Source organism: Cyrtonyx montezumae, unplaced genomic scaffold (genome assembly GCF_038088225.1).
Source record: "Cyrtonyx montezumae isolate F1298 unplaced genomic scaffold, pur_monq_1.0 scaffold_36, whole genome shotgun sequence".
Lineage (NCBI taxonomy): Eukaryota > Metazoa > Chordata > Aves > Galliformes > Odontophoridae > Cyrtonyx > Cyrtonyx montezumae.
The window spans coordinates 4,503,075-4,647,253 of record NW_027072041.1 but is presented as its reverse complement, the minus strand read 5'-3'; positions in this window follow the sequence as shown (position 1 = coordinate 4,647,253).

Below are 144,179 nucleotides of genomic sequence, written 5' to 3'. Positions count from 1 at the left end.
ACCATTTGACAATTCATCTAATTCTATAAATCTACACAACTGGGAACCTTTTTTCCCCTTGCCCAGCTGGTAATCAGAATATGCCCTGAAGCATGAGGTTTGGTTAGAGAAAAGATAAAAGCAGGGGAGAGAAGAAATAATAATGTAACTTATTTGAGGCATTGCTTTAGACTCTAATGGATCCTGCCACAAATTAATTCTTCATTGTACAAATGCCCTGTGGTGATGCTCTGAACTACAGATAGATCAACTGTGTCATGTGCACCAAATGAGTGGTGCAAAGGTGCTAGATTTTAAAGGAAAGACTGCTCTCTATTCACATATAGAACAATTTTTCAATGTGGGATCATATCTCTAATGCTCAAGAAATAAATAATATATTTAATAATACATGTTTTAATATATTTAATAATTTAATATTCCTGCTTAGAAGTATCTTGACTACACCACTGGATAGCCAAAGCTTTGTGCTCTTAATCTTCATTCAGTTGACTGCTAAATTGACTCCTGAGTAAAAGAAACTTAGAATGTCTGGGAGTAATCAGAATGGTGAAGTTGACTATATTTTTATACCTGGTTTATGTTCTTTAATAGCTAGTGAAGATAGAGGGAGGAAGCAGAATGACATTGTGAAATTGGAATTTGCTGATCAGTTAGCTTTAGCTTAGCTTTAGGCTGTCATTCGGCAGAATAGTTCTTCAGGTACCAGGCAAAGCAATAAATGTAGCATTGGATTGGCTTGCCCATCTCTGTCAGGGTTCTTTCCATTTCAAATCCAGCAGAATAGCCTGTGGGAAGTGGACTGACAGAGAGGCTTGGCCATTAGTATACTCTTTTGTGCTGTTATCTCTTTTGTTATGTTTGAAAAAAAAAGCTTCTTTTTTTTTTTTTCTTCATTTTCTTCAAGGCTGAAACAAATAGCCTGCAGCAGAGGCCTGAAGAAAAAAGACGTAACCAGCATAGGACAACAAGGATGAGTGATGAATTGTACTGACACGTTTGTGTTGATAGGAATTTGTGAACAGTGCAGAGAAAGAAGGCCAAAATGGAGTCACTGCCTCACATTCAGTAGCTGGAGAGCATTTGCCCTGGCTGTAGTGTTAATGTTTGAGTAATGACAGACAAGGTGAGGGAGGTGAATAATAAAAGCTATCCATTCTGATGTCTGCTTTCTAAACTCAGTTTCTCAAGTTGCTCTGTAGAAATGGTAATCAGAAAGTCAAAATAATACAGCAAGGATGAAAAGAACAATGAAGTTTATATGAGATTACAGGTTACCATTTATCTTTATTTGAAAAATAAAACTAACATGCCAGGAAAAAGGGAACTGAGTGTGCTTGCTACTTATTTGCTTGCTAATAGTCCTTCTAAGCATAAAACCCCAAAACGAGTGAATATAGGTTGTAGCATGCAGCTTCAGTATCACTGTAGTTCAGGAACAGTATAAGCTACTGTCAACAAAGAGTGTGCAGAGATATGTGAAGTGTAGAACAGAAAATAACTATATAAAAATTCGGAGTGAATGCAGACTGGAAGTGAAGTGATCTTTAGTCTCACACAGTTCTCAGAAGTCAATTGCACTAGCTTGACAGCTAATTTGGCAAAAGTGGAACAGGAGTTTAATTTAGAAAATAATCCTTCCTACTGGGTAGTACTTTGTAGAGAGCACCTCTTTGTGGAATTTTACTCTATAGGATATGAGATTCTCTGTTTTAAAGTTCTGTCTGGTAACTGACCACATGGACTGCTTCTTGTTGGAAGTGCTGGATTCAGACACTAAGTGAATTCATACACTAAGTGGATTCAGACACTAAGTTTTTTACAAACTTCCTGGTAAGGCAAAGGTGCCAATGAGTTTGCATTGAATGTCACACACTCTGAATCTGCTGGGCATACTGTGCAAGCACAACTGAACAGTGTATCACATAAACATTAAGACTGGTATATTATGGATGCACTGTATGTTCTGGTCCAGAATTTGCTGAATGAAAATGAATGGATAGATTGGAGAGGTTGTTGAAAAATAGATATAATCTTTTATGGAAGTTAAAGAAAATGTGCAGCTGATGCTCTGCAGTATGCTTCAGAGTTTGTTCCAGTGTCAAATAGTCAGTGCTGGACTAGTACAGACTGCTATCTGTACAGCAACAGAGATTGAATACTATAAAATAAATGAAAAGTAAACATGTAAATAACAACAGCAACAAAGAGTGCTCAACATTATAACAACATGCCTGTTCACTACATGGCTCCACTCTTGCATATTTTCATTTTGTTTTTATTTTGAGTGATTAAGCCTCTGGTAGTTGTAAACCAGACAGAAATATTGATTAAATTCCAGTTGAGGACTTTAGTTTTTGAATGCAATTCTGCAGATTTTCTCAGAGCTTGATATGTGAGAATATGTGCAACTGTGTAGTATTCATTTCATTTCAATATTTCATTTTTCCCTGGTTAAGAATGCTAGTTGAAAAGAAAATAAAACATCTGTGGAAATAAAGTAGAGAATGAGACAGATGGGAGCAAGAACATATGCTACCTATATACTTTTCCTCATCTGATTTCTGATTCCCCTTTGATTTCCGTACAATTTAAGTAGGAAATGGAAATGAGATTTTCCACTGCTTTTTTCTCTTACCACCACAAGAGAAAAAGAGAAGAAAATACTTTCCAAATCACTACCTTCCTTTTAGAATACTTCTGCAAGAAGATCAGTAGCAGACACGAAAAAATCTAGCAGTTTGTTCTGTCCTTACTTAATACGACGTTTCTGCACATAGCCAAACTATTACATATAGAGGATCTGAATATTTTTCTGCATAACTCTTTACTACCTAACATGCTAAGTCATATTTGCAGTAATATCAGTAACATCCTTAAGTAATGGAGAGTTTTTCCACACAAGGCTAGATCTAGGTTAGGGGATGTGCCCTAAAAATTTTCATTAACATACAGTGAACTCTTTCTCATCATATTTATGGAAAACAATTGAGTTTCTTCCCATGGACAATCATCTTTTTTCCTCTCTTCAGTTCAATAGTCTTCACAGTTTCTTGATACTTATGTTCACATCTCAGAATCACAGAATCACAGAATGGCCTGGTTTGGAAAGGACCTCAAGGATCATGAATCTCCAACCACCCTCACACAGGCAGGGCCACCAGCCTCCCCATTTGATACTAGACCAGGCTGTGGAGGGCCCCATCCAATCTGGCCTTGAACACCTCTAGGGATGGGGCATCCACAAACTCTCCAGACAGCCCATTCCAGCACCTCACCACTCTCATCATAAAGAACTTCACCCTGACATCCAAATAATGTTTGTGAAGACCTCCTGTTAGGATAGAGATTACTCCCACTTACACACCTTCTATATTCATTACATCTAGTATTACTGTTGTATTTCCAGTGAGATCTAAAAGCGCTTTTGCTCTAACTACACAAATGTATTTAACTTAATCTTGAAACCTCATTATCTGGGTGTTTTTGTGCAACATGGTAATTGTGATGCTACTCATTGTTGCCTAAACTAATCTTTCAACAAATGTGTATAGTAACTGAGAATTTATCTGAGTCTATTTCAGACTGAGCTAGATGGAAATGAATCTGTATGCCAGTCTGATGGAACATGATGGAGCAGGAGAAAAATCTGAGTTTGCAAAACTCAGTTTAGAAACTTGCACACAGGTTGTGTTGTTGATGATGATCTAGAAGAAAGAAATGCAAGCAACAAAAACAAATACTAACGCATAATAAATGCATTTTTTAAATAGCTCCTTGTGCCAAAGGTTAGATAAAAACATGGAAATCACTAGAATCATAACTGAGCCCTGCTTCAAGGCCTGATAGCAAGACAAGCTGTGTTCTGACTTCATTGAGTCAATGGAAAATCTTGAGATAAGTACTACTCATTTTAAAAGGATAAAGATATAAAGATTTTGGCTCTTACTGTAGACAGAAATAAAAATATAGTTGTTTGTCAATATCGATACACTCTTACATTCATGTCTCAGTTCTAATCATAAAATTTGTAAATTAGAAAAAAAGTCACCTGGTAGTGAAAAGACACAATATTTGATCTGTTTTTCCTCCGACTTCTAATGGAAAATGAGAAATATTTTGATGACATGATTCAAGTTACTGTAAGTAAATGAGAAAATGTTCCAAAAGTAATTGTCTGAAACACCTGTCTTTGGAGAAAAATTAATGGAATGGATAGCTGTGCTGTTTCAAGAAAAAATTAAATATTTTTAAATGGATTTATAGATATCCTATGGTGAAGGTGGTGATACTTCTACCTTGCTGTCCGTCATGATTCGCTTTACCTTCTGTACTCTTTTAGAGCTCTGGTGCTTACAGAAAGCTCTGAATCACTTTCACACTGTTTTGGTAATATTCTGTCTAGAGACACTTTTTAAACATAAATCAGTCTGTGACATGAGTATAACCAAAGGAAAAGTACTTCTGTTTCTGAACTAATAACTTAGTAAAGAGAGACAGAGATATTACCTCAAAAAAGCTAACAGCTGTTGGTCCCTGCAGAACGATATAGATGTTTATTTTATGAAAGGATTGTGAGAACATATAAATAATTGCCCCAAATTATTTAAAAATTCTTTAAGTGAAGGATGAAACTTAGACAAAAAATGTAAATAAAAGGAAGCTTTTATTTATTTTTCAAATTTCATTTATATTCATTTTTTCCTGAACTACTTTGTAAATGAATCATGTAGCATACAACCCTGGTTGTTGTTTGCCTCTGTCTATAATTGGTACTTTATTGTTGTCAGCATTTATTATAGCACATCACCAGCGCAATGAATTCGTGACCTGGAATAATGACCCTCTAATAGGATCAGGGGATATTTAAAGTTTCTTTTTTCATATAGTTTGCAGTCTCTTATGTGCAGAACAATCAAAATTCATTGCCTAAAGGATCTTCTGTTGTTGGACATTCAGACTCATTTGCAATCATCATTGGTCTGGGCTAGCCTTAAGTGCTTGAGAAACTATGAAGCTCAAGTTGACCCTGGTCAGTGCATCACCTTGTCCTTTGGAGAAAGGAGTATTAATGACAAAATCTCACTGCTCAAAGCTGTTTGCACAAAGTACCAACTTGCTGGTATGAAGCACAACCATAACTGCTGCTTAATCAGAGTTTAATAAATAGAGTAACTACCTACAATACACTCTCCTAAAAATGGCAAATATTTGATGCACTTATTTTCAGGCTAACAAAATCCTGAAATTCATTAATATTAGATTTAAAAAATGTAACAAAATATTTATAGTGATACATAGTAATACTGCGTTCACTGGGATGTTCAGTGAAACATGCTTTTATTCTATTTTATTTTATCAGCAAATTGTATGCAAAACTGTAAAGCCAAGAAATCCAAGGACTAACTACAACTCACACATCTTTCGTTTATTTTGATTGTTTTCCAGCATGCTGTATTTTTTGTTCCATTGCATCAGATGTCAAAATATCTGTATGAGAATGGATGTCTGGGTCGGGTTTGCAGGGCTTCTATGGCTAGCTCCAATGGTTTCAACCAGCACACAACTGTGTCCAGCAGATAAGATGGCAGTGCCTCTGGGAAACATATTTAAGAAAGGGTACACTGTGCCACACAGCAGCTGTGAGAAAATAAGTGAATGAGAAAAAATCTTAAATCAGACACCAAGATCCTCAAGAAGGTGCTCCAGCTACCAGAGCAGAGATTCTGTTGCAACCTGTGAAGTAGAAAATGGTGAAGAAGGTTGGCCTCCTGCAGCCCATGTAGGACTGCACCAGAACAAATATCTATGCTACCACCTATGAAAGGACTCCACACAGGCATAGATTTTCTATCAGGATATGTATTCCATGGAGTGTTCACAGTGGAGTCATCTGAAGGACTGTACCTCTGTTATGAAACAGTTCATTAAGAATTACAACCAGTTGGAAAATCCATTTTGATATAATTTATGAAATGCTCCAACTAACAGAAAAGGCCCACATCACAGAAATAGAAAAGTGTGAGAAGGATGACAAAGAAGAGCTGTTATGTCTGAGTATAACTTCCACTTCCCATCTCTCTGTACTCAGGAAAGGGAAGGAAGTCAAGGAGTCAAGAATTAAGTTCAGCTTGGGAAGAAGAAGACAGAGGTGTTTTGTTTTTATCTTTGTTTCTCACTATCTTATTAATATATGAGATGTTCTGAAAATAATGCCTCCTCTATACAAGGGTTGCTCCAAAAATAATACCTCCTATTTTATTATATTGAGGGAGTTGTTGGAGGTATGGCAATGGAAGCTGAACCTTCATGTCAATATTTCCATAGATTTTGTTGCTCTGTGATAAATGGCAGCAGAAGGGCTGTTTGACAAAATGGTTTTCTGTCATAGAAGTGTATATGAGTCAAAGGAATCTCATTGAATTCCTCTGTATGGAAAATGTCCATTGACATTCATTGACACTTGGTGAATTTTTATGGAGGCCAAACAGTAGATGTGTACAGTGATGCTGTGGGTGCTGCATTTCAGAAGCACTGCCAGCAGCAACAGTGGGTCACCTCTACTGGTGCAGATTTTTGAACACAGCGTGCATGTTCCTATTCATTGAAGGTGAAATTGCACAGATAATGGTGGTGATTGTGTTGAAAAACACAGTATGCTGAAAAAAGAGTTCATAGCTGAGAATTTGTTCTACTGTGTTATTGTGCTCTCTGTATCTATTGTAGTTTCCATGGCAATAAGTAAGAGACACTTCTTTTGGAGTGACCTATGTAACAACCTTCAAAACACCTTCCTAGCTTAGGGATTCCCTTGTCTGATGGGGAACAAATGTTTTGGTTCAGACAATAATCTACTACCAGAGCTAAGCTCCGTGGTGGTGTTGATAGTTCTGACAAGTGCTTAATTTTATGTACCAGCTGAATTTTAGCATCTTTAATGGATGAGCTGCAGTTTTCATGTGGATATTTTACATGAAAGAGAGCAATTGGATTATGATTTTTTTTATTCTTGCTCTTTTCTAATTGCAGTATCCTATGCCTGTAGGAATATGCTTTACTCAACAAAAATATCTTCTGTAGACATTATGACATATTTTTATATGGTAATTGCCTTCTGAAGGCAGTGTAGATGAAAATAGAACTCTTTTATCTGTTGAAAATAGTAAACCAGTGCTGTTCAACCTGCCCCTTAGAACACAGAGTAGTCAGTGAAAACAATTCACATGGACATATATGTACTGCTGTATTCTGATCTGATAAGTCTTCTTATAGATTACTATACTCACACACATTATGAATGAGTACAGGTTTTGTCTACATTTTTTTGCCTATTAAAGAATAATTTATTACCCTTCCCTCACTTGGCCTGTCCTGCCTTCCTCTTCCCTCTTTTCCCCTTCCCTCACCTTTATTCCTTTTCCCTTCTTTTCTCTTCCCCCCACCCCCTGCAACCCCTGCCCCAGCCTTCCTTCTCCATCCCTTCCTTATCCCTTCCATTGCTTTCCCTCAGAGCAAATTCTCAGCTAAAAAACACTATTCTCTAAACACCATTATCTATTCATTTTTTACTCTGAGAAACAAGAGCCTGCACACCACAGTCTTAAAAATACATACAATGAGGATGATACACTGTCTCTGTCACCAACGCTGAATTGCACCACCTACTGCCTTACTGTGCTCATATTTACAGTTTGGTTTCCATGAATGTTCAGTAAATGTAGACGAATGACTGTGGATAAAACTTTTTCTGCATGGAAGTACTCAGTGACACATCTTTCCTTTCCATTTCAGATACCATTGTGACAGACTGCCCCCTCTGCTGACATCTGTCACATGGGAACAAAATGCAATGGTATGTTTGTGGGAAGGTTCAACTCCTAATGCCTCTGCCATAGTGTGCCAACATAATAAAGTAGGAGGCATTACTTTCGGAGCAGCCTTCATAATTTAATTTACTGTCAAATAAAACTGTGATATATGGAATTACATAGTTCTTATCTCCATCCATGCAATATATATTGGTACTGAATATTCTGTTTCTTCAACAAACAAATGAAAAAAATTCAACCAAAAAAAACCTGCTTAGTGAGCAAGCCATCAGTACTTGCTCATCTACACTACTACAGTTTATAGTTTGGAGATGAATTTCCTACAGACAGAATTTCTCCCTTTCCACCTTTCATCACAGTTTCTATCAAAAAGCTTCTTCCTTGCAGAATAATTTTAGTCTGAGAATATGAACATGATAAGGAAAAAGAAAGCATAACTATTTTCTTGTTAACTTGAAGATCAATTTAAATTCAGAAAAAATGTGTAAATTTTGTAAGCAAGTATGGGTTGCAAAATCTTATTAAGACATTAATAAAAGCCATGCTTCAAATTTTGTATCCTCTCTTACCACTCGAATATTTCCCTCTTCTGTTGAATATCTATCTAAAAAAATCATGAATAATTTTTATATTTGCAAATGCTACACAAACACCAATTTTTTTTTTTCTATTTCAGTTACACAATTAATTGAAAGAAAAAAAAAACCACAACAACAACAACAAAAAACAACCAAACAGTAATGATGATACAAAAACCAACACTTCCTGAATAACCAACACTTCCAGGAAGCTTTCTAATGTTATTCACATTAAGTGAATATGCACTTTTTCAGTCATGCAGGTGGTCACGGTATTCCTTTTAAAGGCCTGTCCTCCTAAATAAAAAGTAATCAGAAGTGGCTTTGGAAAGAAGGAGTTTTCTTTATGGATCAAAAGTGCATATATTGCACACCCTATGATTCTAATCTCATTCAAAGTAATGAGTATGTAGGTAGATTTTTCTGGCAAATATAATAACTCTATGGTTTTTTGCATTAAACAAAACAAAACAAACGACAAAAAAACAACAGCTTTTCTTCAAGCAATTTGTTCCACTCTTTCCCTTTCCCTAAATGTATAGTGAACTTATTAAACTCACTGATCTTCCTTCTTAAAAAATCCTTTAACTCAATCTAATCATATGGCAGGAAGAGAGGCTATGAAGGAAAAATACTGATACTAGTAGTCCATTATTTAGCTTTATTCAAACATACGAAGAGAGAAATAATTTCCATATCTTGAATAAATCACCAAGAAAAATAGTTATTTAAAGATATTTTTTATCATTTTTTGAAAACTTCTCTGTCCTGATACCCCCCTCCTTCCTCACCAAAAAAACAAACAAATAAACAAACATTTTTACTCTTTTTATTGGTAACTTCTAAGAAAAAATAGCAGAGAATTAGTAAAATTATATTACTCTATTGTAATGAAACTTGTAAAATGTTTTGATTCTGATGTTTATACTACTTCCTTCACTTGTCCTTTCCTTCCTTCTAACCTTTTTTAATCTGAGAATAATCAACATTAACATCAGTTAGCATTTAAATGTGCTGGAGTGCAAGTTCCAGAAGCTATAATTGTCTGGTTAGAAAGTTACATAGAACTCCATGAAATTATCTGAAGCATTTTAAAAGAAAAAATGGATAAATAAAAGATAAAATAAATAAACAATAAGAAAATTGGAAATAAATAAATAAATATACTTCGTTAGACAAAAAGCTCCTGCAAATAAATTCATAAACTTTTGCCTATGATTAATCATGTTTACAGTTAAAATAGGATTCTGCTGAATTAAACCTATAGCATTTTGTTTTTCTTCATTCTCTTTGACTCTCGCTCTCACTCACTTGTACTGCTATAAAAAATAGTATGCAGTATAGATGAAGAAGAAAACATTCTATTTCTCCTGATAGGTCAACTGCCTTAGTTAGGTCAGCCCTCGCAATTCACAAGGATTGAGGAATTTAAGATTTGCAGGAACTCTGAAAAAAGGCAGGGAATGGTAGCAGCAATTTTTTATTTTTTTTTAATCTACATTCTCCACAGGTCAAGAAAGAAACAGTAAATCTCTTCAGGAATTCAGGGACATATTAAATTTGAAAAAGGAGTACTGAGTATTTTATGGTTATTGGTCTGCAAGATGTGGACACAATTCTGTATTTTTCCACAAAAAGATAGAATTGGAAAAGTTACAGAGGAGAGCTAAAATTGCAAGTTTGTAGATGGTCTCTGAAGTATTACTTGCTTTGCTTTAATAGTATTTCAGATAGCTCTAAATAGAGAGTAATTTAACTTCTTTGGGTGTACTGCTGTGTTTTTTTGTTAACAAAAGCAAGAGATCCCATTTATTTTCAATGTATTTGTTTTTACAGAAATTGAGTTGAGTTACATGGGGCTTACCTCTAATTCCTAAAGTAAGCTCTGAACAATGTAAGTTTTGCTTTAAAATAGGTTTTAAATAATAGTTTCAACTAGGAAACCATAGTAGTATCAGGTGGACCAGATCATCTCCAGATGTCCCTTCCAACCCCTATGATTTTATGATTCTGTGACTTGAAAACAGTAGCACATACAAGCTTCACATTAAGTAAAATAATCACTTTTTATATGCTCACAAGCAATTAAGGTTTTCAAACACTTTGGCAGATTATGATAATTAAGATAATATAGGGTGTCATGCTCCAAAATAAAGGAGAGAGATGAGGTTCTTTGATTATGTGTATACCCAATGGCGAGATTAAGACACAACAGGTCAAATGTTAGCCCAACCAGTTTATTACAAATACTAGTTGCTTAGGGATATGGAGAAGGGAAGAAGAGCGATAGAAAAGAGATAAAAAGCAAGGAGTCTTGACAGAAAGCAAGAGAGATACAATCACCACCGTGGATCCAGCAAGGTCTGTAACCCATTGATCTCAGGAACTCTCTGGTCACTGCGAGGGATGGAAGAAAGCTGGGAAGCTTCGCAGCAAGCAGGCCAAGGGATTCGTCTGAAGAGTTTCTGCCCTCAGGGAATTCTTCGTTTGCTCTTCGGGACTTCTCCGTCAAAGATTTTTTCTTTGTGATTTCTTCTCCAAAGTCGTTAGTTTAGTGAGGGCCTTTCTCAGTTCTTTTTCTCAGATATTTTCTCTCAGCTTTTTTTTTTTTCTTTCTTTTCTCTCTGTTAGTGTGACATACCTGGCCCAACAGATAAGCCAGCAGGGGTGGTACCTTTGTTGCCATGCACAAGCATTATCGTCTTTTGCAGTGATCAGCTTCTCCAAGCCGAACTCCAAAAAAGACAGGCTTGGCCTTGCTTCTGCTTATCTTTACAACAGTAAGCTGAGGCATGGTGGCACGGTGACACCCACCTAGATAACCTGCAGTTTTCACTTAGAGTCTTATCATCAGAAGGGCCTCATGAAACAAGTTTTGAGACAAAAAAAAAAAAAAAGAAAGAAAACAGTTTCTGTCTCTCACACAGGGAAAGAGAAAATACTACAGAAAGTTTTCGTGCAAAAGAAGGAGAACTGAATTTTCCCTGTACAGCTAAGAGTATTTGCTTTTACTGCTGATCAAGTTCAGGCAGTAGCAGAGAAATAATGACTCTGTTTTTCATTGTTAGCTCTGTATTCATGCTATCCAACAACTAACAAAAACACCTATCTCTTTTGCTTTGAATTCTCATTTCCAAGTACTTTTAATGTTTTAAGGAAAGGATTTTATCAGTTCTGTAATTAATCTTGATGAATTTCACATTGAAGGGTTTTCAGCTGTATTGAAACCTAATAGCATTTATTATCTGATCAGTTCATCATTTTATGCTACACAGATAACATCTACAGGAAGAAGAAATGTGAGAAAATCAATTCTCCAAATTCTGTTCTCAAAATGGTCTGCACTGTTTTTCTAAGCTCAGACAAGTCAAGAATTTGGAAAATTATATATGAATCATAGAAAGACAGAATTATAGAATATCCTGAGTTGGATTACTGAGTCCAGCACATGGCTTCACACAAGGTACCTCAGAATTCTAATGTGATGTTAGAGATTGCTGTCCAAACACCTCTTGAACTCTAGCAACTTTGTTCGGTGGACACTGCCCTGTGCAGCCCATTCCATTCCCACTGCCCTCTGGTGCAGACCCTTTCCCTAACCCCCAGATGCTCCTCTGCACACAGCCCCACACCGCTCCCTTGGGCCCTGTCTCTGTCACAGAGAGCAGAGCTGAACTCTGCCCTCCACTCCCTGTGAGGAGCTGCAGCCACCACGAGGCTGCCCCTCAGCTCCTCTGCTCTGGTCTGAACACACCAGGGAATCTCAGCTGCTCTCCTATGTGTTGGCTTCTAGGCCCTTTATAGCCCTCCTTTCCATCTTCCTAAGAGCTTTCTTATACTGTGGATCTCAAAATGGCATGCAGTACTTGAGACGAGGCTTCACCAGCACTGAGGATAGATAGACCCTTCCTTCAAACCTCTAGCAGTGCTGTGTCTAATGCATCTCTTCTGGGTGCTGACATGCTGTGGGCTCACATTCAACTTGACATCAATCAGAACCAGCAGATACCTTTCTGAAGGGCTACTCTACAGCCACTTGTTTTCCTGTCTGTACATATAACTGGGGCTGACTTGTCCCAGGTGCAGAATTTGGCTTATTCTTTTTGAACTTATGGTTGTTTATTGTCCTGCCTTCCAGTTTGTCAAGATCTCTCTGCAAGACTTCTTTACCCTGGAGGCAATTATTAGTTTCTCCAAAGTAGAAACTGATAGTTTATGCAATAATAGAATAGAACTGTAGTGCTGTCCAAGAACTTGCTTAGTATAGCTTCAACTTTGGTTTACAAGTCAGGTGAAAACTTTATTGAGAACTGGATCAAAATGAAGCCCCATTAGCAACTGGCTCCACCTCATGTAACATCATTTACTAAAATATCTTGAGCTCAAGCAGTCAACCAATTTTTCCACCTACAGCATTACATGTTTACCTGTTTTTATGCTGGTCATTTAGTCCAGAAGAATGTTAGAAACAGTAATTACAGCTTTGCTGCTCCCCTTTGTCAACTAGGAGTATAATTTTATCATAAAATGAGACTAAGTTAGTTAAGGAGACCTGTAAGAATAACTGTGAGATGACAAAAAGGTACATTTAAATCTTTCCTTCAAAACAACAAAGTAAGAATAAAACAATAACAGCATATATGTATATATATTATTATATAATAATAATAACTCAAACAGGCAGGGATACTTATAAATCCACCACTTGAGACAACATCTTATTTTCAATGAAACATACAGCTCATGAGAAAAGTAGGTTACGATGTGCCCCAACAGCCAGCTGTATTCTAGAGTGCATGAAACACAGTAAAACTTGCTGGTTGAAAGGGCTGATTGTCCTACTCAACACTGATGCGATTAAAATTCAAGTACTATGCACAGTTTTATAAATATATGTATGTTGTTTTATGGACATAGAACTATTGCAGAGACATGATCACATTGCAGCCACAGCTTCCTCAAGATGGAGAGTATAAAGAGATGTGCTGAACACTTCTCCAGTGACATAGTGACCTCTGAGAACTGCTTAAAGTTGTGTCAGGGTGAGTTCCAGTTGGATATTAGGAAATCAATTCTGGAGTGAGTGTGGTGGGAAACTTGAGCAGGCTTCCCAGGGAAAGTGGTCATGCCACTCAGCCTGCTGATGCTTAAGAACTATTTGTACAATGCTCTTGGGCTGTCATCTGTACAGTCAAGAGCTGAACTCATTGATCCTCATGGATCTCTTCCAATTCTGTGCTGAACCAGATGCAAGTCTTTTTGATTTCAGCATCTTCATAGTCTCAGTATCTCAGAAATATTTTTCAAGGTATCCCAATTTGTGTCATGTCACTGATATATTACTTAATATAAAACTAGGAAAAGTATTACTTAGGTTATATTCTGAATACCAGCATGCTGGATGTCATGTTTTTGCTGCAAAAAAACTTATATGCATTTGTGAAAGGAAGTACATAGATATATTACACTGACTACAGCTGACTGAAGTTAGAGCAATTGTTCTTTTTCTTTCACATATACATCAATCTAACATTCCAGAAATCCATAATCTTCCTAGAACATGAATTCTAATTGAACTGTACAGTTTTAACATCTTCTGTTAAGAGTTTAATATTCAAATTTTTCTTATTATACATTTTTTTCACAGATGTAGAAAAGATAAAAAATTTAAAATCTATTAATTCTACTTAATTTGATCTTAATTAACTCTACTCATATCATATCTCTCTGCTTCAACTGCTACTTTAAAAACAAATCAAACAAACAAAAATACATTTTTAATAGAGAATGTACATTTTTAGAGCAAAATTAGTCATAAAACTAATTAGGAATGTTATCATTTTTTCCAACAATCAGTGTTTCTTTAAATGTATGATAGGCTTATCCTGTAATGCCAATAAAGACAGAACCTGAATGCTCTGTAGTACATCCTAATTAAGTCAATGTAACCTGTAATTCAAAATGAAGTAAGTTATGTGACATAGTTTCTGTTTGTTACAGATCCATGAACCTCCTCAAAACTTATTTCCCCTGCTAATGAGCTAATGAACTTTGCTTCATTGTAAATCTCAAACTGAATGTGCACTATTTTGAATTATTTCCGAATTCACAGAAGATAATTTAGGAGTAAAGTTTATCTTCTGTCTTATTTGGGAAAGCAGGGAACGCCTGATGATCTAGTTAGAAATTATTTCTTTACTTAACAGCACTTCAAACAGTCACTAAGGCATCTGGCTTTAGCAAGAAATTACTGAGGAACAAATTTCAAGGGGGATAGAAGAAAAGAATCAGGATAAATGACAAGAGCTAAGAGACCAAGCACTTTCTACAGATATCTTAGAGAAAAAGGCAATTAGGCTCCTTAATGTGCTATTGTCTCCTAAAGTTCTTGAATTTGTTGTTTGCTGAATGAACTGTATTGATATGAAGAGATTTAGTTAGGTGTTCAGATGTCCCAATGCACGGAGGTATTTACAAAGAACACTGCAAGGTTAGGCTGAGAGAAGTTTGGCAATGTATATACCTATACAAAATAAATAAATAAATAAAATAAAAATATACATTTTGATACTTCACTTCAAATTCTGGAAAATTGGCTTTTTTTCCCCCCTTCTTCTTTTTATATGTTGTGATTCTAGGAGGAACCTAAACTAAGTGCTTATCCAAGGCAGTATTTCAATATGTCAGTCAACTGCTCATTCACAAAGACTCCTGTGTTGATTAATGGAAAGGTTGTCTTAATCGGCAAATTAGCAGTAGAAGAGACCATTAGTGCCTTGAAGCAAGATTCAAGCTCTACAGAAAGTAAGTGCAGGCGTATGTCATACTGTAAATATGTAAGTTCAACATTTTTTACAGTATTGTTCAGTAGCATTAAATGCTATTATCATAGACTTATATAATTGTAGTGTTTTTCAATTTTCTCATTGCTTTCTGAGCTCCAGTTCAGAATCATAGAATCACACTTTGCTGGGAGAAGAGTTGGCTGGAGGACCAAGCCCAGAGAGTGGTGCTGAATGGATTTAATTCCAGCTGGCCTCTGGTCATAGGTGGTGTGCCTCAGGGACCAGGGTTGGGGCTTGTCTTGTTTAATATTGTCATAGATGATCTGGATTGAGGGGATTGAGTGCACCGTCAGTAAGTTTACAAGTGACACCGAGGTGCGAGGAATTGCTGATCTCCCTGGAGGTAGAAAGGCCTTGCAGAGGGATCTGGATAAACTGGATCAATGGGGTGAGTTCAGTGGAATGAAATTCAATAAGATCAAGTGCTGACTTCTTCAGTTTAATTCCAGAAACCCCAGACAACACTAAGGCCTTGGGGTAGAGTGGCTGAAAGACTGTAGAGGAAATGGATCTGGCGGTACTGGTAGTTGCACAGCTGAACTTGAGCCAGTAGTGTGTCCAGAATGTCAAGAAGGCCAACAACCTTCTGGCTTGTATCAGAAATTGCATAGTCAGCAGGAACATGGAGGTGATCATCTCCCTATACTCATTACTGGTGGAGTTGTACCTTAAATACTGAGTTTAGTTTTGGGCCTTGCACTGCAAGAAAGACATCAAGACCCTGGAGTGTGTTCAGAGGACAATCAAGCTGGTGAGAGAACTTATGAGGAGCAGCTGAGGGAACTTGGATTATTTAGTCTGGAGAAGTGAGGTTCACCAGAGACCTTATTCCCCTCTGCAGCTACATGAAAGGAGGCTGTGGTGAGATGGGAGTCAACCTTTTCTTCCAGGTAACTACTTATGATAGAACAAGAGGGGATGGCTTCAAGATGTGCCAGGGGTGGTTCAGATTGCATATTAAGAAACATTTCTTCTCCAAAAGAGTGGTCAGGCATTGGAAGAGGCTGCCCAGGGAGGTGGTTGAGTCATCCTTGGAGGATGTAAGTAATCTGGAGATGTGGTCCTTATGGAGAAGCTGTAGTAGGCAATATTGGTAGTAGGTGGATGGTTGGACCAGGTGATCTTAAATGTGTTTTTCTACCTTAATGATTCTATGATTCTGTGATATAATCATTTGGGTTGAAAGGGTCTAATTCTCCTGCAATGAACAAGGGCATCTACAGCTCTATCAGTTGTTCAGCATCTAATCCAATATCACCTTGAATGACTCCAGGGTCAGGGCACTCACCACCTCTCTAGACAACCTGTTCCAGTGCTTCTCTTATCATAAACATCTTTATTCTTATATCCAATGTAAACCTCCCCTCTTTTAGTTTAAAACCGTTTCTCCTTGTCCTACCATAACAGACCCTTCTAAAGAATCTGTCCCCTTTTTTCTTATAACCCTTCTTTGATACTGAAAGGCCACTGTCAGGTCTCCCTTGAACCTTCTCCAGACTGAAAAGCTCCATCCCTCTACCTGTCAACCTGCTGACCACGTTTCTTTTGATCCAGTCCAAGCTTTGTTTGCCTTCCTTGTCTGCAAGGGTGCATTGCTTGCTCACACCTGACTTGCCATACATCAGTACTCTCAAGTTCTTTTTGCCAGGGCTGTGCTCAAATGTGCACACTACATGTGATTCCTCACATAGACTTGCTCTACACTTAACACTAATTGGCAAATATTGTAGATGTCTTTCTTGAACTCTGCTGACACTCATGGTGTGAGCCTGATTCTTTGCCTGCAAATATACTGCTTGTGGAACTTAGCTTAGATTGAGTATTGGTGGTAGAATAACTTCAAGGTAGACTTCAAGTGAGAGTAAATATCAGCAGATTTCCAATACAGTTATATTACTGCAAATGCCATCAGAATGCCATCAGAAATCAGAAAGTTCTGAACATCACATCAGGTTGAAATAGGCTAGACTAAGCCTCTCAGAGTACAAATATAGCTTCTCAATAACTATCTTACAGAGAGTGAAAGGATGCTTACAGCTGTAATTTACAATAATAAAATATCATTGTGAAAGGGCTGCTCCAAAAATAATGCCTCCTATTTTGTTATGTTGAGTCATGATGGCAAAAGCCCTTACAATTTGATGACTTGTAATGGATGGCAGCAGAGAAGCAGACTGTCAAATAGACGTATGACATGGAAATGAGGAGGCAACAAAGATGGGTAACTGGAGTTTTCCATGCGGAAAAGATTGTACCCATTGACACACACTAATGTTTGCTAAGTGTTTATGGAAACCAAACAGTGGATGTGAGCACAATGAAGCAGTGGGTGGTGTGTTTCATCAGCAGTGACAACAGCCTGAATGACAAGCCATGATCCAGACAACCATGCACAGATTTTACACCACAAAAAGAACATTGTCTCAATCAGTTCATCTTCACAAATTATCTAATGACTATTATGTTGAAAAATACTATTTTGTAGCTGAGAATTTTCTCTATCAAATAGTATTATTATAGAGCTCTTTGTATTTGTTACAATTTCCATGAAAATAAAGGAGGCACTATTTTCAGAGCAACCTTTGTAATTCTATGCCCAGTGATTTACCAAAATTAATTTTGTTGTATCTAAAAGCTTTCCAAATGTTTGTGAGGATGATGTTGATGAAAATAATGATGATTTTAGGACCTAGGATAAAAAATTCGGCCAAGCATTTTTTTATCTCATCACTCCCACAGAAGGACCACATTTTTGTTTTAGCCTGAATTTGAAAACTTGACCCACAAACTCATGACAGACTGGGGAAAGGACTAAATTAATTTCTATATGAAACTCTTAGGGAGATATAACACATTTATTATATTATGAAAACAAAATATTATACTTACATTTGTAAGAACAAATTCCTTCTACAGTCAAGGAGAATGTTACTTGAAACTCATGGTATGTATCTCCTTGGAAATTTGGCAACAGATTTCTGTTCAAATGGAAAAATAAACCTCTTTTCTGCTTTTTATGCACATATTTATGTTGAAGCAGTTCTTACTATGTTTTTAAACCTAGTTAATCAAACTCTTTTCTGAACTGTTTTATTTTGCCTCAAGAATAACTTAATTTGATTAAACTCAGTCTTATGCCTAATCAAGATAAGCTCCTAATCATTTTAAACTTGAAAAAGCACTTTTAAATGGACCTCTAAGGTATCGACATGGGGGCTAATTCATGTAAAATCAGTTAAATTAAGCCTGCACAGACAAGGCTTAATAGCAAATTAGTTTTTATCCCTATATAATGCTAAGTAGATATTTGTTCTAAAATAGCCTGTTTTTATTTTTAATTCTCAATTATGTTATCTATTGGCTCACTGTGTGAGCCAAGTTTAAAGCATTTAGTAACAACAAAGGTTTTCTATTAACAAAAAGCAATTTCTGTAAGATATCCTGAAAAAATTTTTTTATAAGTAAAACTGTATTCAGCATTTGATGAGCTTTCATGTGTGCTGGATATTTATCATCATCAAAGTGTTTTTCAAAATCATTAAAAGCAGACAATTCTTTAAAGACTAAACTACCACCTGCTTGATGCTATATATTTTTTTCAGGGGTTTGAATCTACCCTGAATTCTTTACTAATGTTTTACAGAGAGGAATACAGGCTGGGAACTGTCATAGTCTGTTTGTTTTCTGTTCATTCTCCTACAAAGTTGTCTGATTTTTGCTTTCATCTGGAAAAATCTCTGAAATAGAAAAAAAAAAACAAAAAAAACCCCACAAAACATCAACAAAAAAAAAATACCCAAACAAACAAACCAAAACCAAGCAAGAAACAAATAAAAATACCAAACATGAAAAACTAAATTAACAAAAATGCCATACCTTGGGCAATTTTTATGATTATCTCAGATAAGAAGTCCAAATTCTGACACTATTCTCACTGAAGTTAGACCTACCTAGAAAACAAAAAACAGTTAATGCAAAGAGGGCTGGAGAAAGAGACAGAAACAGAAAGCGATAACCATAGATGCCCTCAGGTTTCCCAGGAGTACAAAGTTATGCTTGGGAGTTGCTTAGAGAGTTGTGATTGCAAAGTTTGTCCTTAGACTATTTTAAGTTTTTCTACTGTCAAGCTGCTTGCTTTTTATCACTTATGAGAACCAGTAGAATAGTAGAAGAGACTTGCATCTTATTGTTCTCACTTGCAAAAAGGTTCAAAGCGATAGGAAAACAGTTATCAAACAAACACGTTTCTTCTAGCTTCAAAAATAATGAGATTTCTGCATGGGAAGAGGTAGAAATACCATTCAACAATACAGATTACATCCAGAGTCACCTTAGCATTTTCTGATGAAATTATAAAGCCTGACAATTTAATCTTAAAAGTTCTGTGTGAGGCTGGAGCAAACATACAAACATTTGACAACATAATACTTATTCACATATGTAATACTCCAGATGCTCATTAAATAAATCTGAAAAAAGTTAAAGAAGTCATAATGCTGCTGTGACTTCCTCAGTGGCTCATTGAAAGGGATGGTCACAGTCAGAAGATATACTACAGTAGCATAAAACATTCTTGTTTTAAATGTATATATGAGGATGTAACTGTTTTGAAGCTTCTGTTGTTTAGAATTTCATTTTTCAACTGCTAATTAAGCCATTTTTATATTTTCTTCTAGATCCATATATAAACCACACACACATGAAAGAACAAAATACAAAAATGTTTTATTATATGCAAATAACTACATACGTTCTAAGGAAAATATCAACCAGAAATAATCATGCAAGTATTTGATTTTCTGTTTTGATTCAGTGTCACATGTTTTGATTATTTTCTATATTTTTGCCATAGTTAAGCCAGATATAATAACAAAATTAATTTTCATTTGCAAACAATTTAAGAAAAAAAAAAAGGTAGAATATGTGACAGTTATAAGCTTCCAGACACACAGTAGCTTTTGTGGTTCACACCTAAAAATAGTTTCTATGTATTGATCTCATGTATAAAAATAGTTTTTATCTATTGATCTCATATATAATGTACTTTAACATATAATTTGTCATCACTTTGAAATATCTGGTAGATTAACATGAGTGAATCATTGAAATTATACTCCATAGCCAAAATTTGACTGACTTGGCATCGAAATACCAAGCTTTTCCATGCATTTAGTTGCCAAGGACATTTTGAGGATCTGTTCCAAATCACATTAAGATGTGACATTTTTTTACTGCATGTATTGTTAAACTGTGTCTTTTCATTCCTGTGTATTAACAGTACACCAGTCTCAATATCATCAAGAAAAGGCTGATTTAGTAATTAGTTGGACAGCATAGTATTCAGTAAAGGCTCCTGTTAAAGAAATCAATCAAACATGAATTGCCAGATATTTAGCTTATCAGTGTACCATCAGCTATGCTTTCTTGAACTCAGCAGATAAATGACTACAACTCACATTATAGTTGTGCATTATGCTCTTTTTAGAATGATCATCTAGTCACATAACATATATCTGCAACGTATAATGTATCAGAAAGCTTAGAACTATCTCTAAAGAAGCACTGAGGTCTTCAAAGCCCATCCTAGAATGATGAGGTCACATTTTTGCTCAAAAGCTACACTGATGTATCAGTGTATCTGATGTACCTGAATGGGAGGCTGAGCAGCCTGACAGTAATGAGAATGACCATACTGCAATGTTTGGACTCAGTTTCTACACATTCATACAATGCTGTGTGGTCAGCTGAGGATGAGAATTCTATGGTAGGAAAACTGACAAGACCTTCAATCCAAAGCCAGTGTTGACAGCCAGATTTTTCACTCTATAAATTTTTTAATTTAATTTGAAATATTTTGAGGAGTAGTATACAATATTCTTTTAGATTGGGATGAGTTCTGGTACAATCATCCAACACTGACCGTCTGTAGGTATGATACCTCCACAGGTTATTTTTTGATTTTCATAGGAATGGACAGAGGTGAAATGCAAGTCCTGCATAACTAAGCACAAATCTTAGATTTAACTCAGCTGTCAAAGCACCATCTAGAGTTAGGTCTGACATGGGACATTATGTGTACAGTGCTGTCTAAGCTTCTTTGAATATTTAAGATGGATATCCAGATATAATATTAATGAAAGCACTAGGTCATCCTAAAGCCAAGGTTTTTTTAGTTATTTTATAAGTTTGTTTATTTTTTGTTCTTTTATTTTTATTTTTTACTTATTCTGTTTTTATTGCCTGTTTATTCTTTCATTGAAAAAGCTATGTTTATGATAACTTAGGAACACAATGGAAGGAAGAGATACTATCAGTGATAACACTGAATGTATATAGTCAGCACATTATGGATTCAGGCTGACATAAAAAGAATATGGTCTTAAATTTGTTTTACCAGACCAAGTCAAAGAAACAAGATGAGAATTCATAATTCAGAGTTCAGCCTGGTTTGTATGAATATAGTTCAATTAAGTAAAACCTCTTTTCAAGACAATATTTTACACCTCTAAAACAATAAGCACATTTGCAATAAAAACAAAGAATAAAAAAGAAAGTAGCTATATGTTCATATAAATGGAAACATCTTAATAATGTCAGTAGCTGAAGAGTCAAGAATTTCCTATTTTGCATTGTACTGGGCACATAGAATGGAGCAGTGACCAAAGTGTGTTGTCATCTGGCAACAGGCTGTGCTTTGGAAACTGTCCAGTATCCAAGGTTTGTGCTCAGTTATGTTGGACTTCCACTTCACTTCTCCTGGCCACTCTTATGAATATGAGAAAAAAAACTCAACAGAATCAAAAGATAATTTGGATTACAGATAAAAATGAAATGTAACTCCATACTCATAGCTTTTCTTTTCTTTTGTGAGTGTGTTAGATATAACTATGTACGTGTTAAAGAGAGAGACAGATAATCCACTGGAATAATCTTTTTTTATACATAATGTTATTTTCAGTTAATATCATACTGTAACAAACACATACATGATTGTTATGTAGATTGTCTCTTAATTTCACTGTCCTCTTAAACAGACTAGTCCAGTCTACTTCTTCACAACACTCCCCTCCATTCTCCTGCAATTTAATTGTTCATTATATTATGTTGTGCTGTTCTAAGTATATTTCCATTTAATTGAATACTGGTACATCCAGTTTTTAGTCAGGCATAATGTCAAAAATAAATGATACCACAGAACTCTTGAATGTCTTAGCTATATATTTCATAAAATAGAAAAAAGGTAACATATGTCTGATAATTTTCCTTATGTGTGAAATCCTTACTGAGTAAATACTCTTCATGAGCTACATAGATAGCTGTGCACATAGATACATCTCTCATGTAGAGTTTGTGCACAGCATGTGTGTTTAGTATTCATATGTATGTACAGGTCAGCTATGTGTATGCTTACCGATATAACATGGTCAGATATAACATGGCAATTGGGTAAAAAGAATTTTGGTGCAGCCAGGGTTTTATGATTTTTGTTATCTGTATTCCACATCATAACATCATGTAAGCACTAGGATTTAAAGAGTTAATGCTCCAGTTCCGTGGACTGACAAATTTCTGGGTACCTCATTCTCAGAAGAGAACTACATGCCCCAGAGGACTTTGAATTTCTGTTTTCCACCCAGAGGAAAAGATAAAACTTCACATAAGTCCTGAGATTTCTCCATTTTTTTTTAATTTTTATCTTTTTGCATTGTCTGCCATCGAAGCTTCCTATCTGTCTTGCCTTCAGCTTAAGAGAAAGCCCTTTGGTTTTGGACACACTCTCCCTTTATTTGATATATTAGCTTCAATTCCAGTTATATTGCATTTTACTGTATTATTTTGTATTCCAATATCTTATTTAGCAAATTAGTTCTTCTCAAATCATTGCCACTGTTTTGTTTTAAGGTCCATCTCCCTACCCTCTCCCTTTTCTCCCTTCCCCCTTCCTGGGGGCATGGATCTGTGAGTCCCCTGCCCTGTTAGTCATGGAACTGGGTCAAACTGTTGACAGTGCACAACCAATTTCTAGTTGGAATTACTAGGAAAGACGCTGTCTTTAGGCTTTGTCTGAAGATTGAATAACATTTTAGTAGCCTTTGCTTACTAAATAATAGGATATTATCCAAGACAGTCAAGTAAAGATTATCACCACTTATTGTAAGGATGGACTTCAGGTCATGGTTCACATATCATAATATCACGAATGGTTTGGTTAGAGAAGACCTTAAAGATTAACTAGTTCCAAACTCCTGCTGTGGTTGGTTGCCATCCATTGTTTTATTCTCTTTCTGCTGAGCTGTATGACAGTGTCTATTGACAATACAGCAAGGTTAAATAATAACTATTTGTTATAGTGTTTGAGATGCTATAAGATTGCACGCTTGAAATTCTTTATCACTGCCAATACAATATGTCAGTTCAAAAAGGAAGAATTTTAGGCATGTTATATGTTAATTATATTAACATTATATGTATAACAAATTATTTTCTTTTTCCTCATGGATGTTATTTCCAGATAAACTGTTTTCTCTAAATTATGCAGCAGCCAAGAAGTAAGAGGATGCAAATATAGTTAAAGATTTGTTTTAATTTTAGCTAAGTATTTCCAGAGATACTTAGCTCTCCAGGAAAGTTTGTGTTCTAAAAACTGTTACAGATGCAACTGGATTCTTATTTTATCCACTCTATGCCTGCTCTCGTGGACAAGCAGATGTATGGACATCATTGCCAACCTGAAGTACAAGAGTTCAGGTGATAAAGAGAGAGAAGAAACATAAAGCAGGTGTGAGATAGACATTCAAGCTGTTGCCAAGACTACCTAAAGGATCCTTATTTTATTTCCATACAGAAAGAACAATACACAATTGGCAGTGCTTTTGTAAGGATTGCTTATCTCTTGCACCAGCCACTTAATTCCTCTAAATACTGGAAACAGGCTTTCTCTTTTTAGTCTGAGAAGATGTAAAACCTGACAGTTAACCTATTGTTTTCCTTGAGGATCAAAAGATGTATCAATATCAGACTTTTAAAAGTGGTGGTAGCAGTTTTGTCTCCTTTTAGAGCTACAGTACGCATATTTTAGAGCAAAGCATGGCAGACTGCTAATCTTTTATATTATGTTGCTTTGTGGAATACATACAGATAAATTTATTTATCCTTTTATTGTGAATCCTTTATTGTGAATGCCCTTCTGTCTGTATCTGGGCTTAGAGTTGATCAAGTTATCGCAAGGTAAGAAGATAATAAACGACAGCTGATCAATAACTGTTTAGAACTATATTCTTTGATTATTACAAATAGAAATTCAGATAAGTAAAGCCAGTTTAACTTTCCACTGTGAAACATAATTTCACAAAATTTCTGGCACTTGTTCCCCACAGTGAATCAAGATACACACCTGTAAGTGAAGGCTGCTCTGAAAGTAATGCCTCATATTTTACTATGATGTGCCACAGTGGCAGACGTTCATGGGATGGCAGTTTCCCCTCATATTTTATTGCTGTGTTACAGATGGCAGCAGAGGGGCAGACTGACAAAATAGTATCTGACACAGAAGTGCAGATGAAAAAAAGCTGTGTAACTGAATTACTTTATGCAGAAAAAATGGCACTCATTGACTGATGCTTGCTGTATGTTTATGGATACCAAACAGTGGGTGTGAGCACAGCGTGGCAGTGGGTGGTGTGTGTTTCAGCAGAGGTGACAGCAACAGTGGGTCACTTCCTCTGATGCAGACTTTTATGTGTGCTACACTGGCTCTTGTTCATGACTGGGAAAAATGTGTAGCTCATTGTCATTACTAAGTTGAGAAAAAGTATTGCAGCTGTGAATTTGTTATGTCAAACTGCGCTCTTTGTAGCTGTTGAAGATTCCTTGGAAATAAATAGGAAGCATTACTTTTGGAGCATTCTATACATTTTTCCACATATTTAGATGTTTATACAGGTATGAACACAAAAACTTATACACGCTGGAAGAAAAAGTAGTGGGCTCACTGTTAAAAACTTTTTCTGCTTTCCCAAGACAAGATTTTTCCATTTTTAGTGTATTGCTTGTTACCTACGTCAGGATTGACTGCACAAACTGAGAACACTAATATCTTTTAGCACACACACAAGTAGATTATGATCTAAATTACATTAGTGAGGGCTAATGAGTAAGTTACTCTGCAAGTGGTTCAGTTTAACAAATCAAAATTATGCTCACAGTGTCATAATCAATTTGTATTACACCAGTGTATGCAAATGAACATAATGAGTTGAAAAATCTGCAGGTAGAAGTGAAGATTAGGCAACAAATTCCACAGGCTGTATAATGTGTTGCTTCTGTCTGAAAATAGAGGAACCAGTGGAAATTTGTACTTCACTAGAAGTCCTTTTCAGTGCTATATAGTTAATTAATCTGAAAACATTACTATTAAAATAATTACATAATTTGAAAATAAATTTAAAGAAGCCAAGTCAGAGATCTGTATTACCAAAAATCTGAAGATTTTAGAATCTAAAATGATATAGAAAGCAAGATACTAAAGTAGCAGTTGTAAGCATTTTAACACTACAAAGCTGTCTTAAAGAAAAGGTTATGTAGTGCAGCCCCCTGAGGCCCAGGCAACTGGCTGACTACCTGAGGTATATGGAAGAGACTGGGGATGAAAGGTGGTGCATTTTTTTGCTGCCACTCTGTCTACTTAACTGTAAGAGACTAAAATATTTTATTCTCTAGAATTAAGTAAGAAGAGATTGCTGCAAGGTTATTTTGAACTTCAGCTCTACTGAGGACATCTCCCTTTGTTTTTTTTCAAGGCTGCGCATATGACCTGCATTCATGCATTCCTGTAGGGCTTAGATTTTGCTTTTTTTCCTCCCAGATTTCCATAGAATATTTACTGTATTTTGTTTGTTAGTTAATTTGTTTTAATGTGCAAAGTCTTACAACACTCTCAAATCTCCTCTCATTATTTGGGAAACCCCTTAGTCCACAGAAATCAGACATTGTCTAGAATCAGATTTCAGTTAGTATTTTCTTATTACCCTCAAAAAAGAGCATCTACATTTATTTGGCATGTAGGTGGCTGTCACTCCTAGTGCCTATCATGAAGTAGTGAGACTCATCAGTCTTCAGCATAAAAAGAATTTTACATTAACTTGAAAAATGGAAAATTTATCTTAATTATAAGGGAAAAATCTATATACCATGACAGTATCTTCAAACACTAGAGTGGGCTCCTGGAGATGCTGAGAAACATCCACCCTTTAAGATATTCAGAACTTCTCAGGATCTGACAAGACCCTGAAAAACTCGTTCTAATAATTGAGCTATATGTCTCCAGGCCTCCCTGCCAAACAATCTAAAGTTGTCATTCCAGGTTACAAATACAGCTGGACAATCTAAACAAAAGGAACACAGATAACATTAGCAACCACTAAGATAAATAAGCTCAAAAATAAGAATGGAAGTGTTGTCTACTGACTCAGCCTCTTCTTATAAAAGGAATGTTTCGTGTTGCTGGGGCAGAGTAATCCTGTGGAGTAATATTCCACTGCAAAAGGGCTACTGTACCAGTAATTTGCACAGTTCTTCACTTTGAAAATCCCATGTGGGAAGCAGATATGAATGGGTTTCCTATCTAGGCTCATGATCCTTGCATTTTGTTGTGACTTCTCAGTGTCACTGATAGTCAAAACAGCTTAGAGGAATCCTCGAAGTTGACTTCTCACAGGGACCAGGGCAGCACAAACACGGTTTACGATCTTGCAACTTTTTAATGTCTACTCATTATATACTCAATTTGTTGTGTTTGTTGATGGGTGAAAGTTATTGCTTAGGCAGTTACTGTGTTTAACATTAAGGAGCTGTTTCCTTCATGATAATTGACAGTGCCTTCTATATCAACTCTGAATTAAACTCTGTAGAGTCCAGCATTTCTGTAACATTCAGTAGTCTTTGATCCAGTGACAAAATTAACTGAATAGTAGTACTAGAAGATAAGGAAAATGTTGGCAATGCCATACGACATATTCTCCTTGCCTATTCATAAATCTTCCTGAAATAAAAATCCTAGCAATTGCAGCAAATCTGCAACCTATACAGTACATATATTGTGAAAATACATATTTGTTAGATGTAGAATGAAGGCGTTCTGTCCTTTTTCAAATATGTCTTCAAGCTCATTGAGAATACCTATGATCAAAGCCCAGAAAAGCAGCTTTAGCTGATTCAGCCAAATATCTGCATTAAACCAGAAAAAATATGTGGAATGAATAAATAAATAAATAATAAGCAAATAAATCTAAATCATGATTAGTTAGAATTTAAGTATTCCTCAAGTAGAAAAAAGTCTGAATTCATTGTGTGAAATGTTTGTTTTGTATGGTTTCTCTGTTGTATCATTTTACATATTCTTGAATAGAATTATGTACAAATACTGAAGAAGAAAATGAAAATACATTATTGCCGTGGTAAGTTGTGGTTGTGCACTGTCCACCAAGTGTGTGTTACTCGGTACGCTGCAAAAGAAGAGTTCATTCAATGTGGTTATGGTTCTGGATTGCACCAATCTGAACACAGTTCTATTTTTCATTTGTCAAAGAAAGTTCTATGCAGTAAGTAGGCAGCAAATAGATATTCTAAAAGGTCTTTAGCTTTCAAATAATTGGTTACATGTTATAAGACCTACTAAAACATGCCAAATTTGGGTCATTTTTAATTTTGTATTTGTTTAAAAAATCAATTTTTAAAAGTTGTCTTTTGTTTCAAATATATCCTGCTTAATTGGGAGTTTGTATTAGACTTTGTCTAAATAAACATGTTTGACTTATTTACTTAATGCATTATGTTCCTATATTCCGTAATGAAATCAATATTTATATGAAAGTTAGACTTTAAGACTGTCACACTGTTACTCTTTATTAAAGAAGCCTTCTGTGTACAATCAGTATAGAGGGGAGACAGACCAGAAAAATGCTTTTTAGCATTTTGCACATCAGCAGTTACCAAGCATCAATTTGATTCTTTCTTCCACATGTTGAAACACAGCTCAGAGCATTAAACCCATTCTCCAGTGATTGGGACAAAAGTAGGTTAGTAGAGTGGGTTGCTAGGAGACCAGTGTCAGCGTCATCTACGACCTTGCAGGGCATAAAGGAACTGTATAGATTTATTGAGCTCTGTGGCACATTGTCTAAGTCCTCTGCTTGGTTGTCTTACTCCATTTCCATCTGTTGTAGTGCTCTAGCTCTCCCACATACATGCACAAATGCCTTCAACTTCCACCGCAGCCATGTACAAAGAAATGCACCTCTGCTTCTGGAGACTTCCTAAAGCACCACCATTATTACTCTTACATTAAGCTACTGCACACTTTTAGCTAACCAGACAGTGACAGCAGCATCAGCAAAACCCCATCCTTTTGAAAGCCTGCTTCTTCATACTGTTGCTCTAAGAAATATAGAAATCAGTCCTACTGGGAACAGCATTATGAAAAATGTATAAATATCACAAAGTAATTTTGCTGCCACATTCAAAATATTTTTTCAAAGTTGTATCCACAGTTTTCTCCACTGAGGTGATTTAAGGTTAAGCAGCTATGTTCTGTAGGGATCTGTGGCACTCATGTCATTTTACTGACATGTTTTTTGGAAATAGCTAAAGGTGTCAGTTAGAAAGAAAAACAAATGTGAACATGATACCTACACAAATAAATCAATTAAAAAATATACCCTTTAGATATGCGCAATTTTTAAGTATAGGAATTTCTGTTTCTTGTAGAGAATTTTAGATGTTTACTACTTGAATGCTATTATTTCCATTACATAAGATGAAAAAGAAAAAGAAGAAAAAGAAAAAGAAACAGAAAAAGAAAAAGAAAAAGAAAAAGAAAAAGAAAAAGAAAAAGAAAAAGAAAAAGAAAAAGAAAAAGAAAAAGAAAAAGAAAAAGAAAAAGAAAAAGAAAAAGAAAAAGAAAAAGAAAAAGAAAAAGAAAGAAAAAGAAAAAGAAAAAGAAAAAGAAAAAGAAAAAGAAAAAGAAAAAGAAAAAGAAAAAGAAAAAAAACAACAATGTGGGACAGATAGTAAAATCTTTATGTAATCCAGTCAATTTTTGTTAGCAGTACACTTGAGAGAAAAATGCCCCAATAATATGTATTAAAAAGTACTGTGTTGGGTAAAAAGACTGATGCCTGATCCATTCCACACTTTGTCACGTATGTGTCATTTTGTCTGACAGAAATACATGTAACAGTAAAGATTATTTTTAGGAGGAAAAGGAACATTTTTCCCTGGCAACCAAATTATCTGTCCTGTTTTCTGCTTTAGAAGGTCCCTAATGAAAGCAGGAAGGTGAGTAAAGTACTTTGTGAATGTCAGTAAATACTAGTTATATCAGAGCAGTTGATAAAGTGCATTCCAGCAAAAAAGGCTTTTTTGGAGGTAATTCTTAATCACTCGCCCTCTCGCATTATAACCTATGAACAGATTATTAAAACATGTCAACAAACTACAGCTTTCATAGAGATGCTCAGGCAACATGATGAATACTGGAACATTAAAAACCTAGATTATGAGTGGACCAGTCCCACCAGTAGATGAAGCTCCACAATCAGTCCTACAGCAATGAAATTCAGTTTTTGTTTCATTTGATATTACCCCATCTTGAATCATGAAACCATGTTTGAGAGGTTTACAAGCATATGATTTTTATGAAATTAATAATAAAAAAATGGTGATGGGTTAGGAAATCTTTAGACTCTCCTGTAGAAAGCTTTTGAAGTTTTAAATGTGTTGGGGCAACAGGGGATGCTATAGGTGATCTGGTTACCTAATCTACCCTGTTAGCAGAATTCAGAGACTAGAGTTCAGTCCAGATCTTGATGCACCCCAATGGTTCTCCTGACTCTTTAGGTAGTTAGAAGAGCATCTGTGACCAAAAACACAGAATGCTCACATTTGCTATTGGACATATCTCCACGCATCTGCATCATCTTTGATGAGGCTGAGGATTTATTACTTGTTCATTGCATTTTGTTTCAGGCCATGCCCCTAAGAGCAAAATCACACTGTGAGTCATTTCTGTGTGTTTGTTCGGACACAAGTCACTGATGCCAAGCTGAACTAAACTTGACACACAAGAAAATGATAATCTCATATACATAGTGAGGATCAGTATTTCTGCTGGCATATCTGCAGTATATTTTAGTGGCCATAAATCAAAAGGAGAAGATTAAAATATATTTTCTACTAGTCCAAAATAAAGAAACAATACTAAAAATTGTTGAATGGAAAACTTTGGTGCAGGTATCCTCCCCCTTTCCACTGAAGCTGAGCCAATTTGAAGCCAGAAGAAGGACTACAGAGTCAGAAGGAAAATAATAAAAAAATATAAAGTTTGCAAGGTGCTTCAGCCTTCCAGATGATCATCAAGCTCTAAGGTTTGTCATATGTTTAAACACAGACTTCCTTAGGTTTTCCATGCATTTTACACTATTTCGATTATTGTGACAATCTGGATCTGAAAATGTACAATGACATAATTCACTGGCACAGGCTGCCCAGGGAGGTTGTGGAATCTCCTTCCCTGGAGATATTCAAGACCCACCTGGATGCCTACCTGTGTGACCTGGTGTAGGGAACTTGCTTTGGCAGGGGGTTGGACTTGATCTCTTGAGGTCCCTTCCAACGCCTATGATTCTATTATAATAAGCAAAAATTTTGAAGATATTATTTATTTTATTTTATTGGACTATGTAAACAGGTAGTAAAATAATGTTATAATTCCCCTCACTTAGTTTACACATTGAAAACAGAGTCATTCACGAATTCTCAGCAGAACAGAATTCCAGAAGAAACAGAGAAGAGACACGGACAAGAAAGTAAAAGTCTTGAGATAGAAGTTTTGGAGAAGCCCTCTTGTATCCCTGCCTGCAGCCAAATCAGCTTTCCAGGACCCTGACAGGCAAAAATATGTTTGTCCACCACATCACAGACAACTACTATCTATTTCTGTACCTTAAAGTGGAATTTGATTAGGAATGTAAGCTTAAAGGCAATGTTTAAACTAATTTGGAGATAAATTAATATTATTCTCGACAAGTGAACAGAAAGAAGGCTATCCATCTCTACTCAGAGAGAAGATTAAGGTAATATGTACAAAATCAGACTTAACAAAATGAATGAACAAGCAAACAAAGGAAGAAAACAACCCAAACCTTGATTTCAGTAGGAACCACTCTTCAAAACAGTTGACACATTGACATTCCCACACTTTTAATACCACAATGCAACTTAAAAGATACATTTTTATTTATGAAAGGAATATAATCTCAGAAGAATTTTCTCACAATGGTGTTGTTGCTTATACACAAAACAAGACATTATATTTCCCTCAGTGTTTGATAACACCCAGAGTGAGGATGCATATAAATAGAAATGTCTGAATGGGCAAGTTGTATTACTATCGGTATTCAAAGAAATAAGCCCCAGTGTGTTCCTGATTATCTTCTAAAGTAATAATAAATGATAATCAGTAGTTTCTGTCCCTTTCAGATTAAACTTGTCCATAATTGTGAGTTAACAGAGTGCCCAGGAACACAGTCATTTATACTAAACTCACAGAAAAATCTGTACTGTGTTTGGATTGGGCCCACATATACTCACCTCCAATTGCTGGATGTTGCTCTAGGTTTTGTGCATTGCCAGGAGATTTACCTTTATGCAGTATGCATACAACTGGTCTACTCTAAAATCTACTGGGATAAAGAACTGAAGTGTCCCGTAATATCTGGTGATCAATGATTGTATGGAAAATAGGATGAATTAGAAATCTGTGTGCAGTGGTGATTTTTTGATCTTTCTAGGCTGTGAGGATATGGCGTGATGACTCCCATGACTGGAGTGCTGCAGTGGAGTGGTACAGGTCTTAAGAAACAACAGCCAGGAAAGATGAAGAAATGGAGTTGCTCTATATATGATAGAACAAGTAGGGTACACTAAACTTCCTGATAAAGGACAGTGAGTCATTTGACAGCTTATGGGTAAAGAGTAAGATGCATAAAAAAAAATGTGGCTCTTTAGAGGCTATATTTCTACAGGCCTCCTGAACAGGAGAAACAAGTGAATGGGGCTTTCTACACACAGTTCAGTTAACTTCACTTTCTCAGCCACTGGTTCTCATAGATTTCAATCACCTTGACATCTGTTGGAGGAATAACACAGCAGAGCATAAGTAATCTAGGCAGTTCCTGGATAACATCAGCGCTTGCTAATCCAAGTGATAGAGGAACAAATGAGGAGATTTTTTGCTGGATCTCATAAACAACGAAGTGTTTTTTGAAAACATGAATGTTGAAGTCAGTCTTGACTGCAGTATACACTCAGCAAGTTTGTTGGTGATGGAGCAAGGCTGGACGGATTAATGACTCAGGAAAATCCAGCAATGTAAGCCTCTGAAAATGTTCTTCCCTTCTAGAGTTTTTTGACCATCAGTATAATACTTGAGAGATATCACCAAGCACATTGTATAACCCTGGCCTAGGAACCTCTCATTCATCAGCTGCTATGGTTCAAGACTCACTTGCTAGCCACTCCTGTAGCACATAAAGAGAGTTTTGATAAGGCTCATGTAAGTGTGACTGAGCACTTGCCTGTCAAGATGAATGGAAGAATGTGTCCATTTATTTGGAAAGCATTTTCTTTGGAGGATTATCATAACAGAATCTACGTGGGCTGACAAAAAGGAAGGAAAATAACAAAGTTTTTATTTTTGTAGGAAGTTCAAAATTGTTTATTGGAATTCTGCTTAAATTATTTTAACACAAACCGATATTAAAAATTTTCTATATTTACCTGAAAAACTCTGTATTTCAGCAAGGAAAGCTGAAATGAGAATGTAAAGTTTTAGTGAAATAAGTATTATGAAAACTGTTCTTAAGTAGAACATTTGGGGAAAAGGGATAATTTTTGATGGCAAAATAAATGCGAGTGTTACCACAACTTGCCCTGTACTCCATGGAGAATACCAGTCAAATGCCCCTGTTTTAGCAAGCACCAAATCAGTGAGCCCTCACAGCACACACAAGTCTGTGGATGTCTTCACAGTTGCCATTCCATGGTGCAGAACCCAGAGAAACCTCATAGCACAGACTATCTAGTTCCAGCTTCTCTGTGTTCAGGGTATACAGAAATCTCTACTGTGCATACATGCCCTTGGAAATGCCAGTCACTCAAATATTTCTGAAAGGATTACCTCCTCTTTGTCATTTATCACAGGAAGCTTTTATTATTATTATTATTATTATTATTATTATTATTTTGGAGAAAAAAGTCAGTGTGTAATGGAAAAATATGTGATTGTAAATAAGAGATGGGAGAAGTTTGCTCAGACATTTAGGTTAACCTTGAAGCTATTAATAGACAACCATCCAGGATTTAGTCCTTTGAATTCATTTATTTTCAGAGGAGTCCTACAGTGGGCAATTGGGGTATAGATAAGATATTAAATGACTACTAGCTTGTCATCTGGTTGTACATTACTTCAATTACACACATTCCTTCTGAATATCTCTCATCAAAATTGAATGCAAGAAAGACGTGTAAAAAACTATTTTTATGTCTGGCTGGTACTATGTACTTTCAGAACCTTGCAGACAAGTTTTCCAGCCCAACTCTAGATCAAAGATATTCAAGTAAAGGCAAGTGATTTCAGTTAAGATTCTCATCATTTCATTTCTGTGAATTCACAAGAGGGACAAGTGCTACTTCAATAGTATTTTCACAACAGAAATTCCATTTTTAATTCCAAAATTCTAGGAAAAAACATCACATACACAAACTATTACTAATAATCAATCTGTCTCCCTGTGAAAAACCTGAAACCTCTTGATCCCACTGTATGTTTTAACTGTTTTGATGTCATACTCATTTTTTACAAGCAGCTAAGCACCACACAGCTGTTCGCTCTTTCCCCTCCCCCACTTCTTCCCCACAAAGAATGGGATGGAGGAGAAAATTGGAAACAAAATAAAACCTATGAGTTGATATAAGAACTGTTTACAAAGTCAGAAAAGAGAAAGAGAAAATAAAGGAAAAAAATAGCAATGATAACTATGCATACATAGATATCTAAATATCTAAATATCCACAATGCAACTGCTACCTGTCGACTGATGTCCAGCTAGCAGTACAATTGCTTCCCACTACTGACTGATGCCTAGCTAATCCCTAAATAGCATATAGCCCAGACCAACTCCCCACAGCTTTACAACCTTATTCATGATGCCATGTGGTACAGAAAAACCCCTTGGTTAATCCTGTCCATCTGCCCTGGCCCCACCCCCTCCTGTATCTTGTGGTGATGAAATAATAATAGCGGCTCTCCTCCTCCAAGTGGCCTGGTCCAGCCCCATCATTTAGCAACAATCAAAACATCACCATTATATTTACACTGTCTCCATTGAAATTGGGACAATATCCACTCCTTATTTTATATCATTTACATACAGCCCAGAACAGGCAGTTGGGGTGCCAAGGTGATCTGTGTTTCAGTACCAACCACTTCCAAAGCAGCTTGGATCTCTTCATATGCTGCCAATATCTCTTTTCCAGTTGAAGTGTTGCAGGCCTAAGATCTTGTATCCTTGTTCTCAAAACCATAGAAGTTGACCTGATGCTTTCTGCCAGAGGCTTCAGGTGGAGCCGTGTTCCTTGCCTGCAGTGCAGACCATGTCTTTTTGCATCTTATCCTGACTAGACTGGTCCAAAAGCTACTTCATAAACTACTATTTATTTTGTTCAAAGGCTCTTTATTGCTCAGGATCTCATACAAAATTGTTCTTCTGGATTACTTGATAGAGAGGGTTTGCAATCAGAGTGTAATCCAGAATATGCATTCTCCTAAAACCTGCAACATCTAAGAAATCTTGTGCTTCATTTTCTGCTAGGTGGTGGGGACATAGCAGATATTTTGTTGTTTATGTCTTTAGGGACTTGACAATGTTCATCTTGCAATTTTTTCCTAAGAGGTGGACTTCCTGTGCAGATCTCTTGATGTCACTTTACCTCAGATGACTTTCAGAAGGATTTGGATTACTTTCTTTCCTTTCTCAAAAATTTTGTCTATTTTTCCCTACACAATGTCATTGATATATTATATTGATGCATTGCTACATACATATATATATACATACTTACATATATATATATATATATATATATATATATATACATTGATTTATTACAAAGATATATTCCACACCTTCCCTCTTTTCCAGTGCAGTCTGGATCAGCCTGTGACAAATGGTAGGGCTGTGTTTCCACCCTGGTGTAGCCAATTACAGACATACTGCATGCCCCTCCAAGTGAAGGCAGACTGTGACCTGCAGTCTAACACCGAAGGTATTGAGAAAATAGCACTGGTGACATCAATTGCAGCATTTCACTTGGCTACCATTGATATCAGTTTGTACTGAAGTTCTAGCATGTCTGGCATGGCAGCACTATGCAGTGGCATCATTTCATTCAGGCTATGATAGTCCACTGTTAGTCTTCACTGAACTTACACACTGGCCATTTGAGACTATTAAAGGATAAGCAAGTCTTGCTGGCAGCTCCTTGGTTCTACAGTTAGCAAATCAATTGATGGATGGAAATTAGAGAGTACTGATTGGTGCAGTATTGCTCTTGATGTACTTGTCTTTCTTCTTTTTTTAGCAACCTCACAATAAAAGGGTTCTCTTAGATGCCAGGTGTACAACTACTTAATAGTACAACAAGGTGTACAACTACTTAATGTTCTCTGCATCCTAAGTAGCTATAGAAAAAGCTCACCATTAACCTTTTGGGTCCTTGAAGCACCCTCTCCTGAGAAAGTATGTACCAAAGATGCATGGAGCCTCTGGGATAGTTGCAATGGGGTGCTTTTGGCAGTCATTTCCAATTAGGCTCGTTTCAACCTCCAATACAGCCAGCACTTGGGGTCCCCTATTATTCCTGAAATACAAATGCATTCTGCTTTTTTATATGTTGATGGCATTAGAGTACATCATGCAGTGCTAATGCCTTACAATTCTATGGTTCTGATGTGCCAGGCCACTGAATCCACACAGTCCAATAAACCCCACTGTCCCTTTTCTTTACCTGGTAAGAGGTACTTCTGTCATGGACACAGAGGTAGAGATAAAACTATAACAGTCATGCAGGTGGCACAGAGTGGCATGGGGTGTGTACTCATTATATTCTCTTTCTGGGCTAAGGAACACTTACTCCTAACAGCAGAAGTACTGGTCTGTACAGGTGGTATGGCATATATATTTAAATTGTTTTAACTCCCAGGACAACTTTGACACAGGTGAGACAGAAGCCTTTGGAGAGAGAGAGATTATCTTCATATTATCAAAGAAGGCCAGCCAGTTCACCCACCATTGATTTTTCATCATTTTTCCAGGCTACTGCCAGTGTGTTGGCATTTGATGATGATATATACAATACAAATGTCCACCACGTAGGTAGCAGACACTTGGTGTTATCTGGATCTTGGTATAACTGCTCACTTAGTCCAGGTCAATATTATGCATCACCATCTTCATAGCTAGTTCCCTCTGGTGTTAGACATCTTTGTCTGTGATGTTCTACTTGCCTGGGTAACCAATACCAGATTTTCCTTGAAGGGATATCTTTCTTTCATGGTTGATGTAGTTCACCTCTACAAGATGAAGGCTTGGATCCCTTTTCCAATGGCTCTGTCAATACTGCTTTCCTTGGAGAGGTATCCCAGTTGTCAGGCTTCACTGCTCACTGAGTCCAGTCTACTGACTTGGTTATCCAAGAACTGGTGCAGGTAGGTCACAAGATGTTCTCCTGGATAATAGCTGAAGTTTTTTTCACATATCTTTCAGTTCACACGTAATTAGGAATCAGATGCTTACTGACTACTTTATGTGTTCTGCCTATTTCTCCTTTCCATCTTCATGTTTGCTCTCCTTCATCCTCACCTTATTCTTCTGCACTTGTCTTACTAAATGTTTATTTCCTTACTAAACAAGGTGATTTTTCTTAGCCATCGTTTTGTCTTGCATGTAGGTGTGACATATACTGGAACAGATCTGCTTGAACTGATGAGCCTTTTTCAGGGGTTAGAGTGACCATAGGACCTGTAATGGAGTCTGGAGAAAATGCAGTAGATTGACTTAACTATTCCATGGTTCATACATGGGGTGATTTTCAGAGAGCTTTTAAAAAGAAAGCAAAAACAAACAAAAAAAGAAATCCCAAAGGAATAAATTTCTCTTTCCAATGTATTATTTTATCTTATTTATTTTATTTTATTTTATTTTATTTTATTTTATTTTATTTTATTTTATTTTATTTTATTTTATTTTATTTTATTTTATTTTATTTTATTTTATTTTATTTTATTTTATTTTATTTTATTTTATTTTATTTTATTTTATTTTATTATTTCATTTCATTTCATTTCATTTCATTTCATTTTATTTCATTTCATTTCATTTCATTTCATTTTCACATGCATTGTGAAAAAACAGATTACCATCAGATAACTCAGTTATGAATGGTACAGTGAAATACCTACAGTGATACATTATTGCAGCTGCTGGCGAATTCTTGTGTAAACTGAGTTAATTGGCCACACAGGAAGGCCAAGTTAATTGGTTCTTAGAGATACCAGAGAGCAATCTAAATTCCTATGAGATTCCAACATATGTGTGTCTGTGTGCATACATGTGTGTGTGAGTTCATGCTATCCAGAGGTACACCAAAAAGCTCTGTGCATTTATTTTCATGCAGTCATCACTAAAGACAATGTTATAGCTATGAAGGGCTGTTTAGGTCTCTACAGATGCACAAATTCGTTCATAATAAACAGCCTTTGAATCAAGCATATCTGATACTAATTAAATTATTTCTTGTTGTATGTTCAGTGTCAATATATGCTGCATACTCTGGATAAACCAGAGGTGGGCCGAAGTTGAACAGCACTGTCCTCCACTCTCTGTAAGTGTGCTGTTGGTCAGATGTGAAGGCCAAAAATATGTCAGCTCTTTTTCACAGCCACTGCTGGTTTAGGTATTGACATCACCTCACTACTGAATGTTTTTGAAAGTAATGGGCAGTGAAGCAAGCTGTAAAGAGATGAGCTCAAGACAGAAAACCAGCATAAGAAGGGTGAGATGGACAGAGGTGCTGAAGACCAACATAAAATCTCTCATGCGCTTCTGCATTTAAAGTGCAAGTGTGTTTTCAGAAAAATACTGAATGTTTTCCTTTGCCTCTGAACATGTATGTATGCACCAAGCCCTTGTTAGGAAGGAGTCTTTCTTCTTTAACCTTCAAAAGCACTTCCAACTCTAGTAGTTTGAGTGGTCGCACAAGAAAAGATAACAATTCCCTTCAAGTCACCTGTAGCACAACTTCTTCTTGGTGGTACTTTCCCTGTCAGGAAATCCAAAGTCATGGCAAGGTCAACCTGGTGGAACTGGATCAGAATGATTCAGCATAGTACTGCAATCTGGGTCATGGATTGTAATGAATATACATTTAATTTTATTTGATATTTTTTGTGGTACAGTATTGAAGCCCCCATGGTGCAACGTACTCCTTCTTAGATACACTGATTTTATTAAATAAGCAAATAATCAGTTATCTATAGACAAAAGAATTTGAGTGCATATAAAGTATTAACAGCTTTCTCTTAAAAATAAATAGCTATTTTTGACAGGAATTTAATATATATGTAAATAAATATATATTAGACAAATAAATGTACAGCATCAAAGTTAGAAAAAAATATTAATAAGATGATATGTCTGAACATGTGCATTTTATGGGACATAAATATGTAGTGTTATATACAAAGGAACAGAATCTGGGCTCAGAGTACCTTGTAAATGACTAATTTGAAGACTACAAGAAGAACTGTTTACCTGGGTGGAGGAAAAATACAACAATTGTGAAATAAATTTCCATATTTTTGTTTCACAGTCAGCAAGCAGCTTCAACATCATGGAGCTAAAAAATACAGAATTTATTTTAACTTGGACTGAGAGCTGCTTCATCTCTCGATTGTTGCTGCATGGTGAAATAGATCATTCTAGATGACTGACTAGGCTACTTCTTTAAAATGACCACAGACTTCTGCAAACACAGATCAGGCTTTCAGATACGAAAAAATAGTTACTAGCAAAGCAAATCATTTAGAAGATTTGATCTTGCAGTAAGGAAATCAGAATCAGAAATGTACTTAGAACCTTCACAGGTTGTCACTCTGTTGGTGTAAGGAATGCAAAACAACATGATCTTACATACACCGTGTGCCAGGGGGACCATAAAGAGAACTATGATGAAGAATAATAAATAAAATAAATGAACACTTTTTTTTCCCTTCCTCTGGTTTATCTCATTCCTTTCATTTCAAGGTAAATAAACAAAAGCTCAGAGGAATAATTAAATATTTCTTCTAGACTTGCTCATACTTCAAATCACACTGGCCAACATATAGAATTTGTTGCTGAAGGATGTCAGTGGTGTTAGGAATCACTGCAGATCTAGTGATATTCAAAGCTGCCAGACCCAGGGAAGATCAAAATCAACAGAGATCATGGCTGGGATATCATCCTGCAGACATATTGCACAGTAACCCATTCTTCCTCCTAATTGATCCAGATAAAACATGTCCTCCATATACTTTTCTATTATCCTCTTAGAAAAAAAAAAAAGAGAAGCAAGAAATCCAATTAAATGTTTATAAAATGGAAAATCAAATTAAAAAAAATTATATGCAATGTATAAATAAAGGACAAATTAAGTTAAAAAACAACAACAACAACAACAAAACAAACAGGTGGTGAATAGGTAAAGGTACTTTTTTTTTTTTTACTGAACAGAATTTCCTAACATATGTTATAAATCAAGGAATCAAGTACAGAAAAGGTGTCAGGCTGATGGTACCTAACAATATGTGTGTCTTTGCACATAATGTAGAATACATAAACTAGTCTATCTGTTCTGGTGACCAAATAATGTCACAGAACTGAAGTTATTTAGTAACTGTGGATAGAAGCACCTAAAAAAACCTTAGCAATTCATGGTCTACAGAACTGCTGATATTTTTGATACAAATTAATAGAGAAATGGCACAAACAGGAGCAGAAAGAGTTTGAGAGTTATTTGATATGTGTTAGAACTGTCTCTTTAATCCTGCTTTACACATACTAGCCATGGACACAGATTGCCCTGAGAGATTGTGTTGTTTGTTTGTTTTCCACCATCAATATTTAGCAGAAAGGACCGTGTGACAGTAGCCCAGAATATTTGCTGAAAGGAATGCCACTGTTTTGATTCCCAGAAATTGGAGTTCATAAATGCATATGTGAATGTAGGGAGAGTTTTAGCTTTTCAAACCTTCCTATTTTAATATACCATGCAGTGAGACAGAAAGAAAAGATAAGAGCGTAAGAGCCATTCTGGGAACAAATAATAGTCTAAACAGAGATAAGTCCAAGGGACACAACAGAGCACTAAGATGACCGTACTTTTTTTCTTGTTTTTAAACCGTTTAGTGACGTGTATCTAAAAACGAATTTAGTCTTTTTAAGGAATGACAAATACATTTCAAAAAATGGCAGTGCATTTCCCTAGCAGCTGTGATGCACTTATTTGGCACTGTGCAATACCACTGCTGGCTGCATAGCACATGGCTCCCTTGACCTTATACCCTCCTCCTGATCCTGTGTGGGATCTGTTGCGACATGAACTGCAAGATGTGCATGGGGACTGAAGGACTCATCTGGCATTTTGATTTTTGTTCCTTAACAGACTCATTTTTTACTTTTCATTGCCAGATTCGCCATCACTCTTTTTTTGCCCCTTGCCTTCTCTGCCCCCAACTTTCTCCCCTTTCCTTTGACTCTTCACAGTAATGAAGTGCATGAGCTTAGCAGATAGACAATCCAGATTTCCATCCATTCTGTTCTGCTGCAAGAGAAGCATTTGCATCAACATTCCAGCTTTCCTGGCCTTGCTGTGAGCTGCATAACACAAAAAGCTGCTCTTATTGATAAGAAATCCTATTTGAAGAGGAAAATAAGTTCCAAGTTAAGAATGAAAGCTTAACCACACTGTAAATTCACAGAGGTCAAAATATCCCTGTACTATGCATTGCAATAGTGCAACGATTCAAAATACAGTAACTCACCAGATAGCAAGAATGCTACATTCTGTCATTTTATAGTGCATTTCAAAATCTGAACTACCTGAAGAACAGAAGAAAACGGAAAGCCCTTTTTCTTCTATAAAGTAGGATGACAAGAATGGTTAACATTCCTTATGTATCTTTTACAATAATGGAACACAGTCAAATGGCTACATAGAAGTTGAGTATTAGAATTAGATTGTGGCCAGAAAGCTACTCATATTTTTAGCACTTTTCTGTGTGCTTTAAGTAAACTTGATCATACAAGCTAAAAGTAATGACAAATCCTACCAATTCTCTTCTACTCAGAATATTATGTAACACATTTGATACCTTCAGAAGTAACTCGAATGTTCTAAACAGAGAACTGAAGTAAAATAATCCCTCAAGAATAGAGCTGATGTCCAGAGCTCATGTACATATCATATTAGAATTTCTGAAGTTTATAATGTATTGGAATAATCTATAGCATTCATACTCAGGACTCAAATCTTTCCTATACTTTTTTTTTTTTTTTGTCAGTATGTAATAGAATCATAGAATCTTAGTATCACTGAATGGCTTAGGTTGGAAGGCATCTAAAGCATACTCTGTTTCCAACACCCCAGCCATGGGCAGAGTTGCCAATCACTAAATCAGGCTCTAGATCAGACATTAGATCTAATTGACCAAGGCCCCATCCATGACAACAGCAACACAAAACAAAGCTTTGTTGCCAGAGAACTTATTTCCTATCATAGATTCAATTTTTCCCCTCAAAGGGACTATCAAGTTGTATGTCAGAAACAGCTGCTAGAGTAGAAAAACAGCAATAAGATTTTCTATCTTCTCTCCCACACAAATAAATTTTTTTGCTATCATCTCTTCCATAGATAATTCTCTGCTTAATGTGCAGAAAACATTCTGAGTTTCAGTGATTGCTGCATCTCTAGAAATGCTTCAGAACTGTTTTAGCAGGTAAGCAGCTCTCTTCCTCATCTTATCTTCTCCAGAAAAGGAATACTGGAGCTGGACTACATGTGAGCCTCCACATGCTCTAATAAATTCCCTTTATCTGACATGAAATATTACAGTACACCTCAGCATCTTTACTAAATGTTAATCTGATGTTTCCTGGTCTCTAATAATTACTAACACCCTTACATGATTAGTAGTTTCAAAAAGAGGCTCTGTCTGGTGAAATGTGAGCCATGCATTTAGACTGAGCTTTTAACTTTTACTAGAAACAAATAAGGAAGCAAGCACATCAGCTTTCTCTTATTTGAATACACTTTTCTGTAGTACTGATACAGGCAGAACTAATTAAATCTCTCAAGATATCTTCAGATTTCTTTACTCTGAAGGAATACATGACAATCTTTTGCATGAAATTAACTTCTAATGTAAACCGTTAATGTAGTTAATATTATTATAACTGTTATATAGTTAATAATATATAATATAAAATAAATTTATTGCAAGTACCTTAAGATGAGTGATTTTGTGAGGAGAGGAGGAGAGGAGAGGAGAGGAGAGGAGGAGAGGAGAGGAGAGGAGAGGAGAGGAGAGGAGAGGAGAGGAGAGGAGAGGAGAGGAGAGGAGAGGAGAGGAGAGGAGAGGAGAGGAGAGGAGAGGAGAGGAGAGGAGAGGAGAGGAGAGGAGAGGAGAGGAGAGGAGAGGAGAGGAGAGGAGAGGAGAGGAGAGGAGAGGAGAGGAGAGGAGAGGAGAGGAGAGGAGAGGAGAGGAGAGGAGAGGAGAGGAGAGGAGAGGAGAGGAGAGGAGAGGAGAGGAGAGGAGAGGAGAGGAGAGGAGAGGAGAGGAGAGGAGAGGAGAGGAGAGGAGAGGAGAGGAGAGGAGAGGAGAGGAGAGAGAAGAATGGCTCATTAGAAAAGGTCCCTCAAAAATAATCTAGTTTGTCTTTTTTATATTTTGCAGCCTGGAATTGCACACAGCATTCAAGTTGAAGTTGAATCAATACTAAATACAGCAAGAGAATCACCCTTTTTCTCTTTGTGTCTAATAAATCCCAAAATGTGGTTTGACTTCTCGACTCCCCCAGGAGATACAGCTGGTTCATGTGGAACCTGCTGTCACTTGCACCACCAGATCTTTTTCTGCTGGGCTGCTTTCCAGCCACTTGCTCCCAGTCCGTACCTGTTTCTGATATTTTTTTCTTTGTTAGACCAACAATAGGAATTCAAGAAACAGATAAAAGAATATATGCTTGAAACAGAACTCAGAATGACTTAAAACAACCTTTTATGTTGCCATTAATAGACTTTTTTAATTGCCTAACATGAAGACCATTGAAGAAGACAATTGAAGACTACTGAAGACTATGAAGACTAGCAAGATAAGCTATAAAAACCAAACCAAACCAAACCAAAACAAACAAACCAAACCAAACCAAACCAAAACAAAACAAAATGTAATATAGGAATTATTCTGAATGAATAGCAAGGAAATAGCTACATTTTAACAAGTAAAAGTATTTGCCATCTAGAAATTTACTTTTGTCTCAATTGATGAAATATATTTTGAGCCACAACTGCTGAAAGCTTGGAAAAGTTAATAAGAAGTGGTCTTAATTTTTTTTTAAAACATCTGTGAAACGCATGGGACATGGCAGGAACTGTTGCACAGCTGAATCAGTTGCTCTTCAGGGAGCTAATAAGATCCAAAATGCCTCTGAAGAAATGATTGCTGCTAATAAGCACTCCATTTCTACAGTAGAGAATCTGTCTTTCAGATGATTGTTGAGAACATTAGGGCTTTTGTAACCGTTTTTTTCCACTGCTTTTTATTTTCAAAATATGCTAATATATACACATGTAAAGTTTTGTCCAAAACTCTAACAGTAGGCAAACAATTTCCATACATTAACAGATAAATTCTAATGGTAATTTTATATATTGGGAATCATTCCATTTAAAACCCCTCCATATACAGGCATATATACACGCATACAGTCATACACAACCAAAATAAACAAAAATTCCACTGTGGATCTACACTGTAAAAGGTCAACAACAATGTTTAGGCATCTATGTAGTGTTGCAAAACTGAAATGGTTCTGAGAGTTCTCAAGGACAGAAATATTGTTATAGGTAAGTTTCTTCTTTTGAGGACTGAACACATCCTCAAACTGTTGTAAAAATATAGAGCTTGGCATAAAACATTCTTTATTTAAAAAAATCTTGCTTTAAACACATTTAATCCATTTCTCTGCTCAGTGTTTGAATTTGCATATAATAGGATTTTAAATCCCCACAACTTCAAAACTGTAGATGTTTTTTCCTCTCACCCAAGGAATATCATGTAGAACTATTTCAATAATTTGCACCTGTTATTTACAACTCTAGTACTACTTCTAAGAACAAGAATATGGGAAGTGTGCCCTTACCAGTTCCAAATTGTGTTGGTATTCCTTGTTTCACAGATTTTCCTCTGCCATTTGACGGTGTTGCTTTCCCCTCATACCTGTGCTTTGATTATGTTGCTGTGGTAATTATGATTTAAATTTGATGTTTTTTTCCCACAAAAGTACAAATTCTGTAGGTATTTTATTCTAATCCTCCTGCTATTAGGTATTCCAAAGAGAAAGCAGGATCAGCAGTCACTGGAATATTTATGCTTCCCAATCTGCGCCTGGAAAACCTGAGTTCCTCCTGGGATTTAAAAGTGGAAATTAAACAAGGTGTAAGAAAGTTGAAGATAACCTCCTTCAAAAATGCTACTTCATCTGAAATACAGTTGACTGTAAATTTATCTGTACTGACAGTGACTCCTGTGTCTTCTAGGTCTGGGTATTCTAGGATCCTTAAAGGTCTTCAGGATTTGCAGCAAGTGCCCAAATAGTGCAGTGTCAGAAACTGCATGACAACTTCTGGATAAGGCTTTTTCATTAGCTGCTCACATTGAAAATTTGAAGTGCAGATTTGACTTTTGAATTTTTACTCTCAAATCTCATGAAATTTTTTTTTTTACAAATTTGTTCCTAAACAAGTACATTCAGGAGATACAACAGCAAAACTAATAACACAATCTGAATAAAAGTTAATCTACAGGAAGGACTCCTGCACTCATATGTCCCCAAAAAGCTTATAGTCTGAAAAGTCAAAATATATAAAAAAAAGTCAACGGTAAGTGATGTATGAGTTAGAATTAGAGTAAATAAAATAATGACAGGAAAAAATACATAGAAAATTTATATGGTGGTTAAACTGTCTGTTTTCTCTCAATAATTTTTGTTTGGGTTTTTTTAGATTATTTTATATATTTCTGTTTTAGAAACGTGTAAATATATTTATGAGAAATTGTCTTGACTGCTACTGTTGTTATTCCTGGAGACCAAGAAAGCAAGATCAGGTATTTTCTGAGAATTGTTTGCGAAGGGCAGAGAAGTCTTGAGTTTTTTCTGTTTAATATTGGCTATATTTTTTATGTTGAAGAGAGATTACAGCTGGAGGTGCCACAAAATATGTGTAGTTTTCATCTTTTCTTAGGAACAAATATCAGTGGCTGCTGCTATTCTTTGTGTAGAAACTACTGTTTTGTTGTCAACTAAGATTAAGATGTAAACCTCAGTTTGGAGGCACTAAATTGTTTCCACACTCCTTAGAGAGCTGAGTAACCTTTAAGGACCAAGCACTGATGACCATGCAACACAGATAGAATGAAAATACATGGTAAAATAGAAATGACAACAAGGAACATTTTCTGAATAACTGGGCTGTCTACTGGACTGGATCTGCTGCTCCAGAGAATGTTCCTCTTGGAACTTCCTAAAAAACAAAAGATTTAATATCTACATGGCTACACATCTTCTAGTTTCAGTGACTGGATATATAACAAATTATTTTACATTCATAAAATCATATAATCATAGAATGGCCTGGGTTGAAAAGGACCCCAAAGATTATCTAGTTTCAACCTCCCTGACATGGGCAGGGTTGCCAACTACTAGACCAGTCTGCCCAGATCTTCCCAGATCCACACCCAGCCTTGCCTTGAATACCTTCAGGGATGGGGCATTCACACCTTCTCTGGGTAATCTGTTCCTGTGTACCACCACCCACTGAGTGAAAAACTTACTCCTAACATCTAACCTAAATCCTCCCTGTCTTAGTTTAAAACCATTCCCCCTTGTCCTACCACTATCAACCCATTGTAAACAGTTATTCCACCTCCTGTTTATAAGCTCCCTTCCAGTATTGGAAGGCCACAAAGAGGTCTCCCCAGAACCTTTTCTTCTCCAAACTGAACAAGACCAGTTCCCTCATCCTTTCCTCACAGAAGAGGTGCTCCAGCACTCTGATCATTTTAGTGGCCCTCTTCTGGACCAGTTCCAAGAGCTCTGTGTCTTTCTTGTTCTGGGGGGCCCAGACCTCTACAGAGTATCCAGATGGAGTTTCACAAGAGCTGAGTACAGGGAGACAATCACATCTCTCTCCTTGCTGGCCACCTCTTTTTTTTATACACACCAGGATATAAGTTGACCTTCCAGGCTGCAAGCACTCACTGCTGCCTCATTTCCATCTTCTCATCTACCAGGATACCCCAGGACTCCTTCTCCACAGACCTGTTCTCCAGCATTTCTTCCCCCAGTCTGTATATATACCTGGGATTGTCCTGGCCCGAGCACAACAGCTTGTGCTTGGCCTTGTTGAACTTCATTAGGTCTCCATCCTGTCAAAGGTCTCTCCAGATGGCTTCTCTTCCCTCTAGTGTATCAACTACTCTGCTCAGATTGTTGTCATTTGCAAATCTGCTGAGGGTGAATTCAATTCCATTGTCTATGTCATTGATTAAGATGTTGAAGAGCACTGGTACCAAGACTGACCCTTGGAGCACCCTGGCCTCCACCCAGATATATAACTGTTGATCACAACACTTTGGTTACCACCAGCCAACTGTTTCTTAATCCATCCTTCAAATCCATACTTCTCCAATTTAGAGACAGGATGTGGTGAGGGACCATGTCAAAAGCTTTGTAGAAGTCCATGTGGATGACATCCATCACCCTTCCCCTGCCCACTAATGCCATCATTCCCTCATGGAAGGCCACCAGATTGGTCAGGCAAGATGTGCCCGTGGTGAAGCCATGCTGGCTGTCTTGGATCACCTCTTCGTGCCTTAACATGGTAACCAGGAGGATCTGCTTCATGATCTTCCCAGACACAGAGGTGATGCTCACCCATCTGTAGTTTCCAGGGTCATCCTTTCTCCCTTTCTTAAAAATGGGAGTCATGTTTCCCTTTTTTCAATCACATGGAATATGACTTTTCAAATATGACAAAAAGCGGCTTGGCAGCCACATCAGCTTTCTCAGAACTGTGGGATAACATCTGTCCCCATGGACTTACATACATTCAGTTTCTTGAGGAGGTCTCAAACTTGTTCCATTGTTACAGTGGGATGCAATCTACTCCTCTTGCATTTGAATTGTCAAGTTACAAAATAATATGGACATTCAAAAACATAAAACAGTTGAAGCGCAAATACTAAAATTAATGTAGCTCTTTGAAAAGTAAGCTTTTACTAGCACCTCTAAATTCATATATTATCTTTGTAATATTTTGTATTTTCCTGTAGTAAGTTTTAAAATCTACTTTCTTTTTGCTAAACAGAAGACTAAAATCTCTTAGGTCAATAGCTATCAAAGTAACCCCTGTTTTATTCAACAAAATCAGCAGATTAATTATCCACAAATAAACGCAGTCCTTGACTAGTAAACTTGAAACTAAGACATTTAATGAGCTAAATCTCTAAATAGCCAAGTGTTTCCTAAGACAGATGGAGTTATGTTCTGTCCTTTCAGCTGTATTTTCCAGTATGTCATACTATGCTTCCCTCTGAGTTTTGATGTATGTTAAAGCTTCATTAGAGTGACTATATATTATCCTTCTTAGTAGGATTATTAGTGTAATTAGCATTGCTGGTGAGCTGCTTGTGCTATCACTAAGCAATGATGTCTTAGCAGAAGTATGGGATTTTTTTTTCTCATTGTGATGTGTGCTGACACTAGATGAACGTACACAAAGTTCTTAATCCTCACTACAGTGGAAATTTCTGAATGCAACCTTTTGATTACTACTTAACATGGATGGAAGATGACATTTTCTTCCTAGTCAGTTGGAAGTAAAGTCAATATGATCAAATTGTTGCAATACAAAGATTCATTCCCAGAGACTGTCACTTGCTTCATCACTTTTCTACTGAAACTAATTTAGTGCCAACTTCTCACTGAGGATTTCTGCAGTCAGGATTGCAAGCCACGGTACTGGCCTTGATTAATATTTCTTTAATAGAATGTTACAAGAAGGAATAAAAATCTGTCTAGACAGTGGCAGCTAAATAGGTAGGTTGTTTTGTCCCACATTATAAACAACAATATGTATTAAATAAAACACATTTAACCTGATAAGTAAAAGACAAACTTGTATCCATGAAAATAGCTCAGCAACTGCCTCAGTATTTAATTATTCCTTATAGAGTACCCTGAACCACGGAAATATCCCATTAATATTTCTTCTCAGTTCTTCAAGTCTATGTTTATGTACTGCCTGATGATTATTTTAATGATTACTCAGAAAACCACAGAAGCTATATTATCCTGTTTCAATGAAAACTACAGTCAGAAGAACATTGTAAGGAATTTGAAGCCATTCCATATAGATTTATCCTGAGAAAAACAAAACAAAGCAAATAAACAAACAAATAAACAAAAAAAGGAAGCACAAAATTGTAATTTCAGAGTATAGGGGCACAGTGATACAACATAGACAAATGTGAATGAGAAAAGTATGGTTAAGACACAGCCCATAAAGAATCTACAATCATGGAACAGCTTGAGTTCAGGGAAATTTCAAGTAATCATTGGGTCCATTGCTTTTCTCTGAACAGTGACAGCTTTGTTCAGATTGTTCAGGGTCTCATGTAGTTGCATGTTGAATGCAAGGATGGAGATTCATTTTCTTGATTTACAAGGATGGAAACATAAATCCTTTTATTTAAGTAAAATAGTTTGTCTGTAATCCTTTATCATCCTGCAATTTGCATTTATGAAATATCCAAAGAAGTCTCTTATTTGAATTATACTAAATTTTAAATAATCCAGCAGGGCTTGGATTACTTTTTGCTTCTTTTTAAAATTTACAATAAATACAACAGATACAGATTTTCAGGCTCAAATTACATCTGAATATCAAATGAAGATAAAGCTGTTTTACTATGTCATTAAAAATTGTTAGCAAAAACGTTTTTGCAGGCATTTTGTTCAAATTTTTCTTCATAAATATTGAAAAGGGATTTTCCAAAATCATTATATATTTTAATGATCTGGTTAATTTAATTAAGTACTTACACATAATCAACTGTTCATAACATTTGACTGAATATCACATTGAAAAATATTGAAGAAAATCACAAAGGAAGTGGAACGAGAAGTGTTATAACTTTGAAGGCAGCTTTATAACTGGTGGAAATTCAGAAGAATAATCTTTCTTTCTCAGGCACAGTTAAATGATACAATATGTGCCTCCTTTTATCCTGATGTATTTCAAAACAGCTTTTTGAGGTGTTCTGCTGGTGAGGAGGTTGGTGGGTGTACAAGGCTCTAGGAGGTCAGGCCAAGGCAGCTGGCCCAATTGTCCAAGCTGATATTCAATGGCATCATGCTCAGCAATAGAAGAGCGTCTGTCTTACCAAGAAACTATTATGTGTGATGAATCCTGATTTCCTGGAAGAAGATGAATACATATCTGTCAATGGGAAGTTATAGAATCATAGAATGGCTTGATCTGGAAGGGAACTCCAAGATTATCTGTTCCAAACCCCCATCTCAGGAAGAGTTTCCACTCTACTACATCAGGTTGCCCACTGCCCCACCCAGCTTGTACTTAAACAATTCCAGAGGTGCAGCATCCATTGCTTCTCTAGGCAGCCTGTTGCAGCACATCACCACACACACACTGAAACATCCCTTGACATCTAATCTACCTGGCAAACTGTCCGTAACTCAGCTCATAATTTCTTGTACCTTTTGAATTCTCCCATGTGGGAAGAATGAGTGAGCTGATTTGTTACTTAAATGCTTGCTGGTATTAAAGGACAACACTCTACACCATGGCTTTCTAAACAATCAATGCAGTATCTTTATTTTTCAACTAGAGCACTCAACCAGTATCTCCAATAGAATGGTGACCATCTTCTGGAACTTATACAAAATTTAAATATATACAGAGCTATTGTGTAAATGGTATTTTTGAAAGGTGACAAAGAAAAAAGATCCTCAAATCCTTGATTAGCACAACTTCTCATAGTTATACATCTATTCCAGCCCCAAAACATACAGTGATCTTGAGGTGATTATTTATTTCTGTAGAGGATATACTAGATCACTGACCCTAGCTAGTTGGCTTTTCACTTAACAACTAGAAAACAGGAAGAAATAGTGTGTCTGAGGAGACCTGTGAGCTATTTCAGGTACAGAATGCTCTTTTCAACACTACTTACAAAACAGATTATCAAGAAGATAATCAGCAATTGATCCATAAGGAAAATCTTTTTTAAACCTTTTTTCACTTCTTCTTTTTTAATACTACAATTACTTAACAAAAATTCTTATTTAATAATATCCAAATAATTTTGTTTATTAGTGCTGTTCTCTTTAGTGTTCTCTTCTACAGCTCAGAATTGAAGTAGAATAGAGAATTATACTAAGTGCGTTTAATTTTTCACCCATTTCATTCAAAATAAAAAAATGTGTATGTTTCTTTATCTGTGGATGTTTATGCTTATTGATGGATTGAGGTTTCTTTTTTTCTTTTTAAAATGCTTTTGGTGTTTTACTTTTATATTTTTGTTTCACTTTTATTGTTTTCAATATATGTTAACTATACTATACAGAATATGTTAAATTAAAAAAATAAAAATAAACAAACAGAAAATGAATAAACATAGTCAGAACTACACCTTTACTTAAATCATTCTTAGCTTTTAACCTGTGTGATTGTGAGTAAGCCTTAATAATTTCAGATGAATTCAGTCACGATAATGTGTGTTCTTAAACCTTAATAATTTCACTCAGACAACTAAGTAGTTATCAAAGAGTTTGTATCTGATGACCTTTTAATGTGAAGTCATTTATTATAGTAGTTTATCTATTTCTTAATGAAGTAATTGTTCAGTACTTCATTTTGTATCATAGAATCATGGATGAACATTTTCTACTCTTCTACTTTAAGCCTTGGAGCCAGGATTCAAAATGAATTTATACCTGAATGGATAAATTAAAAATAGCTGCACCAGACTATCTTTTAATCAGTATGTTTTTTCTTCTCTTCTTCTCTTCTTCATTCTCTTTTCTTCATTCTCTTCTTCTTTTATCTGGCACTTGAGAATCTATACTTCTTCAAAATAGACTTTTGTTTAAATAACAAAAGACTTTTGTTTAAATAACAAAAGATAACCTTTTTCTTTATATTATATTCTTTTTTTGCTCATGGTAAGAAATAAATAAGACTTTCAAATGAAATTTTCATTGTAAAACTATGTCCTTGCTCCTTGTTTGCATATCTTTTCTCATAAATCCTACCAAACAGATGTATGTCAGCTGTATTCATCACTGTACAAGCTGCCTCTTGCCAGTTTTTCAGCATGTTGTTAGACATGATTTATTGTGTGCTGTCATTCCTGCAGTTTCTTTACCAAGAAGCAAATCTGACTACCATTCCTGAATGAAGAAGTCATCCAAATAGTAGTTAGAAGAGCGTAGATCTTATCTAATCATTTTTAATAGTTAGAAGAGCATAGATCTTATCTGATAATTTGTAATATGATGTTAACTCATTCTTTTAGTTTTCCATTTCTGAGCACTTTGGATAGAGAAAAAAAAAACAGCAATAAACACTGATATAAATGTTCACATATTCTATATAATTTTAAATATGACTGTGTTTTTCTTGTATTTTCAATGTCTTCTATTGTACTGAAAGTAAATCTCCTTGGACTATCGGAGTGCTGAGTTATTGTGCAATTGTCTCATCATAAAACTGTTCACAAGAGATAATACATGGACAGGACATATATCTTAACATCATATGCATGGTCACTTCATAAATCTGTTTCAGATAGAATTAATCATAATGATGTAGTTGCCCATTAACACATCTGCAGTGGAAAACTGTGCTCCTTTCACATGTGCGTATTTACACATCTCCAAAAAAAAAAAAAAAACAAACCAAAACTGGAATAACTGTCATACGCACAGTGATTAATACTGGAGCAATACCTTACAACAAGAAGGAAATGTTGTAAATACATTAGAAAGTCCATTTACTGAAAAAACAATCTATAGTCCTCATCTCACAAATATATCAGCTGTGGATAAAGATTCATATGCTCTAAAAGGTCCATTTTCCCTTCAGTGTTTTTTGGTATTTGGCAAACTTCTCCATTCCAAAGTGTTACAGGTAATGTTTATAACACTGTTTTATAAAATAACTATATAATAAATGATAGGTTATGGAAAGGAATAACTAGCCATTAATATTTATCAACGCTGTCCTTTTAAATCAAATTTGTACTCCTTGTGACAAACTCTACTGCTATGGTCTCAGGAAGAAGACAGCAATAAGCAATATAAACATCATTTTGCTATTTCCAAATGTCTGTGATTATTTTGTAAGCAAGTTCCTGAATTTATAAAGTCTACTAATTTTCTTCTATCAAATTAATGAGATGCTCATTGTTGCTATTTTCTCCATTTTCTTTCCAAATGCATTTACAAGACTTTTTCAAGCCTGTATATTCTAATTTTGTTTTGAATGTACTCATCTAGATCTCACTTTACTATCTTCTGTTGGAGAGAAAAAAAAATCATAGTGATTAACACAAACCGTCACTTATTCTTGACGCTATACTTTATTTAATCTTGTCACAAAGCCTAACTGGACAATATAGCTCTCTTCAAATCTTAGTTCTGCTAATGTATACAAAGAAAATAAAGGTGATCTTTGAGTTGAAGATTCATCCAGGTATTGTCACGTATACATTATACAGTGCTGCCTTCATGTAAATCATGTGCTTTTCCACATACAAGAACCTAACTTTGTGTTTTCAGAGCAATAATCATCTTAATTAAGACATTCTATCCCTCCTCAGTTGGGAAACTAGATAACCCATTGACAGTCACCAAGACCACAGATTTACCATGGTTTCCACTAACCCTATGAGCTTGTTCCATGACAACTGTGGTGGCCCAGATAGAGGCCCTGACCAAAAATGTGGCTGCCTCTTGCTTGAGGGGGTGCCTGAGCCTGCTGCTGCCTGATGATAGCAGCAGGAAGTCCATGTGCATGAGATGTGAGCAGGTGAAAGATAGGTTTAGCATGGTGGCAGAACTCAAGGAGGAGATGGAGAGGATGAACATCAGTGAATTTAAGCAAGAGATTGACTGTAGGAGTAACTCCCTGGCATTCCAGAGAGGAAGGATGCAGGGAGAGACCTCCACAAAAGTGAGGCACACTCTGCTCCATCAGTGTTGGGCAGAGAAAGGGGACCTGAGAGACTGGGAGAGTTGGAAGACTGTCCTGACTTGGTATCATGGGTGAGCCTCTTCCCTACCAGCCTCACTTCCCCAGTTGCCCCTAAGTGTTAGATTTGAGACTCTGGATATGGATATGGACATGGAGGCATGGACTAGAGAATGACAAATGTGATGCCCATTCTCCAAAAAGGGCCAGAAAGATGATCCTGGTAGCTATAGACCGATCAGTCTCATCTCAGAGCCTGGGAAGGTTGTGGAATGGTTAATATCAGGAGCCATCACTGATCTGTTAAAGGTCAACCATGGGGTCAGGCCCAGTCAGGATGCTTTCATAAATGGTAGATCTTGTCTGGCAAACCTGATTTCATTTTATGACAAGGTGACCTGCTTAGTGGATGAAGGTAAGGCTGTTGATATGGTCTATCTGGACTTCAGTAAAGCCTTTGTCTCTCACAACATCCTCATGAAGAAGCTATCTGCCTGTGGTTTGGATGGGCATATACTCTGCTGGATGAAAACAGTAAATCTAGCTAAATCTAGTTGGTGACCAGTCACAAGTGGTGTCCCCCAGGGCTTAGTATTGGGGTCACTCCTACTCAATAAGTTCAGTGATCTTGATGAGAGGATTGAGTGCACCCTCAATAAGTTTGCAGACAGAACCAAATTGGGAAGGAGTGTTGATCTACCTGATGGAAGAAGGGTGCTACAGAGAGAGCTGGATAGACTGGATCAATGGGCAACCCTACAGGCTTGGGGAGGAGTGGCTGGAAAGCTGCCTGATGGGAAGGGACCTTGTGTGCTGATGGACAGTCAGCTGAATATGTGTGTTCCCAGGTGGCATCCTGGCCTGTATCAGGAATTATGTGGTAAGCAGCTAGGGAAGTTATCCTCCCCCTGTACTTGGCACTGGTGAGACTTCACCTCGAGTACTGTGTTCAGTTTTGGGTGCCTCAATACAGAAAAGGTGTTGAGGTGCTAGAGAAGGTCCAAAGAAGGGCAACAAGCTTGTGAAGGGCTTGGAGAATATGCCCTGTGAGGAGGGACTAAAGGAGTTGGAGCTGTTTAGTCTGGAGGAGAGGGGGCTGAGGGGAGACCTTATTGCACTCTTCAAATACCTGAAAGATAATTGCAGTGAGAGAGTGTTTGGTCTCTTCTCACTGGTGGCAAGTGACAGTACAAGGGGAAATGGCCTCAAGTTGAACCAAGGGAGGTTCAGGTTGGATTTAAGAAAATACTTCTTTACAGAAAGGGTTGTTAAGCACTGGAATAGGCTCCCCAGGGAGGTGGCTAAGTCACCATCCCTGAATGTTTTTAAAAACCATCTGGATTTGGTCCAAAGGGACATGATTTAGTGATGGGATGTTAAAGTCAGGGCAGTATGGTTAGGCTGCAGCTGGACTTGAGGATCTTGAAGATTTTTCCAACCTGAGATTCTATGATTCTATGTCATAGACACGGAGGTGAGCGAGGAGGAGTGGCAGAGTTTGCATAGAGTGTTGCCAAAGGCAAGGATGTTGACTCTGAGTTTCCAAACTGCCTCTGCCAGGAAAGATGGAAGGGTTATTGTTGTAGGTAATTTCCTTCTCACGGGAATGGAGAGCCTCATATGCAGACCAGGTCCAACCTGTAGGGATATGTTCTCTCCCCCTGTGTCCCATGTCAGGGACGTAACTAGAAAACTCTTAGACGTGGTTCACCCCTCTGATTCCTGTCTATTACTGATACTTCAGACAGACAGTGATGAATCACAGAATCAAAAAATTGCAGGGGTTGGAAGGGACATCTAGAGGCCATCTAATCCAACCCCTTGCCAAAGCAGGCTCCCTAGACCAGGTTGCACAATTAGGCATTCAGGCAGGTCTTGAACATCTCTAGAGAAGAAGACATTGCAACCCCTCGGGGCACTCTGTTCCAGATCTCCATCACCCTCATTGTGAAGAAGTTCACATGCACATTTGTGTGGAACTTCCTATGCATCAATTTGTGGACATTTTCCCTTGTCCTATCACCATACACTGCTGAGAAGAGTGTAGCCTCATCCCTTTCCCTCCCACTCCTTAGATATTTATAGATGTGGATCAAAACTCTTCTGAGTCTTCTATTTTCAAGGCTAAACAGATCCAGGTCTTGCAGCCTTTACTCGTAATAGAGGTGTTCCAAACACTTCATCATCTTTGTGGCCTTCCACTAGACTTTTGAGATCCCTGTCTTTTATGTACTGAGGAGCCCAGAACTGGGCACAATACTCCAGGTAAGGCTTCACGAGGACAGAGAAAGGAGGGAGGATCAACTACCTCAACTTACAGGCCACATTATTTTTAATGCTCCTCAGGATACTACTGGCCCTTTTGACCACCATGGCACATTGGTGGCTCATGGCCAAACTGTCATCCACCAGGATCCCAAGGTCCCTCTCCTGCAGGTTGTCCTGTACCAGTGCATGTGGTTATTCCTCCCTAGGTGCAAGACTCTACATTTGCTCTTGTTAGACCTCATCTAGTCCTTTATGCCCAATTCTCCAGCCTGTCGTAGATTCATAGATTCATAGATTCATAGATACATTAGGTTGGAAAGGACCTACAGGATCATCTAGTCCAACCATCCTCCTACCGCCATCCCTACCCACTGCACTACTAAATCAAATCCCTTAGCACCTCATCTAAATGCTTCTTGAACAGCGCTAGGGATGGTGCCTCAACCACCTCCCTAGGCAGGCCATTCCAGTGCCTGACCACTCTTTCAGAGAAAGAATGTTTCCTCAGGTCTAATCTAAATCTTCCCTGGCGCAACTTCTGGCCATTCCCTCTCGTCCTGTCATTATTTATCAGGGAAAAGAGGACCACCCCCTCCTCACCACAACCCCCCTTCAGGAAGTGGTAGAGTGCCATAAGGTCTCCTCTGAGCCTCTGTTTCACCAGCTAAACAATCCCAGCTCCCTCAGCTGCTCCTCATAAGACTTGTGCTCCAGACCCCTCACCAGTTTTGTTGCCCTTCTCTGAACACACTCCAGGGCCTCAATGTCCTTCTTGTAGTGAGGGGCCCAAAACTGAACACAGTACTCGAAGTGTGGCCGCGCTAGAGCTGAGTACAGGGGGATGATCACCTCCCTGCTCCTGCTGGCTACACTATTTCTAATACAGGCCAGGATGCCGTTGGCCTTCTTGGCCACCTGGACATGCTGCTGGCTCATGTTAAGCCGAGCATCAGCCAACACACCCAGGTCCTTTTCCTCTCTACATTCTTCAAGCCATTCTGCCCCAAGCCTATAGCATTGCATGGGGTTATTGTGGCCAAAGTGCAGGACCCGGCACTTGGCCTTATTGAACCTCATCCCATTGAGCTCAGCCCAGCTATTCAGCCTATCCAGATCCCTCTGAAGGGCCTCCCTACCCTCAGGCAGATTGACACATCCTCCCAACTTGGTGTCATCTGCAAACTTACTGAGGGTACACTCAATCCCCTCGTCTAGGTCATCAATAAAGGTATTAAACAAGATAGGCCCCAATACCGACCCTTGGGGGACGAAAAGAAACCTGTCGAGGTTTCACTGAACGGCAGCACAGCCTTTCAGCATGTCACCCATTCCTCGCAGCTTTGTATCATCAGCAATCTTGCTGAGGATGTATTCTATCCCCTCATCAAGGCTGTTGATGAAGATGTTGAATGGGACTGGTGCCAGCACTGACCCCTGAGGAACACTGCTAAGTACAGGCCTCTAATTGGACTCTGTGCCTCTGATCACAGCCCTCTGAGTTCTGTCAGCCACTTCTCAACCCACCTCACTGTTCACTCATCTATTTCACACTTCCTCAGCTTTGGTATGAGGATGCTGTGGGAGACAGTGTCAAATGCCTTGCTGAAGTCCAGATAGACTACGTCCACTGCTCTCCCCATATCCACTCAGCCAGTAATGACATGACAGAAGGTCACTAGGTTGGTCAAGTATAACCTCCCCCTGGTTATCCATGCTGACTACTCCTGATAACTTTCTGTTAGAGATTATTATTTCTATGATTATTGACTCAAAGTTTGCAATAATTCCAAGCACATCCTTTGTAAGGGTTGAGAAATCCTTTGTTTCAACTGACACAGCAGATAGGCATGTCCTGGGGCAACAAAAGAGAGATAAGTTGCAGCTTAATAGCCAGAGAACAGTCTTTTGAGTGCAATGGTAAGATTGTCAAAAAAACTACTCAAGTTACTCATCTCCAGGGAATGATAGCCATCTCACGAGATACTTGCCTGACACCCTAGCATGAGGGATTTGTTAAATAGAGGGGTCCTGCAGCCATGAGGAGAGGCCTTCCCTTGGAGAAGCCTTCTCCTAGGAGAGATCTCACAAGCTGATCACTGCAGGGGTGCATCAGAACCCCCTAAGAACTGTTCATGAGCTGATCACTGTTTTGCTGCTGCCTCTCCCAGGGTTGACTCCTCACTGCTTCTCGGGTGCTGACCCCTCTGTGCTTCTTGAGTGCTGACTGCTGCTGCTCCTGGGCTGACCCCACTTTGCTTCTCCTGTGCTGACTCAGTGCCGCTTCTCTGAGACAACTGCTTGCTGTCCAAGGCTGCTCGTCACTACTGTTGTTCACCCTGACCCTGCCACCCCTGCTTTTCTGCCTCGGATCATCGGAGCCACTTCCAAACAGACCACCCCTAGGATCCTGGCTGGTGACTATCCTTTCATTGTACAAATCCTTGCTTCTTTCCTATCTTTCCTATCGCTCACCTTCCCTTCCCCATCACCCTTATTGGTGACAGTGTCTGCCTTCCCCTTCCCCATCTCCCTGTTCAATATTTGTAATAAACTGGTTGGACCAACATATGAACCGTTGCTTCTTAAACTCACAATGGGTATACATATATTCAAAGAACCTCATCTCTTTCCTTTATACTGGAGCATGACACCTTCTTCTCTTCCAATTGCCTGGAGATGGCATCCAGAACAAACTGTACCATCACCTTTCCTAGGATAGAGGTAGAGTAGCTCAGAGTAGCCACAAAGTATTAAAACAGGCTTCTGAACTTCAGGGTAGTTTGTTTTGGGAGTGGGAGCACAACTCATACTTTCTTCTATCCCTTCTCAGGCAGCAAGGGATAAGGAGTGGGATAGGAAAACAGGTGATAAGTGGCTGAGAGGCTGGTGCTGCCACAGGAGCTTTGGGTTTTTGACCACAGGGGAATTTACATTGTGCTTGGTCTAATGGCTGCAGATGGGTGTCACCTGTCTCTAAGAGGGAAACAGATCCCAGTTCAAGAGCTGGCTGGGTTCACTGAGAGCACTTCAAAATATGTAGGAAGGGAAAAGGGGGTACAATGGGGCTCACTAGGGTGGAGAGAGTAGTCCAGGGCTCTACACTAGATCCGATGGGGGAAGAGACTTAGGTATGATGGAATAGAGAAAGGCTTGGGGTTGCTGTCATGTCAGAAGATTGCAGGGAAAAAGCTCTGAACTGTCCTGTAGGATCTTGCAGAGACTCCTCAGAGGAAATAATGTTGCTGGCCCCTATCCATAACCTTCTCATATCCCTCTAAGAAACAATGAGAGAAAACTTAAAATTCCACCCAGAGGTTTAAGCGAGTATAGAACCTTTACACCTGTGGATGCAATGTGAATTAAACAGGAGGAGTTAGAACTCATGATGTGCTTAGAAAATCATGATCTGGTTGCTACCATGGAAATGTAGCGGGATGACTCCCACAACTGGAATACCAGTGCCTACAGGGCATTACCTTTTTAGAAGGGATAGACTAGTTAACAAAGGTGGGGGAGTTGCCCAGAAGTGTTGTTCAAGAGTGGTTAGATTATGAGGAGCTCCCACTGAGAAAGAATAAGGAGCAGATTGAGAGTATGTGTGTTAGAATGAGGATTAGGACTAATAAAAGAGCAAATGGTGGTAGGGGTTAGCCTGTTGATGAGACCTTCTTCCTTCAGCTGCAGGAAGCATCATGCTCGCAAACACTTGTCCTGATGGGCGATTTAAACCACTTAGATTTCTGATGAGAAATCCACATGACAAGCTGGAGATTACTGAAGTCCATGGATGATAATTTTCTGGTTCAAGTATTGGATAGACCAACCAGAGGTGAAGGACTGTTGGGTGCTCACCAATGCAGAGGAGATCATTAAATATATTAAAATTGAAGGCACCCTAGACTCCGGCAACTATGCCCTGCTGGAGTTTGTGACCTCAGGAGGACTAAGGACTTAATTTAGTAGTTGGGTAGAGATAGTGATAGGAGGATGGTTGGACTAGATGATCTTATAGGTCCTTTCCAACCTTATGAACTTATGAACTTATGAACTTATGAACTCAGGGAATGTAGGCCTTGTTGAAGAGTGGGGTCAGGGCTCCACTTCTGTTAAATGAATGTCCTTTTCTTCATGAAAGCTACACTTGCTGTTTACATGAAAAATACCATCAAATTTGGCCTATTAGCAAAAAAGTTCTGTTTTGCAAATGATTGCAGAGATGCAGAGGGGAAAAGTGGGTGAATTTTAAGATCTTTATCTCAGCTAGAACTGACTATAACATGTCTGTTTTCATCTAACAAAGCTGTGTTAGTGCATAGTCTAGATTGATTAGAACCACAGAATTGTGAAATAATAACCTACTGAGCATAGGTGAATACAAATTCTTACACATTATTTCATCCAGTATAGTCTCTAAGTAAAATGCTTTCCAAGAACAGGATGCACGTGAAACAATTAGTTCAATAAAACCAACTTGTTCTGGAATATGCCTGAACCAGGGAGGTGATGTAGTCACCAACTCTGGAGGTATTTAAAGAACATTTAGACATTGTGTTGAGAGACATGGTTTAGAGAGAACTACTGGTGATAGGTGGATGGTTGGACTGGATGATCTTGTAGGTCAATCTTGGTGATTCTATGATTCTATGAATCATCCATTAAAAACAGACTAAGCAAAGTTAAAAATTACATAAGTCTTAGATTTCAACATTATCCATATTCCCTCTCCAATCTGGGAATTACAGCTTGAAACACTTACTTTATAAAGTAAGGAATATCAGGTAGCCCTTTCTTTTAAAGCAAAGGTAGAAGAGATATCTGCCTTGCCTTCCTTTTTCTGTACTGAGGTTCAATGGAAAGAACATACATTCTGTTTCTACAAAATCTAAGTTCTGTTTTAAATGATCTAAAAACAAATGCCTGTCATGTTATAAAGATGATACTTAACTCCTTTAGGTTTAAACTATTTCAACTGCCTTGTTAAGTAGGAAATATTATTTGGACTATGGATATGATTTATTTGGACTACTGAGAGAAAAATATATCCATTCTAGAGATAATAGAGATAACTGGTGGAGCAGTACAGTCTATACATTGGAGGAAAAGGAAGCCACCCAGAGGTACCTGGACAGTCTGGAGAAGTTCAACAAAGCCAAGCACAACCTGTTGCACTTAGGCCAGGACAATCCTAAGATATTTATACAGGTGGGAGCAAGAGCTCCTGGAGAGCATCCCTGCGGAAAATGCCTAGGAAAATGTCTAAATATCTTCTAGATGATAAGCTGGACATGAGCCAGCAATGTGGCTAAACTGCAAAATATCACATAACCGTAGAATCATAGAATTATTAAAGTTGGAAAAGACCTCTAAAATCATCTAGTCCAACCATAAACCCATCACCAGCATGCCCACTAAACCATGTCTGCAAGTTCCACATCTGCACATTTCTTTAATAACTCCATGGACAGTGACTCCATTAGCAGCCTGTTTCAGCACTTGACAAGAATATTCCATATTTGTCTAATTTAAATATTTGTCTACAAGATGTTCAACTAAAGAGGATTTATGTCTTTTTCTTCAACACTCAGTTTCTGCTAACTTGTTACTAAAATACATTATCTTTATGCAGTTAAAAATTGTATCAGTGTGTACAGTGGAACTGTTTTCCTTAGGTGAGTACAAGAAGGCTTCGTCCTTATCAACTCAAGGAGAAGAAGTCATTAAAAACAATTTTTTTGAAGAGACAAATCAGGTGAACAAATAGCACTCCTACAAAGTCCCCACTAAAGCAGTCATAAACTAGACTTACCATATAGCCCAGTATTCTGAAAATCTCTGGTCTCAGCTGAAAACAAAAGAAAACTTCCATTACTTTTGTTTCTGAATATTTTGGATTCTGAATGCTGTATAACTTTCCTGCATTAAAAGCAAAATGACTTGGTATGTTTAAACGGTCCTGTCAGTTGTGATATTTTCTCTATTTTAAAGGCTTCCACATACATATCTTTTAATTTTATGAAGATTACTTAAAAGACTGACAGCAACACGTTAATGAGTTTTATTCATTTCATCCTAAGAAATGAAAAAAATTCAGATATATTTTCATGAGTGTCAAGCATAGTATCTAACTGCACATATGCAATCACAATGGCTTTGGCAAAATTAAAGAAAAAATATGCATGACCAGAGTGACTCAAGTGGCAAGTGTGTGGCAAATACAAGAGAAACAAGCTTCTTGGTATGCAGGGAGAAGGGAGCCTACAAACAAATGATTGACTGAAGACTGTATCTTGGCAGTGTACAGAGCTTGTCACACTGACAAGAAGTTTTCCAATACGTGTCTACTTTATTTTGTAAATTGTTTCAAATGAAATAAGGAAAAAAAGCTGAACCTACATTTTCCCAGGCAAATTAATGAGCTTCTGAAGACACAAATATGTGATACTGTTGAGTTTTCAGTGAACTTGGTTGTGTAACTCATGCATATCTACTACTTCTCTCTTCCACTGGAGAAGCAAGGACACTCCTTCATTTTGAATTTGTGTTTCTGCCTTTATGTTAATGAAATTTTATTAATCCGTACCTGCTGAATATCTGACCTATGATGCATATCACCATTTATGCTGTTTTAAGAAATAGGCGTTAATTTATACGCAGTGTTTCTCAACTATTTTTTTCTACCCTCTATGTCTACTTCTGTTTCTGGTAGCTCATTTCAGTACTGAGTCAATTATACAGCTGGTTCATCAAAACCTTTCTTCAAAGCAGTACACTACATTTCACTTTCATAAAACTTAACTACTGAAAAACTCATATTCAATTCTTCAAGCTACTGATAAAACACAAATTATCATGGCATGAATATGGGAATGCTGCTTTAAGATTATCTCCTTTTATCTTTGCATGTTTTAACAAATGCAAGTTGCCTAATGGGGACAAAAATAATACCATCTCTCATATATAATGTCAGAGAGACTGTCAAGCACATAGAAATAATTTCCCATACATATTGCAGTGCTTTTCACAAAAATCCATGGCTCATGTACCTTACTTTCCCACAGATAAACTACAAATATCACTTAAAGCAGTAATTCCATTTTAAGAATTCTAAAGATTTCTATGTAAAGAACAAGATGCAAGGTGCTGGTACTGTTAGTAAAGGGATTAAATTTTGAATGGTACTGCAAATTTAAGAGGTTATTTAAGAGGTAATTCTAGCTCATAGTTGAGATTCTGTCCAAAAACATAATTGTTTTCAATCATAATGACATTTTCAGGACATGTTGTTTATTGCATGGGCAAAACTGATTTGTGGAAGTCTAATTCTAAACAATGATGCTGAAATCTCTTAAGTTTTATTCCAAAATCAAGATAGATGATAGGAGATAGACTTGAAACAAAGAATGAGTGCTTACAGAGGCTGAAGAAAGCTAAATCAATGTCTTAGTTTCTGAGACAGTCTTAAAATCTGAGAAGTAACTGAGTAAAGGGCTGCACAGAATTGCTTGCTACAAGTGACATTCCATGGTAATTTCTGACAGTCACCCTTAGGAGAACAAAAATTTGTACTGTGGAGTTGTGCACTGCCAGATCTGGTCCTTTTTACCAGCAGTCCAATGTAGGGAAATATAGTAAGAAAGTAATAAGTACCTACTCATAAAGCTGGAGAACCAGACTATAACTTATACCTTGTGCTGTTACCTTATCAAATGACTCTGCTAAAGATGTGAAGGTAACCAGCTGTCATTTTGCTTTGAAAAAATAAAATCAGGAATGCTTACACTGATTATGAGGTTACTCAGGTATAGAATACATGCAGAAAATAAAAGCAAATCAGAGATGATTCTATTATTTAGAAACCTGTCTTTTTGTGTTTTTTGTAGTTGCTGTTGTTTGTTTGGTTGTTTTAAATATAGAGAAGGTCTTGACACTGTGCAAGCACTACTCACTAATAGTGAATGCTGATGAGTTATCAACACTGTCACTGATCTAAAACAAAACACCATTTGGGCTACTATGGAGAAAATTAATACCAATCCAGATCAATCCAGTACAATGTGAAAAGGAGGAAGGAATATAGTGCTACAATAAACATGACCACTGAGGCGAAAGAATCTTCTGTGTTGCTATAGACAAATAAGTACAATTAATATTAATAATAAACAATTCCCAGAGAACTAGCATACATATGTTGACGCTAAGTTCTGTGAAGTTTGGTCTGCTTCCTTCCTCCACTTGTCTTTGGATATTTTTCTATTTTGATTTAATTGTTTGAAACACAACAGCATGATAAAGGTTTTTTTTTTTTTTTTTATGGAAAATTCTCACAGTAACACAATCATATTTCCAACTCATGCACTGTCTTGAGCCCCTGAGCGTCAAAGACTTCTCTTCTATGGAGCTTACTTGTTAATTTAGCACTGATCAAAGGCTAAAACATTTATCATGCTTATTAGTGAATAAACCTAGCAGCAGGTATCCCAAGTGAGGAAGCAAATCCTCATTTCCTGCAAGAATGAATTGGAAATTATCCAAAGAGCTTGCAAACACTTTTCAGGAGTGACGAATTGTCAAAAAGAAAGCAGCTGCTAGTCTTGGCAGCTCTAGGGTTAGGAGGAATAAAAAAAAAATTAAAAAAGAAAACATCTAGCAAAGTATCAAGAGACTACCCCATGGGGATATATTCTACTCTTCATTTACTGTAAATGCGTCTGAAATTCTATACCAGCAGACCTTAGTTACAATTTACAAGTTACAAATAACTATAAACTATTCTGGTTGCTAATGTTCAGACAAATATCAAAATCTTCACACTTGCTTCCCTACAACCAGTTTTTAATATTTAAAAAATGAAAATTAGCAGGTTGTAGAAGCCCCTCTAAAGCATGGTATACAACTTTCGTGTTTACTGGGTTGACTGAAGTGGAATTGCCTTGGGTTGCATATAAAATATATAATATACTTAACGTATACAAGTAACAAAACATAAATTTTTTTTTTACTAAAACATAAACAAAACAAAACAAAACATAACACAAGCCAGATATTTCACCTTGGTTTAATGAAACAAATGCAACAGTCTAGTTTGATGGATTTTATTGTAATACTTAATGAGTTTGCATGCACCAGAGTTTTTTTTTTTTTTTAAAGAACTTATACTCTTCCTATGCTTCACCCTTGAAAACAGTTGTTCACAAATATACTTAGAGACAAAAAACAATGATGTAAATAAGGCATATTTGTGAAGGGATAATCATGGAATGGCTTGGGGTGGGAGAGACCTCCGAGAACATCAAGTTCCTACCCACTGCTGCAGGCAGAGTTACTAACTGCTGTATCAAGCACTACATCAGGCTGCCCAGAGTCACATCCTACTTGCCCTTGATGACCTCCTGGGATGGAACGTACACAGTTTCTCTGGGCAGCCTGCGCAAGGACTTCACTGTCCGCTCAGTGAAAAGTTTCCATAACATGTAAACTAATTCTTCCTCCTTTAGTTTAAGACCATTAACCCTTGTCCTGTCACTACCTACTAATGTAAAAAGTTGATTTCTCTCCTCTTTACAATCATGGAATCATAGAATGGCTTGGACTGGAAGGGACCTCAAGGTTCATCAAATTTCTACTCCCTTGATTCAAGTAAGATTAACAGCAGCTAGACAATGTAATAGATCAGCTTTCCCAGGTCCCCATTCTACCTGGCCTTAAACAAATACTTCCATTCTTAGAAAAGTCTAGAAAAGAGGCATGATTAATTCTTTTAGTTGAATATTTGATAGCAGGTGTAAACATTCAATTTGAGAATTGTTCGGTAATATTTTTACATGGACTGAAAATGGAGTCACAAATACACTAAAAATAATTATGATTTTTTTGACAGTTTTCAAAGCTGTTCTTAAATTTTCTAAGCTGATCTTCCTTTATCAAATCAGAAAGCAAGGCTGCATATTTTTCATTGTTCACAGGATTACATTTAGCCAGTGTATCAAAACACAGATATTTATTTACTGAGCTTCCATAATTTAAGTTTCATTTCATATCATTACTTTTAATTTCATTTGATTTTATTTTTCACTACTGTTATCATTTAAAACAGCACACAGACAAGTTAATTTCACATTAAAGTCTTATATTTAACACTTCTAAATGTCTGGTCAAATCATCAAAATTGTTAACTCTGTGAGTCATTTTTAATTTTCATGTTCTAGCCCAAATTTTCCTTTTGATTCCATAATTGACTTGATTTCATTTTGCAAATCATAAAACATTTTTATCATTTTGCCATGACCTAGCCACTTTCTTTCAGAAAAGTAAATGGTGTCCCTATAATAAGCATCTGTTCCTTTAAGGAGCTCCTGAAACTGGAGGTGATTCATATTCTTGGAATTTTTGAAATTCATGGATTTGATGACAAATTTGATGACAACATTATCCATTTCCAAGGCAGTCATACATAATTTTTCTTGAAGTACAATGAAGTGATATTTCATAAGACATGAGATTCTGGTAGAAATTGCATTATCTTGTGTTAATTTTATAAGCCCCTCCTTTATTTTTCAACCGCATCTGGGTTGCCATCAGTAGCTACAACAGATGTGTTGACGAAAGTTTAACAAAGCTGTTACAGGGTTTTCACACTCCAATATAAAGGAGGGAGATGAGGTTCTTTATATATATATGTATGTGTATACCTGATGGTGAGATTAAGACACAGCGGGTCAAATGGTAAGCCCAACCAGTTTTTTACAATTACTAGTTGCTTAGGAATATGGGGAAGGGAAGGTGGGCAGTAGAAAAGAGATGAAAATCAAGGGGATTTGGCAGAAAGCAAAAGAGAGAGAGCATCAGCACCGTGGATCCAGCGAGGTCCATACTCTGTTGATCTCAAGAACTCATCCCGTCACCGTGGGGGATGGGAGAAAGCTGGGAAGCTACGCAGCAAGCAGGCACCGTGTGGGAGAGTTCTTTCAAAGAGGTTTCCCCCTCAGGAAATTCTCTGCCAAAGGTTTTTGCTCTCTGGGAGTTCTCCAAAAGTTTTTCTCTGAAAGTTCTTCTCTAAAAGTTCTTCTCTGAGAATTCTTCTCCAGGAATTCTTCTCCAAAATCCTTGGTTCAGTGAAGGCCTTTTATTCTCCATTTCTCAGGGCTTTTCTTCTTTTCTCTTTGTTTGTGTGATGTCTGGCCCAACAGTTAAGCCAGCAGAGGAGGCAACTTTTGTTGCCTTCATTGCCATGCAGGAGCACTGTTCTCTTTTTGTGGTGGTCAGCTTCTCCAAGCTGTAACCACCCCCTCCCCATCCACGAAAAGACTATTTGCTCCTATTTCTGCTTATCTTTACAACCATAAGTTGAGACATTGAGGCACCAAAACACCCATCTAGATGATCGGCAGTTATCAGAGTCTTGTCACCAGAAAAGGCCTTACACAGCAAGCTTTGAGATGAAAAGAAAACATTTCTGTCCTTCACAAGTATTGTCATGGTTTTGTGATTTTTGTTATTGGTATTCCACATCATAACATCAAGTAATGCAGTGCGAGTTAAAGAGTTAATGCTCCATCTCCATGGATCATCAGTAATTCTGGGTATACCTGTCTTAGAAGAGAAGAACTACATACCCCAGAAGACTTTGCATTGTTTTACATTTTTCCATTTTCCTCACAGAGTCACAAGACACAGGCTCTTTCCTTTTGGACTGGAGGAGGTCTCGCCCAGACTGGAGGGCATCTCATAATAAAAAAAATCATAATTTTATCATAAAAGACATAAAACAATTGTATTTTTATGGATTTATACAGATCAAGAGATTTAGCTGTGTCTTTTAATAGCATCAAAGAAGTAATTTCTTCAATGACATTATACTCATTATCAGTACTTCTTACAAAAATATCAAGTTGAGCTGTATCTATATCATCACTGATTTCATCTATCACCAAATCATAATATCTGAAATTGGCAGCTTTATTCTCTAAATTTCTTCTGATAGATCTTCCTGTTTTTTTCAGTTTATCTGACTACTGGCTGGTGAAACTAACTAGTTTCAGAAAAGACTGTTTTTTTTATCAAGACACATTGTATCTGCCATACATTATATCTGCTTTTTTGCTTAATAAACTCACCACCATTAAATGGTTCTGATCGTTTTGTAATCAGATTTGCTACTACATAACTAGTTTTTATAATAGAGTCCACTTGAACTGAATTTTTTTTAATTATTTGAGAGCACAGGCATTGTTCAGCTCCACTCTTTTGTCTTTAAGAAATATTCCTTGAAATGTGTCCAATTTGACAGCATTTTTTATTGCATGTGATCTCTTTTCAAACTGCAGAAGACACAAACACTCCTTACAAATTAAGCATAGTCCCACATTATTTGTGATAAAAAATTACTCATGTATCCTTTCTTTTCTTGATCATTATTCTTTCATCCATGGTTTTCCTTTTTTTGGGTTCTCTTTTCTTCCGAGATGACATCAGGTAGGTTAAAATATTATTCCTGACAGTCACTGTTTTACTCACAAAGCAGCATAAGCTCATGTAATGTGTAATACGTGCAGATTTCAATTCAGCTGAGTGTGCGTGAAGAACAAGAGGTGGAGTTATAACACTTCACTATGCCTCATTCTGGTTTCCACCCAGGCCCACTGACGATTGGTTGTTGCTGAGTGATGGATGATCACCTGGGGCTGGGCTGCTTGGTGGGGCAGAGCATTCTGTCATGATTGCTCGGGGCTGGGGATGGCCACAAATGAGTTGCACTGACTGACATGTAGCCCATTGGCTGCAAGTTGGAGATACCTGCTCTAGAGACTTACAAGAGGCAATAGGTACAAAGTGATAGATTAGAGGGTTAATCTAGACATTAAGAAGCACTTATTTAATGTGTAGGAGATAAAACTGGCACAGGTTGTCCAGAAAGGTTGTGATGCCTCCCTCTTGGAGATCTTCAAAAGCTATCTGGTCATTGTCCTCTGCAACCTCTTCTGGGTTTCCCTGTCTGAGCAGAGGTCTTGGACAAGGTAGACCCTGAGATTCCTTCCCAACTCATCCAATCAGCGATTCTGTGAAAACATCAACTGCACAAATCCATTTTGACCACAGTAGAGCAGTAATCCCTGGTGGGTGCATTCATAAAAACTTATGTCTTCCAGTGAAAAGAATAGAAAAACAGATACTGTATAATTTAGCATTTGCTACTAAAAGTTCAAACTCAGTTGCTAAGAAGCTAACCTGGACACATAAAAGACTCTTAGGGAAGTGGAAACTTGTTAACTTGCTAAACTAAAACTCAAAAATGAGACTTACCTTCTCTGATGAATGCAATACAAACAGCAGCTTTTGGTTTATCCCACTTGACACTGATCTGAAGCTATTATTCCATGTTTATTGGTCCTCTATTTCTTGCTGTTCTCACTAAAGAGACAGACTACATTTTACATTACTGTATGTAGACTGTCTTATGTTTTGTCTCATGGGAAGTTGTGGGTCTTTAAATACTTCTGCTTTTTCTCTCACTGATTTTATTCTTCAGACTTTGGTGTTATATCTTAGCTAACTACATACTCATCTTGATATAGCACTCAGGAGAGCAAAGATTATGAAATGTGTGTGACATAGCAAGCTTGTAATGTTTACCAGTACACTGCTGCTTTATGTTTAAAGGATGTTACTGTACACATTTGTTTGGAGCTGCTGCATCTGCTACTCTAATGGTTTATTCAACTGAACGGAGGATTCAATGTGAGGCAGACCCAATGACCTTTACGAAAAAAAAAACCATATGCATACATACGTTTATGTGTGACATGAGAAAGCAATATCACACTACAGAAGAAATGTTAGGTGTTCCTTTTTCATAAAGCTGTTCTTGGTGAAGTATTGTTGTGTGCTTAATATAACAACAAAATTGTCAGAAGTCTGTAAATCAGTACTACAAACAGCCAGATACAGATGGAACTATGACTTTAAATCACTCTTGCTATTGGATCACTTTATGGAATTTTATTTTATTTTCTACCGGATTTCTTCACAATATGAACAGAGCAATGCTCTGTGTCCCAGCTCACTCAAGCAAGATGTTTCAGACTTATAATTCCCAGTGAGAATTATCTCTGGAGAACTTTTCAGCTTAGAACTGACAGATATGAAAGATCCTTTCTACTGTCCATATTGACCAGTATCCCCAATGGCAGAAACTTGTGCTGTTTGAACATACTTATCTGTGCTAAACCTTTGTGAGGATATTATTATAATTTTCTATGTTAAAGATTAGAAACCCTTAGATTTTAGATTATGAATCTCTCTCTCTCAGTACAGAGAAAATGCAGCCAAGTTTTCTCACATTTGTGATTATTTTACTTTTGCCTTAGTATTCAGCACCTATTTTCAAGCGCAAATATGGATGAAGTGCAGGAATTTCCTTTTTCACTGAAAGTCTTACATAATCCCATGCAATATCTACATCCAAAAATAGCATAGATGGGTGTAACCACTACTTCATGTTAGTTTAAGGATATTTAAATAGCAAGTTCCTCACAGGTCCCCACAGTGTCAAAATTATGTGACCTAAGCTTGGACTTTAAGCCATCACAAGAAGAATTCTAATCATATAGACTAGCATGACAACTGAGAAAAAGAAAGTAAAAGTAATTTTAAAAGGCATCAAAATTTTTCTCACTTATATACAGTGAGTCTTAACAATTTTATATCTTCCTTCACGAGAGGTGGATATAATTTGAAGACATTGTACTTTGTCTTCTATTTTATACTCTGTCAAAGATAAATAAAGACACATTTAACAATCTCTTCTAACTTATTTACTTTCATCAGTACTCATTCAAGGCTACTCTATGAGAAGCAGATCATCTGATAGAAAATAAGGGAGGTAATCAGTTACACAGTTTCAAAACAGACAAACAAGCAAACAAACCAAAACAAAGATCATACCAAAAACTCAATCAAAGAAACAACAAAAGCTCAAGAAATCTTTATTAATTCTGCCTTCTCACACTGTATTTTATTGTCACATACATACACACAAATTTTGATACTGGACAGTTTAGAATGAAAATAAGCCTGGAAATTAGTACTATGAATATGAGTTTCACAAAATCAATCATTTTGGTTTTATAGAAACACCCACTGTTTCATAAATATCAGACAACTGTAAACTGAATCCTGCAGTGGCATAAATAATTGCTTATCCTTGTGAATGAGTATGAGATTTTGGAAGTGACAAGTAGCTAGATAAGGCTAGAACAAATTCTAATGAATCCTTACCCTATTGGGTATTTTTAGTAGAAACAAAACATGGAGCAGAGATACTTAAGTGCTGTAGTATATAATTTAAGCCAAGTAATTCATATACTGCCTTCAAATCTAGAAAATGAACCAAAAACAACGTTATACAGGTTTAAAAAAATTTTTACTTAAAATGCTTTAAATACTATCAGCATTATTATCTTTTATACAGATAAATTAGTAAAATGTTAGTAAAGTAAAAGGTGCAAATATGTATTTTGATAATTAAATAGAACAGAAACCTCAAATTCTACACTAAGCACTATTCAGTTGTGGAATAATCTCCCTTTAGAAATAGTGGAAAGAAACTTCATCACCGAGGATATTTATAATTCTACAACATAAAGCAGTGGAAAAGGGAAAAATCTTGTACTGACAGCAATCTGGACTGAAGTGTCGTTCCTCTTCTATCGCATCTATATCTTAAAAAAAATGTATTTCAGTTAATCAATCTTAAATTTGCCTTTGGAACTCCTATAACCTACAGTATGATAGGTAGAGTTTATACTAGAATTTGATTACTACAATGTATATTTTAATAACCGATGAAATGGAGTCTGAAAAGAAGTTGTACAATGACCTAAATTATAAATAATTTAGGCAAAGCTGATACAAAACAGCGTGAAATATACTGAAATCCTTTTAAGATTAGCAAACATCATTACATATGTATTTAAACATAGTATGCACCTTTCTTTTGAGTGCTGTTGACGAAAAACAAGTGGTATTATATACACTGTTCTTGTCTTGTGAATTACTGTTGCAGGTATAACAAAGGAGGTATGAAAATGGAATTCTTTACAAAGTCGGTAGCCACTACTGTCATAGTATATGTAGTGTTACATGGATGTAGTCTAACTGGACCTTAGCAAGGCTTTTGACACTGTTTCCAACGTAATCCTCATAGGTAAGATTAGAAGGTGTGAGATAGGTAGTGAACAGCAAGATGGACTAGAAGAAGTAGATAACTGGTTCAGAGGATTGTTGGAAACCTGTATCTAGTGACGTTCTCTAGTGATCTGTACCAGATCTGGCTTTGTTCAACATCTCAATCAGTGATTTGGATGAAGGGAGAGAATTCACCCTTCACAAGTTTGCCAGTGTTGCAAAGCTGGGAGGAGTGATTTACAAACCAGAAGGCTGTGTTGCCATTCAGTGAGACCTGGACAGGGTGGAGAGTTGGGCAGGGAGGAACCTGGCAAAGGCAATTGTAGACTCCTACATCTGTGAGGGAAGAACTGTGTGCATCATTATAGGTTAGGGTCTGATCTGATGAAAAGGAACTAAGAAGGACCTGACTGTCCTTGGGGACAACAGGTTGACCATGAGCCAGCAGTGTGACCTTGTGGTCAAAAAGGCCAGTGGTATCCTGGGGTGCATGAAAAAGAGCATGACGCGTTTGCTGATGGAAGTTATCCTCCCACTCTATTCTGCCCAGGAAGTACTGTGTACAGTTCTAGATTTCTCAGTTCAAGAAAGACAGGGAACTCTGGAGATAGGCCTGTGGAGGGATTGATGATTAGGGCCCTTAAGCATTTCCCTTACGAGGAAAAATTTAGAGACCTGGAACTGTTTAGCCTGGAGAAGAGAAGACTGAGGAGGCATCTTATCAATGTCTATAAATATTCACTGGTGAGGAGTCAAGTGGATGAGGCCAGGCTCGTTTCAGTAACAGAACAAAGGGCAACATGCAAAAACTGCAACACAGGAAGTTTGATACGAACGCAGGGAAAAACTTTTTTACTTTGAGGGTGACAGAGCTTTGTGGAGCTTCCTCCTCTGGAGATATTCAAAACCACCCTGGAAACTTTTCTATGTAATCTACTCAAAGTAACCTGGGTAGGCAGAAGTTACAGACTAGATGATCTCAAGAAATCCCTTTTATCCACTACAATTCTGATTCTGTGATTCTACAATTCTGTATGTTGTTTTTATACTTTCAAATAACATTTATGTGATCTGAGAAAAATAATATTATGAAACTTTTTACATTCCCATGTATAATAAAATTAACAGGTTGCAGAAGAGTTCTCACCATTATGCATCCAAATTCAGGCCCACTTGGAGTATTCAAGACAGTCATTATGCAACTCAGATATATGTAAATTTCCCTATTAACTTGTATTTAATTTCCGTGATGGAATCAGATAGGCTGTTCCATTGTCTTCATCACCTGATCTCTTTCTTACACTGTCCTCGTGTTTCTGAATATTTTGCAGTAGATTTATATCTGTTTTTTCTTCTGCTTTAGCTCATCACAATCATGAAATAATTGCTGAGTCCTCTTAGATTTCCCAAGATACAGTGGCTAGTTCTGCTAACTTAAGATTCATAGGTTCACAGGTTCATAAGGTTGGAAAGGACCTACAGGATCATCTAGTCCAACCATCCTCCTAACGCCATCCCTACCCACTGTACTACTAAATCAAATCCCTTAGCACCTCATCTAAATGCTTCTTGAACAGCGCTAGGGATGGTGCCTCAACCACCTCCCTAGGCAGGCCATTCCAGTGCCTGACCACTCTTTCAGAAAAAAAATGTTTCCTCAGGTCTAATCTAAATCTTCCCTGGCGCAACTTGTGGCCATTCCCTCTCGTCCTGTCATGATCTATCTGGGAGAAGAGGCCCACCCCCTCCTCACCACAACCCCCCTTCAGGAAGTGGTAGAGTGCCATAAGGTCTCCTCTGAGCCTCTGTTTCACCAGCTAAACAATCCCAGCTCCCTCAGCTGCTCCTCATAAGACTTGTGCTCCAGACCCCTCACTAGTTTTGTTGCCCTTCTCTGAACACGCTCCAGGGCCTCAATGTCCTTCTTGTAGTGAGGGGCCCAAAACTGAACACAGTACTCGAAGTGTGGCCGTACCAGAGCCGAGTACAGGAGGATGATCACCTCCCTGCTCCTGCTGGCTACACTATTTCTAATACAGGCCAGGATGCTGTTGGCCTTCTTGGCCACCTGGACATGCTGCTGGCTCATGTTAAGCCGAGCATCAGCCAACACACCCAGGTCCTTTTCCTCTCTACATTCTTCAAGCCATTCTGCCCCAAGCCTATAGCATTGCATGGGGTTATTGTGGCCAAAGTGCAGGACCCGGCACTTGGTCTTATTGAACCTCATCCCATTGAGCTCAGCCCAGCTGTTTAGCCTATTCAGCTCCCTCTGAAGGGCCTCCCTACCCTCAGGCAGTTTGACACATCCTCCCAACTTGGTGTCATCTGCAAACTTACTGAGGTATATTTTCATGGTAGGCCAGAGGAGAGAGGAATTTTAAATTACACTGGACCCTGATACTTAACCAGCAAAATTGTATTTTTTCTGTAAACATCTTTTAAAAACAATAAACATGTATATGAAGCTGAAACTCTAGGAAAGCCTAAAGTTTTAGTGAATAAAATTATCTGAACATTTGCAGCAAATATTCTCTTGTTATCCCCAATTAAGCAACAAGACAGCTGATAGAGTATTTTTGACAAAATAGGCAAAACTTTATAAAGTAAATTTTTATAAAATTAAACCTGAAGATAATTTTTTTTTACTTGCAATGTTACTAGTTCCTATCAAACTATGAATTAAATGCTTTTTCATTTTATTTTATTTTATTATTTTATTTTATTTTAATTTTATTATCTCATTTCATCTCATTTCATTTCATTTTTGATGCAGGACTTTGCCAGGCCAAGAATTGAGAAAAAGTTCTGCATTTTCTTTTGAGCTGATCTGTGTTAAGTTAGCTGAGCTTTTTGATCCTCATTGCTTGATGGCAGTAGTTAAATTCAGAGAAAAATTAATGTAAACAGCTTATGGAAGGCAGGTGTTCCTCATTTGCCATCATAATTCAGAACACTTCTGCATTATTAGAGATTTGTTATGGTAAAGAGGAGTAAACAAAGAGAAGTAACTGAGACTTTTTGTTATCTGCATAAGAGATATGAAAAGAGTTATATAAAATGGAGCATGTTTTATCTATGTGTATCTGAATATTAAGCACTATTTATTCAAACAAGATAAACCATAGGCAGGAAACCTGACTTGTTTGAGTAGTGACTTCAATTTTAATTAATTTGTATCAGCTTAAGAGAAATACAAAAAACAACATTCTGAGTTGAACCACTTAACTGGAAGTCCATTTAACAGTGGAAAGTCGAGATAAACTGGAAGTCCTAGTGGAAAGTGGAGATGTTTTGACTGTGCAGCTAGAAGTAAACAGGACAAAAAATATATTGTTACAGCTGATCTTGACATTTATTTAGTGAATGTTTAGTTTCACTAAATAAATGCCTAGACCTTGTTTTTGAAGAAGGATGAGAATCCCAAGTTATAATTACCATTGAAAGATGATTGATGTGTTTGCAAAAGGAAGGAAAAAATCTTCACTCTTTCAGTAGTCAACTCAAGTCAAATTTTGATTCTGATTATAGAAGGACAAATTCACATTACAAATCTTCTGAGATAGATCCCATAATTTGGTATTTGAACAGTAACATTCTTTTTATTTACAGTGATGTGTGAGAAAGTGACTTCTGAAGTATTATTTCAAGAACATTTTTCTTATCAGAAATTTACATTTCTTGTCATTAGGTTAATCTCTTTGTAGAATTACTAGGAACTTTTATATAGGAGGAGAGATCCTTTTACTGTCTTCTGTTGTACCACAGGACATGTACATTTCTCTCACTTCTTGGACTCAGGAATTCAGAGGTGCACATCAATGTACTTCCTAAAAACTACATCAGGAGTTTTTGTTACCGGCACTATTACACATGTTCTTTTTAGTATTTCTGTATTATCTTTCTGATGTTAATTGAGACTTGGTAGATGTCTCTCCTTGCTTTGGAAATTCCTGTTATGATTTGTGCCATTTGTGCCATTCTCATTTTTATCCTTTTCCACAAAATATTTTCTTATGTTAAGAATTATCTACAATGACTGTTGAGTAACTTGAAATTCAGTTTGTGAAATTTAGAGATCAAAACCAAGCAGTTATCGGTAGAAAAAAAAAAGTATATATATAAAATAAAATAAAATAAAATAAAATAAAATAAGATCAACATTAAAAAGGAATCTGCACTTGAAATTGCTGAAACTCAGTTTACGTAAAGTCTGTGCCAATGCTTTTAAAAACACTGTTAAGTAAAACAGAATTATAGTTGAAGAATGGCTTGAGGCAAAGAATTAATGAAAAAACTACCCTGTTGTGAAACCTAGCAAATTAGGAGCTATAAAATGGGTATTATATTTAGAAGTGTTAAAGCTGTTTTGAGTTTTTAACATTTCAGGGGGAGAAATAAGATGTACTCAACAGAGTACATCTGTTACTAGTTAACTTAAAATAGTAAACACATTAATAACCTTGAAAAATATCCAAGGGAACAAAATAGAGGAATTACTACATTGTTAAGGTAAGTGAAACTTCTGACCTGAAAATAATTGAATGAATATAATTCTGTTATCTGATGTGTTTTTCAGTATCCTACAGAATTTTACTCCTTAGATACCTTCAGAAAAGACATTGCTATTGCCTGGAGAGATAGTATTTTCTAAAAATAATGACTGCTAAACATATACTCTCAAAAACAATTGAAACTGGTGACATTTAATGCTTGTATGCTGTTATTTATATAATTGAATTTTTCTGTATTGGTATCTGTATGTGTTATATTTCCAAAAGTAAGTGGTGTCCATTTCCTGTTTCTCCCCATGAGCAGAAGAAAGGATAGTTCTATCCTCAGTGGGGAGACAGCATGGTAAGTGTCAATGAGTTGCTAGTGGCATGCAACTTTCAGCACGTAGGTGACAGAAGCTATTAGAGGGAGAGGGCAAAAACACCCTGGAAAAGGGAGGAGGAATCTACAAATGATAGGTGTAGGTAAAAGCAGCACACACTTTCATTCAATTACAAAAAAAAAATTGAATTAAAAACTGATGGATATACAGTAGGATCAGAAAAACACTGCGTTATGTAAAAAATAAAATTTCCTGACTGTAGATTTATAACTCCATGGATGCAGTGAACAGAATGTAGATTTAAACCTTCCCTTAAAAAAAAAATACCTTTCTTGGGAAGGTAATCAGTACTTCAAAAGCAACAGCCTTTATATACATAAATTGCAGATGAGCACTGCTAAGTGGATATTGAGCTAATATGAGCTACCATCCTTCAGTGTAAATCAGTAGAGAACACTGAGCACTAAAATCACTTAGTCATGTCAATGAAAGTCTTTCCTACTGTCCAGATATATATGCCTGAATGACTGGTTAAATATGCTTATAACAATTAGTATTGTGCCAACATGGTTGAGAGAAGAAGATTCATTATAACCATATGTATTATGGTGCTCAGTGAAAACAACATTTAAGTATTCTGAAACATTTCAACTGCATTTATACTTCTTACACTGAACCCTTGAAATTTCAGAACATTCAAGTCATTGCTAAAAAAATCTAAACCAGACAGGTTTTATCTTAAGTCCTCAGAAAGCAACTAGGATAGAGTAAGTTATGTTTTATACTTATACAGACTATTCTGAAGTAGGACCCTACATGTGCTACAACATTAAGGAGTCTACGGCAGGTTTAAATCTCTTCTGAAAAAAATGCTGACAGCTAGGTATCATAAAATTGTTACTTTCATATGTAAATCTTACCTTTTTATGTTGGTCCCCAGCAACAACTCAGAAAATAAATTCCAGGCTTTTATTATTAAAATGTTTTAACAATAATACCTGAGCAAAGCAACCCTGAAGTCTCTTTGATGTAATAGAAGCTAAAATACAGAAATACAGTGACAATTTTGCTAATGGATGTGAAAGGGGCCTTTTTTTTTTTTCCATTTTCCAATAATTGAGTTTAAAGTCAAATCACAGATCAGTTCATTATCAGTCAGGACTACAGGCAACAACACCCACTTGAATTATTTTGAACTGAGGTATAAATCTGAGATTGGGTTGAATGGTCATGTTTTTCAGATAGTCTTGGGCTGTAAAACAGACACTTCACTTAGAAACAGATTTATTTGAATGGTGTAACAAGCAGACATTGATAAACAAACTTTTCTTTGTGAGGAAGAGTAATTGCTGGCAACCTGAGTTTTAACATGGCACAAGAGCTTGATCACACAACTAATTTACTTAATCAAGGAAAGTTCAGAAAAACAGAACGACTGAATTTTGAATATACGAGCATCTGAAAAGATTACACAAGGATGCATAGGACTTGAGATAACCGCAGTGAAATGGCAGCAGAACTCACAAGGGTTATGACAATAAAATAATGCCACAAGAATTCTGTGGGTTAGCCTAATGAATATAAAATTTTTTTCTGATGTACAAATGATATTTGATTTTTGTTCCCATGGAAAGTCTTTCTTGACTGGTAAATTATCGGAAAGGGAAAGCACTCTGACAAGAAAGATTGTCTTACAGTTCCACACAAAAAATATGTACGAGGCAGGACTAGTGTTTTAAATGTTTACAGTTCCTTCCAGCAAAATGTAAGATACAAAGTTAGGTCAAGGGATTTTACTGCTCATGACAAATTTATGTTATATAACTTGTTCAGAGCTACTTAAAATTTTGATGCCACTAGTATACTCTGTGACCACACGAGGTAGTTATGCAGAGCAGGACAGGGAAGCAGCAGGTCTAAGGGCAGTGTCATTGATTCAATTTAAGTATTGTTTGAGAGAATCAGTCAATACAGTTATGGCAGGAAGAATCACGCAAACAAAACAACAAAAAAAAGATCAAAAATCCACTCATAAGACATGAAAACTGTAAAACTAGTGGAATTGCTTTCTGCCCTTTGTTCTTCCTTGGTAAATGAGGAAGATAAAATGGGAAGACTGAAGATTAACAGAGTTATTTTCTGTAGAGCTATGAATTCTGTACCGGGCATGTACATAGCCTTCACCACTGACTTGTCTAGATGTTTAATCATCAGGTGACTTCAATCATATCTGTTGAGTTTCTCAAAGATGGTAATAGTAGATTCTGTCTTCAAAGGGTTCAGACAAGAAGAGGTGTAGTGGAATTTGCTCTTTCTGCTAACTTTGCACTATCTTCACAGTCTTTACCAAAGGGCAGTGTTCATCTACAAAGCCAGAACTACACACTGAAAGTCTTCTGCATTTCTGTATATGAACAGTTCTTCACTTCCTCTTCTTTTTCAGTAAAAGCTTTTTTTCTTATCTGTTGTAGAATGACAAATTGAGAGGGTCATTAGCCTCTTAAGCTTCTCTTTATTTAATGTCTGTTCACTTGCTGACAGTTTGCACTAAGTGATTTTAACAGACAACTTCGTGATAAGCTGATAGCATAATTCAGATTTGTTTGTGGAGGGACATCCTTGTTGAAAAATTGCTTCAAAATTTATGTAGGAGAGAAGCATAGGGTGATGTGAGCAAAGCTGTTGTCATGGCTCAGTGCACTCGTAGGGATAGTACAAATATCTAAATCAAAATAAATCACATCTTGTCACACAATCACCTAGAGAGCTAGATATTAGAGAAATAGAAGTTAAGCAATTAAAAACTTGTTGACTTAGGCAAGTTTCAGTTTATTGTTCATCAGCTTCATTGCTCTATGTGTTCCACTTAATGTTTCATTTGGCTGAATTTAGGACCAAAACAAGAAACAAAGGTACAGTCCAAAAAACAAAAAACAACAACAACAACAAAAAAAACCAAATTGTTTTTCTCAGTGCCTGCTGACTGCAGGCCAGGAGTCCTAAGCTTTCAATGGACTGCCTTACATAGAATAAAAAAAGAGATTGAGGGAAAACTTTTACATCTTTAGTATTCTTGTTACTTTTGCTTTAGAATATGGCTCTAAAAATCTCAAAAGGTAAATAGAGAGAAGAGCAGATATTAACATTAGAAGTTATATTTTAGGTCTGAGCCCTTTCTCATAGAGGTTTAAATTGTACTTGCCCTGTTATATCCCACCTTTCGTTTATCATATGTTTCGAGACTCATCTCTAGATCATCAAGTTTGTAGGGCCTTGATACATGATACATGCTTTTCTTTCAACATTTCCAATAGTGAAAATAAAATAGAAAATTAGTTCCACTCTAGTTTCAGGGCTCATAATATTTTTCTTGTTTTGATTTATATAAGTCACCAGTCAGTAGATGTCTCCTATCAAAGTCAATTGGAAATGAGATCAAAGGTAGGTTCTCAAACTTTCTGATGTCAAAGAAAATGGAGTTGCCTACTTCTGTTTATAAACACACACTCCAAATTTACTATGGCTCTGAACATCTCCTTGGTTCTACAGGAGAAAACAAAATACAGGAGGATCAGAATTATCCAAGATTTCCAGCCTGAATAGACAAAGGATCTAATGTAAATTCCAAATCAAATCCATTCCAATGAGTCATATGACACCTAAGATTGAAAGTTTAGCAGATGTCTACACAGATTTAATGAAACTGTATCTTTGATTTCATTACTCTCTTTAGCTATTCTTTTATTTCTCTAAATCAATGCCATAGCATTTGCCTTTATTGTTCTAACCTAGAAATACATACATGTTTATTGAATAAATTGAAAATGCAAGGTTTAACTAGTGGAAAAGATTATTCCACAAGGCTTTCTGTTATTTATACTAAAATATAATTAATTTATGTCTATGAACTCTAATTACACTTATATAATGTATATTATGTATAATTATGTATATTATATAATGTATATTATGTATAATTTGAATACAGTTTGGACTCTAAATTGTTCTGAAATTATTCAGATATGTATGTATGTACCTATGCCAGTGCAATAACCCCTAAATGCTGCTGATAGCCCAACCAAAGTGTCTCCAAACCAGTGCACACAGTATGGGAAACAAGCAGGAGGAGTTGGGAGACACAGCACAACTAGAAAACTATGACCTAATTGTCACAGAAACATGGTGAGTTGAATTGTACAACTGGAACACTGCAGTTAATAGCTACAAGCTTTTGAGAAGAGACAGGAAGAGAGGGAGGGATGGGTAAATTGGCCTCAGTTGGAAGAGTGGATAGATCGTGAACAGCTGCTTCTGAGAAAAAGCCATGCCTAGGCTGAGAGCTTGTGAACCTAGACAGAGAGATTAAATGCACCCTCAGTATGTTTGTAGATGACAGATACAGTGGTGTAAATGGCACAACAGAAAGAAAAGATGCCATCCAGAGAGACATGGACATGTTTGAAAAGTGGTCTCACATGAACTTGATGAAATTCAGCAAGGTGTAGTGCAGTGTCACACTTGAGTTGGGGCAATCTCAGATATGTGTGATGTTATGGTTTTATGATTTTTGTTATATTATTGATATTCCACATCTTAACATCATGTAGTGTATTGGAAGTTAAAGAGCTAATACTCTTGGGCTAGTGGTTAGGAGCTGGTTCTCTCACCACCACAGCCCGGGTTCAATTCCTGAATGGGAATACCCAGAATGCAGCTGGAGTATAAGTTAAAGAGTCAATGCTTCAGCTCCGTGGATCATCGATAGTTCTGGGTGTACCTGTCTCAGAAAAGAAGAACTACGTTCCCCTTAGAACTGTGCGATGCTTTGTATTTTTACGTATTTCTTCCCAGAAGGAAAGATAAAAGCTGTCTGCGGTCACGGGACCATGTAAGAGACTAATATTTTATACCATTGCTTCAAAGGTTGCTGATGAACATGTCCGAACATGTCCAAGCTTGACCTGGGCAAGGGTTGTGAAATCCCTTGTCTATGGGACAAGCTGATGGGCATGTCCTGGGGCAGCCTAAGCTGCAGCTCAGTGGCCATTGAACACTCTTTTGTGGAACTCACCTCCAGGGGAAGATAACCATCTCAGGTGATACTCCCCTGACGCTGCAGCTCAATGACCGGAGAACACTCGTTTGTGGAACTCATCTCCAGGGGGAGATAACCATCTCAGGTGATACCTGCCTGATGTCCAAGCAGGAGGGGTTCAAGGGGTTCGTCACGTAGACTGGAGAAATCTGGGAGACAAATAGAGGGGTCCTGCAGCCACGAAGTTGGAGGGTTTTCTCTGGAGTGGCTTCCTCTTGGAGAAGCTTTCTCTTAGTAGAGACCTCCCGAGCTGATCACTGCCTGCTGCTTCCTGGAGAGGCCTTCTCTTTGGAGAGACCTCACGAGCTGATCACTGTTCGCCGCTGCCCCTCCGGGGGTTGACCCCTCGCCGCTTCTCCTGCGCTGACCCCGCACCCCTCCTCCTGTGCTGACCTGGTGCTGCTTCTACGGACAACTGCTTGCTGCTCAGGGCTGCCCGTCGCTGCTGCTGTTCTCCCCGCTTCTGCCGCCCCTGCTCTTCTGCCTCGGACCGTCGGAGCCGCTTGCAACCGGACCGCCCCTGGGATCCTGGCTGGTGACTATCCCTGCTTTGTACAAGTCCTTGCTTCCTTCCTATCTTTCCTATTGCTCGCCTTCCCTTCCCCATCACCCTAACAGTGTCCGCCTTCCCCATCTCCCTGGTTTATAGTGGTAATAAACTGATCGGACAAACATCTGAACCGTTGTTTCTTAATCTCACGCTGGGTATATACATAATCTAAGAACCTTCGTCGCCCTCCTTTATATTGGAGAGTGACAGACCACCCCTCTCTTCCCTTCGGGATCGAGCTCAGCAGTGGGTGTTTGTTGCAGACATCCACCTTCAGCATTAGCATGAGGCCTTCTGTTTATTGGCTTTATCTCCCAATACACTACATGATGTTATGATGTGGAATATCAATAATATAACAAAAATCATAAAACCTTAACAGTGTGCAGACTGGGAAAAGAACTTGAGACCACCACTATGATTAAAGATTTGGGTGTCCTGGTGGATGGAAAGCTGGACATAAGCCAACACTGCATTTGCAGCCTGAAGAGACCTGGGCTGTGTCAAAATAGGGTTGGCCAGTATGCAGGCAGAGGTGATTGTCCCACTCTGCTCTGGATCTGTGAGCCCCCATTTGGAATAATGTGTGCAGACTTGGAACACCCATCACAGGTAAAACACAGAGCTGTTGGAGTGGGCAGAGAGCAGGCCAGAAAAGCAATCAGAGGGCTGGAGCATCTCTCCTATAGAGGAAGCCTGAGGGAGTTCAGCATGATCATCTTGAAGAAAACTCCAAGGAAACCTCACTACAGCCTTCCAGTATTTAGAAAGAGATTATATTCAGGAAAGGAACAGTTTAACATGGCCTGATAATGATAGGACAAGTAATAATGGTTTAAAACAAAAACAAATAAAAATAAAAAAGGGGATATATAGATTAGATGTCAGGGGGAACTTCTTCCCTCAGGTGGTGGTGTGATTCTGGAACGTTGCCCAGAGAATCTGTGGATGCCCCATCCCTGAAGATGTTTAAGGCCAGGTTGGATGGGGTCTTGGGCAGCCTCACCTGGTGTCTGTTGATTCTGCCTATGGCAGAGGTGTTAGAACTGGCTGATCTTCAAAGTCCGTTTCAACTTAAGCCATTCTATGATTCTGTGAAACTGCTAACCCAGTGCATCAGCTGTGGTTGTTTCATACTGATCACTGATTAAACTCCAGCACAACACTCTCTAACTATTATTCTCCATTTCCCAACAGGAAGCAAAGTTCAACCACACATTTGGAAGCAGTGCCTCAATATATGTAATATATGTTCAGTAGTACAGAAGAGTTTCATAGAGTGAGCCAAGCTTGACCTTGTCCTTCCGTTTTCCCAGTTTCGATAGTTGAATGTAACACCATTACACTGTGGAATATCTCTCTGGTGATATCTCCTCCTCTCCTGTTGCCCACAACCAGACTATTGGGTTTGGTGGGTTAAGAGACACTGACAGCACACCCTCAAGCAAGCTTATAGATGTCAACAACCTACGTGGTGCTGTTGACATGCCTGAAGTACAGGATGCCATTCAGGGAGACCTAGACAGCCTTGAGTACTGAGGCCAGGTGAATCTCATAAGGTTTGGCAAAGCCAAATTTAAGGTCTTGCACCTGGCTTGTGGCAACCCCTGCTATCAGTGAACTCATGCTGGGGGATATAAGGATAGAGGACAGCCCTGCCAAAAAGAACTTGGGGACACAGGTGGATGGCAAACTGGACATGAGTCAATAATGTGCCCCACCCACTCAGAAAGACAATTATATTCTTTGCTTCATTAAAAATGCAGGGCAAGCAGGTCAAGGGAAGTGATCCTTCCCCTCTGCTTTGCCCTGATGGGACTGTGTCCAGATGTGGAGTCCTTTGTACAGAAGAGATGTTAGAGTATGTCCAGATGAGGGTCACAAATATGACATAGGTGATAGAACCCCAGGGAGACCTGATAGTGACCTTTCAGTAATTAAAGGGGTGCTATAAGAGGGAAGACAACAGATATTTCAGCAGGGTCTACTGTGATAGAAGAAGGAGAACTGGATTCAGACTAAAAAAGGGAGATATAGATTGGACATGAGGAAGATTTTTATGGTAAGGCTATTGAAGCTCTGGAACTAGTTGCCTAGAGCTGTAGTGAATGCCCTGTCCTTGGAGATGTTCTAGGCCAGACTGAATCAAGCTCTGAGCAACCTGATCTAGCTGTAAGTGTCCTAGTTCATTACAGAGGAGTTAGACTAGATGACCCTCAAGAGTCCTTCAACTCAAACAGTTCTGTGTTTCTATGATATTTCTTCAATGTCATTAACTTTGTTCCAGAGTTCCTTTTATTTGAAATATGACTTACATATGTCTGAGGAGACAAATTCTCTTACCACGCATTTGCAAAGGGATTAGAATGTGCATGAAAAATTATGCTCTAAGGAAAATAATAGGAAAAAGTTCTCAGGTGAAATTTATTCAGTTGTAATTGCTATTAGGAATAACAACTTCTTGCCTTATAATGGACAAACACCATTTCAGTGCCAGCTAGTACCTGTGGAAACAATGGAATTAAACCCACTTGCTTAATCACACACTCTGTTCTTAGCCTGTTAGCACCTTCTGTGGAATAGCACATTATTGCTATTAGCAGGAGAAACAAATAAAATTAAATACCTTTGTTTCATAATTTTTTAGAGTCATATAAAATATGTCTCAGATGAATAACTGGCAGTCATGAACTTGCCTTTTATCAAGTTCCTGCTTTTATATTCCTGTCAAACTCCTGCAACACTGATGTTGCTAGACGCATTCATTTCAGGCAGTGGATCTTCCAAAATTTTGGCCAAAAAATTTTTAGTCTTATACTTCCCAAGAATGATAATATGTCATAGCTAAATATGTAAAAGGCATGTGTAGACAGGAATTTTTTCAACACAGGATAGTTGGTTAGACGGTCATAAATCACCATCATGCATGGATCAGAATGTTATGTTTGGAAGCCTAGGCAGAATGAGCATTCAAATTAGAGGCTGCAGACTGATACTAACCTAAACACAAACTGTGCTTACACTCTTTGACGTTTTGTCCTCTTTGACTCCCAAAACTTCACTTACCCCAACCACTACCCTTTATGGTGAGCTAATATTGCTCACAAAGCACAAGAACTGTCACAGTTTTAGCTTGATTTACAAGACCAGATTAGAGCTTATATCATGAGAAAAATAAAAAGGGAGGAACTGTAATAGAGAGCATTTAAATTGTTGTTATATGTCACAGGAACAGAGAAGATGTTATCATAGCTGAATGAAAATCTAACCCTGGGAAGCTAAATTCAAATAAAATAAAGTGTAAACACACAGGAATTTATACTTGACATGTACTTTATATGGTTTCTGGGTTCTCTAATTCATCTTCCCAAGCAATTATTATTTTATTTAGTTTCAATCTTCAAACTTCCAGTTGGACTAAACAAAAATCTGGGGAAGTTTGTTTCTAGTAGTAGACTTGTAATATGAAAGAATTTGAATAGAGCAATAGGTCCTGTGCTTGGGGTGCACAAAAAGGGAATTTAGAAAAATTAAAAACATCATCAAGAGCTGAGAAAATCTTGACAATTAAAAGAGATCTGCAAGTTTCCTAGGGAACAGAAAAGAGAAAGGACATGAAAAAAGATGCCATGATGGAAGAAACAGCTCTGTGCAGTAAGAGCTGTAAAAGGAACATTATGGAGATATGGAAGCCACAAAAATTGATAGTTGAAATCAGGCACTGCTACTTGCAACCAAAGCCAGCTGGAGTTCAAACATTAGATGCCTCAATATCAATTATCCTCTTTAGAAATACACTTACACAGAATCACAGAATTACAGAATTGTAGAATTGGAAGGGACCTCTAGAGATCCACCAGTCCAAGCCCTCTGACAAAGCAGGCTTTCTAGACCAGGAAGCAAATGTAGGTGTCCGCACGGGTCTTGAATGTCTCCAGAGACAAAGACCCTGCAACCCCTCAGGGTAACCTCTTCCAGAGCTCCATCACCCTCCCTGTGAAGAAGTTTCCATGCGCATTTGTGAACTTCCTATGCATCAATCTGTGGTCATATACCCTCGTCACATCACCATGTGCCACTGAGAAGAGTCTGGCCTCATCCCTTTTGCCTCCCCCACATCTTAGATATTTACAGATGTGGACCAGATCCCCTCCAAGTCTTCTTTTTTCAAGGCTGAACAGAAGCAGGTTGCTCAGCCTTTCCTCATAAGAGAGGTGTTCCAGGCCCTTCATCATCTTTGTGACTTTCCATTAGACTCTTTTGAGGAGATCCTTTTTTTGTACCAGGGAGTCCAGAGCTGATCACAATACTTTACATGAGGCCTGACCAGGGCAGAGGGGGAGGATCACCTCCCTTGACCTTCTGGTCACGCTCTTTTTAATGCACCCCAGGGTGCTATTGGCCTTCTTGGCCACCAGGGCACACTGGTGGTTCGTGGCCTACCTGTTGTCCAACAGGACCTCAAGGTCCCCCTCCTCAGAGCTCCTCTCCCGCAGGTCATCCCCCAAGCTGTACCAGTGCACGCAGTTATTCCTCCCTAAGTGCAAGACTCTACACTTGCTCTTGTTTCAGTTGTGTGCTGAATATACGTCTAAGTATTGTATGCTAAATTGTACTTTGATTTTTGTAACTCGTGCTCTCCACATATTTCCAAAAGTATTTTTGCAGTATTTTCCTTACACTTACATCTTTACCTAAAATAACAAATAATATGTATGTACTACAAAAAGTCTTCAAGACTTTCACATTCTTAACAGTCATCTGGTGATTCAAGTCGTTCTTCAGTGCTTAGAGTGGAAATGGTCAGTACAACACTAATAATCATTTTACTATTTAATGGTTGATGTTTAAATAATGTCGTCTTTCTAAATATTCAAATACATGATTTCCCCAAAATGATTAACGATTTCAGAAAGCCAGTTCATCACTCAAAGTTAAGATAAACCTTATTTAAAGTCCTTACTAAAATTAGACAGATGGTTTTGTAAATTATCTGTGACTGTGGAAAATTCATAAAGGCTTTCAATTTTCACTACTGTTCTAGATGAAAAGATAGCTTAATTCTATTCTAGAATCTACACAGACATTCCCTTACAGACTGGAATAGAGTGGAATACATGTAATAGATGCTCACCGTTGAAACCTCTTTCAGTGCTACTAACAGGAGTACTCTTCAGGTAGTCAGCTGAGAACCCAAATCTCTCTTATCCACTCTTGGGTTATAAAGCTTAACATAAGTGACTTGGTGTAATTGATTCTGGAATACCTTTTAATGGTATTTAGTGATTGGTTTTCCTTTGCAAAAAAAAAAAAAAATCTTGGACTCTTTAGTTTTTAGACTCAGTAGTTTATTTTCTCATAATCCTGCGAAAATCATTATTGCTATTGTAAGAGTAGATGAACATCTAGCCATTTTGAAATTGTTCGCATGACTACAGTTCTGTTCTGGGGTAATAAAAAAAATTATCTTGCACACCTTGTCATTTCCAAACAAATCTAAGTATTTCAGATTATAACTGTGGTCTAAGCTGTATTCTCAGAAGGAAATAGTAGTTTGAGGAATTCTCTGAAGATAAAGCATCGCTAAAATCTCTTCAGATAATCACATTTTAATCATGCTGGTTTGTGACCAGTTCATCTTACACTAAGAACAACCATTTCCACATACAGACAGGAAGAGAAAGTTAATAACTCTTCTTCCAATTTTATTCCAGTTGAGTTGTTTTTACCATTTAGTAGGAACTGCATGATGTTGACACTGTTAATCAGCTCTATATTTAACTGTTTCTCATTCTCTTTATATGTTTTACCATTATCTGTTTTTGATCACTACATCAGCTTTCATTTTTCAAAAACTCCAAGGTAAAGAGGTTGAGGTTGTTGATTTTCTAGTGTACTCATAAAAACAATATGCATTTTTGATGTTTGAAACAACTCAAGAAAGTATGTCTGAGAGCAGAAACAATGGTTGGAGTTGCTACCCTGACACTGTCACAGTTTCTTATGCACGCTGATAACTCATTTGTTCCAGATGAACAGACAAGGAGAGATCTTCACTGACATTTAGAGAAATTAGAATTGTGAGCACCACAAAAGCTTAAGAAAAATATTCTGGTATCTGACAATGCATTTTGCTGGAATAAAAATTAATTAATTTAATCAGATAAGTATTTGTGAATAAATCAGCATATATGAGTTTCCACCTTCAAAATAGTTTCATTATGTACAGGCAGGTAGAAAGTCTGGGGAGTCCCAGAGCTTAAATTCACAGTTTTTAAACACTGACTTCTAAGCTCCTACTGAGACAACCTTCTACTGAGCAGCCAAGGCTCAAAACACCAGAACCTACAGATACTGAGGAGTGTCAGTTAGCTAGGGCTCTCCAGGAGCAATGGTGAAGCCCAGGGAACCTCAAATCCAAAGTTGCAAGGCTTCTGGGCAGTTTTCAACCAGTTACAATTGGTTTCTGTTGGAAATTTCAATTTCAATTTAGCTGACATTCTTGTCGAGTAAATAAGCTTCTAACTATCCACTGCATATTTTGAAGCAATTAGAACTCATCCACCTAAAGAAACTCTTATCGGATTATCTACAAATTGACTGCAATTAAAAGAAGAGAGAGAGAGAGAGAAGGAGGGAAAGAGATAATGAGACAGACAGGAAAATAATTAGCATGGTAGACAGGAAAATAAGGTTGTACATCCTTATTTTTGAGGATACATTAGAATTAAAAGACTTTGCTCTTTCCATAAATAAATATGCCAGAAAGATGGAAAGAGCTTCCATATCCAATATTTTTTTTCTAGATAATACTAATGGCAAACCAATAAGCAGAGGGAAATATTTTCCAAAGTATTTTACAAGGATTGCACTAAGAAAATTAGAATCACTGGGATCTGAGTAACCAAACCACTTGCCAAGAATTGGAAATGTACACCCAAACTATCGGTGATTTATATGTACTTGTGCTTGAATTAGCTGGGTAGTTAATTGTATTTCATTTGGCATGTATTTTGATTATACTTCTGGGTAGCAATACATATGAGCTTACATGATAAAAATGCATTGCAAAACCCTAAAGCAAGTTCATTGTCATTTGTCATGTGATCAACTGATAAATATATAGTGTGTATATATTATTCATTATTATATCAACTAATTATCCTAGTATAAAATAACTGACAGAACAACTGTAGTTACAGAAAATATCATTGTTCATACATTATGCATAAATTTCAAATTTCTAAATAAAGTATCACTGTGAGATAATGTAAAACCTTGATAAAGAAATAAAGCTAATAGAGATTAATTGTCGATTTATGTGAATTGCTATTGGTATTTTGAAAAATTAGTTAAAATATGGTTGCAAAAAGCTCTCTTGAATTAATTGAAAGAAGTGCTGTAAGAGATACAAAATGTAAGAATGCAGGTGATGAGCTCAAAATCATAAGCCTTGATGTGGGCAGGTTGATAGACTTCAATATGCCACTTAATTTTATTGAGAATGTGTCAGCCAAAGTATATACAAGTGGTCTTAGAATATGAAGCCTACAAGCATTCTATCATCTCACTTGTAGATATTTATTTGACGTTTCTTACCACTGCATAAGGAAGAATCTTTTCATATGTGTCTGCATACTATAAACATATTTCAGTAATATATCAAAACTATATTACTTTGTGAAAATCTTGCATGACTTTGAAACATAAAGTGCAGAAGTATATTACATGATTTAGGCTTGAAAGATTCTTGAATATTTAAAAGTTTTCTCAGCATCACATTAAAATCAAGAAAAAGATGGCTGTCAAAACTGACCTGATTTTTCAGTTTTAGATCCTGAGATGAATTCAAACAAAATCTGTAATTTAAAAAGCTCTATAGTTAAAGAGATTTGTAATCTTAATCTGATCCAAAATCTGACAAACTCTTGGATATTTTTTTATTTTTGCTTTCTAAATGTAAAGTTTACAAGGATTGATTTATGATGAACATCAGCAGAATCAAAGGAAAGTGAATCCAGTGGGAAAAAAAAATTCCTGAAAAAACAGCATCCCAATTTATCACATCCACACAGAAATGTGAATATTAGAAAAATATTAAAAATAAAAATTAAATAATAAACCAGCCCAAGGAATCTATAGAGTCAAATGTCAGAAACAATCATATTCAGATTTCATTGCCCAAGTTTCTATGATTACCATACATAAACAAATTGGAACAAGATACTGGGTGTCAAAACACATCCCAAATCCCATAATTCGGCCATGTTTTATAAAGCCATAGAAACTGAAGGAAAAAATGAGTAAGGCATAGTTATCACAAACAGAATCTTGTTTAGTTTTAGCAGTAGAACGAAGATTTTGACAACTATAAATATTTGTCTGGGTCACAGAAATTATCTGAATATGAAACCTGTATGCATTTAAGTCTATGCTAAATATAATACTAGCCTAAGGCTAAGTTATTTATATTCTCCTTCCTTCAGCTTCATTCTGTCCCAATGTTACTGTAGTGTACAGTATTTGCAACCCTTAAGAAGGGAATATAGATATAGCTCCATTCTTATTTTGATACCTAACAGACTGTTTCCTCCATCATTCCCTTTGTTGCTCGTAGTCCAAGTTCTTCTCTCATACCTGTACCTAAACTGCGAATTAGTATCTTCTACTTCTGGTACACAAGAGCTATTGGAGAATATTTACCGCAAACATTTATTTTATTCATTCATCTTTGAAATCCTTAAAGATTCTGTTGCTTTGATTCCCTTGAAACAACGTAAGAGAATTAGGATCAGAGTGTGGAAGTGGAGTGTACAAATCGGGAGAAAACATTGTGGTCACTGGGTCCTTCTTGTCTGCAAACATGCTATTAACTCTCATGGGCAAAATGAGGGGTAGTCACACCAGCAGCATCCTCACAAGTGTGCTTATATAGCACTGCTATGATATAAAGTAGATTATGAGCAGCCAAGGCTAGTATATTGTTATTATATTGAGATCTCCCTCATTCAGTTTTAACAGTAATTTGACACTCACTCCAGAAATATGAACAGATATGAACAGAACAGGTGGCCTGAACAGATTTAAATAGAAGCTGAGTACCTGTGTATGTTTAAAAATCTGTAACTTCCCTCCCTGTATTTATGAATTCATACAGTGGAGAACAGTGCTGGGTGTTGTGCTGGGTCTGCTCCAGCCTGGATGTTCAGATTTTCAGCAACTTTTCCCATAATATGGGTTCTCTCAACAGTCTTAATACCGCTGCATTGTAGAGCTGCATTTTGTAATTATAGTTTTTATGTGTTCACTGAATAGCAGAATCACTTGTTATGCACAGGTAGCTATCAGAATCATTAGCCTTTCCTTTTATTTCTTATCTCTTGTATGTACTGTTAAACCAGTGTTCACATACAGATTTTTTTCTCAGAAAAAAGTCTATTACTAAAATGAAATGATTATTTTCTATGTATTCACTGTACTGCTGATGAAGGTTTATTTTGCTCAAGCTTGATTAATCTAGCTCATGAGTTATGCTGATTAGTGTGTCTCATCTTCTAATGGATCTTATATAACTTGGAAGATACATGTCATGATGACAGTCAAGCAACGAGGAGGCAGAAACTTAGCTTTCTCCTGTGGACTTCAAGTTCCAGTTTCACAAGGCAGAATTTTAGGGAAATCTTAAGGAACTAGCTGGTCTTTTAAACTGTTTTCCCTAACTTCCCCTTGGACATTACTAAAAAAAGAAATATGTTGGATTTAACATACCTGAATATGCTTCTTCTTCAGGCAGTACTTTTTTTTTTTTTTCTATAGGTCTTCATGCTCTTTCTTGAAGCTGCTATTTCTTTTTCTTACTTGATCAGAGAATAAAAAAATAATTGTTGATTTGGGGACTTGGGGCTTACTATCATCTCAAATGGCAGTTTTCATACTGCGTGCTACTAAAATAAAACATGAGTTATATTGTCTGTAGCTCAGTTTTGTCACTCTGGAGAAAAAAGTGAGCATTTTTTTATCTTATCTGCTTTTAACATACTCAATTTTTCTCCTCTTCAGTCTGTTCAATAAAATGTCTTTTCACATTTTACTATTATTGACTAGACAGTTCTAGAACACATTGCCAAATTGCTCCTCCCTTTTAGAACGTGACTTTCCCATTTCTAGTTCTTCTGAGATGTATTACTGGTAGAACAAGCAACGTCTCTTCTCATTTTCCAAATACTGCCTCTGCCTTCATCTTCCCTTGCATTCTCAACTGCTTTTGTGTACCAGCTTGTCACGATTTTATGATTTTTTGTTATCAGTATTCCACATCATAACATCATGTAGTGCACTGGGAGTGAAAGTGTTAATGTTCCAGTTCTGTGGATCGCCAATAGTTCCAGGTATACCTGTCTCAGAAGAGAACTATGTACCTCAGAAAACTTCGTGTTACTTTGTGTTTCTCCATTTTCCATTCAGAGGGAAAGATAAAACTGTTGGCAACTCGAAAGATCCCTCTCTTTTCCCTTTCTGCTTGACCCAGCAGCATGAGCTCCTAGCTGTATTACCTTCAGCATTAGGAAAAGGCCTTCAGTTTTTGGACACTCCCTCATTTTATTTGATATATTAGCTTCAATTCTAACTCTGTTGTATCCAATTCTAATTATACTGTGTTATTTTGCATTCCAGTATCTAATTTAATAAATCAGTTTTCCTCCTCAGATTGTCGCTACTGTTTTGTTCTTAGGCCTATCTCGCTGCCCTTTTCCCCTTTTCCCATTTTCCCCTTCTCTTTTCCAGGGCATGGGTCCGTGGATACCCCTACTCCATTCGTCATGGAACCAGGCTGAACTGGCCTATAAATCACTGGCACAGCTTCCCCTCTTCCATCACCATGTTTACAAATGCCCTCAAAAATATGAAGAACCTCCCAGAGATTTTATCATACAGTCCTCCTCTTGACTTCTCCTTTTATCTCACAAAAGTGGATATATTTATCCTGGACAATTTGGAAGTCTTAATATATTTTTTAATCTTATCTAGTTACAGTTTCCTATATTCTACCAAAAAACCCACTCCAAATCTCTGAGAAACCATTATTTCATATCATCATTAGTTTGTAGATCATTAAGAAAGGAGTGGGATGATGCTCAGTAAAAATTGTGTCAGTAGCTGCTCTCCTAACTTTAAAAAAAAGAAACAAAAACACAAAATCATAAACAAACAAAACCATTTATTTGTATATTTAAACAAACTAACTAACTAACTGACAAATAAAAACTGGCACAATTCCAAGATTTTTTTTTTTTTGTAGCTAGATCTTAACAAATTAATGACATAATGTTGAAATCAGTAAAATGTATTTGATCAACACATAAAAACCATAGGGCAGGTTGCTGGAAAATCCAAAGAAAGATTTCTTAGTAGCGTCCATAAGCAGTTTCTTAGGAGGTAATGTCTGGTAGCAACACATTCTCCATTTTATACCTTTATTCCATGGAAAACACACTTAAAATAATTTATGCCACTGTCCTTGCCCCTGAGTATGAGTCCAGAAGAAATATGTATCAGACATTGAAATGACAATTTTTGTAACAATCTCCCATTACTTCAGCCAAAAAAAGAAACTAGGTGAAAGGTGTTCAAAGTATGCTGATATTCTTATACAGCTGAATCAGAAACAAGACAGAATATGAAGTTTACAGTTTATACACCTGTATGGCAGCTTTTATGAATGTTTAAGCACAGCTTGGGACGCCTGCAAGCTTTCATGCATCACAACAGAAAACCATACAATCAATGGCATATCCGCACTCCCAGCCTACGAGAACAATTTTACTTTACAGAAGGCTTCAGGCTGCTGGCGTATCCTTTGTGAACTCTATTTTCCACCTGAATATTTAATTTGGTTGCTTTAATTTTATATAATGTGAAACTGGACTGGATGATCTTGCAGATCTTTTCCAACCTTAGTGATTCTATGATTGTAAGTACAATATGAATCTGTTTTTGTTTTTTTCTTACCTAATGCATACGGAATGAAATTTCAGAGATAAGCACTATGTTTGCTTGGAGCTGCAGCTCAGCTGTTTTTTACTTTTCTTTAGATGAAGAAATAAGTTTGTTATTGTGACAAACATTCTTTATTCCTAAATGCCACAATTGTCCTGACACTAATGCCCCTTTGAATTATGGAGAAGAATTTGCTTGTGTCAAAATGTAGAAAGCATGAAACAGCTGAGGGGAGCTAGACAAATCAAACCAGTAATACTGGAATGGCATTTTTAGTTATTTCTTTGCTTTTATCAGTCAGCTTCTATCATAGAAATGCCATAAAAATAAATGTCTTCTCTATGTTTTTGGGAACCAAATAGAACGATAATTCTCGTACAAAAATCAATGAATCACTCTCAGACTTGCATTGTCTCAGAGCTGTATTTGTATCTCAAACTGCACCTTTTGTACACAAAAATTTTGACGGAAAAGATGAGAAGATAGGCATCTAAAATAGAGGATGGATTTAGCTTATGTACTTCCTTTTACTATAATCCACTCACATCACTTTACACATGGCATTCTTGGCATCACAAGGTATGCAGTGGAAAACTTAGCTCTTTTCACAATAGGACATATCTGATTTGCCAAAATGACATGATAGACTTACATTAGTAAGATGAAAGGCTTTCATCTTGCTCAGAGACACACATACTATAGTCATTTCAATAGATGAATTGTCAAACTGCTTGAGAGTATTGGTTTTGACATACAGACAAGTAATTGCCTTGGGAAGCTCTAATATAGTGAATCTGAGAAACAGGAGGATGCAGAAGTGACTAATGCAGATGCTGCATTTTAGACCTATTAGATGCAGAGATGGGGGAAGCCATAGTAGTTTCTGTGAGAAATAAAATAAGACTGTAGCTATTTAAAAACTAAAATCCTTTCACATTTAATCAGAGACCTTGCTCAAACTCATCCTCAAGAGATTGGTCCCAATGGTAAATATTTAATCAGTTACTATGGTTACGTCACCCTCCATTCCTGCGTAGTCCTTTGACTGACCAAGAGAATACAGTTCTTTAACATATGACATGGACTAACCTATTACACTTTCATAAAATGAGCTTAAAATAGCATAAATTTAAAATTTAAATTATTCTAAAATATTACCTTACTATAGTGTTTTCGAAATAAAATTTTCAAGTTGAATATTTAAAATATAAATGCTTCTCTCCAGGATAAAAAAAAAGTACTGAAGATGCTTTCCATGAAATATACCAAGTATTTGCATTATAACTTGGACTGATGTACTGAGTTAAAATAAAAATAATCTACCTCATATATATGCAGGTACAGCTGATAGTTGTATTGATACCAGTGATACAGCCCTCTTGTCTATTAGAGTCTATGTTTTTACAGTGTCTTAATTTCTCCAATTTGGAGGCCTCATGCCATACAGCATGGGAGAAATCAATACAGTTATTGTAAACTACCTGATTGATTAACTTTTCTTGACCTAGGATTGAAATATCAGGTGGTTTTTTTCGTTTTTTTTTGTTATTTTTATTTTTATTTTTTTCTCTTTATAATCAACAGTTCTTAGAGATGAGAATAGCAGATTCTAGGATACCAGTACAAAAGCTCATTTGTTTGAAACTTCTCAGATCAAAAGAGCACTGAACTGGTTTAAATAATGTGGAAAAAGTTAATGACCTTTTGGTCATTTGGTCACCCTGGCATGGTAGTAAAGAAAAAATAAAATATAAAAAAAAATTATGTTTTAAATTTGAAGTAAACTAGAATATTACCTGTGAGTATTTGATATTGATCCATCTTTTTGTTGGTTATTTTGTTTGGAGTTCACTTCTCAGTAAGAAAAATATGAAGATAAAGCATAATATTTACAATATTATATCCTTGAAATTCAGGTCTTTGTAGCGGCAAAGCTTTATATTCAGCTTCTACTTCTGTTACGAAGAACTATTTAAATGTTTTTATAACAGTCCTAGTCATGATTGCAACTGAGTTATAATAGTTTTATTATATTCTTCAGCTGACTGTAATTATAACTCAGATGAAAACCAACCCTGAATAGTCTATTCTGAATATTAATCATTACAAATAATGTAAGCTTATTATTAATATAATTGCATACAAATAGGTTTTCTTTTGTATGTGTGTGTGTATGTGGTTGTTGTTTTGCTTTGTTTTCTTTTAGATTAATCTTTTAAAAATGTTCAGACTAAAAGTAGATAACACCGGAAGATTAATGTACGTCATCTGCCTTTCCACTAGGGAAGACCTGACACCTGCAAAATGTGATTTTACTGAAGTTTATTATGTAAGTTTGTAACAGCTTTTACAGCCAAGTGACACTAAGATGATCATCTATTTTTTCTCCATTAATTTCCATTCAAGAGTGTAAAGAATTTTTTGCAAGCTAGAAATCTGAATCTTTCTGTGTTTTTATTGGTTTAACCTTTCTGAACTTTGTCTCATTTACAGACATCTCAGTAAAATCATTAATATAAATCAATATTTAGAAAGATGTTGAATAATGTTTTAAATGTCACTGCTACAAAACAAAAAATAATACAATTTTCTGTCCTTAATAATACTGCTAAAATAATTTTCAATTAGTCATTGTAAATTTATCACAAATCTGCTTTTGCTGAGCTGAAATTTCTTCAACTGTACAATTGTAGGACTGAAATCTTCAGAAGTTACTACCTGAGGGAAAGGGTGTTCCTCAAAATGTGCTCATTTATAACCTGAATCATCTAAAGGTATGTCATGTGGAAGTTACCAGGATTTTTTTAATTAGCTGCATGCCTCTCTGAATGAGCCCAATTCTCTCAGCCCTTCTTTATGAAAGAGATGTTCCAGCCCTATAATCAACTTTGTGGCCCCTCTCTGGACCCTCTCCAAAAGATCAATATCTTTCCCTGGGAGAGCCTGGACCTTGCACTGGGAGCCCCAGACCTGGATACAATACTATAGATGAGACCACACAGAAGTAGAGTAGTGGGGGACAATCACTTCCCTGTCCCTGCTGGCCCCCTTTCTTTTGATGCAGCCCAGGATACAATTGGCCTTCTAGGTGCCACGTGCACACTGCTGCCTCATGTTAAACATTTCATCTGCCAGGACCCTGAGTCCTTCTTAGGTGGTTTGCCATCTCAGCCATGATCTCACGTGATCACAGTGACATGGTGGGACAGCTCTCATGACTGGAATGTTGTCACGGAGGACTATATGCTTTTTAAGAAAGATTGACTGGCAAGGCGAGGTGGTGGAGTTGCTCTATATGTGAGAGAGCAGTTAGAATGTATTGAACTCCACCTGGGGGAGAGTGATGTAGCAGTGGAGAACTTGTGGGTGAGAATAAAGGGGCAGGCTGGTAAGGGTGACACTATTGTGGGTGTGTACTACAGGCCCCCTGATCAGGAGGATGAGGTTGATGAGGCCTTCCATAAGCAATTAGAAGTAGCGTCACATTCCCAGGCACTGGTGCTTATGGAGGACTTAAATTACCCAGATATTTGCTGGATGAGCAATATGGTGTAAGAGATTACTATCTTTTATACCATTGCCTCAAAGTGTGCTGATGAACAAGTTCAAATATGTCCAAGCAAGTCCAAGCAAGCCCTGGGCAAGGCTTGTGAAATCCTTTGTCTAAGGGACAAGCAGATGGGCATGTCCTGGGGCAACAAAAGAGAGATAAGCTGCAGCTCAATGGCAGGAGAACACTCTTTTGTGTGGTACTCATCTCTGTGGGGAGATAGCCATCTCAGGTGATACTTGCCTGACGCCCTAGCAAGGAGGGGTTTGTCAGGTAGACTGGAGAAATCTGGAAGATGAATAGAGGGGTCCTGCAGCCATGAAGTTGGGAATTTCTCTGGAGTGGCTTCCTCTTGGAGAAGCTTTCTTTTTGGTGTTCTTCCATCAGAAACCTCATGAGCAGATCACTGCTGCTGTTGGAACCCCTCCTGGGACTGCTACCTGAGACCTGCTGCTTTCTCCTGGACCTCGCTGCTTCCTCGAGGTTTTCTACCATCTGAGCTCTCGAGCTGATCACTGTTCGTTGCTGCCCCTCCTGGGGTTGACCCCTTGCTGCTTCTCTGTTGCTGGCTGTCACTGTTCCTGGACTGACCCTGCGCTGCCCCTGCTCTGCTGCTTCAAACCGTCGGAGCTGCTTGCAACCGGACCGCCCCTAGGATCCTGGCTGGTGACTTTTCCCTGTGTTGTACAAATCCTTGCTTCTTTCCTATCTTTCCTATTGCTTGCCTTCCCTTCCCCATCACCCTTCTTGGTAACAGTGTCTGCCTTCCACTTCCCTATCTCCCAGGTCAATATTGGTAAAGAACTGATCAGAATTGGTCAGAACAACATTTGAACCATTGCTTCTTAATCTCATGCTGGGCATACATATATTCAAAGAACCTCATCTCCCTCCTTTGTACTGGAGCATGACACATGGCCAAGCACACTCAGTACAGATGGTTCTTGCAATGTGTTGAAGACAACTTCTGATGCAGGTGGTGGAGCAGCCAACGTGGGGAGGGGTGTTACTGGACCTTATTCTCACTAACAAGGAAGGACTTGTTAAGGAAGTAAAGGTTGGGGGCAGCTTGGGTTGTAGTGATCACGAGATGGTGGAGTTCAAGATCCTGAGTGGAAGAAGCAAAGCAAAAAGTAGGATTGCTACCCCGGACTTTAGGAGAGCCAACTTTGATCTGTTCCGGGACTTACTTGGAGCTACCCCATGGGCTAGGGTGTTAGAAGGTAAGAGGGCCTGTGAGAGCTGGGCAGCATTTAAACAGTTCCTCTTCCAAGCTCAGGATCAGTGCATCCCTGTGAGCAAGAAATCGGGAAGGGGTGGCAGGAAACCTGTGTGGATGAGCAAGGAGCTCATGCGCAAACTCAAAGGGAAGAAGGTCCATGAAATGTGAAAAAAGGGTCTGACCACTTGGGAAGAATATAGAAAGGTTGTCAGGGCCTGCAGAGATGAGACGAGGAAGGCTAAAGCCCACCTGGAATTGAATCTGGCAAAAGTGGTAAAGGATAATAAAAAAGGCTTTTTTACGTATGTTAACAGTAAAAGAAAGAATAGGGAGAATGTGGGCCCCCTACTAAGTGACGGAGTATTCTGGTAAAGGGGGATGCTGAGAAGGCAGAGATACTGAACACCTTCTTTGCTTCTGTCTTCAGTGAAAAACTCTCCCTCAGGAATCCCAAAACCTGGAGATTAGTGAGAGGGTATGGGGAATGGGAGACTTTCCTTCAGTCAGGGAAGAGGTGGTCCATGAGTGCCTAGGCAATGCTAATGTTCATAAATCCATGGGACCCAATAGGATGCATAGCACCCATGGGTGCTGAAGGAGCTGGGGAAGGTGATTGCTGAACCGCTCTCTATCATCTTTGAGAGGTCTTGGAGAATGAGGGAGGTGCCTGATGATTGGAGGATAGCTAATGTCACTCTGATCTTCAAAAAGGGCAAGAAGGAATATCCGGGTAATTATAGGCCAGTCAGCCTCACCTCTGTCCCTGGAAAGGTGATGGAACAGCTTTCAGTGCAGGATGCCATCTCCAGACAATTGGAAGGAAAGGAGGTTATCAGGAGTAGCCAGCATGGGTTCACCAAGGGGAGGTCATGCTTGACCAACCTGGTGGCCTTCTATGATGTTGTCACTGGCTGGGTGGATGAAGGGAGGGCGGTGGATGTAGTCCTTTTAGCAAAGCTGAGGAAGTGTGGGATTGATTGATCCTCAGCAAGATTGCAGATGATCCAAGATGAATGGTTCAGGTGATATGGTATAGGGAAGGAATTTCATCCAGGGGAACCGGGATGGTTTTAAAAAGTGGGCCCACATAAAATTCAAGATGTTCAACAACTGCATTTGGACTATAAGAATTATAAGAAAATCAGGGAGTTTAGAGACAGAGCAAGGAGTATTGGTTTAAAACAAAAATAGGACAGATTTATGTTAGATATAAGAAAATAATTCTTTATCATGAGAGTGGTGTAGAAACATCTTACCTGAAGAGTTGTGGATGCTCAGCCACCAGGATTATTCAAAGTTATGTCAGGTAGGACTTCGGAAAAACTGTCCTAGTGAAAAATATCCAGCTTCTGGCAGTGGTGTTGGACTAGATGGTCTTTAAAGGTTCTTTCCAATCCAAATCATTCAGTTATTTTATAATTAGTATATATTCTAGTGTAACAGTACACACCAAATAAACAATAAATTCGTAGTGTAACAGTACACACCAAATAAACATATCTCTGTATACTAGTATCAGAGATGGCTAAAGCCATACTCCAAAGTGCTCTATGGGTCATGAACATCACAAGAAGAATATAGCTGGTTCTCACACTCACTCTCTTTCCTAGTTTATTTTTTTGAATGACTGGTTTAGGGTAATTCTTGTAAAGAAAATCATGCTTCTGTTCCTTCATTATCATTTCTCTTTCTTAAAGCCCTCCTTTTATAATACTATAGCTTATCAGAATTTGGCTACTGAAATACTACTATCAGATACTTCTTGTTTCATACCAATATTCTGAGATTATTTTACAGGCTTTGACTGCTTTTTATGTAGTGGAATATCTATGACATAAAATTCAGTGAGTTCACTTTGTTTGAGATTCAAAATTTACTTGAAGTATCATAAGGAGGGTATTAAGCAATCTTTGTGAATATATACAATTATTTTCATAGTAAGAAATAATATTAAATAACAATAAAAATTAGTAAATAAGAACAAAACTAGTTCATACGGAGACATAAAAGAGATCCAGGTTCAATGAAGATAATACAGAAAGAAAATCCCAAACCAGAAAAATTTTGACTTAAACCTTTGCTGCATTTTAATGCTTTATATGAAAGCTTTGTATCTGGCAAACTGCAACTGAACTTCAAAAACTTAGTATCAGAGAAAGTTAAAATCTTTCCAAGGTCATATTTCATGGTAAAAGGGAGAGTTAAGAGAGCAAAAAATAGGAATTTTGTTGGTGCCTCAGACTAAGTCACATTGCGATTTCTCTTGATTGAGGAAGTATAAATTTAGTATATAAAAAAATCTTCTCCAGTCATAAATGACTGTCCTCTGTGCAGTATGTATGTTCTATGACATACAAAAAAAGATACATATGTTTTATTATGTTAATAAGTGAGAGAGATCATGACATTATCTAAGTAAAAAAGAAAACAAAAAACAACAAAAGAAACACATTTACCACTTTGAGTAAAACTTTCAAAAATTCTAACTGAAACTTTTACAGGCTACGTATGTAGCAGTTATTTCATTTGTAACTTCCTCGTTATCAATTATATCCTGGGCAATTGAAAACTGCCACATATTGGATGGCCACACACTCCTGAAATATTACAAAATGAAGAGTCTTGATCAGCTCATCTGTGTGAACTGGTGAATTACAAACAAGGAACTTAGTATGTAATTGAATATAAGCTACAAGTTGGAAAGGAGGATCTGGGGAACTACACGCCAGTCAGCCTCACCTCCTTCCCTGGAAAGGTGATACAACAGTTTGTTCTGGATGTCATCTTCAGGCAATTGAAAGAGAAGGTTCTCAGGAGTAGTCAGCACAGATTCACCAGGGGGAGGTCATGCTCAGCCAACCTAGTAGCCTTCTGTGATGTCATTACTGGCTGAGCATATGGGAGGAGGGCAGTGGATGTAGTCTACATTGATTTCAGCAAGGCATTTGACACTGTCTCTCACAGCTGTCATCCTTATAACATAGCAGAGGAAGTGTGGAATAGATGAGTGGACAGTGAGGTGGGCTGAGAACTGTCTGACTGTCAGAACTCAGAAGTTTGTGATCAGTGGTGCAGAGTTCATTTGGAGGCCTGTACTTAGTTGTGTTCGTTAGGCATCAGTGCTGGGACCAGTCCTCTTCATATTTTCATCAACAACCTTGATGAGGGGATAGAATCCACCCTCATCAATCTGGGAGGACTGACTGACACACTGGGATGCTGTGTTGCCATTCATGAGACCTGGACAGGATGGAGAGTTGGGCATAAAGGGATCAGATGAGTTCTAACAAGATCAAGTGTAGTCTTCCACTTAGGGAGGAATAACTGAGCACAGGTACAGGTTGGGAGATGACCTGTGGGAGAGGAGCTCTGAGGAGAGTGACCTTGGGGTCCTGGTTGACAACAGGTAGGCCATGAGCCATCACTATGCTCTGGTGGCCAAGAAGGCCAATGGTATCCTGGGATGCATTAAAAAGAATGTGGCCTGTAGGTCAAGGGAGGTGATCCTCCACCTCTACTCTGCCCTGGTGAGACCTCACCTGGAGTATTGTACAAAAAAAGATAGAGATCCCCTTGAAAGAGTCCAGTGGAAGGCCACAAAGATGATAAAGGGCCTGGAATACCTCTCTTATGAGGAAAGGTTGAGTGACCAGAGTCTGTTCAGCCTTGAAAAAAGAAGACTTGGAGGGGATCTGATCCATGTCTATAAATACTTAAGATGTGGGAGGCAAAGGGATCAGGCTAGATTTTTCTCAGTGGTACATGGTGATATGCTGAGAGGAAATGTCCACAGACTGAAGCCCAAGAAGTTCTGCACAAATTTGCATGGGAACTTCTTCACAGTGAGGTTGATGGATCTCTGGAACAGATTGCCCAGTGAGGTGGTTGTAGGGTCTTCTCTGGAGACATTCAAGATACACCTGGATGCCTACCTGTACAACCTGGTCTAGGGAGCCTGCTTTGTCAGGGAGGTTGGGCTAGATGATCTCTGGAGGTTTGTTCTAGCATTTATAATTCTATGATTCTGTGATTCTGTGATTCTGTGAAATGATGGTGGCATGTTTGGAATATCACAAAATCTCCAAGAGGTGGGTAGCATAAATACTCACAAAGGAACAGAAAGAAACTCTATGCAACTTTGCTGAGGACTACAAATTCAATACAAGGCTGAATGTGTCTTTTTCCTGGACTGCAACATTTCTGGGACATCACCACTTTGAGCTGGAGTCAGAATGACAGCCCATTGAGTGACAACATGTAAAGTTCCTTATCAAAGGAAAATCAAGATGCACTTCACAGCAGGTAAAGTCCTATGCACTGTCTTTTGGAATAAAGTAGAAAGGGATGATTATTCTGAATTCCAGAGAATCCAGGCAAACCATCAGCTCTGACCACTACATCAAAAAACTGCCTAAGCTGAACACTCTGCTGAACTTGCAGTATCAGGCCAGAGAAGATATTTTTCATGCAATGCTATAATGCCAATTTCTGCACAAACTGAAGACCATGGAGCACACTGACAACCTTTGCTGAACTATTCTACTATACCCGCTGCATAGTCTGGATTTGGCATATTCTAAGTTCCATTTGTTCTGGCTGATGAAATCTCGATGGGCAATGTTTTCCTTGTAATTGTATAGTCCGAGCAGCTGTGATACGGTGGGTCACCTCTTCCAATGGAGATTTTTATGAGTACAGCATGTAGACTCTCATTCAGTAGCTGTGAAAATGTGCATCTAATGAGGGTAACTGTTAAAAGTTAGTTTTGTGCTTGAAAATTTGTTCTGTGAAACAGTGTTATGGTGCTCTTTGTATCTGTTGTAGTTTCCATGGTAATAAATAGCAGGTATTACTTTTATGGTGACTCATATACATTTGTATCTAATAGGAGAAATTATTAACTAGCTTAAATTTAGATAATTTTTAGGTGCTTAAATGAAATACAAATCAGACACCCTCTGTAGTTGAAATGCATCCTGTTGTTCAAAAGATGTAAATGTTTTTGTTTGCTCAACACTATGAACTCAGACTCTAGAATATCCTGTATTTTTCCTTCCTTATCTTCTTCCTTTCTTCCTTTCTTGTTTCCTTCCATCCTTCATTTTTCCCAATACCCCACATTTTTTTCTCTAAGTATATCAGAAGTATTGAATGCTCTACCCTAACATTTATCACTGTAGACAGGCCTTCAGACATAAAACACCCTGAAATATTTATGAAAACAAGGAAGGAAAATATTCCCACCTTCCGGTCGCTTCCCTCCTTTTCCATTTAGTGAGAAATGAACGTAGGGCATTGTCCCAGTGAAAACTCCTGACTGTAGTCTTGCATATAAACAATCTAGCAGTATGTCAATGGACTCCAATTATTCTTTAACAAGTGGGTTCTGCCTAGAAGGACTATAATAGAAAAGTAGATTCACTTACTTTGTGGTTACATTCCATTATGAGACACTATGGATTAGTAATCAGGGCAAATGCCATTTTTGAGGATCTTCTCAATGCAGTTGACATTTACCTTGAATTCACAGAATTTAGAGATGAAAGTGGGAGAGAGAGGAAGACAAAAGCTCCATTAGCTTCACCAGCTGACCTTCTCCCCATTAATTGTGCTTCTTGCAAACACATCTTTTAGTGTATAGTACAGCCTAGTTTTAAATGTGCCAAAGCAGTGAGGGTCTGTCACTCTGCTGGGATTTCTCTGTGCTGTTAATTGGCTTGCAAGAGCCAATACTGTGAAACTATAGAGTTCATGGGCAAAATTTAATTTCTGACCTCTACTTTTATTGTGTTATTAAACTGATTTTAATGCATAAAAATCATGATTTTTTTCAGTTTTCATTCAATCTTCCTTGAATTACATCAGCTTTCAGCTGGATGTGCTTCAGGAAAATTGTGCAGGCCTCAAAATATAAACATTAGTTTCTTAGGAAGTTATGCAAGCACTTTAGAAAATATAGTTGCATCAAAATAAAATGGATCATTAAAAATATGGATAATTCTAACACTGGAAAACAAACCAAATGAAGTGATGAATATATGAGGAATTCTTAAGACTTCTGCAAAAAAATCATCTACATGTCTACATGCAATACATTAAGCTGAGCAGTGTAACTGAAGAATTTTCCTGAACTTTTCTCAATACAATTTATACAATTTATTTTACAGTAAGTTTGAAATTATTTGGTAACATGACTTCCACATAAAATTTTGGACCATGTTTTGTAATTATACAATAGTTGCTGACTGAAGAAATTTAACAAGTCAGGAGTGGAAGAGAGTCATAGGATCATAGAATCACTAAGGCTGGAGAAGTCTTCCACCATCAACTAGTCCAGCTGTCTGTCTACCTACTACCAATATTTCCTTACTAAGCTAACATTTAAATGTTTCTGAAACAATTTCCCTGGGAATCCTGTTCCAGTACCTGACCACTCTTTCACAGAAGAATAAAAATAAAAGGCAGGCTCTCCTTTTCCTTAGGACAACTTAAGAGTTGCCTTGATACTTGTGGAAACATCAGTTCAACTAACTGCTCCATTTGATTAGATATGGGTTCTGTCTTCCACGTGATAGGCATCATGACTTAACAAATGTGCAAATTATGCACACTTCATGCTGAAGTGTACACTACAATAAAAATTGAGATAATTAAATGGCAAGCAACCTTAACAGTAAGTCCACTACAGTTTCATGGTAGCATGACAGCTCCAAATAAGCAACTGTCTAAACACATATATGCAGTGCAAATAAATCCTGTGCATTCAAGTACATTATTTTCTTTTTTTCCTCTAGCTAAAAAATAAATAAATAATAAGAAAAAAAACACAACACTAAAAAAATTTTTAAGTATTCCCTATTTACCTCTAGTGTTAAGTGGAAGAATGTTTTTCTTGGACTATATATTATTTCCAGTCCAAACTCTGCATATTTCAGAGTATGTGGGAAAATAATTTTGTTCTATCTATAAGTAGAATTGTTCTTATCAGCCTGTTTCACTTATTCTTGCTTGGTTTCTTGGATCTCTGATAGTGGGAAAAAACGAATCAAAGCCAGAGTCCATGGACAGAAATCAATGTTTTCTTATAGAGGCAGAAATTCTGACCTCCTCTTTTTACCTTGCAGCTCAGGGACATTCAAGATTGTTAACACTGTCTTTGAATTGGCAGGATCCTTCCCAGCAGCCTGGACAGAGACCAGAAATACACAATCATGTGGACATGCTGTACCCAAGATTTCTAGGAATTGCACTCCAGGCAAACATATGAGAGACTTACTCCTCCATGATTTGAGGCTTTAGATTGTCATAAAAACCTATTAAAGTTTATTATGGAGCAATATTTAAGCATTGCTGGACACTCACTCAGTATTATCCTAATATCAACTAATTAACATAAGCCTGGTAGTATTTGTTTATAAAGAAAGACATTATAAATGATTGTTATCTTGTAATGTAAGTTATATTCTAAAAAAAAAAACACAGAGCATCCAGAGGTAATAGTCACCAGTATATCAAGAAAAGGAGACAGCACTCTAAGTCAGAAGTAAAGAAATCTGGAAATACGTGTATTTTTAAATGGCTATTAAGATCATTTTGTATTAGTATGCTAATGAGTGAATTAGTAAAGGTCAGAATAGACAGGGACAATATGCTTGTGTCTCTGTTTTTCCACCCATACAAAAAAAAAGCATTTCCCATTGCAAATGTGTGCACACACACACATGCACATTTGACCTGCCCTGAAGTGATTTAAAACACTACAACCGAAGTAGAGTGGCAACCATACAGCTAATCCCTCAGTCATATTTCAGATAGTAAATACATATCAAAAACACAATGTGAATGAGGTAAAATCATACCCTGCCATACTAATATGGAGACCGACATAAGAAAAATAAAATAATAGTAGTTTCATTCTGTGTACCCTGAGTTCCATCAGTGGCAAAAAAAATCACTGAATTATATCAGGAACAAATGCAGTAATTAATCTGTCAAGAACAGAATTTAATTCAATTCTGTGAATATAAAGCTTGGCAGCATCAGATACGTCCTCACGAGGATTGAGGAATTACCAAAGAGAGTTTCTGAATCTACTGAAAAGAGCCTCTATAACTTAGAAAGTTCTGGAGAAGATTTCTGTATTGTAGTTTTATTTGTGTAACTCTTCAGAATGGACTAGAGTAGGACTATTCTCATCTTCTATGTAGATCCAATCTCAATATAGTGATTAAAGAAAGCCAAATCTGATTGTGGTTAATAACTGAAGGGGTGACTGGTATTTATTCATCCAGTTTTATACTTCTGTCATTTCCAGGTCACAGTAACGAGCCATTACTTTCAGTGAAAAAAAAAGAATGAATATGCTAATATTGTTTGTAACCTTTGCTGAACTGTCCATTCTTTTGCAGTCTCCTTACAATATCAGTGTTACCAAGGCATTTTCCAGTGCCTTTTACAAAGGTATACAAACCATGTATATTCACTGATGCACAAATAATTTATTAGTGACTCTCTTCGTTTTGAGAATGCTATTAACAATAGGCTTCTACTTATTTAATTCCTGACCTTGAGGCAGCTTTGACTTTCTTACTTTCCTTTTCCTTTGTGTGTATAATGGTTTAGTTGCAAGGTTAAAAATGCCAGTGTGGAAGATTATATATTTGATCACCTATTACAGTGATTGCTATCAAACTAGCAAGGAAAACTGAGGAAAGAAATTACGTCATCACCACAAAACTAGCAGCTGATTTTATTATTAGGGAAGCATTTGGATTTTTAAGTAGTCATACGCTACATGCTGTTGAATGTCTGTGTAAGGACTTATTTATCTACAGGTGAATGACCAGATATTTAGTTCTTTAATAATATTTTGCTATAACAAATCATTTTCATTTTCCTAAATATAATATTATGTCATTTCTGACGATGTATCTCCACAAACTAGAAGCAGAAAAAATAAGTGCATAATTGCATCTTTGATTTGATAAGCAACCTTCAGCTTACTTCAGTTTCCTGCTGAGACAACAATGCACACCTTGTCATAGTTATGCAATAATAATTATCAGCTCTACTATAAATAATGACAAGCATTGTTTGAATATACTTATATATCCTACTAAATTTGCAACATGCTGATTTTATGAGCATCACACCTAGCCTGGAGACTAAAGTTTTCACTCCATTTGTATATTATTTTGATGTATATTAAAAAAGCAGATTGGACAGGTGGCAGCACTATTACATACTTACATATGTAACTCTTTTTAATACTATGTGTGAACTCCATGGACACGAATGAAGATGAAGAGTGACCACATCATGTATTTTATTGTGACCACATACACCGATCATACATCATTACCTTGAACTAACTCTCTGTTGATAAACGTACACTTTTTTTTAAGAAAGAAATAAGCTAAAAATGGTTGTTCTCCAAATGAAATACAAATCTATACTGACTCTTCTCATACAAACTGGAAGGCCACTTTTGACATCAATATTAAGAAGATATCACTCTCAATTAGATGCTAAGTTTCTTCGCATCAGTGAATTAAAGCCTTGCCTCTCAGTGGTCATCTGACAGTACTGAATATATCCCTTTGTACTCTCAGTCATGTTTATTTATTTTGTCCTTATGTGCTCACCTTCCTTCTAGGTCTGATTTCTGTAAAAGCACAAACTATTTATTAGGTGCTGAACAATCATCAATACGGGAGCCTCCATGTACTTCTGCAGATTTAATTCCAATAGTGTTACATAAATAAGAGTAAAACTGCTGACTTTAAGATTTAAAGTCATTGTGCTTACTCTACTATGGAGCTGTATGCAATGGTCTATTATTTCTGTATCCATAGAAGTAAAAATTAGTAAAAGAGTCAAATGAAACAACACCAGTCTCCAGCAGGTCTTTCACTTATCCCATTAACTATTGCTGATGTAGGTTATATATGCAACACATAGGAAATGTATTGAATACTTAAATTTGATTATCCTAAGGGAAAGTTGGTGAAGATGGTGGCAGAATGGAAAAAAACAATTATATATCTTTGAGATAAGATGGCTAAAATATCAGAAAAGATAAAACATCCCAACAATCCACATCCAATTCAAACTCAGATTTCCTCTGGTCCTCAAATCAGGTTGTTATCCTGAGGTTCTCTTTGAGCTTTGTCGGTTCTCGCTGGGAAAAGGAAATGTAATATAAAGTTACTCAGTGCCACAGGACTCTCGCTATTCTTTCCTCTCCTTCTCATATTCAAAGGTTTTTTTTTTGTTTTTTTTTTTCTGTTGGATTTCTCACTCATGGAAACTCTGCCACTGGGAAGAGAACAATAATCCTATAGGGAATTTTCATCTCCCACATGTATTACTTCAGGCAATATTCACCAAAATGTATGAGCCAAAACTGCTGCAGGTTTTTGGTTTTTTTTAATATATTTCATTAATCAGTGTCTTATTCTGTCCCAAACTTTCTAAGTCAAGTTGCTAATTTTTTATTGCTGACATGGGATCAACGCAAAATGCTTCAGGCAAAGAGCTCTCATCTGATTTTAAAATGGTTTAGAGTTCTGTTTTCCAGATGCTGTGCAACAGCAGGCCCCAGTGAATGAACAGAACAACTCTTCATTATAGTTTCTTCTAAGAATCTTCAGAGTTACTTTCAAATTACACATGACTCAAACATTAGGGGCTTGGATAGATTAAAAAAATTAAAAACACCTCAAAAAATCTGAAGTAGTACATTGTTGCAGAGTCACTATACGAAAAAAGAGACAAAGTGTGAAAACAACTGCAAAAAAAGAAAACAGTAAGTTAATAATAAAATTACTAATAAGCATATCACTGTAGGCTGGTATTTAAAATACATATTTTTTAGAGCTGGTGATTAGTATTGTTGTTACTGAGTTACTAACTCAAATATTTAGAATTAGGAATCAGGATTGCAGAATTCCCTAAAAGGTATGATTTAATATAATTTTATTTTATTTTATTTTATTTCATTTGTGTTATTATTTTCTAGAAAGATGAATGGCCTGTTTCATACGATGTATTATTGCACACAAGTTAGATAAAAAGTTCTTTAACACCTCCTATGTAAAGAATGAACCCTAAGCAGGGTTGTAATGTCTGTAAAAAAATTTTCTCCAGCAAAAGATCAGTTTGGCAAATAATTTCAATAGGTAATTAGATATAACTAACTCACTGACAATTTTCTAAAATAAAAAACAATAATAACACATGGTTTTGCTAAACTATTCCTGGATCTGAACAAATAAACATGCTATACTTGTAAGGTATTTAATTCTATGCAAATTCTGAAATCTTCTCAACAAGATAATACTCCCACAAAACATCAGTGAGTTTTAGCTTAGGTTGGAAGGTGCCTCAAAGATCTCCAAGTTCCAGCCCCCCCCACCAGCAGGGTTGCCAGTCATTAAATCAGATGCAATGAGGTCTCCCAAGTCTGGTCAGAGATCATACAGGTAAAGTCAATGTACAGAAAACCATGGGCCCTAATTTTGCAAGATTTCAGAGGAAGCTGGCAGAAGTGTTTGCTGAACAGCTCTCCATTATCTATGAAAGTTCATGGAAAATTGAAGAGGTGCCTGAAGATTGGAGGAAAGCCAATGTCAATAAAGAGAGCCGATAGAAAAACTGTAGGACAATCAGACTCACTTCTTGTGATGAAAGAACTGGATGCTATCTCCATGCAAGTGGAAGGAAATAAGGTTATCAGAAGTAATCAACATATATTCACCAAGGGGAAGTCATGTTTGACTCACCTGGTAGTCTTTTAGGATGTTGTCACTGGCTGAGTGATTGAAGTTCTCCTCCACTTGTGCTCTGTCTTTGTATCCAGTTTTGGACTCCCGAGTACAAGAAAAACAGGCAGCTACTGGAGAGAGTCCGGTGGAAAGCTACAAAGATTATTAGATTTTGGAAGCATCACTCCTATGAGAAAAAGCTGAGACATATGGACTATTAAATCTAGAGAAGACAGAGGGGATCTTAACGCTTATAAATACCTAAAACATGGGAGTCAAGAGAGCAGCCTCTTTTCAGTGACAGGACAAAGGACAATGGACACAAAACTGGAACACAGGACATTATATTTAAACATGAGAGAGAATTTCTTTGAGGGTATGACAGCACACTGGAACAGGGTGCCAAGAGAGGTTGTGGAGTCTTTTCTCTGGAGACAATCAAATCCTACCTGAATGCTTTCCTGTCTAATTTCCCTGTAGTCCAGAGAGCTTTCATTAGCAGAAGGTTTGCGCTGGATGATCTCTATAGGTCCTTCCATTCTCTGTGTCTGTTTGATCCTCAGTCTTTTTGGAAGTACAGAAAATTATTCTATTTTTCCTTTTAAATTCAACTCAAGATAACTTCCATAAATGTGGGAAAATAAAAAAAACTGATACAAACTCTTCTTTTACATCCTAGGAAACCACAAAAAAAGCAAGAGTAGAATTTCTCAGACCAGAATTACAAAATAAGTCTTGTTCTATCTCATCTATTCAGACCAGATAATTTAGTTTCAAACTAAGACTGTACTGTATATTATGTGCATAATCTGAACACAAAAATTCTCCCTTGCTAGCAGACCATTCTATAATGGTCAAGGTCTACTTATTCTAAGCCATATCTGTGTAACTTCAGGAGAATGACAGGCAGATTTGAAGGTATGCAAAAAATTCTGGAGTTCATATCAATTAGAAATGTAAATGGAGGGAGACTAAAAAGTAACCACAAATATTCTCTGAAGACAAAGAGTGTAAGCTCCAAAATTTTGATTTTGTACTTTTATTCTTTAAACCAGTACACTCTTCTTATATTTCATAAGTGTAATTTCTCTTTGTCTTGTAATTATTTCTTAATACTGGAAATTTTCTCAGCCTGTGTTGAAAATCCAAATTCTTTTATAGCATTTTTATCGGAGTAGAAAAATCAACTTCTTCTTATGCAGTGTACACTTGTGCATACTTTTTACATAATACCAACTTTCTACATTTTTCAGTAGAGGAAATCCTTATTTTACTAATTCAGATGCTACAGAATGTATGCTTCTGTGGTACCAAGTGTGCTGGAGACACTGTATTAGTCAGTATTTTGCATTAACATGTCATCAAAGAATTCAAGAGGGGAAAGCAGAAATTTATTTTAAGTTTCATGAACACCTATGGAGAAACATAAGACATCTCTGAATACCAAATGAAACCATTATGATCAGTGATACTCCAGTGAATATGATCTCTAGAGGTCCCTTCCAACCCCTACAGTTCTGTGATTCTGTGAATACCAAATAAATCCATAATGAGAGTTATATATGTCCTAAGTGTTATTTTGATTAATTATGTCACAATACTGTGAGTATATAAACAAGTATTCATAGGCCATGAGTTCTTGTCCAATTTATAACTATATAATTAATATGCATATCATTTTTCCCATAACTTGATATGCAGAAATCCCGATATTATACCATAATTCACAAATTCCTTAATTCTTATCTTTCACTTGCTAACAAAATCCTATCTGTTAAAACAAAAGAAGAAAAGATGAATTAGCATAAAGTGTAATATATTTTTTCCATCAAAAGATAGCAGTAGATCTTCTGTGGGATGAAAATGCTATAACTGTCAAGACAGTAGAAAAATAAACAATCTGTTAGTACACATTTCTGTCATCTGAAAATTCAGGATAAGTCTTTCACTATAAATAAAGTTGGTGAGATTTATTGTTATTAAGGTAAAATCTTCTTGTACACTCTCTTATCAGCTCCATAGTTTTCTTTGAAAAAATAAAATGATGAGTGAAAGTTAATCATCTAACTCAGATTCACCTTTTTTTCATAACCTTTGAAGAACTGAGATTAAAAAAAATAAACATATGTAACTATTAAATAGGAGAATGTCTGTTACATTGTTAAAGAAATTATTTCCAATTGTGCTCTGAAGAGCTAATGGGAAAAAAAAAAAAAAAGAACAAATAAAAAAGATTTCCATGGTTATTGCTAGAATTAACAGAATTACTTAGCCAGAATTACTAAAAATAGAACTTCAGTCTTTATAAAGATGAAGAGGAATTGATGATTTATGCCATTATTTATGTGAAGTGGAGACTTAAAGTTTATGGCACTGTATATCTTCAGCCATCTACTGACTTGATTAATGCTTAATGCTCATCTTCTGAAAACCAGACCTTTTAGAATACTAACAGAAAAGGCCATCAAAACACTATTTCTTCTAAATTGTCCAATTAAACCTTTCTGGTCTATTTGATGGCAACACAGAAGAAAGGACAGGACTTGGCTTCAAAAATTTCTAGGGATAGGGCATCCACAACCTCTCTGGGCATCCTGTTCCAGCACCTCAGCCAGCTCATGGTAAAAAACTTACCCCTAACATCTAATCTAAACAATTCCTTTAGATTAAAACCATTCCTCCTTGTTCTATCACTGTTTACCCAGGTTCATGTTTATAAACGCGCTTAAATATTGCAAGGGTGTAAAACCTTTAACCTTAAACAAACAAACAAACAAACAAACAAATAAATAAATAAATATATAAAGAGGCATTACTTTCTGGGCAAAAATCATAAATATATTTTCTCTCCTACTATTATAAGAGCAAGAGGATATTGAGAAAAACACATGCTTTTTCACTCCATTGTGCATTTATAAAAGTGAATATTTAATGTCCAAACTACTGCCCTTGTCTCAGTCCCACTTTTCACTTTGTCTTAAATTTCTGTTATTGTTTCGTGGGCTGGTCCTCTAAACCCATATACAGTGCTATAGATTGCAAAAACCCCTCAAGTTATTCCACAAATTATCAAAGTCAGTCAATCAAAATCAAATATAATCTGCAACTATAAATCACTTCTGGAATTAATCTTATACTCCATAAATTGAAATTATTTCAATTACTGTCCTTGAATAAACATTCTTAGAAGGTATTTTGTTTTTATTCATTGTTAACTTGGCAATTTTTCTCATCTTAAGCCTTTCATTACATATGTATATAAACTTCCAGGTTGAGGTTGGAAAAGAAATGATTTCATATCAGATTTTTTTTCCTTACTGTTATTTTTAAGTTAAATTTGTTTATAAAAATATTAAAAAGTAACCAATGAAGTCATTTGAAGTTCACAACAACAATAAAGAAAAATCACACCTCATATTTTTTATAGCAGTATACTATGATTGAATATTTGAGCTTTTAGTGATTCATGGCATGTTTCTGAGGAACTCTGAAAACAGAGGTTTTCCTGAACCTCCACAGACAGGACTGAACCTTAATGAAGAACAAGTTCTGCAAGCGTATAAAGTGATGGTCATCAGATAAAAGATCTTACGGAGATTTCAATATGTTATGGTTTTATGATTTTTGTTGTATTATTGATATTCCACATCATAACATCATGTGGTGTATTGGAAGTTAAGGAGTTAATGTTCCAGCTCCATGTATCATCAATAGTTCTGGGTGTACCTGTCTCAGAAGAGAAGAAGGACTACATTCCCCAGAGGACTGTGCCATACTTTGCGTTCTTACGTGTTTACGCTCAGAGGGAAAGATAAAAACTGTCTGCAGTCACGGGACTCTCTCTTCCCTTTGGGATGGACTCAGCAGTGGGTGCTCTCTGCCGTCCGCCTTCAGCGTTAGCGTAAGGCCTTCGGTTTATCGGACACTCTCTCTTGCTCATTTTATTTGATTCATTAGCCTCAATTCCAATTATGTTATATTTATTGTGTTATTTTCCTTTCTGATATCTTATTTAGTAAATTAGCTTTCCTCCTCAGATCTTTGCCGCTGTTTTGTTCCTGGGCCCATCTCCCTTCTCCTTTTTCTCTTTTCCCCCTTCCCCTTCCCCGGGGTATGGCCCCATGGGTCCCCTGCCTCAATTGTCACGGTACCGGGTCGAACTGTCCCGCAAACTGGTGACACAATACTACTCACCTCCATTTTTTAATGTTAAGATCCTATTATTTAAATTTAATCCTTGGGGTGTAATGGTGTTGACATATGCAGTTCTTTAAGGAGTTGGGTTTTTAAATGGAAGGAAATGGGGAGAAAAAAAAACAACACCAAAACACACACACAAAAACAAACAAAAAAACAACAACAAAACAAAACAAACAAACAAACAAAAACAACAGGGAAATGCTGAACTGACAGATTCATCCATGCCCAGAAGTAATATGGCATATTTCTGCAGAAAGATGCTGATCAGTTACTGATTTCTACCAGTTCCTCTATCAGCAGCCAGTCTCTTTCTACTTTGTGTAGTCATCGAATTCTCATCTATGAACTCTGCAGGACATGGGTCAGGCAATATGCAGTCAAATCACATTCCTCTCTTCTCCCCAAGACATAGACAGCTATGATGAGCTGAAAGCACCTGCTTGCCATTCACAAAGACTATAGAGTAGCTGTGTTAGCAATTCCCTCCTTTAGTTTACTCAATCACTCGATTCACCAGGTGCATCGCTCTCCCTCTGGGCCAGTGGAAAGGATAGATTAATTATGCTAATCATCCACTCTAGGCAGCAAATGCACAAAACACCCACCCCTTCCATTCCTCCAGCCAATTCTTTTTCATCTACACTTCTTACCTTTGGGTATTCCCAGTGTGCCTGAATTTTCACAGGGCTGGGATTTGGAGACAGAATCCAAGATTTATCTTTAGTCATTCACTGCTACCAAGGCATGTTCAGAAGCTTGGCTTCTTCTGACTACGGTGGATATCTGTACACTTGTTAGTTTTCCAATTTTAACTCCATAAATACTAGTACTCCTACACCATCTCTTTTCAAACCAGTTCCTAACTGTGATCCTTTCCCAAACCTACTCTTACATCAAAATTCAAGGTTTTGATGCTATCTAAAATCCCTTTTTTTAATATCATGTATCTTTTACTTCCCTCCTGGTAATCCATAGATGATTTTGTTAATGAAAAGAAGTTTTGAATAGCTGTAGCTAGGGTTTCATTCTGAGGTTTCTCTTTTTCTTTTTCTTTCTGACTTTCTTTCACTCTTTCTTTTTCAAATTTTTTAATCCAGCAATAAGTTAAACAACACAGGATATATTCTATAATTTCATAAAATACAGTATTTTGGAGGATTTAAAATATCATAAGTGATAAAGTAACATGGGTAAGAATGGATTCAAACTTTTATTTGTTTCCCCTGTATGATTTTGAATTTATTCAAAACCTTCAGCACAGTTCTACAGCAGATTTTTCCAGAGATTCCTTCATTACTGCAAAATTTTAAACTAAAATTTATTCTTCTTTTAAAGAAGAAGTCTACAGTAAACTGAAAAAAATATTAAAATGATACACTAGAACTGTGATCATGTAAGGTCAATATAATTGATTATCTTTATAGAGATTGTTTTAGAAAAAACATTCAATTTATCAATTCTGACAGGGTTTTCCCATTATCTGATGTTTCACTTGCCACCTGCATAATGTATGATGCATTCCTATCTCTTTCTTTGAGTGTTCACATGTGGTTATTGTAATCTTTCTCAGGATACTAAAAAAGTGTGGGAAAAGTTTGGGGAAAATGTAATAACTTGATTTTAAGCACTTCAAAAATATCACTAGGCCTAATCTACAGATGATATCAATAATTTTCATGTCTGACTGAGAATCACTCCTTTTTTAGATGTGAAACTGACAGAGAAATGCCAGTTTGTAACACCACAGTGCAACAAAAGCTAGGCTTCTTGCCATCAAAACTGTCCTTTTTGCCAGAGCATCATCCAGAATAGATTTCTGAATACATGTAATGTTAAACAGTTTAAAATGAGACTACACAGGGAATATGTTCAAATACAAAAGCTGAACTTGTCCAATTTTTTTAACATTGAAGTGGGAGTACATTGAACTAGTACACAGCAGAATAAATAATGTGTTGCACTCATTCTGTTGGTGTTTGTTAGGATGCAGTATTGGCATATTTTGAATTCAGTGACCTTCCCTAACCCTCAGAGTCTGCTAAGCCAGGGACAAAGTGAAAAAAATCAAGGTCATTTTTCAGCCTGTGTTAACTAGAATGTCAATTACTCTTTTGCTCTGCCACAAAGCAGTCACAGAGAGTTAGTGCACAGGCTTAGACATGAGCATGTAGAGAGGGACAGCCTCAAGATATATTCAGTCTGTTGATGTCAACGTATGCCTTTCTAACTCTGTTGGCAGTCAATATGCTACTCAAGTTTTGATTAATTTTTTCAGGCTTTCAGTAGTTAATTCAAATGAACTCATCTATAATTCCTGGTTAACTGGAAGGAATAGTTTTCAAATTCTGAGCAGTTTTTCACTTTTGTAAAAATCACAGAATCATAGCTGGTTGAGGTTGAAAAAGACCTCTGGTCATCTAGTCAAATCCCCCTGCTCAAGAATGGTTACTTTGAGCAAGTTGACAAGAACTATATTCAGAAAACTTCTGAGTAACTCCAAGAAAGGAGGCTCCACAGCCTCTCTGGCTGACTTATTTATTTTCAGTGGTGTATCATCACACAGTAAAGAAGTGTTTTCTTATGTTCAGACAGAATTTCCTGTGTTTCAGTTTATGCTCATGCCTTTTTTCCTAATATGAAATGACAAGATCCCAACTCTTTCTTCTTTACTCTCTTCAGATATTTGAACACAGCGATAAGATCTCTGCTGTGGCTTCCCTTCTGCAGGCTGAAAACCCCAGCTTTCTCAATTTTTCCTCATATCAACTATCCTCACTATTTCATTACATTAGTATTCTTAATGCTCTTAATTACAGAGATATTAAGTCCTACTGTATAGCTATGTCTGAATTAACAGTCAGAATTTCTATTCCAAGATGGACACTGCTACAAAAAACTTCATTCAGGAAAGGATATGTAGCCAGATGCAGCAATGGTGACAGCAATGTGAAAGACAAAGCACATCCTGGATGGCTATACACAGCTGTCACATAACAAAATGCGAGTCTCAATCAACTCATCTTTGTGAACTGGCAGATTATGTCCATGTCCATGGAGTGGCAATGTGTGAATTCCCCAACAAAGAAAAAGACCATGACCTAGCTCACAGCAGGTAAAGTCATGTGCACTGTGTTTTGGGATAGACAAGAATGGGGTGATCCTTCTGGATTTTCTGGAACCTAGACAAACTACTAACTCTGACCACTACATTTCTATGCTTTCTAAGCTGAAGACTCAAACATGCGGAGTCAGGCTGAAGAACAAGACAGCTTGCCTTGCAACACTGTAATACCAGGCCTGTGGAGCCTGTGGAGCATATTTTGAACTTGGCTGAACTGTCCTATTGCATTCACTATATAGTTCAGATTTGGTGCATTCTTCCATTTGTTCAGGCTAATAAAAGATTGACCATGTGGGTGACATTTTCCAAGAAATTACATTATCATAGTACCTATAGTAACAGTGGATAACCTCAGTTGATGCAGATTTTTACAAGTGTGGCACATTAGTTCTTGTTCATCACAGGCAAAAAAAAATGCATAGCTTGTGGTGGTGACAATGTTGAGAAATTGTGTTTTGTAGCTGAGAATTTGTTCTATCAGATATTGTTATTGTTCTCTTTGTATCTATTGTAGTTATCACATAAATAAAAAGGAAGCATCACTTCCAGAGTGACATACATAAATGATTTTTGACATTGTCCTACAGAACTCTGCTTTACCCCATACAGTCCCATACAGTATTTGACCTGCTAGACAACCACAGTTAAAAGAACCTTTTCCAGAGAATCAAAAAAAAAATGTCCAAAAGATGACATTGCATTGTTCAAGAACATGAGAAGCATTAATCCTTGCTGACTAGGTACAAACTTGACTGGAATCACTTTTACTGTTCTGTGAATCTTCTTGTAAGCCAAACTAATGAAAGCATTCCCCTTTAACTGTGGTAATGAAAAGTAAAGAAAATCACTTGCTGAAACAACTGACATTTCTGACCAGGAACTGAGAACTTAGTACTGGAATTATACAAAATGCGTGACTTGAGGCACAGCACAGAAAAACATAAAAAGTCTGTTGTGGGTCACTTCCACTTACATTTGTTCACCAAGAATGGATTATTACAGCTATTTTTATATCTATATGTATTAAGGTAATCAGTTAATAGCTTTCATGGGTCTATTTTCTCTGTCTAAATAGCCACATCATTCTAAAGGAGAAGATAGTTGCTAAATTAGAATGTCTGAACTGTCTCTCAGGAAATTTAAATATTTTTGTTACCCAGACACAATCACCCCTCCCTTCAGTGTCTATTGGCCTCAATAAGTAGCACACTGCCATTTCTAGACTCCCACAGGCTCTGTTTGAACTTTGCAGTACTTCTCAGATACTTGGTCCAAGTTTGTGTTCCATTTCAAGCTTGCCACCATTTCAGGCTGAAGCCTAGGTTTCATACAGTCATACTCTGTAGCTGAGATTTGATTTTCCTGGGGAATAAGCCTTGGCTCATGAACTGAAAGAAAGATATTTTGGTTTATAGACTAATTCTGGACAATCAGGTTTACAAACCAGCAAGATCTACAAATGCTATATCCATGGAATCATGAAGACTATTAATTACTAGTAAAGTCCACTTTACTCAAAATCAAAGTCTTAGAGTCTGATTCTGACACACTGACTGTTAGAAATGACTACAGAAAAATATAGTCGAATAAAGATTCTAAATTCATCTTTTAAGCATTGAGAAGGAACTTTGAAGATATAGGTTTGTACAATATTTTAAAAAGCTTAAACAAGGAACAGACTCACGCACCCATGACACACTCAGGGAACTCTCTTGAGTTTTCATTAAAAATATTTTCAAATCATGTTTACTGTGTATGTTTTACAATTTTCCTTTTGTGTTGGATATGTCACTTCCCATTACAGCTAAAATGTAACGTATTCATGTGTATCAATACTGCTGTTCTGTGAAATTTCATTTTTTAAAAATGTTGTCCAAAAGAAATGCCAGTTAATATAGTAACTTATTATAGAAGTATTATGAATACAATGCCAACAACTTGTTACTTGTGTAAAATTTAAACAGAATGTCCAACAACTGTGAAAAACATTTGGGAAGAATTGGAATTTAAGATGAATTCGATTTTCTACATTAAATTGTTAATGGAAATAATAAATAATGCTTGTTTTACTCTCTGAATGATATATCTTCTTTTTTCAGTCTTCAAGCATCACTTTATTTAGTTCCTATGTGTTGGATATGTTAAAACAGAATGTACAAGAATACAGTACTTACCTCCTCACTGGTTAACCCTCAATAAGTATCAAGAGTACAACACTTCAGTGAGATAATCTTAAATGGTTTGAGGCATCTTCATCAGAATTTAAATAAATAAATACAGCTTTTTCTTCCAAATACACTGTTTAAGATTTTGAAGAAAACAAAAACACCCAGCTAGTGACACTGTAAATTACAAAGAGTTGCACTCTTCTTGGGATAAGTGAGATAAGAGACTATTATCAGAGTAACTTAATGGCTTCTTGGCCTGAGGACGTGCCTCTGAAATTCAGGAGTCAGAATCTTGGTCTCAATGGCAAGGCATATGACAATCACCTTCCTTCCTTCCCCTTTCAGATGTTCACTCTTCTACAGGCTGGTTTGGAGATAGCTTGAGGCACCTAGCTTCCCCTAGGCAAAATAAAGATCTGCACAAATTTTCATACTGCAGTGTGGGGACAGTGTTTCCCAAAGTAACTTATTTCAATATATATATCATCCTTGTTGACTTTCTGTATATTATCTTGATATCTTCTCTGTAGGTCTGTCTTCAGCTACAGATAAATTTGAGCTGACTCCAGATTTATCTCTTTTAAGGAGACAAACCACATCTTTCATAAGAAGTTGCAGCTTCCTGCAAGTATGTTAGGTGGCTACAGAGAGGATCTGAGAACTGAAGTTTACATACATTTACCTGGACTTCTTGAGACCTGAAATAGGCCTTACATAATGAAGTGTCTCACCAAATACCTTGAAAATTTCCATCATATATTTACCTCACCAGCAATCTTGAGTTATGTCCCAAGATTAAGTTTTAAAGCATCTCTTAAAACCATCATTTTTTATTCCTCAGTTTAAATAGTAAATAATAATTATCATGATGTCAGAAAATTGCTGCTCCCTTAAGTCTTGAAGGAAGTTGGTAGTCAGAATCTGTTTTCTAATTCAGTGCACTTCATTTATCATTTGCCTTTAGTTTTTAACAATTTCTTATCATATCCCATAAGGTAATAATTAAAACTTGAAAGCTTGAAAAGTGAAAATAACTGCTCAAGAAAAATATAAAACAGTTTAGCCAAGTGCTTTGGGCTCTGTCTGTTTAAATCTCCCCCTCCCTGTCTTCCCTTGGGTCTTCTTTCTCAGAGCTTGCTCTTCCTCAAGACCAACTATTTCTGTCAGATTGTCTTAAAAGACAAACCTCATTTAAAACAGGGATAATGCAAGTAAAATATGCATGTTTATTGCAAGATTTTTTACTCTGCCTTCATAGCATCACTTTTGTTGCAGTGTCATAATAACATTTTGGTGAAGTCACTATGGCACTGGAGAGATTATGAGATTAAACATTCACTGGTTTCCATGAATGCAGGTCTGCACTGTAGACAATATGACTGATTCTATGAATGTTCTGATCCTTGAACAGATTCACTGAATTTGGTTGAACTAAATACAGTGCATATGTGAGAAGTCATTTGTATGCATAAATGTTTACAAGGTGGGGGGGGGTAGGAAGGGGGGGAAGCAGGGGGTCTGAATTTCAAGTGCTGAAGTTCAAAGAAAACATAATTAACAACGAGGCCATTCCCAAGAGCTGCTTAGTTGTTCCTACAAAGTACTGGGTATCCTCAACCCTCATTAACTTCAATAGAAGTTGAAGCCAAGTGACATGAAGCAAGATCAGGTCTCAAAATTCCAGCTAATATACATTTCTTCTTGTAGTGACTAAAAGGGGGTCTGATACAATCTGCTCAGCTCAATACTTCTGTGAAGCCCAAATCTGTTTTTGTTTCTTTACAATGAAATGGTCTCATTAGTTCAGTGGATCCAAAGATCGGCTGAAATACAGTTACTGAATAATGATACACTGTATGTTAAGATGATTCTAAAATAACTATTCAATGACAGATATAAAATAGATACCAAAGGTATTTTTAGAAAAATCTTAATTTTTGCATTAAAAAAAACCAAAAACCTCTTGCATATGTTTAAAAGAAAAAAAAGGATAAATATATGTATGTTTGTGTATATGTGTATATATATTTGTGTGTTCATATGTATATCGAGGTACACAAATAAAAGTGTATATATATATACTTCTTTTACATCACTTTCACTTCATTTCTGATTAACTATAAGTAGCAGATAGCCCATTATAAAGGACCATGCAGTTAAATATTAGCAATAGAATCAAAACTGATAATGATTAATTGCTTAACTTTTTCATATTTTTTTTAATTATACAAAAGACAAAAATATTACCTGGGCTGAATTCAGATTCTCAAAGCTTTATCTATTTCAGTTTCAGGTCATTTTCAAAATCAAAATGGGCCAATTTTCTATATCTAATTTGCATGCAGACAAAATCCTATGGGAACAGCTGAACTTAGAAGAATTCATTTCCAAATTGCAGAAATTATCATTATTATCATTATTATTGCTGTCATATATGCGCCCATCAATGTATAATCTGGAAGTACTTTAAATGGTTGAAAATGTGATAAATTGACATTAACCAAATAGGATAATCAAATACTTAATATTGAAATCCTTACATGCATTCCCACACATGCATGTGCATACACACACAATGTCACTTCGAAAGTAAAATGAAAAAAAAATAAATTCATAATATTAAAATTGAGTAATTGTGGTCAGAGAAAATCTAGGAACAAGAAACATACACCCTGATCTTGAGAAGTGACTAAACTAAGTGTTAAATAGGCATCTGGGGGGAAATAATTCTAAAGCAGAGGTACGTAGTAATGATAAAGGTTTGTTTTTGGCAGCACATGAAGAAGTAGAACATAAACACTCCTGAGAAATGAAGTTGGCAAGCTGGCATTAAAACCTTTACTAGGCACGGACCTCAAATGTGCTTGATGTGCCTGTGGATGATGTTTGCACGTGAAGTATCCTTACACAAAGGTATCTGAAAGCTTACACAGACTGGGTATTTGAGCGTAATATGAACTAATTTCAAACCCTCTGCTACTTCTACTGTCAGTCAATTTCATGCTTATTATATTCATTATATATCCACTGCAGACTTTTAAAGAAACATGTTTTTATGGAAAAAAGATAAAAAGAAATTTTAAATATATAGTTAAGCACAAAGAATACATTGGAGCCATGACAGAGGAGACAGACAAAACTTATGATTGTGTGAGTGGTAATGAAGTACATAAACCTCCTTAGTTTACAGGTAGCATTACTAAAATTGTAAACAAAGAGCAGCCTAGGTCAGAGCCTTCTTAACAAGGTGCTGAAAAGTGACAGCAATCAGACAAAATCCATTATTTTCCCTAACTTTGACTAATTTTTGCATTTGTTTAATGCTACCCATTATGGGATGTACTCCATTGGTACAAAACTATATTTTTTGGATGTCACTCTTGAGCATAGTCATCAGCTAGGAAACACACTTTTAGACTGTTTATCTCACTTTGTACACAGCCTGAAATTTTATGTGCACTTCAACATGTAAAGTATTTGTAGATCTTTTATCTAGCTAGAAGATGTGCCAGCTCCAGTGTAAAGTCTGTGGTACAGCATTTAGGCATATTTAGACTTTATAGTTAGAATTTAGGCATCTTCACTGCCCTTGCTAACACAGTCTAAAGAAAAATCATCATCCTGACTGTTGAGAAACAGCCTAGTGTGGAGCCCATATGTTTCTTCATTCACATTTGCTCAGTGATGTGGCAATGATATCTATATCTATATCCAAGTCCCTGATTATTTAGGCGGTGGGATAACTACATGTAGAGAATCTTCTCTATAGAGAAGATAAGCATTTTGTCTTTGTTTTTAAAAACAAAATAGCAGAGCTCCTAAATCCTTCTGTACAATTTGAATCTGACAGTAATTTCACAACATGAACTTTTTATCTAAAATGTTAATAAAGTCTGCAATTAGATATTTATCAGTAAATTTCAGTTTCCCCTACATGCAGTCTTTTGTGTTAGATGTAAAATTATTCTTGCAGAACATGTAACATTTTATTTAATTGATGGTTAAGACTTACGAAACTGACAAGTTAAATAGGGCAGCCTGAAGCCTGTTACTGGATCCAGAGATCTGATAGCTGAATCACACTGGAAATTCCCACTGTGGTTTGCATGCTTTTTGGAGGAGAGTGAATTTTATTACAAGGCAGAAAATCATTTCTTTTTTGCACAACCTTGGTAAAAGAGAAGTAATTCTAATGAAATTCCCACACCTGTCTTGTGAGTTCCCCGCCCATGACTAACAGTGGCAAAGTTGGCTGCTTACAAATTTCTTTGTTAGCCCAGAGGGGTTTGTGCCAGCAGGGAACACTTGAAGAACAAGACATGCTTCTCCTTTCACTTGCTGTAGCATCCCTGGAGTCCCTGTGTGCTGCAGTACCTTACTCTAGAAGAGAAAGTTTTGAAGAAGTGCTCTTTCGGTTCTGCAGACAGAGACCCCCATGAACATAATTTGGGCAATAATTAGTGGTTGCAATCTTCGGGCTCCATTACCCACTACAATTCCATGTTATAGTTACTCTCTCCTCTGACTTTTAGATTCACTTTGGGTCAATTGTCTTCTGCCTTTCACAGGTTGTGTTTCAGAGAAAGGGCTTTGATTTTTGCCTGCATTGCACAAATGATGCTAAGAGACATTCCTGGATTTAAAGTAAATGTAATCCTTTTGAAAAAAAGATGCCATGACAATGATTCTATTTATGACGAAGTGTTAAATGGCATCTTTAGAGATACTGTAAACATCAAGGGCAAATTTAAACCTTATTACATGCATGTAATCGAGGGCATAATTCTCATCATTCTGTCCTTAGGACTACACTCTCCATGAAGTTCCTAATTATTTTAACAGTTTTATAGTTATAAACCAAGCAAGGATAAATTCATACAAATCAAATTAATTGTAAAGGGACGTAATGTGGTTTTGCCCTGTACTTAGTTTAAAAATAAATGTCTAAAACTTTACTCCTACTTTTCAAATTTATTTATATGTATATATATTTAAATGTCGTAAATACTGTAAATAAATCTATTTCTTATATGTTAATCATGAAAAAATGAAAAATCATGAAAAATTTGAAACTGGAAAAGAAAGAAAGGAAACGATTTCTGAGATATAGCTCTGTGCCATGAAGATTAAACAGAAATAAAGAGGGAACACTTTTTTTCTTCCCTTAAACTGAGGTCAGTATTAAAAGCCACTTTTCAAGCTCTTTTAGAACATTCTACTTTAAGAAAATTTCTATTTTAAGTGAATATTGTGCTACAAGGCCTAGCCTCAATTAAAATGATTTTTTGGCTTTTTTTGTGAATTTCTATTTAATCTCTGTGGCACTGTGCTGACCTGCATAAAGATGGCAAAGCTACCTCTTAGCTTCAACATCTATTCCTGTAACACAGCCTCAGCAGTCAGTTTCTAACAGTTCTTCTGACAAAAAGACTTCTTATAGAACACTTTATCATTTAATAGCCAAAATAGGAAAGAAGAAAGGACATTCTCTGAGTCCAAGCCTCACCACAGTAATTCTAAGTGGTCCCTACACTACTGTCCTTGGTACTAGGAAGAAGGATTTTTAGAGGGTAGTAAACCTGTAACACACTTTTATTAGCTGAAAAATGTTTGCATAGGATTGTTCTCTGTTAGCTGATATTGGCATTGATGTTTTTGTATAAATAATGCCTTTCTATATCAAATCCAATTTTACTAATATCTTCAGTGAAACTGCTGTTGCAATCGTTCCAGGAAGCTTAGAACTGGACTGGCTATCTAAAAATATATTTTCTACTTGGGGAATTTTTTGTCTAGTTAAGTGATATTTTAGAGGATGGCAATTCTGAGGAATTGAGAGGATTCAGCTCTGGAAGGATTCTCCTGGGTCCTCCATCTGTCTCCTGCTATTACAAACAGGCATGTCTCATAATCTTTTTGATTAACTGTATTTCACCTAAAAATAGTTGTCTTCTGTCTATGCTGTTTTAAAAGTGAAAGCATTCTAAATTTCACTGACCTGAGTATATGATACAAACTTCCTTCTACTCTCGTGAGTAAATTAATTGCCAGCCACCTATTCATGCTTGCGTCATTTAAGCACAGTTGTGTTAGTTTCATCAAAGTTAGACTTTCCAGTTATTTATTTTTCCTTATGTTTTCCACAGATTTTCACTGAAACTAATATTTTAGTTATTTCTCCTTTAGGAACTTCACAATTAGCAGATTTACTAACATATTTCCATTGTTTCATTTTCTTTTCTTCATGTAATTGATGCACATATTAAAATGTTTGTGTCAAATTTCAGCTTTGAGAAGAAATTCTTTGTGTAGATATCTGCCAGTTCAGAGCCACTGCTTAGGCAGAATCATAGAATACCAAATTATCCCAAGTTGAAAAGGATACACAAAGATCATCAAGTCCAACTCCTGGCTCCACACAGTATGTCCCAAATATCAAACCCTATGTCTGAGAGTATTGCCCACGCACTTTTTGAATGTCAGAAGCTTGTAGCCAAGACCACTGCACTGTGGAGACTGTCCCAGTGTCTGATCATCTACTCAGTGTATAACCTATTCCTAACCCCCACCTGCCCCTCCCATGGCACAGCTTCATGTTGCTCTCTTGGGTTCTGTCATTGTCATTAGAAAGCAGATCTCAGTGCTGCTCCTCCTCTTCCCTTATGAGGAGCCGCAGGGTGTCATGACGCCTCTCCTCAGTCTGCTCCCAGATAAATTCTCTCCACTTTGCCTGTTAAATCTTAAATTAACATGATCGTTTTTCCTTGTGATGTTGTTTTTAAAGCTTGACCAAGCCTAAGTGGCTTCAAACTACTACAGACCTACTGTCCACTAGTTAAGACATCACACCAAAATACAAGACTAACATTGCACAGTTTATCTACCATAGCTCACAGAAAATGTTTTGTCTGTTTTTCTGCTAGCATGTTTATTTTTTAACCTAAAAATCTTTAATGACATCAAAGCTTGCATAAATGCTCTACTGATCTATGACATCATACTACCAATTTTGAATCTTTCTGGATCTTTTCTTTCTCTAGTCTTAATCATAGGCATTTCAGAGCTGTTGCATAGCTATTCTGACAGCTTAGTTAATAATAATAATTAAAAAAATAAAAATAAAAAGGAGAAGAAGAGAAGTAATACACAACCATATATTATTTATTCATGTTATAAGTACTTAACCTGAAATTCTCCCACACCTGAATATGTTAAATTCCTTGAGATTCTAGAGATTTTCTTCTAACTCATTCATAGCAGCTTTCCTTTTCAGAGAATAAATTACATTTGCCATCCCATCTTCATATATTCTTCTTCATGCTGTCATGTTTACCAAAAACTATGGATATTTTATATTTAACAACCCCCCCCCACACACACCCAAATATAATCCCTTCTAAAACTTGTAAAAAAATGCAAATATTCAAAGTACATTCAATAACTCAAATTAGTATTGAATTTGTAAACATTTATGTCACTCATCTCAACTACTAGCAAGATAATTAAAAATTCTGATTTGATTGTGTTATCTTTGCATCTTAGAAAATCTTATGTGAAGAACATAATTCTGAACTTAAAAAAACCCAAACTGATTGTACATAAAAAAATGAGTAGTGTGGGGATTAATAGGTAAATCACTGAACTTTAACTTCTAGGGTAAAAACTGTCAATACTAACCAAAGGAGAAAACATAAGTGAGATGAATGATAGCCTCTAGTCAGACAGTCATCAATAATACTTTTGGAAACAATGAACTATCTCTTGAACAAATCAGTAAAATAGGAAACCCGTGAAACCTTTGATGGAACAGAGGGAACGAAATCCTCCCCACTGCAAGGGCAGAGCAAGTCTGAGACCAACTCATGCAACTGAGTGTGTACAGGTCTCCGAGGCCAGACGCTATGCATCCCAGTGTTCTAAAGCAGATAGCCAATGTGGTTGCCAAGACATTCTTCATCACATTTGAAAAGTCTTCTCTCCTGGTGGCTGGAAAAAGAAAAATCATTCCCATTTACAAGAAAGGGAAGAAGGAAGGGCTGGGCTGCTATTGGGCTGTAAGCCTCATTGCTGTGTCTGGGAAGGTCATGGAACAGATCCTCCTGTAAGAGGTGCTAATGCACATGAGGGGTGAACAGGTGATTCACTGCAGCCAGCATGGCCTTGCTAAGGGAAGTTTGTGCCTGACCAATCTGGTGACCTTCTGTGATACACTGTTGGAATCAATAGGCAAAATGAATGCAATTGATGTCATCTACCTGAAGCTGTGCATTTGTCGTGGACCCTCACTACTTCCTTATCTCTGAATTGGAGATACATGAATCTGAATGCTGGACTATTCTGTGGATAAGGAATTGATTGGAAAATCACAGCCAGAGGGTTGTGGCCAATGGCTCTAAGTACATGTGGAGGCCAGTGGTGAGAATGGTCACTCCTGAGTCTGTCTTGGGCCTGTTGCCTCCTTAATATCTTCATTAGCAACACAGATGATGAAACTGAGTGCACTTTCAGCAAGTTTGCTGATGACAGCAAGCTGAGGAGTTCAGTTGATACAGCAGAAGGAAGGGATGCCTTCCAGAGAGACCTTGATAAACTCAAAAGATGGATCCACGTGAACAAAATGCAGTTAAGTGGAGCTAATTACAAGGCTTTGTACTTGGGTTGAAGTAATCCCATATATGTATGCAAACAGGGACAAGGAATCCCTTGTGAGTATTCTTGCCAAGGACTTAAATGTCCTGGTATATGAAAGACTTAACATGAGCCAGTAGTGTATGCTTGCAGCGCAGGCCGGTTGTATCCTCAGCTGGACAGGGAGGTGATTGTCCCCCTCTAAATCTTATAAGGCCTCATCTGGAGTATTGCAGGCAGGTCTGTGACCCCTGACATAGGAAAGAAGTGAAGCTTTTGAAGAGTTTCCAGATGCAGGCTACAAAGATGATCAGAGAGGTGGAGCACCTCACCTGTGAAGAGTGGCTGAATTATTAATTTACAGATGTTTGTTGATGACAAAGGATAGAATACAACTAGGAGAAACAAGCAAGAAAAAATGTAATGGGACATTAAGGAGCCAATAGGAGTGACACTGTTTAAACAAACCACACACTCATGCATAAAAGCATCAGTTTGCAATTATAACCAAAGCAAAATAGCATTATAATTTGAAGTATCAGCTTACTTCTGTTTTTACTGATTACAAACTGAATTTTTTGCCTTTGATTCCTGATTTATTGACCCCATAATGAAGCTGGTAAATAAAAATATACATCTATAAGACAGAAAGATTTTGATTGGAAAAGGAGTGTTACACATGCATTTTCTAAATTATGTTCTTCAAGTACCTATTCCTACAGCAAGGAGCTTCATAGGTTTAAATTTAAGCAGAAACATCTAGGGGTGCTCACAGTCATTTTATATTTTGTATTTTAATAAAAACGAGGCTCAGGGGAAAAAAATGATTAAAATTGGTATCAAATAAAACAACACAGTGATTAAAATCTCATTTTTGCAGGGTCTTGTCTTTCCTTGTCTTTAGATATCTAGAGTAATAGCCGCCTTCAGCAAAGTGGTAATAACCATTTCAGAAGTAGTATTCCCAACAGCAGCAGCTGTGCCTTGACAAAGGAATATGGAGATACGAGCACAACCTTATTCAGATCTTAAAAAGAACATTGTAGATGGCAAGAACATGGCTGCCAGGCTTCTATTTTCCCCCACTCTGTCTCTCCCTCCCATTCCCCCCTCCCCTGAAAACTGAAGTCAGATGAATGTAATTGGCACTAGAACTGCTGAAATACTCATTTCTGAACCAGGTCTGTCTCCGAGCTAAATAAAGAATTCTGTTGCTCAAACACTGACTCCACCATTTCAGGGTGAAAAGCAGCAATAAATCCTGTCCTTAACATTCTCAATTTCTTCTTAACATTACTTTTTTTTCTTAAAAATTTTTTTTCTTCTTAAAATGTTGTATTTTAATTTCTTAAATGTTACCCCTGAAAATAAAACCTGCTGGTTTTTACAGCCTCAAAGTAAAGTTTCCAAACAATATTATTAGTTTGTACATTATATAAGATTTTTTTATTATTAAATGCTACTAAAATTGGCACATCTAAAATATTAAATGTGATAATATATTAATTTCAGTTTAAGTTATTTTTGTCCTATTCAGGACATTAATATGTGGCATAGAAGTTTATACCCCCTGGCTGATCAAAGGAATTAAGTAGAAATAATGGATTTATGCAGTACAAACCTTAAAATATGCACGATATGTTCAGGTAGAATTTAAGACATGGAAAAAAAGCATGAGAGCTGTGTATATGAAGACCTGTGAAGCATCCAGTTAATGTGATAATGGATATTACAAGAATATTACAGACTATGGATGCTCTCAAAAGTGTTAAATGTTGTTAAAGTGTTAAATGTTTTCTAAAGAAAAAAAAAGGAAAAAAAGTTTTTCATCATGAGCAATTTGTGGAAAAAAAAAAAAAGAAAGAAATTACAGACTGTAACCTTGTCTTCCTCCATGCAGTTTTTTGTTTGAATGAAAAGAAAGAGTAAAGAAAAAAAAATGTTTGGAAGATCAACTGAAATGCACTTCTACATAGGTTGCTCCAAAATTAATGCCTTCTATTTGTTTCCATAGGAACTGCAACAAATCGAAGTACAGAGTAACATTATTTCAAAAAGAGAATTCTCAGATACAAAACATTATTTGTCAACACAGTCACCACCGTAAGCTACACATTTTCCTAAACAATGAATAAACGCTTTCATGCCATGCTCCTAAAAATCTGCACCAGTGGAGTTAACTGCTGCCACTGTCACTGTTGCTGAAACACAGCATGCACCACCTCACTGTCCTCACATCCACACTCAGTAAGTGTTGATAAATATCAATGGATGCAGTTTTTCCATGTGGATGAACCCAGCTACACATCTTTGCTTCATCCCACTTCCATGTCAGACGCCATTTTGTAAGACTGCCCCTCTACTGCCATTTGTTACATGGCAAGAAAATGTTAATGGAATATTAGCAGGAAGGTCCAACCTTTACTGCCGTATCAAGAACATCCAAGACTTCCTAGTCCAATATAATAAGTTGAAAGCATTACTTGTATTGTACACATCTTTGCTTCATCCCACTTCCATGTCAGACGCCATTTTGTAAGACTGCCCCTCTACTGCCATTTGTTACATGGCAAGAAAATGTTAATGGAATATTAGCAGGAAGGTCCAACCTTTACTGCCGTATCAAGAACATCCAAGACTTCCTAGTCCAATATAATAAGTTGAAAGCATTACTTGTATTGTACACATCTTTGCTTCATCCCACTTCCATGTCAGACGCCATTTTGTAAGACTGCCCCTCTACTGCCATTTGTTACATGGCAAGAAAATGTTAATGGAATATTAGCAGGAAGGTCCAACCTTTACTGCCGTATCAAGAACTCTGACTTCCTAGTCCAATATAATAAGTTGAAAGCATTACTTGTATTTCTTTCTCAGTTTGCTAACAATATTCTTGAGCTTTCTTATTCACTTTGTGCTATAGGGAAGGCCATAATTTTCTTCTTATCACAGCACTATCCATTTATCCTCCTTTACGCAAAGTCAGAATTTCACTGAGCATATATTGCGCAATAGGAAAAGGACAAAATGAGTGTGCAAGATTAGATGTGATTAAAACAGGGAATATAGAAACTGTAAGCAGACAATTCGGGTAGATAGAAAGTAAACTTCAAAGAAAAAAAGATGTAATCATCATGGAAAGCATTTCAGAAGAAACACCACGCAGTTACATTGTAGTTGCTACCCTTGTTCCTTCTATTTAGAACAGGAATCATCTTTAGAATCTGATGAATTTCAACATCAGCTACTAGATACTACAAGATTTATTGTCAACCTCTGTGTGATTTATTTCCCCTTGTGCACTGAGGGAAACAAGGCCAGATTTGACTCTTTGATCATGACTTTTCACTCCAAGTACAGCTGGCTGCATGCATGCAGATGGGATTGATCACTATCTAATTTTTCTGTTGAATCTGGGTCAGGAAGGAATAAAGCTGTAACTGGCCAGCAACAGAGAATCCCCACTTTCTCTACTCAAGAGATAGTGAGATCAGGACAAGAGATTTGCACATTTAAACTGCCATGACTATGAGTGGCAACCTCTGTATAAAAAGTCAAGAAAACTATCCATTATTCACTGTTGTCACTTGGCTTGGAGTACAAGAGGGGAGTTACTACAGCAGGCATATTGAGACTAAGAGCATTAAGTGGATGTCTGAATGAGAGTTGCCTCCTTCTTCTCAAATCTGAATCGAGTCTAATTAGTCACTTTCCTTTTGAACACACATCCTATATGTATACAGTTTAATAACTAATAGCAAGTTAGCAACTATAGCTACTCACACTATGCAGTACATCTGGAAAAATAATTTTAAAAAAAGAACTTTAATATGTATTAACAGTAAGCTTTCATGAGTATTTACTGAAGTCATAAAAGGAGAAATTTCTCAATTATTCTAAACATTTTCCAAATGGGCATCTAGCTATAAATGTTTTTTTTCTATACTCTGGGTTGTTAATGAAGAACAACGTGAATTTATAGTGATCAGTTCATCTACATTTTTACGAGTCAGATTTAAGAGACCAACATCCTCTTGCATTATATGTCACTAAGTATCATTGTCCACTTCAAAATTATATTGTCCTTTGTACAATTAAGATATTCTGCTCAAGAAAGAGCAACAACTTCATGATCTTGTCTGAGGACTGGAGGCTCCATTGCCTGTAGTAATTTCACTTCCTCCTCCTCTAGTCTTGGTGTCTTCAGGGCTGTTTCACTTCCATCATCTTCTATTTGCTGAGGAGTGTTTTTTACTCTTTATTAAACACATTTTACCAGTGGCACCATCAGCTTTGTGCTTTCTTCAAGCTGTGCTGCCCAGCAGCAGATCAGATGTTGAAGTGGCCAGAGCTGGCTGGAAATGCTCATGTTCCTCACAGAGCAGCCCTCCGTCACCTCACAGCTGCACCATTGTGAACACTGTCACACAGACTTCATGTATGTTTTCCTTTTCTAAAATAGGTTTGTACTTCTGAAATAGTATGTATAGATGATATTCTTTTCAGAGGTCATAAATAAGTTGAACACTTTGTTCAACACATGAGAGCATAGCAAAAATAAAACAGTCTACCAATGCATTCATGACTGAAAAAATAACAAGAAACAAACAAATTAAGTGGAAGTCACCTCTCTGCTGTGGACTGGGGAGTCTCATTGCATGTTCTTCACTTCTTAGATTATTTGTAGCTAACCATAGTACCATTTTATTTTTGTAAAAAAGTGATAATGAAAATCCTAGAAAACTCTATCAGCAAGGGCCCAGAGAAGTGAGGACGCAGTGATGAAACAAGGATGTGGTATGAAGTGGCGTTCAGAAGATTTCTGGGATTGTTGATCTCATGAGGTAGACTTCATTCTGTATTACTTGTGCTCCAATCACAGGAGGAGATGGGGACAAACACAAGCTGGGTTTGTTTCACTCTCTTCAAAGGTAACCCCCAGGTTATATATTTGAAAAGAGAGCATTGTAGCAAATGGAATTGGTCTTAAAAGATTTGTGTGTAATTCTGCTGTGTGCAGTGCCTACAATCAAGACAGACTTCAAACAATGGATTCACTCAGAAAAGTTCTTTCAGAAGAGACCCTAATGTGGCATTCTAGTTTTGGGAATATCTGTTATGCATGAACAAGTACAGCCAGGACTGTGATTAGTTGCACCTCCTTTCTGACAGTCCTTAAGGAGCGCAGTTCTGCTGCACATCTAAAAACGTGTCACATTTTTTTAAATTTTATTGGCATGCACAGATGAGAATTTATCTTTAGAGCACTTTAGATATGCAAACTGATTTCTAATAGACACAAAATATTCATGGATTTTTTTTTTAATGATGCATGTTAACTCCTTAAAAATTAAAATAGTATTGTGTTATGTTTTTTTTTTGTTTGTTTGTTTGAGAACAATTATGTTATCGTACAACTGACGATTACTGTATAGTTAGATAGAATGCCTCAGCTGCCCAATCTGAGAGTCCCTGCCCTTTCTGCTCCATGGGGAATGAGCCCTTGTGGCATACTGAGGGACCCCAGCCGTGAGAGTTCTCCCAGCTCAGCCAAGTCAGATGGGAAGTATAAGGGGAGGTTGGTAACTTGAAATCATTGGAATTCTGTAACAATGTTTGCCCTCATGCTCCTTTCTTCAGCCTTCTGAGCATGTCTATATCCCATTGCTTGATGCTTTTCCAGGAACCATTAGTAACAACAACAAAGATAATCAGACTGATCCTTACCAAATTGAATTTCTCACAAAGGAAGAGCTGTGAAGTTTTACAACATTATCAGAGCTGTTAGTGTTTCTTATTTTTTGTGCTTATATGCACAGTTATAGTACATTATTTGAAATGCTAGAATCCATCATAGTGGTCTGAAACCCCATTTCATCAGATTGTTTTACATATAATTTGGGAGGAACGGATGTATGGATAGGAATTAAACACCATGAGACATACTGCAGTCCCTTTAATATTTTCCAGCTAAAATGTGCACCCATTCAGCATGTCCCTACCATTTCAATGCCCCTTGTTTCATAGAATCAGAGAGTCCTTAGAGTTGGAAGGGACATCTGAAGGCCATCTATTTCAACTCCCCTGCAATGAACAGGGACATCAACAGCTCGATCACGTTCCTCAGTGCCCGATCCAGCCTGGCTTGAAATTCCGTACAGACAGGGCTTTAACCACATCACTAGTAAATGAATTCCAGTGCATTAACACCCTCACTGTAAAGGATTTTTTTCCTGTCATTTTGTCATTTCACTTCCATCTGTTGCATACCTGGCATAGTTGCAGTGAGTTGTCATATACATTGCACACATACGTGGACAACTTTTTTTTTAATATCAGATATCAAATTGTACTTCTCCAGGTACATAGGAGACATAGGTATGAAATATGTATTATTGGTCAGTACAGTTTATGCTCTGTTAGGCAGACCTGTAAATGTGCCTATGCTAATCAAATGCAGATAACATGCTGTAACACAAATCACTCTTTCAGGTATTGACACTTTGCACTAGTTTTGTTGTTGTTTTGTTTTTATTTTTATTTTATTTTTTGTATGTGTGTGTTTGTAAATGATTTTGCCTTATTCTTACATACTTTTGTGTAAATCAAGTCTGTCAACAAGGCTTTCTGGTTCTAATTATGTACATTTTAAGTTACTTGCATTAGTAAGTAACTCAAAGTTTTGCAAGGTACTTCTTTAAAAAATAAAATATATGCTTTGTTGTTTTCTTTGATTGTGAAGTGGTCACTTCTCCCATGCTGTTTTCAGTAATAGCTTTCCCTATCATTACTCTTGGGTTTTCTAAGCACATTTAATTCCTGTGAATGAATTTTGGTGCTGAAATATTTTGCAATACAAAAGCTATGATTACCTTTGAATAAAGGCACGAGTCACTGGAATTTACCTCTTATATTCTGAATAAAAGATATCCATATCATAGTTGGTTGAGAAAAAACATCGGTTATGTGATTTTTGAAGCACTGTTGTAAGTGTACTAGTCTAACAAAATCCTAATATCTGAGAACAAGGTATTAATCTGAATTTGGTTAGTAACAGTAGTCAGTTCTTCAGCCTTTAGCTGAAGTGCAGTCCTTCAGCTCAGTGCAGTCCTCAATGCTTTAAGATTTAAGAGACTGAATTCTGAAAAGCAATTCATGAAAAATTAATTTCCTTATGTTTTAGAAAATCTGCTGACAGGAGAAATTGTTCTGGTTCTCCTTGCAGCCCCCTCCCTGCTTCTTTCTTTCCTTTATTGTTGTTGTTAAGAGAGTAGTCAGAGCTGGCAGCCCTGCCTGAGAAAGTAGCAGACAATTAACTAACCATTTCCTTTCTTACCTCACACTTATACCCACAATGAAAGAACTGAAATATAGGGGAGTAACAATATTATGTCAGTAATTTAAGGCATGAGAATAGATATTATCAAGGAATTCTTTGATGCTAGTTGTACTGCTAGACAGGATTATTTCATCCAAAAAGAGGCATAAAATGCAATTAGATGATAAGTCCATGGGAAAGCAATGAATGTTGGTTGCCTATATCTATTCTGTGCCTTTGAAAATTATGCTCAGGCTGTCTAAAAGAGGAATATTGTCTTTGATTTTTTTTATAAAATGTGTTGTGATACAGCACATTAGCAAATGGCCAGCCAGTTAGAGTAGAAAGACGTAGGAACCAAAAATGAACCCCCTCTGTTAGGAAAAGAAATGTAGATTGCTCCTATTTAAACGAGGCACCTCTGATAATGGTACATATATACATAATAGTGGTCTATAATTTCTTTCAAACTAGTGAAAAATAAAATGAAATAAAAATACTAAAATAAAATTCAACTTCTACCTTTTTCTTGAAAAGAAATGATAACAGGATAATAGGCAGGGTGCACAGCTCTGGGCAAAGGAGCTGCTGTATAAAACTACAGCACTGCAAACTCAGAGGGAGAAGGCACAGTGACAAAAGCACATGTACACCTGTACACACCATCTGAGGTGGAAGTTATAGAAGCCACCAGAATCTTGGTATGACTCAATCTCTTTGGAGATACTCTTTGATCCTTCTCTCCCTGCAGACAGATGTGTTGTATTAGGCGATGTGCGAACTCTCGCGATGTGACGCGATAGGAGTAGGCACCTGCGGGGTGATACCAGATGTGATGTGATAGAACCCCTCCCTTGCTCAGTTTCCGACTGTGGTAGCTTGTAGGGAGTGCCACGTCAGCACTAGGAAGTGCCACATTGGCAGTAGAGTACTGCGGATACTTGGGGTCGTGGACACACAGTGCATATAAGCGAGTGCTTGCAGACAATAAACGCCATTTGCTGCTTCACCACATTGGTGTGAAGTGCAGTCATTTGGACCTGGCCAGGCAGGGTCAGAGTGCACGCCCTTGCGGGGCCAGACGTAGACCTTTAACACAGCACAGATGAAGCAATGAGTAACAGGAAACAAAGAGAAGAATAAACAGAATCATGTTTCACCTGCCACGTCCCCAGCAGAAATGTCCAACTTCATCTGATTGCACCCAACAGGAATTAATGATAACGAACCACTGTAACAAGGCAGCTCAGCCGTTTCCAACTGTGTCCAGAATGTATTCTTTGGCCTTAAATGATCAATATTTAGTAATATTTTTTGTCATACTCAAGTTATGTGCTCCCCACAATGAATGTGAAGGCTGACATGATTCTGGCTGTGTTGACTTACTGTGCTGTAAGGCTGAAGGAACAGTGGCACCTCCTGTTTTGCAAACATTTAACTATAGCTAGAAATGTTGATGCTGAACAAAAAAAAAAGATAAAGTGTGTTGTTAAGAATTACATACAATGTTTATCTTTACAAAAATTATTGTTGTTTACTAATCACAGAAAGAAATACACCTGTAAAATGGAACCTGTCATATAAAAACACCACATGGGTCCCAAAGTATAAAGCAGTAACTAAAATTGTTTCCTGACTCCCAGGAGGATGATTGAGATGGAAATCAACCAAAATAGGAAAGCCTATTTGAATGGCACAAAGGAAATAAGTCCTACTTTCTGAGGTTCAAAAGATGTTCTTTTCTTTTTCACACCTACACAAAACTATTAGTTTGATGATACAGGCTAAACAAACTGCAAGCTTCTCATCAATAATTTTTATGTACTAAGTCATGGGCTTTATACTTTAATATTTAGACCTAAAATTAATCCTAGAAAATACTTAACACAGTGTAATAGATTTTTTTTTTCTTGAATATTTTCCACTGGAATAAATATTCTAGAAATTAGACTTGGCCCTCCTGTAACAATACGATGGAGCAACATGACAGCTGTTGAAAGACCTAGGTATCAGTCACATCTTAACCCTACACTGGGGGGGAGATTCCTTCATCACTGGAGACTCTTGACTGCTTTTGAATTTCCTGCTGAGCTACAGCTGAAAGTTGCGAAAAGAAAGAGAGTCCAAAATGCCTAATGAGGAATCTTTTGTAGCTTCCTAAAAATAAAAAATTGCAAAACTTTATGATGTTTTGATTAATCTGCCTTGTGCTAGAAAAATATATATTCTAATTCTAGGAGAGGTTTCCATGGTTTGATATAAAAATACAGAATTCCATACCAAAACACCACATATACCTAAGTCTGAAGTGTCTTATTTTCATTTTACATTCTTTTCTCTTATTGATTCTTTGAGCTTTTTTTTTTCCTTGCCTCTGTAATAATGTCCATTCCTTTTTTTGACAACAGCCATCAAAAGAAATGAAGATAAAAATAGAAAAAAAAGTCTGATTTTACTCCTGAGAATTGTAAATGGAAAAATTATGTGCACCACCCAAAATAAGACCACGAGCTTCACTGTGAAAAATTCAAGTTAGATTTCAAACCAGGCCAGTTAGGAAGAAAGTTACATCAGGTAAGAACAGCTTCGGTGTAAAAGCTGTTTCCTGGAGAATCTTGAATCCGTCTGTTTTAAACTATGTGCTCTCTGAAGAGAGCTTTAGAATACAGATGTATTTTTATATTCCATTCTCAATAGGGAAAACTTTCTCAGTGGGGAGCTTCTTGCTGCTGTCTTTATGACTTTTTCAAAGCAGTGGACATCAGTTAACTACAAAATGAGAAAGCAAAGAGCAAACAGAAAACCCATGGAGAAGGCTGCTGTCAAATTCCCCTTAAAAATCTAAATGATGGCAAAAAAAAATTTTACTTCACCATAGTATAGCAGTAAATGGTGATGAGTTCCATTCGACTAGTTGTATAGCTATTCAAAATTGATGAAAAAACACAATTCATTTTTAAAAACTGAATGGAAACAAAGTTATACATAGTACAGGTGGCATTCTACTTACGTACACATTTCTTGGAAATCCTCTAGCTTCTAGGTCATTGATTTTAAATCACTCCCTTATTTCATTTCACATGCAGTAAGGAATAGCTTACATGTTACCATGACGTACTACTGATGCATCATTTAAATCCTTTATATCCAACCACTTTTAAAATGTTTTCCATTTCTGTTGATTTCACATATTTGGGAATGGCTCAGGTACTGTGATATGTTTGTGGGGATTTTTGTTTGTTTAGCTTTTCAGGTAAGAACAAGTGATACAGCACATTACAGAACCAACAAGTGGTTGCTGTTCAGTTAAGCAAGAGTATCAAGAGCAAACTCTACTGTTTCCATTCCTATCAAGGCTCTACAAATGACAGGGAGACAGCAATGAATTTGGCAGCTAAAAGGCGAAGCTTAGGTTGCACACATGCATGCACAAAACCTGATGACTGCAAACTTGAATTCTCTTAAAAATTATGTTTCTTGTTGTTCTTTAACTATTCTCATGTCTTGAAACCGTACCTTTTTCTTTTACCGTCATAACTGTCGTCAAAAATCCCTACCTAAATCCACTTGTAATGCTGGTAAATCTCTAAAGTCTGCAGTACAGACTGACTTTCCTTTCAAGCAAATGAAGAGTTCTCATCAGATTTCCAGTAGCAAGAACTCACGACAATGTCTAATATTAGAAAGTGGTATCAACTCAAATTATGTCTGTTTCTGTACATACTTTGCTGACAAAGAACTGATATTTCACTGACATATACTCCAGCCCACATAAGATTAAATAAGAATATTCTGTTCTTTAAAATTCCCCTGCTATTATTTCCAACATTTAAAACACAAGTAGCATATGGTGTTTGTGTACATACTGCTAAGTTTTTCTGCAAAGATGAACCCAAGAACACTGTAAATCTCTTAAATTCTACCTGGCCATCTCTCTGCACTTGGATGACAGGGCCTTAACCTTTTTGTTAATATTGTTACTGTGTGCTTTATATTGACAGTGTTGTCAGTAATGAATAACATAAACTTACTGAAAAATTACAACAGTAATAGAATCTACAGTGTAGATGAGATTCTGTGTCATAGAAAGGAGTTATAGAATCATAGAATAGTCTGAGCTGAAAAGGACCTCAAAGATCATCCAGTTTCAAGACCTCTGCTGTGGGCAGAGTTGCCAGCCACTAGAGCAGGCTGCCCACATCCAGCTTTGCCTTGAATGCCTACAGGGAAGGGGCATCCACAACCTCTCTGGGCAGCACTTTCCAGTGTGTTACCACCCTCTGAGTGAAAAACTTCTTCCTTGCATCTAATCTAAATCTCCCGTCTTAGCTTAAAACCATTCCCCCTTGTGCTGTCATTATCGACTCATGTAAACAATTGTTTCCCCTCCTGTTCATATACTCCTTTCAAGTACTGGAAGGCTACAATGAGGTCTCCCTGGAGCCATCTTTTCTCCAAGCTAAACAAGCCCAGTTCCCTTAACCTTGATGTGATGTTGTAACATATATAGAGAGTGAAAACTTAAGCATATCTCTGTTCATACTGGAAACTGTTGTATTTATTTTTTTGTTCGTAGCTGAAGCATTCAGCTATCCACATATTGGTCCACTAGACTACAAACCTGAATTACTTTCAAGGTGTTTTATAAAATAGTAGTATGCCTCAGGGACCATTACAGTTTTTTAATAAACAGTTTTACTGGGTTACTGGCAGTGACTTTTGTAACTCTTGAAAAAACATTTTAAATTTTATTATAACTTCCCTATTTTTGTTGTAGGCTGGAGACCCATGACTTTTCTTACTTCACTTCTATTTCCGGATAGGTAGGCTTATTAAGATTTGTTCTGTCTCTAGTGGTTATAACAGGTTCATGTGAGATCCTGGAACAGGTTGCCCCCAGGCTGTGGATGCCCCCCTCCCTGGAAGCATTCAAGGCCAGGTTGGATGGGGCTTACAGCAACCTGTTCTAGTGGGAGGTGTCCCTGTCTATAGCAGGGGGGTTGGAACTAGATGATCTCAAAGGTCCCATCCATCCCAAACCATTTTAAAGTTCTATAATTCCATGATATGTGGTTAAGTTTCTGTTCTTGGTTGAAAATATTGCAGAAGCACCTAGAAGTGTTCAGCACTCTCAAGTATTTGTTTGCAGGTATACCTCATTCTGCATGTTTGTCACTATGTTGCATCAAATTTGGTTTAATTTTCTCTGCATTTAACAGATGAATGAATATGATGGAAAAAAGAAAGAATTAGTTGGAGTTGGCTTTCAGATCTTCTAATTAAATTCCCATAGTAGATTTTTATCTTTGGACATGCACCTGTGGTGAGTAAAAGCCTCAAAATCATATTCTCATGAAATGAAAACTCATTCATCCAAAGAGCAGCTTTACACACCAATGTAAGTTATGTTTGTTGAGCTAGTGAAAGTCACATATTCATGACCAGAAATGCTTCACTGTATTTTATTATAATTAAATATGACTTTCACAAGAACTGTTCCTTTTATAGTGTAAACCATCCGAAAAAACACCGTGCCGTGGAGCCCTCTGCTGTTCAGGTCTTATTAGCCATGCTTGCGACCTTTCAGTGGCAAGCAAACTCTGAGATGGAGGCTCAACAAATGGCAAAGACAAAGTCATTGCAGGTCTCTGTTGCCTTAATATACACACTGTGACACCAGTTAAGTTTTGTGACTTATGTCAGTAGTTCAGTAATAAATAAATAAATAAATAAAAATAAACTACAGGAAACAAAGTGATAAGGGGTATGTAAGAAAAAATATTTTTTATTGTGTATGAATATTTAAGAAATAATTTAGGCCATTTGAAAGGGAAAGTAATGTCTCAAAATGATATTGCATACTACCTGAAAACGACACTTTATATTAGGTTGTGGCTTAAAGTAAATCTGACATTTGGAATCAAAATATTGATTTTAAATGAAAAACAAAACTTAAGAGTACTACTCTAGGTTTTTGGGTTTGTTTTTTTTTTTTTCCATTTTCATTGACTGATCTCAGTGAAAGTCTTTGCGAGTAAATAAAAATTGAAACAAAAAATAAAAATACTTGGTTTGCAATGTGTTACTGACTACTGGCAACATAGACTCACTCACATGTACAACAGTGCAATATATGTATAAAAATATTAATGCAATAGAGCCTATTTTAGACTTAAACTCTAATGAATACTACATTTCTTATTCATTATATGTCAGAAATGCTAAACACAATAAGAAAGTGAATCCTGATTTTGCCAATTCATGTTATTGTCCTCTGAAGCTCTGAGTGGTGACAGCATTTGCAGAAAACAAACTTAATTGCTCCTTAGGCAATGTGAAAACTTAATTTTGGTCAATATTTTACAAGTGTAGTTTAAGCATAACTATTGGCTTGATTAACATTCCTTTGGACAACATCTATCCTTAGCATACTCAAAACCTAGGAAATGCATACTTGGAAATAATCATAATAATTTTCACACTTGCTCCATGTTTCTTGCAGCTACTTTAATGACATTTTATTTAAAGAAATGCTTGCTTCTCCATCTCATATAAATTCACAACAAATTCTACCAAGTTTTATTTTTCATTTTGGAATATTGTCTTTTATTAGGTTTTAACTACCAGTTTTCTTTTGTGTCTTGTTTGCAGTACCTTTCAACCACCCCAACCTTCAGATCTTTAAAATAGATTGATTTTCCCCCAAAAGGACTCTTTCCCACAGTGTCTTAACAAATTTCATCACAGTATGTCTGATGAGTTACTTCTCCTGAATGAATGTCATGGTGGAGAGGACCTCAATGGACAACTCAGTCGCTTCACTGAATCCATTTTGACTGCCATATGAAATGTCAACTAATTTCAAGACTTTTGCTTGCAATCACTGATCGTCCATGTCAGAAAGCCTTAGTTTAGCTTTTAACTCAGCGATTTTACTTAAAACTGGACCATCCAGGTTCCTCTCATTACCAGGAAGAAACAACCAAACAAGTACTTCTGTTGCTTTTCTTCAAAAGTTTCATCATTTTTTGCATTCCTTAATGAGCAGAAGGCAAATCACACCAGCTTCACCTGTTATGCTTCTTTGAGAGATGTGATTTAGTGAACATACGCTTTTTTTTTTAAGTGCCTGTTCACCTCTCCTGCCTTGATTTGTTCTCTGTTATCCACAAGACTCTTTGCATGTGTTCCAGAATAGGCCAAACCATTTAAACCTGCTTTTAAAGTCATAACTTTTTAAAGTCATAAGTTTCTTCCTATCTCTGGTGCAAATATATGACAGTCCTCAGTATTATTCATTTCATTCATAAGTGTTTT